This window comes from Haliotis rubra, unplaced genomic scaffold (assembly GCF_003918875.1).
Source record: "Haliotis rubra isolate DU_JTF1 unplaced genomic scaffold, ASM391887v1 Scf342, whole genome shotgun sequence".
Taxonomy (NCBI): Eukaryota; Metazoa; Mollusca; class Gastropoda; order Lepetellida; family Haliotidae; genus Haliotis; species Haliotis rubra.
The window spans coordinates 395,806-539,984 of record NW_025767016.1 but is presented as its reverse complement, the minus strand read 5'-3'; the positions used below and the strand labels follow the sequence as shown (position 1 = coordinate 539,984).

Sequence of the window (144,179 nt, the reverse complement as noted above, 5' to 3'; positions counted from 1 at the left end):
CGTACTTCTGGCACAGTGTTTGTAGACAGTACGTACTTCTGGCACAGTGTTTGTAGACAGTACGTACTTCTGGCACAGTGTTTGTAGACAGTACGTACTTCTGGTATTTTGGGAGAGTGTTCATCTAGAGTCATTTTGACAACCAATACCTGAATGTCGGGTAGTACCTGCACTAATAAGACACATTAGTAGAATTCGGGGGATATTACACTGGTAAAGAAAATCATTAGATGTCGAGTATAACGTATGTTATATTTGGGATTACACTTTCTTTGTAAAGTACAGATTCTAGTACTTTTGGGGGTTGAGTCCCATCCGGGATTCGAACCCACACCCTCAATCCCAAATATAACATACGTTACATTTGGCCACTTTCTAAAATGGCATTGTGTATTTCAGATGTCGAGTAGTTTACTAATATGACATCACAGGGTGTCGGGTATTACTATAGAAACGGGTAAGTTATCGGATGTCGGGTAGATACATAATAAGGCACGTGAGAAGTGGATATAGCTCAAGATGTACATTTCTCACCGGTGAAGAGATCACTCATTTAAGAAATATCCACCGTTATTAAACAGTGTTCAATACATCTCGTGTGAATTACATCAGGCGGTCACCCGAACGGCGGCACTTGGTACTATGCAAGGTTATGTCTCCTCCTGGGCGAGTCATCTACTTCCGAGTAACACTTCTGGTTTCCACCAAACACCTGAGATGAATAGACACACTACCCATGCAGAAATGTTAATATTTTTAATTGACAAATGCTACTTTCACAGCTGCCTTCTAAATGACCCTCGAACAAAATCCCTAGCAGAGAGAGTGAGTGAGTGAGTGAGTTTAGTTTTACGCCACACCCAGCAATATTCAAGCTATTTGGCGGTGGTCTGTAAATAATCGTGTCTGGACCAGACAATCCAGTGGTCAACAGATCCACGCGATTGGGATACGATGGCATGTGTCAACCAAGTCAGCGAACCTGACCACCCGATCCCGTTAGTCGCCTCTTACGACAGGTATGGATTGCTGAAGATGAATTCTAACCCGGATCTTCACGGGTTCCAAAGTGGAGAGAGCATACGGACTATCACCTGGCAATGGAGCAGTGAAAACATCGTGGTATTATCAAGGTTCGTATGTGGAAAGATAATTACATCCTGCATCTGGCATCGACATACCACTTTCAGCTTCGCGTTGTAAATGGGAGTGACGACCCTTGGCGAGCGAGCGAATATGGTTTTACGCCGTAAAATATCACGGCAAGGGACACCAGAATTGGGCTTCACACATTGTACCCATTGGACTCGAACCCGGGTCTTCAGCGTGGCGTGCGAACGCTTTAAACATTAGGCTTCCCCACCGCCCCTGACGCCCGTTGGACCAAGCGACCAGTCGTTAAACATCTCGTCCTCAGGTCAACCGAAGCAGTCTAGTGTCGGGAATCTTTCATGCTGGGAAACTGAAACAAATGGATGGGGGAAATGGGTAGCATAACGGCAAGTACAACCAATTCACAGAAATACACACCTACTGATGTCTTACAAATCACAATGGCAACATGACATGATGACTGGATGAGTGAATCGTATCGAGGACGGCCTGCGGATCACTTACACTGAAGCGAGTTTAAAGTTAGATTCTTGTTGAATGCGAGCGTGTCAAATGTTGGCTCGTTCGTAAATAATCTCATCTATCTCGATATATGTGTGTATGTACGTGCGCGTGCGCATCAGGCTTGTATCTTAGTCCGGACGGATGCCAGTGTAATGGTGTCGTAAACCTGACAGTCACAGTTTCCTGTTTGCAGGCAGGTTAACAACAAGTAACATCCCTTGCGTGTTTGGTGTGAACCAACCAGGGATCGAACTCCACATTTTCCGTTCTCCGGGAAGAAGCTCTATACACTAGATCACACAGACAGTTAATTATACATGGTACTCCGAAATAGACGGTTGTCGGGCCCGTTTAGAAATATTTAGCGACTGTTTTAGCGTGAAAATAGATCTCTGGTTGGCCGTGTACAGTTAGAGAGAATAAGATGCAGCTAATCTGTTCTGTGGTTACAGGACACTTGTAATCTCCGGGTGTCGTGATCTGCCACAAAAATGCATCGCTGTTCAGCGGACACAAGAAGAAAGATGACTCTATTTCAAGAGCGACGTGTCTGTGGCTGTGTGCACTTACGAGAGAAGGATAGGTGGGCGACGGGTTTCTTACGAAGATATGCTTCTGTATGTCTTATAGTCAGGTTTTAAACGCGAGACGTATCTGTGATTGTCGGTTTATTGCCGAAGATATACGTCTGTATGTCTACTAGTCCGACCCTACAAGGGACGTATCTGTGATTGTCGGTTTATTGCCGAAGTTATACGTCTGTATGTCTACTAGTCCGACCCTACAAGAGACGTATCTGTGATTGTCGGTTTATTACCGAAGTTATACGTCTGTATGTCTACTAGTCCGACCCTACAAGGGACGTATCTGTGATTGTCGGTTTATTGCCGAAGATGTACGTCTGTATGTCTACTAGTCCGACCCTACAAGAGACGTATCTGTGATTGTCGGTTTATTGCCGAAGATATACGTCTGTATGTCTACTAGACAGACCCTACAAGGGAATGTATCTGTGATTGTGGGGTTTTTCACAAAGGATATACTTCTGTATGTCTAATAGTCAGGTACTACATGAAATTGTCTGGTTATTAAAGATATACTTCTTTATGTCTGAAAATCAGGCTCTACACGAGCGACGTGTTTGTGATTGTTGAGTGCAAAAACATATAGCACTTCAAGAGAACATCAAGATTCAGGAATAGCGTAGTTGTCAGGTTCGTTTTGCAAAATCTGGATATTATCAGTAGGTTCTGTGTAGAGGTTATGATTACACAGTGCCATTTAGAAAGCGGTCAAATGTAACATATGTTATGTTTGGGATTACACTTTCTTAGTAAAGTACAAATTCTCAAGATTATCTCAACTCCTTTACTTCAGTATAGGCTTAGGACAGGCGTAGTGCTAGCATCGGGTTGTACAACCGGACCCAGACTTCTAAGTATGGCTTGTATTCCGGACACGGTACTGACAAACCTGGAAGTATAATCGGGATAGATCGAGATTCGAACCAACAATCCCGGGTTTCTTGCGCCCAAGTGTCGCCTCCCTGCACGGCGAACTGTGATGATCCCTTCCTGGAAGAACAAGGACGAATCCCATGACACCATGGTGCTGTTGTACAATACCACCTGGAAGAACAAGGACGAGCCCCATGACACCATGGTGCTGTTGTACAATACCACCTGGAAGAACAAGGACGAATCCCATGACACCAGGGTGCTGTTGTACAATACCACCTAGAAGAACAAGGACGAATCCCATGACACCAAGGTGCTGTTGTACAATACCACCTAGAAGAACAAGGACGAATCCCATGACACCATGGTGCTGTTGTACAATACCACCTAGAAGAACAAGGACGAATCCCATGACACCATGGTGCTGTTGTACAATACCACCTGGAAGAACAAGGACGAATCCCATGACACCAAGGTGCTGTTGTACAATACCACCTAGAAAAACAAGGACGAACCCCTTCACACCAGAGTGCTGTTGCACAATACCACCTAGAAGAACAAGGACGAACCCCATGACACCATGGTGCTGTTGTACAATACCACCTAGAAGAACAAGGACGAATCCCATGACACCAGAGTGCTGTTGTACAATACCACCTGGAAGAACAAGGACGAATCCCATGACACTAGGGTTCTGTTGTACAATACCACCTAGAAGAACAAGGACGAATCCCATGACACCAGGCCCCGATTTCTCGAAACAAACTTAAGTCTGAGTTTTGACTAAGTCAGAGTTTTTACTCAAATTTGAGAAAACAAAGGAAAATGCATTTCCCAGAATACACTGAACAATCAATAATAAACTACCAAACTTAGTAGACAATTTGAGTTGCTGTTGATACAATACCACCTGAACAAGGACGAACAAGGATTTTTTTATTTACGAACAAATGCAGTCTTGTTGTACAATACCACCTGTTTCAAATTGTCAAACTCAGTTTGAAATTTGAGGGTGTACAAGGACGAACAAGTTTGTTTCGAGAAATCGGGACCAGGGTGCTGTTGTACAATACCACCTAGAAGAACAAGGACGAATCCCATGACACCAGGGTTCTGTTGAACAAAACAACCCTAGCGCTAAGGCTAACCTTAAGTCTATGTTAAGGCATGGGAGTTACGATCACCATAGTGCCAAGATCGCTTTAACAACGACACCTAGGTGTTGTGCATTTCTGGTAGAGGATGCATACTGAAACCCGTGCACTGTTGACGCTCATGTGTCAGTTGCATCAGATAGTGACAACTTTACGTACATGGCATGACAGTATCAAGTTTCTAAACAGTGCTTCCATATCAAAACTGTCGCCAGAAGGAGATAACCGGTACTAATTTAGTCAAATGGAATGTTTATGGTGTAGGCGGACATTTCACACCGAGCTAGACGAGACAATGCGCGTTATCTATGTCCACAACGTACATATAATACCCAGGGTTTCTCCTTGCCAATACTCTCGTTCCCAGTCGACAAGCAATGCACGTGGGACAAGGGAGGGGAAGTATCGACTGTCCACTGTTCAGATGACCGTAGTCTGTGCCCCCTCCTCGACAACACACAACATCTGGGGAATGCCCTATCAATTATCTCCCATGAAGAATAACATTAGAGCGAGTAATGTACGTCTCACCACCTTCCCACTGATATATTGCACTATAATATCTTCTAACCGTGATTCACAATAGCTTTATCGCTTGCACCTGTAGAAGCCTCCGCTAGGTGGCGTTGTGAGACCGGCAAGGGGGTCTGTAGCTAAGCTAAGTCAGAACGTCCGCCACGCCCATTCGCACCTCCGTCACACGTGGTGCCGTAAATGAGCTCGGGATACCGCTTTATCAGCACGACATCTCCGATAGCGACAACCACTTGAGCAAATAATTGTCTTATGATGTCTGCTGATACGTTAATTTGCTACTTGTGGGGTTAAAATATACAACTCACTTGAAAAACTCGCGGAATGTCAATTTCTCTTCCACTTAGCCATGTATTATTGCGATGATATCGGGCAGTGCGTGTCCATTTCTGCCACGTTATTGCATTATAAATTTCATCTGTGAAAGAAAAAGAACAATTCCGGAGCATTGGTCAAGCGCTCATCTCGCAGTACTGAGTAGCGGGTCTGGGAGTGTTTGGTTTCACACCTTGTAAATTTCAAGCTCATTTAGCTTGAAGCCACGGGTGATTTACTGATTGTGTTTGCTTGAACACCTGCACCTGGAAGGGGCAATAAAGGGTGTAATTCAAACACTCAACAACTGCAATCTCATCTGTTTTGCTTTGTCATTTTCTCCCCACTAGTGCCCCATTAGTCGTCACATAGCGATAGCCTACAACTAATTGTAGCTTTATAACTCCGGAAAAAAGGTTATCACAATACAAGCACAAACTTTCTCTCAGTGCAAACATCTCAACGAGCACAGAACCAACACCATAAAACGTCTTGCTCTGTGGAGAGTTCATAAACTGTTATTAAGCCAATTTTCTTTGTGTATGACTTACAATAATTACGTCTGTGCTGGGAGAGGCAATATGCCACTGCAATGTTGTCATCAGTTCTATCATGCTAAATATGACCAGGGGGCAATATGTTAAAGGCGGACAAACCTATGTACTAATGGCAGCGAATGGATTCGCGATGAAAATCTCAAACCAACTCTCAAAACGCGTTACACAGAAAGTCGGACGTCGAAATGAATATTATATTATTTTATGCCAAGTTGCATTAAAACTTGACAAAATATCTGTGCATGTCGAGTTTACTCTACATAACCAGGAAGTGTGGATGTCGAGATCTATTATTGGACGTTCCTGTATTTAAAAATGACGTCAAAGTTGTTTCAGAAATCCATAGTCGAGAAAGTTGCACAATACAACCAAAACGTTTGTACTTTTAATCATGTTTAAAGCAATATATGCGTTTAGATTTTGCGAATGCTATTTATTGTGTGATAAGATGATATTCAATAGTCGATACCACCGACAGCTGATACTGTCAGGCATCAAATATTTGTCAACGTCGGCAAGTCCAAAAACATTTTTATATACCTCAAATGAAAACAAACACCATTAACAGCACATATATCACGAAGGATGTTCATTTTAAGAAAAAAGTAGTCATTTTGAAATTATAATTTTAACATCTAAAGGAGCACAAATAAATAAACACAGTTATCATTTACATCGCCTGTGGCTTTTTCAGTATTGGAAATATCAACCGAATGTTCGTTACCAGCAGTTGTCCTTAACTGAACGAGTTTCCATACCAGTAGAACATAGTTTGAATTCTATACAGCTGTGATACAGATACCTCAACCACAGAAACTGTTCATGAAAAACTAGGGACAATTGCACAACCTGGCTGTTTCTAATACGATTTGTAGCTGTATCAGTGAGTAAATTGTAACACGTGCATGGTGAATTTCGGTTGAGTTGAGTTAATATGATATACTCTGAGGCAAAGATTATTGTGATTGACTTGAAGTTAGATATGTGAATTAACTGATATTTTTAGGATGAGACTTATTTACTATTACAAGACAATCATTCCACAACAGGATTGCAAATGGTACATTTTAAACTTTCTGGCGGTCAAATGAAATCCAATGAAAGTCAATAACGTGTATGTCCACCATGAGCATTGATGCATGCTTGACACCTGTGTCTCATTTAGTCAATCAAACGTCGCAAGAAGTCTTGTGGAATGGCATTCCATATCTGTGGAAGCACCTGGTGGAGTTCCTTAAGCGTGACTGGGTGATTTGGCCAATGTCTCAATCTCCTCTCCATTTCGTCCCAGACGTGTTCGATTGGGGATAGGGGATCGAGTTCGGCCATCAGCGCGGTGCAAGAGGAATCGGGACTCGTCAGTGAAGAGAACATGTCTTCACTCACGTGCTCTCCACCTCAGATGTTGTCTGCACCAAAGCAGTCGTAGACGTTGGTGACGTAATGTCAAAATTTGACGTCTGACAGGACGTCTAGCACGTATCCTGTGCGCAGCCAGGCGCCGGCGAATGGTCCTTGGCGATATCCTGTTGACACCAGGAACTGTTCGGGCTGTCAGTGTGTCTGGTTCGAATCTTTGGCGCCGATGGATGGTTCGAATCCAACGACCGTTGAATGGCGAGGCGTGGCGTGGTTACAGGTGGACGGCCCTTCGGGGATCGTCTGCAACGACGGTGTTTTGTTGATAACGGCTCCATAAGCGCATATAGTGTTCCTGTGCACCTTAAACTGCTGTGCAATGTCGCGTTGTGGTATTCCGGTTTCAAGCCTTCCAGTGGCTCGCAATCTTTCATTTTCAGTTAGCCGTGGCATAGAGAAATAGAAGCAGATTCTTCCAAATTTGTGTTTTTCGGACCCGTCGACGTCTAAACAATGATTTGGGTAAAAATGAGGTTTAGAGCCACACGTTTTAAAGGGCACGTTTATATGCCTTTTTTCCACGAACCTCTCAAAAGCACGAAAACCCATGCAAAACAAAAACTACCGACAGGGCCCTGCTTGGGTTATGGATTAAGTGTGTTATAAAGACTATTAAAACGCGTTATAAAATTTTCTCATTTATATAAACAAATGTGTTGATCACACTACCTTTTTGCCTTTGAGCAGATTTATAACGTCATCACACAATTCCGCAGTGCTTTTGCTGGAATATTGCTAAAAGCGGTGTTAAACCATACTCACTCACTCACTCATTACATTATTGTTTTCGAAGGATGACTTCTGTATATTCAATTACTGCTTATGTGCTTCAACTGTCATTTATGGTCATTTCCAGGCGGCGAATATCGAACCAATCGTCAGTGAAAATGGAAAGTGAATCAAGTGTTTGAATTATTCCAATGTTACGACATCGACTGCAGCGGTATGGCTAGAACCTTGTTAAGTGACGTCAGGGCACAGTTTAACGGTATCAGCGGAATTTTAGGGAAATACCTAGACACACACGATGTTATGAATCTGACATACAGCTACACTGACATTTGAAAATGACGTTTTCTTTAGGATGAACGTCTTATTAGTTTTATGAAAATAACGCTTTCATCTACGCGAAAGGGTTCAACGTTAATATGAATGATACTTTCGTGTAGATTGTCTCCACTGTGGTTTCCGTATGTCTCCTCTAAGTAATGTTTGAATGTGAGGTGATCGTTAGCGAGTGGGTATTGTGAAGAAGCACAAGAGAAGTTGGACCCAACCTGTGAACATCTGTAGCCATGACAAATGTTTTTTATCTTGACAATTGAAGGCATGTCACTTTTGTACTGGATTCCAAAGCTACAACGATACAAAGATTTACGATAATACCATGCAGATTCTCAAAAACCTTGAAACATTTGCCAGAAGATTGCTATCTTAGAAAAGTGACACGTTTATACATGTCAAAATATACCGTTTACAATGTGTACCCTACTGACCAAAACGACAAACGTGAATCTACATTCCTTGATCCATGAGTCATTTGTGACTAAACGTGGAGACCACAGATATACCAGCAGCAGCATTTCGATCTTCAAAGATTCAGGAACATTTGTTAAAAATAAAAGCATTGCACATCTGAAGTTTACAGCATTAAACAACACAGAAAATGTCAGACTTTCACCTCCTCTATAACATTTGTGTGGACATTAGGGAAAGGATACGTAGGCAAAAAGCAGGCATCCCTGTTCCCTTCTCTGATCTGTTTCTTCATTCACACGAGTCACTGTAATTTCTAGAGCTATAAGTGAAGATTCAGGGCGACAAAATATACCCACAGCAAGGTTGTAGGACACGAGCAATGGCGTCAAGTTGTCAACCTTTACGTCGAGCAATATTCGAGCAGCTGCAGCTGTTTGTTTACATTTCACAACTTTCGACGCTCAATCACGCAAGCTCTGTCTGTGAAAATTCTCAAGAGTGTCATATGACTCCTGCCCAACAGTTGTTTGACCAGGGTTATAACAGTCATGGTCTGAGTGAAGGCTTTACAAATCTGACGTACCACTGACAACAACGATGGGTGGTGAAATTTCCTATTTTGACTTGTAACATACGTGTTTTAACGGATTATCAATTGCAAAGCGTTTGCATATATTTGTGACGAGCGCCACCGCTGGGGCAGGATACGCTCTCCATTTCGTGAACACCTGGTACCATGGAGCCTGCTTTTAGCAGTGAGTGAGTGGATTGTGTTTAACCAACTTTCAACTATTTTCAAAAAATAGTGCGTGGCTGCTTAACTTGGAAGACAAAACTGAAGTAATAAAGGCTACAGACGTTTGTCACTTTCGTGAAACCCGCAAGCACGGATGTGATACTGAAACCCACAAGCACGGATGTGATACTGAAACCCACAAGCACGGATGTGATACTGAAACCCACAAGCACGGATGTGATACTGAAACCCACAAGCACGGATGGATGCACTGATGCTGAAACCCACAAGCACGGATGTGATGCTGAAACCCACAAGCACGGATGTGATGCTGAAACCCACAAGCACGGATGTGATGCTGAAACCCACAAGCACGGATGTGATACTGAAACCCACAAGCACGGATGTGATGCTGAAACCCACAAGCACGGATGTGATACTGTGAAACCCACAAGCACGATGATGCTGAAACCCACAAGCACGGGATGTGATGCTGAAACCCACAAGCACGGATGTGATGCTGAAACCCACAAGCACGGATGTGATGCTGAAACCCACAAGCACGGATGTGATGCTGAAACCCACAAGCACGGATGTGATGCTGAAACCCACAAGCACGGATGTGATGCTGAAACCCACAAGCACGGATGTGATACTGAAACCCACAAGCACGGATGTGATGCTGAAACCCACAAGCACGGATGTGATGCTGAAACCCACAAGCACGGATGTGATGCTGAAACCCACAAGCACGGATGTGATACTGAAACCCACAAGCACGGATGTGATGCTGAAACCCACAAGCACGGATGTGATGCTGAAACCCACAAGCACGGATGTGAAACCCACAAGCACGGATGTGATGCTGGAAACCCACAAGCACGGATGTGATGCTGAAACCCACAAGCACGGATGTGATGCTGAAACCCACAAGCACGGATGTGATGCTGGAAACCCACAAGCACGGATGTGATACTGAAACCCACAAGCACGGATGTGACTGAAACCCCAAGCACGGAGCACGAAACCCACAAGCACGGATGTGATGCTGAAACCCACAAGCACGGATGTGATACTGAAACCCACAAGCACGGATGTGATACTGAAACCCACAAGCACGGATGTACTGAAACCCACAAGCACGGATGTGATGCTGAAACCCACAAGCACGGATGTGATGCTGAAACCCACAAGCACGGATGTGATGCTGAAACCCACAAGCACGGATGTGATGCTGAAACCCACAAGCACGGATGTGATACTGAAACCCACAAGCACGGATGTGATGCTGAAACCCACAAGCACGGATGTGATACTGAAACCCACAAGCACGGATGTGATGCTGAAACCCACAAGCACGGATGTGATGCTGGAAACCCACAAGCACGGATGTGATGCTGAAACCCACAAGCACGGATGTGATGCTGAAACCCACAAGCACGGATGTGATGCTGAAACCCACAAGCACGGATGTGATGCTGAAACCCACAAGCACGGATGTGATGCTGATGCTGAAACCCACAAGCACGGATGTGATGCTGAAACCCACAAGCACGGATGTGATGCTGAAACCCACAAGCACGGATGTGATACTGAAACCCACAAGCACGGATGTGATGCTGAAACCCACAAGCACGGATGTGATGCTGAAACCCACAAGCACGGATGGATGTGAAATGCACGGATGGAAATTACACAAGCACGGATGTGATGCTGAAACCCACAAGCACGGATGTGATGCTGAAACCCACAAGCACGGATGTGATACTGAAACCCACAAGCACGGATGTGATACTGAAACCCACAAGCACGGATGTGATACTGAAACCCACAAGCACGGATGTGATGCTGAAAACCACTAGCAACATGAACTACTAGCGAACTAGAACTCGAACCCATGATCACAGGCTTTTGTCGCATCCAAGGGAGACAACTCTGCACAGAGAAATAAAGCATCATAGACTACTGGGCTCAGACGCAGATATTTCTTATGATAATGAAAAATGTTTTGTCACTAGTATTAAATTACCGTCACACAAGCAATAAAACACTGTCACATCAATACATTGTCCACGCACGAGTTTTCCTAAAACAACCTATTCAAATGAGTTTTTATGACATAGACAAAGTGTAGATGTTGACAAGAGTTTTATAATATACATTGAGCCATTTGTGTTACAAATTATGTACAAATTCAGCTTCAGTCAAACCTACTTGTTGTGGAGTCGGTTCGGCTGCGTGAATAGAGTCAGAGCTTTGGTGATGTTTTTACGACACAGCTCACACGCTGAAATATGGGTTAAACCGTTACACAAGGAGTTATTCTGAGGGGAACAAATACCCTCGCCGTATATAAAACACACCCATCCCGTAACTATCTCATGTGTTTAACACGTAGTTATAGCTGTCATGAAAATATATCATGTATAACAAATAGTTTACCCATCTTTGGGTTGTGGCGGTATAAAAAGGACATTTCATGGGGAAAAATTCCAATAAACTGTTTGTTATTAACATTAAAATGTGTCATGCCAGTTACTGCGTCATTATAAGACCATCAGACGCACATAATGAACGTTTGTTTCCTCTCAGACGGGTATGAAATACTCCAAGCGGCTACATGGAGGCATCATGGCGCACACACCATCTCCACATAAACATCGACATCTAATAGGCGTTTGTTAGTAAAGCAATATAAACCCAGCGTGTTAACACAGAATCAGGTTCCTTTGACCAATTTTTGATTTATGATTATGAGATAGCTCGATTACACCTTTTATCGTAAGGGTGTAAATAGGACGGTGAATACGACCACGTCCCAACCAACTGCATCGTCAGGGAAATGTCAACATCCTCGCGCTGTAAACTGCCGGACATTTCATTAAACCGCAACCGGACATCTCTTCAAACTTGTCAAATCTCCGCTATCTGAATTTATAACCCCATGTTTACATTATGGATATGGGAACTATTTCTTATGAATTATTAACCAGCAGGTATGGTGCTCAGCCCAGGTGATGGTGCTTGAGAAGGAGTACCCGATCCTTCAAAGGTGATAAGGCAGGCGATTACAGATAGTCCACGCCCGCTACTTGAGGCGACCTAACTACCTGTAATAGATTTGTGATGGGACATCACACGTTGTCTACCTGCCCTTACCTGTGTGTAGGTAGAACAATGAGAACTAACACGTGTTTGGAGATACACTTGTTGACAGCTATTGATGTGAAAATGTTGAATTCATTTCGTAATTTTACAACGCCAATTTGTCCATTCACTTTATTGATATATTTTATTGATTTAATGGTGGAATATATTATGAATGGTATTATGCAGGCTGTTAATGAATATATCACAGCAAAGGAAAAATGTTCAAAGTTGGAAAAATATACCTGAAGATTAAGCAGAATATCTTCCCACTTAATGTAAAATATGTTTAGCGCATAATATGTTTGCTTACAATATTTTGTTTCGAAACATACACTTCATATTATATAAGTGAAATATGAAAGAATTTATTTATATAGCCTTAACCAGTGATCCTTGTACAGCATCAGTGTTAAAAAGAATGCTGTATTGAACTAAGACATTGTTTTAAAAGGATGACCAAATGTGACGATTTACAGGGAAAATATTAGTAATGTTTTTAATAACAGGATTTGATTTGTGTGTACATACACAGCAGAAAGTCTTGAATGTTTCATGTCACGGAAATTTGAACGGGAACATGACGCTCTTTTTGAGAGAACATGAACACCGACATTATTACCTTTTGCCTGGAAGTGTAGCAAGGTTAAGATGTAATGCAGGAAACTCTCACATAAACTGGTGACCTTTAGCTTCTTCTTCTGGAATATTCAATATTTTAATAACCCGAAAAAGAAAATGTGCCAATTTTGTTAATGGAACGAATATTGCCGATCAACATTGTAACAAAGAACAATGGGGGAGCGGTGGGTGATAATACCACACAGAATGTACTCTATGAACAACTGGAAAATAATATCTGAGGTTGCACACACTTATTTCCTCCATTTCAGTGTGTAATCTTAATGAAGGGTCATTGTTCGCTTTTTCATATTGTCCTGACTGTGTCAACAAACGTGACTCTCTGCCCTCCAGTTCGCCTTGATTGCAAATTTATTGAGATGCGACTACAAAATATGACTTGCTTCCTGTCCCTAAAAGTCAACTGAAATAAACAAATGTAAAGAAATGAAAATGATTGACAGGTGTCATGTTAACCCTTGGCTCATCACACGTTGTGAACAGAGGAACTCTATCATACTGTTGTCGTCACTCAGAAAGGCTGCTCCCTACGCTTAGCATCGGCATGTAATCTATAGCAAGCTTGATCAATGCTATAAAATAGTTAAAAACATATTTCAAATTTTTCAATTCGATATTTCACATAAATATTTTAACTGATATAAGTTGATGGATTATTTTAATATATTTTAATTTACTTAACTGCCATGAAAAGAACGATAAGTGCAAAACAAAAAGATAGCAGAGATTCAAATATTCTCAGTGTTGGGTGGTTCGATTTTCCGTTAATATTTAAAACTCTGTCACATGAAATTTTCACTATCAACATTACATATAAATGAGGGCAATATCCCCTCTACAATTTTTTTTGTTTCATGAGTTACATAGCTCCTCATATTTAACGCGAAGTTAAGCTAACAGCGTTATAATGCGTAGCTGGTTCTACGCCCAAAGCTTGTATACATGTAAATATTTCACTCACTCACAATTATTAGAGACAATTTCTTCAACATGTCAAATTATGTTCTCGAACTGCATTACAAGTCTTTATTGAATCATTGCTGTATATTAGTTCACGAGATTGGCGTAATATGTCTGTTTCACTGTTATATTACCGCGTGTACGATAGGCACTGTGTGAGAGGACATTGGGAGGTAAATCGATAGCGGATGACGACTGAGGGACAGGCTTCCAGTTGGCCAGGCAGGGATTATGGGTGATCATATCATCTCACGATAGTATTTATTATCATGTAAAATAGAATTTTCACAAAAGCAACAGACCCCTTCCATGCCTGTGTTTATGACGTACTATTAAATAGTGATGATACCAAATAACTTTTTGTCTCGAATTATTTTCATTCAGTTTGAACTCATTATTGCCTATCTCTAAATGCATTTTGATAATTTAGATTTACACTTTTGTTGCTTTTAAATAGTATTTTTGGATGATACTGCTTTTACACAATATATATTTAGTAATTTTGCAATATCAGAATCTTTCATTTCCACAGTAGTAGCAAAACTGCCATAGTATTGCAATCAGATTCTATTTATAATTTAACTGTTTCAATGCTTTTGAAATGTACGATTCATATCGGCTTCGCGATCAACAAATACTTTATGTGATGCCAATGTTATGTATAGATGGAAAAACTTTTTAAACATAAAATGATAACTTTCTCATGTAAGAAATGCACATATTATCTGTTCAATTCAAACTAATTGCATCCAGTTGTATTTGATGATACATGCATACCTGGCACCGACCGGTTGTTAACCATGGAGTCCTGTATCCGACCTTGTACCACATATGTAGCACCACAGAGTCATGTATCCGACCTTGTACCACATATGTAGCACCATAGAGTCATGTATCCGACCTTGTACCACATATGTAGCACCATAGAGTCCTGTATCCGACCTTGTACCACATATGTAGCACCATAGAGTCCTGTATCCGACCTTGTACCACATATGTAGCACCATGGAGTCCTGTATCCGACCTTGTACCACATATGTAGCACCATAGAGTCCTGTATCCGACCTTGTACCACATATGTAGCACCATAGAGTCATGTAGCACCATGGGGTCCTGTATCCGACCTTGTACCACATATGTAGCACCATGGAGTCCTGTATTAGACCTTGTACCACATATGTAGCATCACAGAGTCCTGTATCCGACCTTGTATCACATATGTAGCACCATGGAGTCCTGTATCCGACCTTGTACCACATATGTAGCACCATGGAGTCCTGTATGCGACCTTGTACCACATATGTAGCACCATGGAGTCCTGTATCCGACCTTGTACCACATATGTAGCACCATGGAGTCCTGTATCCGACCTTGTACCACATATGTAGCACCATGGAGTCCTGTATCCGACCTTGAGTCCTGTATCCGACCTTGTACCACATATGTAGCACCATGGAGTCCTGTATCCGACCTTGTACCACATATGTAGCACCATGGAGTCCTGTATCCGACCTTGTATCACATATAGCAGCACCATGGAGTCCATGGAGTCCTGTATCCGACCTTGTACCACATATGTAGCACCATAGAGTCCTGTATCCGACCTTGTACCACATATGTAGCACCATGGAGTCCTGTATCCGACCTTGTACCACATATGTAGCACCATGGAGTCCTGTATCCGACCTTGTACCACATATGTAGCACCATGGAGTCCTGTATCCGACCTTGTACCACATATGTAGCACCATAGAGTCCTGTATCCGACCTTGTACCACATATGTAGCACCATAGGGAGTCCTGTATCCGACCTTGTACCACATATGTAGCACCATGGAGTCCTGTATCCGACCTTGTACCCACATATGTAGCACCATAGAGTCCTGTATCCGACCTTGTACCACATATGTAGCACCATAGAGTCCTGTATTAGACCTTGTACCACATATGTAGCACCATAGAGTCCTGTATCCGACCTTGTACCACATATGTAGCACCATGGAGTCCTGTATTAGACCTTGTACCACATATGTAGCACCATAGAGTCCTGTATCCGACCTTGTACCACATATGTAGCACCATGGAGTCCTGTATTAGACCTTGTACCACATATGTAGCACCATGGAGTCCTGTATCCGACCTTGTACCACATATGTAGCACCATAGAGTCATGTATCCGACCTTGTACCACATATGTAGCACCATGGAGTCATGTATCCGACCTTGTACCACATATGTAGCACCACAGAGAGTCGACTGTATCCGACCATATAGCACCATGGAGTCATGTCCGACCTTGTACCACATATGTAGCACCATGGAGAGTCCTGTATCCGACCTTGTTCCACATATGTAGCACCATGGAGTCCTGTATCCGACCTTGTTCCACATATGTAGCACCATGGAGTCCTGTATTAGACCTTGTACCACATATGTAGCACCATGGAGTCCTGTATCCGACCTTGTACCATATATGTAGCACCATAGAGTCCTGTATTAGACCTTGTACCACATATGTAGCACCATAGAGTCCTGTATCCGACCTTGTACCACATATGTAGCACCATGGAGTCCTGTATCCGACCTTGTATCACATATGTAGCACACCAAGAAATACAACTGGTTGAGTGTTTGAGTGTATAAGTGAATGCGTTTCCCATGACGAGACATTACCAGCCGAAACAAAGGAAGCCATGAAGTGGTACCATACCCTATTTCATCATAAGATACGAGCATCAGTTCAAACCTGTGGCTTTCTCTTCAGCTTTACATGAGGTACATGAGGAATTGCAGTCCGTTTGGGTTCAAATGAGAACGATGAATGATGAAATAACTCGAAATAGGAATAGGTGCACAAAACAAAAATAAGACACATGGTCCTGAAAGCTCTGTATTCAACAGGATCTGAAATCTGATGTTTTATGATCAATCATGGCAAAAGTTGTTTAAAAAACCAACATGTAATATTGTTTTATTTTCATTCTTCACACAGAGGGGTGACAAACGGCTGGTGGAACAGCACCAACTGTTTCCTGACTAGTAAAGGTCATCTCACCTGGCTGTGCTGAGTTGCCCCTGAAGTGCGTGACGGTGCTGTTCAACCAGCCGTTTGTCACCCCTTGATGTGAAGCGTGAAAATAGAACAATATTATATGATAGAACTTTTTCCGTAATCATAAACCGTCAGATTTCAGATCCTGTTGGGTACAGAGGTTTCAGGACCATGTGTCTTATTTATGCTTTGTGGACGTATCCCTATTTCGAGTTATTTAATCATTCATCGTTCTCATTTGAACCCAAACGGACTGCAATTCCTCATGTACCACATGTAAAGCTGAAGAGAAAGCCACAGGTTTGAACTGATGCTCGTATCTTATGATGAAATAGGGTATGGTACCACTTCATGGCTTCCTTTGTTTCGGCTGGTAATGTCTCGTCATGGGAAACTCTACAACAAAATGACAGTATAACATGTTCTGCACAAACGCATCAATTTGTTGTGTCACACATTATACCATTATACCTCAGACCGTGCACTATAACACTGTCACCTACCGTGCAGTATAACACTGTCACCTGCCGTACACTAAAACACTGTTACCTGCCGTGCACTATAACACTGTCACCTGCCGTACACTATAACACTGTAACCTGCTATACACTATATAACACTGTAACCTGCTGTGTATACACTGCTACCGCTACCTGCCTGTACACTATAACTCTGTGTACATACAGTATAACACTGTAACCCAACATATACACTATAACTCTGCTATACACCTGCCATACTGCTTTACCTGCTGTACACTATAACACTGTTACCTGCTATACACTATAACAGTTACCTGCCATACACTATAACACTGCCACATGCTATACACTGTAACACTGTCACCTGCTATACACCATAACACTGTTGCCTGCTATACACTATAACATTGTAACCTGCCATGCAGTGTGTGATGTTGTCACTGGTAGAATGCTATAACTCCTAAAGAGGAAACAGAATTGGATATACCCATCCTGTCCCAGTCAGCTGAGAAGCATGTAGCTGCTCCCACTAACAAAGCCTACATTACATGTACACATTACTGTAGGAATTGTTTGATCAAGGACCTTGGAAGAAGTAACATATCAATTTGTATGACACTGACAAAGAAATCTGAATCGCTGCTATTACCTTTTGTTTTGACTCTGAAACCAAAAGAACTGGGTTCCAAAGAGATATATGTTGCTGGTCCCAGCAAATGTACCACCCTGATTCAACGATTAATCATAAAACTTAATACTATCAAGAAAAGACGCGGCTATCCAACATAAGGAACTAAACGAAACACTTCACCTTGTTCCATGAGGCTTTTGTCAACGTGGTGAGCACAGATGTAGTAACATTTCTATCTTCAGAGTTTCAGAACAATATGTCAAGAATGAATGCAAATGTGACATGGATTTTATGAAGAAGACAGGATATGAATTGCAAGACTTCCAAATTGATAACATCTGCCTGACATGTGGGAATAAAACATTCAGACAAGAAGTAGGCATCCTGTTGTACACTAGTTTTGCTCCCCTCCTTCTGTTTCTATATACCTATGAACAGGAATTTCTGCTCGGGTTGGTAATTTGGCCAAGAGGTTGAACTTAAGCCTCAGGTATATCGGTGATCTGATGCTGTTTAAAAAACCCCACCTCATGTGTTTCATAATTAAATCTATGCATATAATATTCAGTGTGACAAAACTAGAAAACAGACAAAGTCTCGACAAGGCTGTGTGACAAAACTGATGATTTTAACTGGCAACAATTGGGCATGCTCTTTGTACCAAGATTTCAATTGGCGTCATACGACTCAGAGGTTGTTGGAACAAGCATACATCATGAAAGGTCTCAGTCAAAATTTCAAAAAGGCTTCGACAGAAAACAGATGCCTTTAGTGCACATACTTGACTGATGTTAGTACTATTACTATCTGAATATGTACAAGTATTACCAATATAATATTGTGTACTATATCCACTTTCTGTGCATGTATATGGCAGACATTTAATTGCTTCTACAGAAACAGGACCCCTTTCGAGCACTTACTTGACACACTCTAGTATTGCTATCTGAATATGTGCAACTAAATATTACCAAGATATTCATGTGTACCATATTCACCCTCTGTATATGTTTGTCAGACCTTTGACTGTTTTTTGCTTTCACAGAAAGTGGATGTTTTAGTGCACGTACTTGACACACCTCGGTATTAGTGCTATCTGAATGTGTGCAACTATTACCTAGATATCCATGTGTACCATATTCACCCTGAATATGTGCAACTTTTACTAAGATATTCATGTGTACCATACTCACCCTCTGTACATATAAATGCGAGACCTTTAACAGTGTTCTGTTTCGACAATATAGGGGATGCTTCAGTGCACATTCTTGACACACAGTAGCACTATTCCTACTTGAATATGCATAACCATTACAACTACATTCATGTGTATTATATTCATATTCAATATTTATACCTGTATATGCCATATGTATGTATATATAAAACTTTTTATTCATCCAATGGCATATACAGGTATAAATATTGAATATGAATATAATACACATGAATGTAGTTGTAATGGTTATGCATATTCAAGTAGGAATAGTGCTACTGTGTGTCAATATATATATATATATATATATATATATATATATATATATATATATATATATATATATATAGAAAGATTTCAAAACGTTTGATTCATCAGTGACAAAAGTTCCCGTTTTGATTTGTGCTAGTCCTTAACACGACCATTTCAGCTGCTCTGACTGTTCTTATATTCCGAGACTTGTGTTCTGTGATTTGTACTGTTGTGGCTGTTCAGTTGTATTTGTTGTATTGACGCAGCTGTTATGTTGTACGCTTTTTATAGATACGCGTGTGGTTGTTATGCTGCATATTTTGTATTTTGGATGGTGTGTTGTAATCTTGTTACCATTGCGCTGTTATAATCTCTGAAATGTAAGCAGAAAATGACGCCAAATATTTTTAATAAAAAAACGAAAGCAGAATATGAAGCCAAATATTTTTTTCATACCAAATGTAAGCAGAATGTGAAGCCAAATATTTTTCATACCAAATGTAAGCAGACTCTGACGCCACAAGACATAACGTGAAGTTAAGTTCGAGAACACCCCAAGTCACACTGCACACACTGGCCAGATGGGAAAGTGGTCAGGGAGAAACACAGAGTTGGTGTAAGCCATCCACCAGATCGATGCCTTGTTCAAACTGAACGTACAGCTTGTTAATTTGGCATGAGTATTGTTCTTTTCATAGTTTTGCTTTTAAGTTTGCAATGTGTGAAACATGTACTTTCTCAGATATCGTGATTAAGAACTTGTATTTATAGATTCATTTAAGGAAAGTTTGAACACGTCGACTACAATATGACAAATATAACAAAATTAATCCTAGTAGCAGATTTAAGTGGCTCAACTGTAAACCTTGCTGCAATTCATTCGGCAGAAGTTCTGCTTTCTACATTGTACTGGTTATTGCACTGATTGTGCAGTTTTGTGATCCACACAAAATTACAAATCCGTTCGTAATCCTTCCATTTGAATTCTTTCCATAGTATCCCTGTTTTTTTTTGTAAATGTGTTAGTTTCAGATTTCATATACAAATAGGCTAATTCTGAATCGTTAACGACCCTTTGCAGAGTACACACAAGGATATAGATTAAGACACTTCTGTTTAAAAAATTGTTTTGTAAATATGGCCCTCGTGTGAAGGTTATATTACTTAGTATTATTTGAGGAGCTGGATTTTCAACCTGAATAAAGAATTGATCCACAGAATTGTTGGAAATAATAATAACGCTGCAGACTGTTATTGAAACAGAATTGTTCCAATGACGTTTTCTAGATTAAATATCCAAGCTCATAGTAGCATTTAAAAAAAACTGGTTTTAGCTGTAGTAAAAAATACTTCAAAATACTATACCATAAATCAACTGGTCGGTCCCTTCTGCTGCAAAGACAGGAACCCGCGTTCACGATGTTTTTTCCGGCAGAACAAAGGAATATAATAAACAATGAGAAGTATTCGTGTTATTGTTTAGATGATTCGTAATTAATATTTTTTATGAACTCCTCACTTTTAGGTTGTCTGGTCGTCAGTTATGTTCATTATACTAGTTCAAACATATAATGATCTCCTTAAAAACGTTGCAGAATACTCGATTCTTCCATTTTACCACAACTGATCGAGCGTTCTTTAGCTACCTTTTAGTAGTAACATAAATAATAACTGTGTATCCATGACTTATATTACCACCCAATGCTTTGGTCATTGAACAGACTTTGTGAGAAGTAGTTTGAAGCAGACAAAAGTGAAGATGCAAATGATATGGTGATGAGTTCCATGATTAACACAACACGTAATGTTTGCCATACTCCGATCAAATACAAACTACTTAACAGCGAGGTACTAAATCAGTGCAGACAAGTGAAATAAATTTCCTTGAGTGGGATATCCCAATCTGACACCTGTGCTACACTTGTCTCCAAGACCGTGTGTATGGTGCTGGGTTTGTCCAGTGTTAAGAAGGTCTTACAATGGGCTGCGTTCATAATAAATACAATGCTAATAATGGACATTTCTTTAGCGCCTATATCCACGCACTTGTGGATGCTGAAAAAAATAGGACATTAAATCCTTTATTGTTTATAAAAAATAAAATAATATATTATTGTTTATATAAAATGCGAAATAAAGTAAAAGTGAAAAGATTTTAGGTTCATTTTTGCTGTGTTGTCTCTTGAGATGTTTGTGTGTGTGTGATGACGTCATCCCAATGTCCTCCCCGCGTGCCTGGGTAACAGAGGTGCGACAATAGTCCAGTCTGGTAACACAGCGCTACAAACTGGCAATTGTCACAGGGGGTAAACCACAGATGTTCAAACACACGGACACACCAGATAGTATCCCTCTGACTGTCCCCGGTGTTGTTGACAAACCCCCACTCTACGTGGTCTGAACCAGTCACAGAACCTCTGCAGGAACCCGGGCGCGTGCATGCCGTTTTCACTAGAAGATGCAAAATACAAATCGGTCTATTTCCTCTCGCCCGTGTTTACCACTATTAGCTTGTAATTACAATAGCCCCCGTGATAATGTGTTTTCCTGGCTCACCTAAAACCAATTCAGATCTCTTATCTGTTGTTGAAGGTCTTGTGAGACTAATTTTGTGAGTTGCTTGCTGATCGTGCCGTACCAGCTCTGTCCATATCCACCCGCCGGGGTCTCCTCCTTAGCCGGGCATCATCACAGATCACTTCTAATTAACACAGGCTTCTTGTAAAGAAATCACCACAAAAGTAAACCTGCTTCCTCGTCCAATTAATAGAATTAAGGATATTACCGTTATTAACGACTGTACAAAAGCGGAAATAAATCAACGGCCAAAGAAAAAGAAGTCGATAAGCGTAATGTACATGACAGAGGATTGATTGACAGGGGCTAACCAAGGCTACGACTTTCCTGACGGATTGGATCAAAATTTCTTTTGGGTTCTTTTTCTCCTCTTTCTGAGTCAATAAACAGGGTAACGCCGGCCCCCTAACCCACAGCCTATCGCACGCCGGGACGGCCTTATTTAGATATGTCGGCTATTGACATTGCGCAGCCAATCCGTGCCCGATATTCTAATTATACACAGTCAAATAATCTGCTCACGGGTATTGTTATAATCTTTCGAGGACGATCAAAATTCCTACTAGGACTCAATCTGTTATAGAGAAAATCATCGGTTGTGAATCTAAGTTGAATAAGGTTTGCGACTTGGCAAAAAGGACATTTTAAACCTGGCGCTACCAAGCATGGAAGGACGGAAGTCGTTTAGCATTGATGCACTGTTATCAAAGACAACGTCGGGTAAGACATCAAGCCCGGTGCCTCCATCACCCCCTTGCAGCTCACCCCGACCCTCATCCTCAGGGTCAAGTCATATGGGTACCCACACGCCCGAGTCTAGCGTGTCACCCCCCGGGCCGGGGATGTCCCCCAACACAAGCTTCGTCCCCAGACCGGGACTTTTGAACATCCAACACCCGGCCATGCTACAGCCCACCAGCCTCGGACTACCCGGCATGTTCTCTACCCACCCGCTGTACTCGTACCCCGGACAGACCCCCGGGCACCCCCAGATACCCATGCTGCCAGGGAGCGCCTTCCACACCCCTGCGGAACAGGCGTTCAAGTTAGCACAACTACAGGGCATCAACTACGCCGAGTGGCTGGCTCGGTCTGGCATGTACATGCCCAGAGTTGTCGACTACCCAGGAAGTTGTAAGTGTTGCTGTTTTATTTTAATATTTTCTACCCGGAATATTTGAAAAAATATTATACTACTGAACAGAACTCACTTTATGCTTAATAGTATTTTTGGGGTTAATTTGAAAAAAAACAGTTTACCAAATGATGGTCTCTTTACAAGTACCCTCTCCGATGAAAATGACATGTCAATGACATTGATAAATATTATGTATGGTTTCTTGATACGGTCAATTAACATAACAGTTTGCCACTAAGAACATCATCTGCTGTAGTCTGTTACCTCCAACAGTTATGTTTTACTTTCAACATGTTTTACTTTCTATTTGTAATGCACATACGAATTAGATACTAGTGTGTGTTTTAGAACATACATACACGAGTGTTGATATTGTACACAAAAACATACGATGACATGTATGTGTGTCAGTTGACGTCTGTTTACATGGTGATTAGGGTTGGGTCCTGAAACAGCATAAAAAAACTCCTTGTTATAATAAAAGGTATTGTCGACAGGTTGAACAGTTAAAAGTAAATTTCTCTACAATACACGAGTAACCATCAGCGTTAGAAAACATTAATTTCCTTCCAACTTTAATGTAAAAATAAAAATCTGATTTATCATCAAGACGTAATGTCATTGTCAACAAATTAAAGTTCTTGTGCGATGCAGTGGGAATTAAATCAGCATTTGGAAAATAAATTAGGAATCCGCTATGAAATACTGTAGGTAAAATCTAATTCTAGTCCAACATTCATATTGACGTTTTGTTTTTCGAGATATAATTTAATACACACATTCTCGTGATTGTGGGAATCGTGCAATCGATTCTACTTTTAACAGATATTTCTAATGATTATGAACTGTTTTTGTCGCTTGTATTTCCTGAAAGTTAGCGTCAGGATAAATCTGAAATGTCAAAACAAGGTAACGCTGGAAAACAGCAGCTGCAACGACAGCAATTCCATGAGTGTTTTTATTTGTGCAGAAGCTCCGCTGTATTAAGGGAATAGAAACGGATTCAAAACAATCCTTGAATCCCCAGTCTATAATCTTACTCAAAGCCATGATGCACTGATGCATTTTTCTTGTAACAGTTAATTCATTTGAAGGTAATACCGAGTTATACGTTGTGGAGACTTTAAGACAGTGTGCCTACGGAAATATTGTAACTTCCATTTGGCTATTACACGAATAATAAAATAAAAGTGTCTGCAGTTGCCATTATCAAATACATGTAAAGGTTTTACACATGCTCTTATGAAATGAATTACTCTACAGATGCTATTATCAAACATTTTTTCCTACAGATGCTGTTCACTTTATAGCTGTCGCTATTATTAAATCATTAGATTTATCAATAATAAAGTTTTATTGTGATGGCAAAAAACGTGAACACATTTCCTCTCCCCTGTGATTTTAAGAAGTAACAAATACCAAGTATAAAATATTCTTTAAAAAATTAAATCGTTTTGATCAAACAAATTAACGATAATTTCGCTAAACAAACACAATATTTAACGGCTTCAAATTTTATCGCTTAATTTTCCTCCAAAGTGCAATGAATGAAATTGTTATTGTATGATAAATGAGCAATATGAACTATTATTCGTTATCTTACATAATTCAGATGGATTTGGTTGAATATAGGGTCATTAAACCCACCTGTTCCACACCCCGCCCAGGCTTTCATATCTAACACATGGGATGGGATAGTTTAAACAGCTCAGTAAACACAACACACAGAGTAAATACACCTTCATATATCACACAGTTGTAGAGAGAGAACTCAATTCCATAAAATATTGATGATACTCTTAAAATGTGTAGAAATTATAGTGTGGTCGTAAAGCTATTTAACATTGTGTCATTGTGTGCTGGTACTTGAGAGAGGTGTGTTCGGTGCATTTATTACCTGGATCACGCTCTTTCTTACACTGGACTTATTCTTCCTCCTTCCAGTAACCAACAAGTTGGACATGTTTTAGTTTGTTAATTCCACATGTTATTATTACAGTATAGCATGACACTGTAGTTTGTAACAGCACTCATTCCCACAGCTGTAATAACCATATGTTATATTGGAAGAAACAGTTCCTCATGAACAATGAAACTAGGTAATCAGTTATACTAATTTTTGTATAACCTCTGTCGGTCCGACAGGCCTACATGTTAACTGTCTGTTAATATACATGTACTTGGGGTTATCATCAGTATAGTGGGTTAACAGTTCATCTTAGTTGTGAGGATAACACAAACAGTTATCATAGTAACGTTTACTTCAAGATTATCAGTTTTAATTCTGTAACACGACAATATAATTAAATACTTCTTCTACCTGCTGTTCCAGCGCTCGGAGGTGATAATCGGTTGAGCTCCAAATCAAGTTTTGAGACATATTATTAGATTGGTTAATTAGATCGTGTGGACAGCATAATGACACAGAACGGACAGTCATTATTATACGTTGCATACACAATATTCAATCTATCTTTCAACTTCTTTCGTATCAATGAATTTATTTATTCTCAGTTTGTTTAATTTGATTGTGATGTAAATATGATGATTAGAGTGTCTGTGTATTCATAACAATGTTACCACACAATGGTAGTGTTAAATAAACTATTGTATCAGTCGTAAAATACTAATGTGTTTTACATGAAAGGTTAGGCGTATCACGTACGGTAAATACATGCATACGCTATGCCACCAAATATACTCATGCCAATAATGGTTGTCACCCCCTTCAATTTTTTTAATTGGAGAGGGGTGTGGGGTGGGTGTGTGAGGTGTATGTGGGGTTGGGGTGGGGAGGGGGTGAAAACCATTATTGGCATGAGTATATAATACACTCTATGCCTTTTTCCTCCAGGGACACGCTATTGGCTGAACATAGATGCTATATGCAATTCCAATTTCATAAATTCCAAATGAACTTTACGTTGTTTTACACTATTACCTTTCTTCTTCGGCAGTATATTACCGAATGCAAACATGTGTTGTTTTGTCTTGGTAGGTGCTAATTAGAAGAGACACAGTACACATTTGTAAATCAAGGCTTAATCCGTTTTCAATTTGCAAATGTATGAACCGATATCTCATCACAGTTCAAATCTATCTTACAATGACGTCAGTGACTGATGGTGAGAAGATGCAGGGATTGTCTGTACTCCCCGCTCCCCACCCCCACCCCCACACACAGGCAGACAGAGACACATAGTATATATCATATTACAATATTACAAGGGATATTTGGTTTCTAGTTCATGATACAGGACACATAATATGATCAGTGAAGTATATATATATACTCACATTTTCCAAATTATTCCAAACTTACTGAAACAAACAGCTCACGATAAAATAAGCATATCATTGAATATCTAAATAATTGTTATGAACCCACACACGGAACACGGTTGTTTTTCTGTGTATTCATTATCCAATTATAGAAAGAGCTTTTTGTTTATATATTTGATTAGTTCAAAATGACAATCAGATTGTGCAACAAGTGCAATACGTATTGACGTCCTCTTCCCATATTCAATCAAACATCACAAAAGTGGATGATTTTCTATTGAAGAATGACGTTGTGGAAAAACAAAGCCAAACAGTGTAAAGTACAGGTGTAAAGAGTATACGTGCACTGTGCTGGAAGTTGTAAATAGTATATCACTCATACACCAAAATATTATCGTGTTCAGTGTTTTCATATAGATTTGACAATATTAACAAATTACAATTTGGAAACAACAACATGCTTACTACTCAATTACTGGAGTGACGTTTTAACCCTGAAACACAATAGACCACTAATGTGGCTTCCTGAAACAGACACATGTTCATTTTCTGGTGCCTTGAATGCTTTTCATTACTGGTGTGTCAGGGAAGGATCCCAACTTATATCGATCTTCGATTTGTGCAAAGCAGTTCATTGTTATCTTGGTTTCCCTGTTTATCAAGAAAGGGCGAACCTTTAAGTCTCTGCATAGTGAAAGTTGGAAGGGCCAAGGTATTACACTTACTTAAAACAATGATAATTAAAAAAATGCAAACAGCTCTACAATTGCTCATACATGTTTGATGGTACTATAACGTAACCTAGATTACTGTTATATGTGGTCTTAGAAAATACTGCATTCAATATGTTGTTAAACTTGCTAAAAAATACAAATAAGTAAAAGTACAGCTGTATGCAGTGGCTAATACTTCTTTGATAAAACTGTAAATTATAATTACTCAAAGCCATGTGCCCTGTTACTAGGTATATCTGAAGGACAGTAGGAGCATAGGGCTTCAATCAAACCTTTAATTTTACTTTAATTGTCACTTTAAATCAAGTATACGAAACTCCAGCACCAATCCAATAGATGGCTCTATCTGACTAAAAAGGAAACCAATATGCCGGTGGCGATGTGAGGAGATGTGATGTTAACATTAATTTTGCTGAGTTATGTAATTTTCATGCAATTAATTCCCATATAATTCGTTTTAGTGTTTGACCATTTAACTAAATATTGAACAATTCAACCATTACTGTTGTATTAAGATATATGTGTCTGAATGATATTTCCTTTCTATATTCTCGTTAAATTCAATAATTAATGCCATGTAACTTTCAGGAAGATCTTGGTATGGCAGATACAGCGAATACTTTGTTTGATCTGATTTTCCAACTGTACCAAATGTTGTTGACAATTACCTCTCCGTATGAAGACACATTTACATACATTTGTTTATTAATTCACACTATAATTTAGTTGTTTCGTAAAATATGGCATCTGTCGTGGATTGAACATATTGATCGCTGAACTAGTAAAATCAATAAGTTGTAAATGTGTGTCAACATAATAGAACTGTTGCATTGTACACTGATATCGTAAAACGGACACATATTCACACATGAACTAAACAGTTGTTTGGAACATACGAAACGAGAAAATGATAAGGAAACGGAAATCATACTTGTACTATCGTCTGGACATTAAATAATAAATGTCGGGTTTAGGACACTTCACACAAATGTGTGTATGTTTATGTATACATTGTGTTTACACACACACAAATAGGAACATAAATATATACATGTACATATATATTATAATTATATATACATTATATATGTATACATCCTCGCTCTCGTTCTCTCCCTCTCGCTCTCTCTATATATATATATATATAGATATATATATATCTATATATATCTATATCTATATCTATTATATAATATGTTAACACACATTATCACAAATACATACACATACACGCCCACTCAAATACAAGACCATACAAATGCTACCTGCGTGCGTATATGTACACACTATATATAAATGGGTGTATGTGTATATATACTGTATACAGTAAATACATCAATATGCGCAGGCAGCATATGTATATAGTCTTGTCTATATAGAGTGTATTTGCTGCTATATGTGCGTGCATGCATGTACAATGCATGTGTACATTGTTATGTGTGAATGTTTCAATCAATCAGCAGTGGTACGACAGCGGTCTGTGTAGAACTGACTGTCACGGAAGGGGTGAGGGCTGAGGGGTACATCAGCGTTTATTCCAACGATGTCTGAGTCAAACTAGGTGTAGATTCGCGACGTCACTATGCCCCCATACCCAAATTATCTCAATAATTTGATGCCAGCTAAATACACTGGACTCTTCTTAAGCAACACCGTAATCCCTATTCAAAAGTTTAAGGAACTCATTTTAATTCCTCCCTAAATGGGGAATGCTTGACAACACTCGTTATCGACTTGTGATAAATTGTTGACCTATGTTCGCAAATCAATTCTGATTCATAGAATTTTAATCAAGAAATAATTTGTCGCGCCGTGTTATCGTTGGGTTGTCGACGTCGTGTCGAATTAACGTCGACAGTAACCTGTTTTCCGCATGTCACACGCTGCTCACCGAGACTGGTCTGCTTACCACGTTTCACCTGAACCAGTATTTGTAGGTACAAACTATCTACGTGATAATGAAAATTGTATATCAAATTATTTTTTAAGTACCCATCTATCATCGAAACATTTGTGCAAATCTTATTTAAAAGTAGCTAGACTTTAGTATTAATTTACAACACCTGAACGGGGTAAAATATTCAAGTGATAAATAACACAGTTTATTACGAAAATGATTATAAATTATATTCATAGTTTAGATTTACATCTTTAAAAATAATCAGATTTTATTTTCATGAACATTTCCAAAATATTATTTATTTGTATAAGATAATTCAATATGAATAATGTGAAGACTAGTTAAAATGTTAAGAATATTGAGAATAGTTAAAATGTTTGGAAAAATTCAGAATATTCAGAATATTACATTAAGAGCAGACATGAATGTTCTATGTGGTAATCCTATCTGGTTCATTATTATCTACGAATGCCTATCAGAAAGCTGGAGGCATTAATGTAAACACTTCTTCCCCAACAAGTATTTGACTAGCCAGTGGTAGTTGTATGATGGTTGTGTAACTAACAGGGGCGAACATTACCAGACGGGTTAGTTAACAACTGAAGGAGGTACTTCACACCTGTCCCCGACGTTATCAACCTCCGCCACCACCAGGTATGGGCCAGGTATGTCATAAAGCAATTATCCCAACACTAAGCTCCTCTGAGCCTGTCTTTAGATAATGGTGTAAGCGTCTCAGCGACAAATTCTTATTATGTCAGAAAAGATCTGTCCTATCGCGATATGCTTGGGGGGCAAATCTCCTTGAAATTGTCCTATCTGTTTTAGATAAAGTTTTAATTCCTGGTTAAAAACATCAATACGGTGATATAGATGCTCACAGCTTCTAGGGATTAGCTGTAACGGAGGAGAGGGAACGGCGTTAGCAGATTCGGCTGACAACTATAATTATGTACACTCAGAGGGAGAGGAAACAGAAGGAATTGTTAAAAGAACAGTGTTAACACGTGTGTTGCCATAGCAACGCTATGATCAATCGAAATGCAGCCAAATTTGTTGGAGCTTCGATTGGGCTTTCCCGGTTTATCTATTGAGTTCGGTGGGCGGTACGTTTGATGTTAAAGATGAACCCCTTGAGATGGCAAGGGCTGGGGTGCTAGGAATGTGATTTACAACAACCGTGTGAAATACGTGACTAAACAGACACAGAGCGGGGAAATTATGAACAAATCTGGCAATAATATGGATGACATATTTGGTGATTTTGACAGCATAGGAAGTTTGAATTGGCCTTTCTGTGATAGCAGTTTATTTACAACCTCCCCTCTGTGGGATTGACCTCGCTGTTGTCATTTCGCCAACCTTATACTATGTAAATAACAACAAATGAGACTTTTAAAATGAAAGCTTGCTACACCGTGTTTACAGAGGTTTATAGTTGCTGGTGCGAGTTTATATTTTATGACACTTTGTAAATATATATCGGTTTCACCTGCTTATGTGTTAAATATGTACCAACAGAAAGTATATAACTTAGATACAATGTGTGTATAGGTAAGTACCTTTAGATTACAAACGCCACACAAATCACGTTTCCCCATCTACAGCTGCTTACGGATTGTATTAAGTGACACATTTATAAATCCGAAAAATGAAAAAGAAAAAGAAAAAGAAGACAATATAAGATACTTTTTTGTCCCCAGTATACTACTTACATTGACTTCAGATTGGCACTTATAAAAATACAACAATAGTTTCTTTTAAATTTGGACAAAACTTTATCAGATTTATTGATACAACTATTATTACCTTCTTCCATAAGCGTGTACTGAATGGCCATTCTCTGTAGTTTTGTACATTCTTTGCAATGAACACTTCCAAAGACTGTATATACATATTAATCAGATACTGTTACACACAGCTTTTTATACATTCACTAATATTCAGTGTCACACGTTGTGCTCCCCGTGAAACCGTTAGGCAGTGGTCGTGTAGTATACCCGATCTACTGAACTGCAACAGAGCTGTGATCGTGTAGTATACCCGATCTACTGAACTGCAACAGAGCTGTGATCGTGTAGTATACCCGATCTACTGAACTGCAACAGAGCTGTGATCGTGTAGTATGCCCGATCTACTGAACTGCAACAGAGCTGTGATCGTGTAGTATCCCGATCTACTGAACTGCAACAGAGCTGTGATCGTGTAGTATCCCGATCTACTGAACTGCAACAGAGCTGTGATCGTGTAGTATACCCGATCTACTGAACTGCAACAGAGCTGTGGTCGTGTAGTATACCCGATCCACTGAACTGCAACAGAGCTGTGATACTAATAATATTAAATGATATAATATAGCGAAAATTACCTTAATTGTTCTTAAATATTAGTCAACAGCGATGTATTTTAACTAGGTAAAACAATTTCGTATTCACGTCCTTGAAAATATTTATTCTGCTATAAGACGTTAATTTAGATACTAAAGCGCAATATTAAAGTTCTAAAGTCTTTTGTCAGTCTTCGGGACTCCAGATCGTAATGGTTTAGTGGTGTATGATTGAACGATGATGGCAAAATGTCCTCCTTGTAAATTAACAGGCATTAGGAAAGTATGATGTTAAACCTGGTCAGTATGAAGAGCTAAATTTAGTCGTAATTAAAACAGGATTGACAAAGCAATAAATGCATAAGGAAAGTGTGTTTATATTTCCTGAAGAACTGTTGTGAAATGTGCACCTGCATACAGTATAATGCCGCACAGTTTACCTGCAATGTATTAAGGCTAAAAAACAATTAAACTAAATCTGACCCCTTAAAAAATTAATAATAAATAAATTATAAATATGAAAGAATACAAGAAAAAGACAACAAAAAACAGACCTAAAGCCAAAACAAAAAACAAAAGAAACCAAAACTAAACAAGTAAAAAGCCCCTCAAAAACAAACTAAACTGAAACACAAACCTTGCTTTAATTACAATACATGGGCATAATAGCAGTAGTGACGATTACAACACTCTAGACGGTAGAAAATAGAAGCAGTTCATGTCCATTGGTAGAACGTGTCAAGAAGGCTACTATGCAGTCTTGGGGTAGTGGTGTAAGAGACGTTCCGGGGCTTAGACAAGTAATTTCTGTACTCTGATTATATCCTGCACAATAACTGGTCACGCATACTTTGATATGTTAACGTTACACATATGCAAATATGATACGGTAAAAACAGACTTTCAAATCTTTCCTGCAAAATATTAGATGATAACCCAACCGACTCATTACAAATAGTCCATCTGATAGTATGATCAGCTGACTTGTTGTAACGTAACGTTTGTAACTTAGTCATGCTCTAAGCAGGATATATGTTATACCTGAGTTTGGCACCACTTAAAGAGGTACCAGGCTCAGTCAAATTCGCAGTCCCAGCTTCTAAGAGCCACTCTTGTGTCTGCGAACTCAGGTTTATGATGCATCAATTTAGTTTCAATTACCTAACCTAACAAGATTACCTCACACGATTTGTTCACACCAAACACAAACAATGCATTTTCTCTCACATATTTGTCTTCGATGTAAACACGAAATTGCAAAAAATGAAATGGATAAGGCGTGAGTGACATACTTACGTAGCACTTTCCAATATTTCTTTACAACATTATGAACACACATCACACATAGATTTAAATTTGTTGTGTGTATATGTGTGTGTGTGTGTGTAGTGTGTGTGTTTGTATGTGTGACCATACTGTGTAATGAAATGTCGGATAATTCCCCTTAAATATTGAGTATCCGCATTGAACAGGTAGATTTATTAAAGTGACTGAGCAGACTGCACACACATATTCTGTGAAGAGGAAAATATCCATTTATTATTTTTTAAAATTATTTTTTTATGAAATTCTTTAATTTCATTCATATTCATACTAACATAGAATGCTAGTGTATAACCGTCACATTGGCTTTAGACATTTGTTTAACACTGCATAACATGACGGTAGATAAACTAGCGAAGGTCCGTTGTATAACGGGGAGACGATGGCGCTATAACGAGTGGATGATGCACCCGGTGTGCGATATGGCAATGTTCACACGTGCATAATCCAATAACCTATGTATCAACCATTATCTCACCGGAATTAATCTGGAGACAAAATGATTAATACTTCTTAATAATGTGGTGAAACAGATAGTTATCTGAGGACAGCAATACAGCCCGACATGAACGAGACTCGGTAGTATGGCCAGCTGTACACTGGGAATTGCGTGTCAGGTGCTGCCCCCTGCTGGTGTAATGCGTTACTGGGCTCATTATACCTGGAGCAGAGCACGCGACCGCAGGTACCACAAATATGTCCAGGCGAGAACACTTTGATGTTCCGTCATCTGTGAGAGGCAAGATGGTCCCTACAAGCTGTGGGTCGAACCCGGCCCCCTCGCATTACAACGTCGCCAGGGTCAGGCAGTATACACCCGGCCGGCCAACTAACCCACCACGTGTTTTGTCTTGACTGAAATTGAAAAAGACCGAATCGGGAATCGAATTTCGATGCCTCTTGACTTCAGACATCCGATTGCCACTGAAAAAATAACAGAGAAAGATCGAACTAAGATAGAGGTTGCAGAGATATCTGAATTAAATGCTTGTGTCGCCCTGAGCATAAGGTTTTAAACAAAATATATCACCGACAACAATTCGAGTGATTAGAACGTAACCATACAAATGACCCGGAAGTGATCTTCTTTGAAAAAAAGCCACTGTCGTAACGTCATTTCAGTTGTGCTTTCATAGTTCCTAAGATTACACACCCTTAGTTCCAATAAAAGTATTTTTATGTCGGATCGGAAATAAATATCCCTGGTTATACGACCTTGTGAGCAATGTGTATGACACACGCCTCCATGTTGAGCTGCGGGTCGGTATTCGGGCAGGGCACGCATGGTTGTGTAGGCTGGGGTACATTAGTCGGACTAAGACAAGACTGCGATTGATGGCGGCTAGCATGGTGCACGCGTAGCTCGTGCTTCAACGGACGTAGGTAAACAGTCGAGGAGAAGCCAAGCTGTGATTTGTTCAAATTGGAGCACCGGAGTCGCGAGAACAAACACAGACATGACATCCAACTAAGTGAGATATTTGCAAATGAAAAATTAGCCATTTTAGTCATTTTTGGTTTGTCATCCAACGTCATGTTCGCGTGCTTAGTCGGAGACGCTAGCTTTGAGAGATTGGAAAAATGGCAGGGGATGGTAGTTTCTGGTATGTCTGATGGAATCGTCAAACAGAAGCTTCGGGAAATAACCTTGTAATTGCAAAGGACCAGGGATTAATGCATCCATATTCAGTTTTTCATGGACACCATTTTTCATGGTGAAATACATTTATATCTCACGGGTTGTGAGTATTAACTGGCGCAGACTGCAAGGCATGATCTCAAGGCATCTGGTTGAAAATAGGTTCCAATTATTATCTCGGTTCCATCCCTGACTGTTATAATCAAAGTGGCAGTTTCTACAGTTGCAGTAGTGAGAGAATGTATTAATGTAAATCATTGTGACGTTAAGAAAACTATACACGCTATGCTCCTAGTGAAGGAGTTCACATTTCATTTTCGTCACACTTTTATCATCAACTACCATCAGGAACCGGCAGATGGTAAATATACCGTGAGAACAAAGGATATGTATGTTGTGTGAATCCTGAGTAATTATTCCAGATTTGCACAATTTATTAAGAAATAAGTCTCTTTTAACCTTGAACATTGAATACATTAATGAACATTACACACTGTGAACAAATATAACTAAATATAGGAAATTGTGTGCAAATGTTAGAGTAGCTACTCTAGATATACCTGTCAAAGTTCCTTCGACGTGTGAAAGCTGTACTGTGACACAGTCCAACACAGGTCATCTTGCTATACAGTTGTTACTGTTCTTTTGTGTTGTTCCTGTTATTGGTAATAATGGAGTAAGCGAAAAAATCTTATAGTGTTTCCAGGTATGTGCAAACGATATATATCAACTAATATTATATTTCCCATGTTATTTATGTACAATTTTGTCGTTTGTTAAAGTAAGCATACATGGATGTGTTTAAACTACGTAAACCGTTGTTAAAGTAGCTGATTGCTACACCCGTCTGTGAGGGCTGGTCGGGGTATGTTTATCGATTGATTGATTGTTAATGGTTGGTCCGTATTGAGGAGATATGCTTTCATATGATCCTGGTGATGTAATGAAACTAATCCAAGCAATGTTTGACGTTCATTTACAGTCAGTTTAAAGATGCTCAGTGTGTTCGTTGTATAACACAGTTTAGTTACCTTTGGTAATGTGGACACATGTTAAATTGCACCACAGTGTTTAATGACATTCTGGTTAATTGATTACTGAAGCTTATTAGACTAATTCATCTTTTCAGAAAAATATTACTTTATCTAAAATTTAATAAAACGTAACATCATACATGCAGCTATGTGATGAGTTAATTAATAATCTGTCAGTTATCACTGGCATTTAAGCTGTTCTCCTTTGACCTCTAGGATCTATACTTTATGTAATTATAATTTGTTCTACTTTGAACGTATTAAAGTTAATGGTCTGCATCTTGACATATATCGTCGCTATATTGTAAACTGTAATCTGTTCAATATATGTTAATTGTTCTCTGTATTAATGTACAATATATAATTGTTCTATTATGTATTGAAATTATTTTAAGATATTCAACTAAGTAATGTGTCAAGTAGATATGTGTTAATTTGATAATAAAGGGATAATTACTGATCATACATATTGATGTGCAATCACGTATTTTATCATTCGTCGTTAATGCAAACTAGATTCAATGCATGGCATAAGATGACTCAAAACATTCTTCATTTGTAATACATGTTTTGAAGCTTTATTTATAATGCTTTCCCAGTACCTTGTACATTTTCCATATACTCCTAAACATTATACGTATTAGGGGCGGTGGGGTAGCCTAGTGGTTAAAGCGTTGGCTCGTCACGCCGAAGACCCGGGTTCGATTCCCCACATGGGCACAATGTGTTAAGCCCATTTCTGGTGTCCCCCGCCGTGATGTTGCTGGAATATTGCTGAAAGCGGCGTAAAACTAAACTCAGTCAGTCAGTTATACGTATTACAATGAATGATAACCAGTGAATATTTGCTCAATGCTTAAATGTTAATTCCTTAACACATACATGTTTCTGAGAGTAAATGCATATGGTATCGCATTCTGCAATATTAAGTTCATTTTTAGATACAAACTGGTTTTTTACAAAACTTTAAAAAAAAGGTTTTTACTACTGCATATATTACATAAAAGGACGAAAATGAAAAAATCCCATTGTATTGAACACTAACATTCCAAATACAAGATTACCTCGTCAGAATACGATCATGTTGATGTTATTAATACATATTTTCTACATACCAAAGACTCCAATAACAAAAGATGAACAAGTTTATTTTCGACCTGACCAAAGATTTCATCATAATTCAAAACAGTCCACCTTAACTAGACGGTCGTGCCATTGACACGAAGTGTAAGCAGCAATAAAGTAGTATATTTTATTTAGAAAGACGAAATATTTTTCTGAATGAATCTGACTTATCGCCTGTTTTAATGATTGTAGCAGTCTGACAGTCTCCCTCTCAACACCATCAAGGCCCGCCACCTCCACAAGCAATCTTTGAATATTCTTAAATCGAGTCATCATTATCACCATAACGCCTTCTTCGTTGCCAGCCATATTGTCCATGAAGGATCCCTACAACTGTACCTTGTTCTGCACAGTGAATATTTTGAAAACAGTTTAATTCCTAATCTCTTCCTCTTTGACCCGAGAGCATTCATTTGCGAATATTTATATGCCTCGTGTGGTTAGGCTGCTATAGACTGGCATACGTCCCCTTTGGATGGGGGAGCTGTCGGTGCTGGGATTGGTCCCTGGGAGTAGTGAGAGTCGGGAGACGGCCGTCGCTGGGGCCGGGGACAGTGGAGTAATTGACCAGGGAAGCTGATTAGCCTTGTATGCCACACTGGCAGCTGCGAAGGCCTCATCTCATTCCAGTATGTCAACAGTTTTAATCATCATCCCGAGATTAAAGCTGCATTTTTCGATGAAAAAGATCGCAATTTGCTAATTTAATTTTCAATTTCGCTGCTATTAGGCAAAGCGGAGTGTGATTCCCCGCTACATTTACTGTCGATTTGTATTCACCCGTTCTGAGCCCGAGTGCCCGGCTAGATTAATACGATTACCATGTGAATAGATAGAGAGCGTGGTGCCGGCTACTCTATCAAATAAATGGCCGAGTGAATGGCTCATGGTTCTGGTTTGAAAGCGTACAAGAGAACATTTGTCTGGTGCTCTTTCCTCAGCCTTGATGAGTGGAATTAAAGAATTGGCAGGGCCCCTCGTGGCCAAATTTCACTGATCTTGCAAATTAAAACCCTTCCATGATTACCTGCTGGGCATTCACATATCATCCTCCAAGCCAAATTTGGCCCATTACAGCAATATGGCTTGGCGCGAGGTCCGCATCCAATTGCGACTCGCTTCTACTCCTATTGAAGATGTTCTATCAGCGCTCAATATACATTTCCACCTAATCCAATAGACATAGCTTTTGCCATCGACTGGCGTTTTCAATTTCTTCCTCTATTCAGTTTAGAGGGGAGGGCACAGGGAAGTGATCGCCAGAAACTCTAATAACAACATCTTTTAGCAGCAATCGATTTCCTTGTCCCATAATCGTTGGCCGTCAAACTCCCAACTTCCCCAAGCTGAAGCTGTAAATCGGTGATTTCTTATTAGTGTTCGGCGTTTAAAAGGCAACTTATTTAAAGGTTCGTCAATTGGGGTCCTGTCGACCGATAATTGAAGATTTGGCCAAACAAACACTTGTTTCTGGAATTGACCGCTATAGCAATTTCCCTGATTAGGGTGGTGCGCCTCGCTAGACCCCTCGCCCCGAGCTGCCGGGTTGGTATTGTCAGCAGAACATAATTGATTAAGGCGAGCCCTCTATCGCCACTTAAACACATAAGTAAATGAAGCTGGCAGCATGAATCAAACGAATATAGCTCTATTAAAGGCCATGGCGCAGGACACGGGATTGCAGCATTTCATTTAAATTGAAGTATTCGATAAATACAGGCGAATTAATATGGTATTTGACGGTTTGAGAGCCGCGCGAACTACGAACCGCCGTGTGGAAAATAAATACTGCCATTCATCAACAAAGCGGGTAATGGAGCGAAAAATTGCTCCAACTTGCGGAAAACAAGTCAAGGGAAAGTTAAACTAATAGACTATTTTCCTTGATGATTTGTATTCTTCTAAATGGCCGCGGCAATCTCATAATAAGATGTCTCCGCGTCGGAAATGATATCAAGTCATTAGACAGTATAAAGATATAACGTGATTAAATTACTCGCCAAGTTAGGCTGCTCTCTTGGGACTCTCTAGCAAGCTTCTCGGGAGCTAATTTTCCACTCCATTGAGAGATTTCTTTATATTGATGTTAAGGCGAAGGGTTTTTACAATGATTAAATGGAGCCGCGGACTTGGCGTTCACAATTCGCTGTGTGGCACGCTGCAGAGCAATGAATTAATCATAGCGATCTTCCAAGTGATATAAATCAGTGATAAGTGGCGGCAAATAATTGAGTAATAGTCACCGCGATTTGCTGATAAACCTAATTTGCCTCTGAGAAGAGGGAGGGGGTTAGAACAGCCGACGTCTAGGGATGCCGAGATTTGATTGGATATTTGCTTTGATCTCGCGGGATCTCTACCCCGTTAGGTGTCAGTAATGTCCAGTTAGAATTCTTCCCTTACTCCTCCCCCTGCCAATTACTCCCTGGCGCCCTTGTTCAGACTGGATTACTTTTATGAGAAAAGTTTTGTTTACTTTCACCAATAAATTGGCTAGGATTAAACATAATACGACCATATGTCTTGGAAGTAAAGTGTAGGTTTGAGTTACAGTCACGTGAGTCACAGTTTAAACTTGTCTATACACACATTTCGCTCTACTTCTGACATACACCACAAGTTATGTTTGTGTGTATGGGCCCGGCCGCTACCACCTTCATTTAGTACCTTCTATTCAGACACAACACTTGTGAATCGTAATCTATTGGCTTCATTGTCTTTGAGGTTTCTTTGTCTGAGTCCAGTAAAGTATTCAAGATAGGCAATAACGACTGCAATGCTTCTGGTGTTTGTGTCAGCGGTGATGTATGGTGAACCCTGGGCCGTGGTAAACACATATAGCACCTAGGTGTGTTATGTACACTCGTATGGAAGCTAGTTAGATATGCTACAACACCGACTTAATATTACCGTCGTCAAGAAGTGGTTCATCAACGTGATCGACAACGTCGTCCTGATATGAGCTGTAGTACACTACATTGTAGGATAGCCCTGTGTATATTTTCTGTACACTTATGTCCCTGGATTACACCATTTCCGGTATTATGTCACGACCATCGACAGATGATAACTGATAATCTATGCATAAGAACATATACACATAAGTTTGACTTTACTATACTATACATTCCTGCAAAGTTTTCGATCAATGTGTGTGTTCCAGCCGTAGATGTTTGGTAGAACGACTTTGGATGGTTTTAGAGTTCAAGGAGTATTTGAAATAATGTAGATAAGACTGCCAAACTATCAAGGTCCTCATTTGAAAAAGATCTGTCCAGTGTAATGTGAAACAATCCATTTCAACTCGTAATTTGACTACAGACTTCAAGTATTAATACAAATGTGGAACTACAGACCCTTCGTGAAATCGATTAACCAAGGGCCTACGGGTAGGTGCCTATTCCAAACAATCGTTATGGTAAACTGAACCTCGCTATATTGCAAGAAAAACACAACATTTGCGAAGACGTGAAAATACAGAACATTTCTGACTTATGTAAATATTTCCTTCCGACATTCAGTGAATAAATACCATCACCCCAACCACTACAACAACTTGCTCACCACCTCAATGACAAAAATGTCCACTAAGTCTCAAATCCCCTATCTCCATCCCTTCACTATGTTCCACCTACATACCCTCTAGTACCCTCCCTCTAAGCTCTCTCATGTCCTATTAGGTTTCCCTGAACACAGGGTTGCATTGTCCTCGCGAGCATGGTGCACGCGCGGCGCCAGTGGCATGTGATCCCCTCTGTCTACTGTCAACACCAGACACACGACATCGTAGTCCCCCTTCGGTTTCCCCTCGGTTCCTCCTCAGTTCCTCTCTTCACCAACACATCGCACCTATTGTTTTACGCACAACACTTAACACCTCTTTTAACTTCTAACGGCTCTTGTTTAATGTCACTGGTCAATGACATGTTGGAACTTTAAGATGGACTTGACAGAAATTATTGTCCTCTGTGTACGACTCATCTCCCTAGCCTGGCCATTTCTTGGCTTGAAGATCGTTTCCGCAGACTAAAAATCCAAAATAATACTTAAATACTTATTAAGAATTATATTTTGTTGTAAAAATGTCTCGTTGTAAAGGACAAACAGATTTCTTCCTTTCAGCTTATTGATTTACACTATGAGTTAGGGGAATTGAGACTGTATCAATAATACACTGTTTTAGAACATGATCTAAAAATATATTTATATATACTTTTAGGAACTTCGTAAAAAAACGATTGTTTCAGCAAATATTAATCGGTATAGAATACTACTTCTTCTGATACGCTTGTATGTATAAGTATTTAACTGTAATATAAAATATATCCTAATGATAAACTAACAATATCTATTTTGCTATTTTAAATGGAGAAGTCATTATACGTACATTCATATACATTTGTATATTATGTTATGTCAGGATATGAGAATGAATGTGTTTGGAATTTTTGGAAAAAGCATTCCTGGAACAGACCGTGTTAATATCAATCTAGGCTGTAATATAGATGACTATATTTGTTATATCTCATTACTTATGTTGAATATGGGGTTAATCACTCGTGACTATCACCATGACAAATATCAAACCAATACCACATTCAAACATACCACCACAAGAGAAAAGATAGGTTTTCCTGATGTGTTCATGAACAGATGTAAAGCCAGCCCTTTAATACCGAATGTTATATCCTCCCAGTCGTTGTTGTATACGTCGTTGAGAGATTAATCAACTCAATCAACTGTTAGTACTTGTTGAACATGTTGTATTCGCGTTGATAAATCCAGTCAATTGGCCATCGAGTCCCCCAGTCTTCTGCTGTGGAATGCCTACCCGCATGAAGTATTCCCATTCACTCCAGATTAACAGGCATCCTGTATTTGACAGCTCCAGTATAATGAGGCTTGATCCGCGAGTAATCAGCTACCTCGGGTATCAACATTGAGCACAGCAGTTTATTTCTATATCATACACGGCGTGGCAGTTTACGTGAAAGTAGATTACAAACAGGCTTTAGGAGCATGGGTGTGTGATGCCAATATGAAGCTGGAATTATATTAATTAAAACCCAAATTTTATAGTCAAGTAGCAATACTATTTTCAGTGAGAAACATGAACATTATTGTGTTTAAAAACCTACCAGCATTAAATCGGGCAACATAATCGACAATTAACTATTGGTTACAGGGTTGCTGATTATTTCAACAGTTTGCTGTGCGTGGAGTCTCTGTCATCATGTTATATGTCTTCTGGTTTTGTATTGCACCTTGGACTATTGTTAGGTTCTTGGGGGGTAACGAGTACTCAGAAACAGGTGGCCTTAATTTATCTGCAGATTTTCTGCAGGTTTTACGTCCTTTTACAACTCCATTCTAATATTATCAGATAAGTTGATTCAGCTATGTTTTTGTTTGTTTTTGTTTTGTTTGTTTGTTTTGTTTGTTTGTTTTGTTTTTTTGGGGAGCACATTTCTAACTACGTGCAAATATTAGTTGGACTAAGGCTAGTGCATGGAATACAGTTCCTTATTGCGTATCCTGAACACCTAACACCTAACGTTGGGTTTGTCCACCTGCAAATGACTGTCAATTAAATGGTAAATAGACGAAGAAGAAGAATTTTTTTATTTAGGTGTCACACAACGTACATGTAAATATAGATTGTTCACACTTTGGTACCAATTCCCAAACGTGGGTATGTAATAAACTGAAGCTGGAAAGGATAATGAATAATATTTGCAACGAACATCCGATTTGTACACATCACCATAATTAGTGTGTTATATATACCGCCATGTGTATGTAAATATTGGAATGGTGTGTTACCATGTTGTGAAATGCCTCTGTATCAGTCTCAACACTGACCTCAATGGCGATTTAGTGTATATGTCCAGGATGTGACGGGATATCCCGAAGGCAGCCTTGTTAACAGCTGTAAGTTATAGGGTAGCATTTAGTTCCGCATGTGTAATCATATACCACGAACTGCACAGATCGATGCTCTTGATGTCAATCACTAGAGATTATTATTTACAGACCGTTGCCAAGACGCCAGAATAATGTTAAGTGTGGCGTTAAGCAAATTATGCAAGCCATAGAAACAGAGCCAACAGAAAAAACAACAACCATTCTATAAGCATGACACGTTAATGTCTTCAATCATTTATTGCCCTGGGAGACTGTCAACAACCCTGGAATCCAGGTATATGGCTGGAGTATGGCTGTTATCATTGGTATGGGTAACTGATCATGATGTGGAAGGTGTTTTCAATGTTTGACCGTCATTCTGGAGAGTGTGTGCTTTATATTTGACGGGCTTGCCCGGACGGTGTCTTCTCTGTTTGACCAACATACTACTGACAGTGCGTCTTATGTTTGACCGATGTGTCGATTACGGTGTGTTCTATGTTTGACCGACATGTTGTGGGCGGTGTGTTCTATGTTTGACCGATGGGTTGATGATGGTGTGTTTAAAGTTGCAGACGTCGTTAAAGTTGCAGACGTCGTGTTCTATGTTTGACCAACATGTTGTGGATGGTGTGTTCTATGTTTGACCAACATTTTATTGACAGTGCGTCCAATGTTTGACCGATGGGTTAATGATGGTGTGTTTGTTCTATGTTTGACCAACATGTTGTGGGCGGTGTGTTTCTATGTTTGACCAACATGTTGTAGGCGGTATGTTCTATGTTTGACCAACATGCTGTTGGCGGTGTGTTCTATGTTTCACCAACATGTTGTGGACGGTGTGTTCTATGTTTGAACGACAGTGTGTTATGATGCAGGTGGTGGCCAGGGAGGCCTGGGGAAGACACGGAGGCCGAGGACGGCGTTCACGTCGCAGCAGTTGCTGGAGTTGGAAAGACAGTTCAAGCTCAACAAGTACCTGTCCAGACCTAAGAGATTCGAGGTGGCGACCTCCCTCATGCTTACAGAGACACAGGTGTGTATGCTTCGTATATATATATATACACACACACACAGAACTCTCTTCATGTAACACTAAACATAAAACAAAACAAATCACTTAAAATATGAGATAAAAGCACCAGGACATAATTAAAACGATTGTGTCAACATCATATAATGATATGAAAATTTCACCTGCATAGTCGGTTCTTATTTACGCCTAATCATTGTACGGGTAGGTGGCAGTGCTTGTCACTGAAGCTGAGTCAGCCTATCATAAACACTGTTTTGAAAGTGTTCAAATATATACACCGAAGTGGTGGGAAGATATTCATGGTCAGACAGAGAGGTATAGTTTATTATAGTGTCACAAGTCAAGTATACATTGTAAAAACATATTTAAAAGTCATAAGATATACTTCACAACCAGCCAAGTTTTGGCCTATGAGATACTTTACATACTAAAACTGTACACAGTAGACATAAATGTGTGTAAAAATAGCAATGGCACAGAGTTAAAATATCTAATAGATAATTGCAAGAATCATAAAAATAATTGCCTTCTTGGAACATCTATATATGTTATAGCATAATGACTTATGAAAACAGATTGAAAAATATAGCACACCCAAAACATTTTAAAGAGAGGAAAATAGTCCAAGCTATGAACAACAAATCAAATACAGTAATTAAATAAGAATATTAATATGTGGTACATACAATAATAAAACCAATTAACCAGGAACCATCTTTTAATATTACAAACCATTCCAAAACATTATTATTCAAATCGTTGGTCGGTCATGTAATAGGCCTTGAATCGATAGAGAACCGAACGGTCTTCATTGGTATCCGATTTGCACTTAATGACTGAGAGAAAAACGCACAATCAAAACACCGAAATACCTCGTAGGAATCTTAACATATTAACCGATTAAAATGCATAAAATGGGATTCAATAACACATCTCTTTATTAAAAATTCTTCGGTCTCCATCTACTATCTTCCCCTTGTACACAGACTGAGTGTCGGCTCAGAGACAACGGGCAGTCTGCGAACACACTGTAGTTAAATCACATTAAACACAATATTATTGGTTTTGTTGTCAATTTAAGTACGAAAGACTTTCTTATAATCATCTGATTTGCTTTTAATGCGTTTCTAAATCCTTCATCTCGCATATTATCGCGTGATTCTCGCGACGGAAGCACGTGGATTTAAGTCTGTGTTCGGCCTAACCGATAGCCAAGGGTTAAACTACGAAGGTTGAATATAGCATGGGAATAATACTGAGGACTTGATAACCTTTGTCTTGTTCTTGATAATAATTGTGAATACATATCTCGCCACAAGGCCGGTCGCCCTACCCTACAGACGGCACCTGTATCGCACAGAAGTGGGTGGGGAGAGGGGGAGAGGGGTATAAGGGCTTGTTACGTTACGTTGTTTGTAGTCACGAACAAGTCTATAGCCCTGTAGGTAGTGTTGGAGCAGGTTCAGACCAAGTGCCAGGTTCAGATCCACGCATTTGATTCACGATGCATTAAATTGCTCACTCATCAAAATCAACGTAATTGTACCATTCTCAAAGTTTGTGTATGTGTATGCAATATTTTAAACTCATAGTTTTACGTGTCACAAATTTTACTCACTGTTTGATTTTCATCGGGTTAAGACATATTAAATGTTAATTCTGTACAATATTAATGTACTATGCTGAAAGTATCAACTTAAAAAAAGATTTTCGGGAGGCAGATGAGTGTCTTCTTTAGATTCCGGTGCTAAAAGCAATCAAGCACCTCGCTTGTAAATGTCATTTAATGGAATTTCAAGCGCACCTCACTGCCAACAAGTCAACATCCCTCAAAAGACTTTGACTAAGTTGGCAAACTTCTCATTGACTGGCGAGTCCCGATCAAACTGTATGTGTGTAGAAGCGTTTAGCTATGTGTATATGGCCTTTTAACTTTATACTGCCAGAAGCAACTGGGCCAATTAGATCAACTTTAGTCGCCCACTGTCAAATTTGGCGGGAACAATGGGCCTCGGTGTTTGGCTGGAGAGGTCGAGCGCGGAGTCACGGAGGATAATAGAGATATAAGCGCGTGTAAATGATGCCCCGCTCCGTGGGTCGGGCGCCAGGGGGGGATACAGGGACAGGCACGTCTCGCAACAAGGGGAATTTACCCTGCAAACATGGCCGGTACGAAGGCACACGAAATCGGAAACAATATCAACCATTGTTCTGAAGAGTATCCAAATCACGTGTTATCCTGTACTACTGCGGTTGTTTCCCTTAGATGACCACGAAGGGTTTAGTTCCTGAAAATCAGCTGGAAATGAGTTGGTTAACTGAAATGCCTGCTGTTTTTGCACTGTTTGAAGACGTATTGTCTCTGTCGATCGGAGCCGTATCATGTTTTAACGCGTATGTCGCAAATGACATGTTTTGAAAATGATAATCTCCAGGAAATATCTCATTGCATGATAAAATGATGAAACGAAGGATGATATTTGTTGGATTATGTTCAACATAATCTGGACACTTTAACAAACAAACCAATCTTTCTTCCTTTGTTCCTGATCCGAGACAATGGATAGTCTGATTCAGGTTGAAGAGCGCGTGCGCACGAGAGAGGGTTAATATTTCCCTATCAACATAGCCACTGAACACTGTTGTCTATTTTGACGTTTTTTGCAAGTTTTCAAATTTGTTCGCCACAGGCACGAGTGTAAGAGGCCTGGCCAACAAGGGATAGCAAACACTGGGGGCCATTACCTTGATAATAGAGCGGCTGAAAGTCTTAGGAAAACAACAAATAGAGATGCAAGTTTGCCAAAAACGACACCTCCCTACGCGTGGCACGAGCAGAACAATGGTGGCGTTGTGCTTCGGTCATCGTCTCGTATTTTTCTACATTATGAACAATATCCCTCAGAAATCAAGTCACAAACAATATTGTGGACAAACTAACACAGAGAGAGCTCCATTGGAATGACAGGTTGAAGTGTTCACATTGTTAGTTGGAGCTAGCGAAGCAGTTAGTCTGTGTGTGGCATGACGCGCTGCTGCAAGTATGTTTACACGGTGGGGAATCAGGGGGACGCACCGAGAAATTATTCACAAACCCATTGGTGAAACATTTTGATCCTGCTTACGAAATTATTTCGAGATCAAAAGAGTTCTCATGCAAATTGCAGGCGTTTCTATACAAACTCGGAAAAAAAGAAGAGAACGACAGGATGATTGCTAAATGACGTGGCAGATCATAGGTGATTATGATAAGATTCAGGGATGAAATTTTGATCAATTTTGACGATTTGGGAAAGTTTGATGAGTTAACCAAACAGACAGAGACGCTCTCGCGACACCAACCTGCGTGCCGGGATACGGATGCTATTGGGATGGTTAATTAAGTACAACATAACACTAGTGAGGAAATATTTACAATGCGCAAATTAATTTACTAATTGGTTATAGGCGTCTTCGCTCAATCAGATTTTTGCTCAATGGGCAATTAATTAGTGCTGCAGATCTGAGGAGGAATGGAAGTTCGCTGTAATACCCATCTCGCCGTGCCCTCACCGACGATCAAATTTCAATTAATGAAAACCCAGCCCTTATTGGAGTCGTTGCTCCATTGCTTGAATTAGGGGCAGTCAATTTCACCCGGTAAACAAATTATATCCTGTTCACAGAATCGTTTCCTTTTGGCACTTTGACGGATCCAAAACCTGAAAGAGCTCCATCATTTGGGGATGATTAGATGGTGCTCTTTCTCCGCCATAGAGCAGCCAAACTGGTAAATCTTCCTCTGAACAGACAAGGAGCGATGCTTATTGATAAAGATGACTATTTCAGTTGTTTGAACGCGAATAATCATTCATCTTATGAAGATCTCATAGAATGGAAATCGTGTACGTCATTACGGGGTTAATGGTGGGCGAGACAATAATGAATAGCTATTGTCTAAGACCAATAGTATCTGTCATATATCGCCTATCGAGCGACGCGGCCATATACGTTGTCAACATATACTAATTTCACTTTTAAGCAAACTAGTACTGATTTTTATATGACTTTGAACAGAACGTATATATATATATATGTATATCAATCCCACATGCATGTATATCATTTCCACATTATACACGTGTACGAGTATATCATTTCTACATACAGACATGTATATCATTTCTACATACAGACATGTATATCATTTCCACATATACACGTGTACGAGTATATCATTTCTACATACAGACATATGTCATTTCCACATTATACACGTGTACGAGTATATCATTTCTACATACAGACATGTATATCATTTCTACATACAGACATGTATATCATTTCCACATACATACATGTATATCATTTCCACATACATACATGTATATCATTTCCACATACATACATGTATTTCATTTCCACATTATACACGTGTACGAGTATAGATCATTTCTACGTACAGACATGTATATCATTTCCACATTATACCCGTGTACCAGTATACCATTTCTACATACAGACATATATACCATTTCTACATTCAGACATGTATATCATTTCCACATACATACATCTCTAAAGGAGTCGCAGAATACCCGTTTCTTTCATATTGTCAACTCAATCTGTCATTTCTTTTATCGTTTTGTTATGCCATGACAAATTAACTATAGTGCAATAAAGGAATTATGTCTTCGTAAACCTCTTGGGAGTAGTATAAAGAAATATGTGTTGATAACAGGCAATACCTGATGCCATGTCTGCTAAGTTATCCTCTCTGTATAACCATCTCTTTTTATGACCATCTGAATATTCTGGCTTCACAAATCGCTCATATGCAACATCGCATGTCTGGAAAACAAGAAATGATAATAAGAAAAATGTTTATTTAAGTGTCACAAATACATGTATGACAAAACAATATTCATACAATATGTACAGTGGGGGGTCATTTGCCCATTAGACAGAGCATGCATATAAATATGAATTAAATAACACGATTTATAAATTGATTGAAATATAGACTCAGGTGGTTAACAATTAATTCTTCAAAGATAAGGTTCGGTTACAATGAAAGCTTTTGCTTTCTTCTCTGAAACATTTTTTGAGCCCGTTCTGTCAGTGGTAGCGCGCCCATATTGTATGCTCCAGTTAGAGATAGAGGAGCGGCAAACCTTGTAATCTGCTACTGATTAATCGCTCTGATCCCCTATATGATGCATTTAAATGGATTACTTCAAGGCTTAGGCAATTGATAAAATCCTCAAGGTGTTAAATACCATACCCAGCCGTCACATGTTAATCAAAATCTCTTGTATACATGGTTTAACAACAAGGGCGAGGTAGATTATTAGAGGTTGTGGAGAAACGGTAGCTAACACCGGTGATGTCTTCCCAGTCGCAGGTTGTAATCTCAGTGCTAACTCCGGCACATATGGCCACCGATGTCGTGCCTCTCGTCTATAGCATGTGGCATGCCTTATCTCGGCTACAAGGGCTAAGGAGAGAAATTACACTCTTAATTGGATTAATTAAAACCCGCAACAGTTAAGATTGCTAGTTTATCGTGTAGGATTAGCGCCTTAGTTTGCTTTTTGACAAGCGGTACCCCGACAACGCACGGCGGGTAAGCAGAGGTAACACCCACAATAATAGATTCTTACCAGGCCTGGGATATCTCCCTGGTTCAAGCACGGAGAGAAAGCCGATCTGTCTGATAGACACCCGCTCCTTGCCGCACACCTGTGCAGCGGCACCCAGCCTGATACCCACAACTGGCTACAGCTGATGGCTGCTATCATCGGGTTGTTAGAATTAGCGAATGTCACAAATTGTGGACAATTAACGATAAATGGGCCTATTCGCCGATACAAGGCATTACGTGTAAGCCCTAACTAAATAACTGGGCAGACTTTCAACAAAAGCTCGGGCCCAATAAAGGATATATGCTTGTCCATGTGTTGAATAGAAGCTTATATTATGAACCCTCATACCTGTAGGTCGCCGAGTTTCCACACTCAACCCGATTTCGCTCACCCGGGGAATAAATCGCACGTTGATAATGTCTCCGTTAACACTCGCCACAGTAGGTCGAGGGGAAGGTGGCGGGTTATCACTCAATCTCACACCTTTAGGGAGGCGTTGTCACACCTTAATAGAGGTGTGAAATTTCAGTAGAACAAACCAGTGCTTATTTCGCAAATGAAGGCAACATTTAGATAAATTACTCGACATTTTTGCCTTGATTGTTTACTGACGTTTAGAATCAGATTTATTGGTTAGGGTTAGTGGTTGAAACGTACTAGGGGTGTAGGTTTAATGGCCTCAACTATGTGAGCGTGGTATGGCGAGACTCGCATGTCGCAACCCTGGCATCTCGTTTATAGAAATACACAATATTAATGTGCGCCTATAATCCCCGACACAAGTTAGCTTCAGACTCGGACACATGTTGGCTACAGACACAGACACATGTTGGCTACAGACACAGACACATGTTGGCTACAGAGTTAGACACACGTTGGCTACAGATTCACACACATGTCGACTACAGTCTCGGACACATGTTGGCTACAAACACAGACACATGTTAGCTACAGATTCAGACACACGTTGGCTACAGACACAAACAAATGTTGGCTACAGACACGGACAAATATTGGCTACAGACACAGACAAATATTGGCTACAGTGTCAGACACATTTTGGCTACAGACTCTGACACACATTGGCTACAGACACAAACAAATGTTGGCTACAGACACGGACAAATATTGGCTACAGACACAGACAAATATTGGCTACAGTGTCAGACACATACTGGCTACAGACTCGGACACATGTCGGCTACAGTGTCGGACACATGTTGGCTACAGACCCGGACACTTATTGGCTACAGACCCGGACACATTTTGCTACAGATTCAGACACACGTTGGCTACAGACTCTGGAACATGTTGGCTACAGACACAGACACATGTTGGCTACAGATTCAGACGCACGTTGGCTACAGACTCGGACACATATTGGCTACAGACCCGGAAACACTTTGGCTACAGACCCGGACACATATTGGCTACAGACTCGGACACATATTGGCTACAGACCTGGACACATGTTGGCTACAGACACAGACACATGTTGGCTACACATTCAGACACACGTTGGCTACATACTCGGACACATTTTGGCTACAGACTCGGACACATGTTTGCTACAGACACAGACACATGTTGGCTACAGACTCCGAAACAGATTGGCTACACACTCAGACCCGTGTTGGCTACAGACTCGGGACAAAAAAGGGACCGATGGAATATTTGCACTTGGTTTTGAAAACGTATAATTGTGTCCAGTGAAAAAGAATGAATGTTTTATTAACCCCAACACCCCAACGCCCCAGTCCTCATTACCACCGACGACAAAGTAAGCTTTTAAGAAGAACACAAAACACACATTTTATTAAAAAAATAACTTCTGATAGATAACAAAACGTGTGATGCAAGAAATACATAAATGTCAATATAATTAAGTGATTTTAAATGTACTTCATTTATATTCTTTGAACGAGTGAAATCACAATGAATGAGCTGTCTGTCCTTTAGATACGTATTCCTGACATCTATAGGCATGGAAGGAGAACAGGAAAATGAGATATATCGTTCTTTGTTGATACTGAGGTTTTGATCAAGTAACTTTAATATGTATTAAAATATATGTATTTACAACTCGTTTCATGACGTACAAGCTAAAATGTTACGCTCAACGTTCATGGAGGTGAATGGATAACGTAAGACAAAACCCCAGAGATACGTTGGGTGTAAAAAGTGCAATCTAGGAGCATGGATATTATATAATCTGGCTGATTCAAGATGATGAAGATTCTAAAGCCATTCCTGTCGCTATAAAGGGACGCCAATCTTGAAAATGAATTACGGCTTTAAAGAATTCTCCGCACATCTATTTTTGTAATGGTAAATTCTGAAAATAATTTAGATATATAATACAGTGTTTTGTGTTGCAGGTAAAGATCTGGTTCCAGAACCGGCGCATGAAGTGGAAACGGAGCAAGAAGGCCGCCATGGAGGCCAAGAGCGGGAAGGAGGAGGACAAGGCGAGGTTAGATGGGGCAGATACACGTACAGATGCACACAAGCAGTCGGACGCCGGGGACGACATGAACGGTGATAACATTGACGTTACGGAAGTGGATATGGATGATTCCGCTGAGACGGAAATAGACGACAACGAGGACAGTGATAACGAAATGTGTGTGTCCCAGAATTCCACAAACTCTGACCTTGTTTCCGGTGTGTCAATACCAACGTCAAATGGCCGCTGTTCTGTAGTTCAGCCTGCACATGCCTGATGTAGATGGATGCAATGCGAATTCGTTTTCTTTGAAGATCATGACTGATGCCATGATAAAGAGAGACGCTGCAATATCTCCCTGGAATCTTCATGGACTACACGCATTGTCTTCACACGAGGACCCATATTGTTCCATGACAAAGTGAATCTCACAGAAACGCTATGACACAAGGTTGCAGTGTGTAACTCAGGTCTGACAGACACAAGTACACGTGTAGATGATTACACAGGCCGTGCTGACGTTACCATCGCTCAGACAGCAACACATACAGCGGGAGGTGTGTGAACTGGACCACGTGAACTAAAGAATCAAGAATAAGTACAAGTAACAGTATACTGTGGATCAGGACATGGTACGGTATCACAAGGAACCGTGTCGTCTGTGGAACAGGTCAAGAGGGCGTCAGCAAACGCAGTGGTGGCATGTGTGGATCCGGTCAAGATGACGTCAGCAAACGCAGTGGTGGACTGTGTGGATCCGGTCAAGATGACGTCAACAAACGCAGTGGTGGCTTATGTGGATCCGGTCAAGATGACGTCAGCAAAACGCAGTGGTGGCCTGTGTGGATCCGGTCAAGATGACGTCAGCAAACGCAGTGGTGGCCTGTGTGGATCCGGTCAAGATGACGTCAGCAAACGCAGTGGTGGCCTATGTGGATCCGGTCAAGATGACGTTAGCACAAGGAGCCGTGTCGTCTGTGGATCAGGTCAAAATGACGTTAGCAAACGCAATGGTGACCTGTGTGGATCAAGGCAAGATGACGTTAGTACCAGCGATTATGTCGAATGTGCATATGAAATGTAGGATCTAACAGAGTAAGCAAACCCTTAAGTATTGACCTTGATTGTAGAAGGTTCATGATGACGCCAGTTGGAAAGCAATCCTTCGAGTGAGAGATGGTGAATACATCTTGAACGACTACTAATTATCAGTGCCAACGTGATGACGTCACCAAAATCAGTATTTCCTCCAGCCTGGCAGGCAATGTGTATTGTTTTTTATTGTAGCTTCTAAAACATTTTGTCATTTTCAACCACTTCACAAAGTCTTAAGATTGCAAGGTGTGGGTGATATATTCTCAGGGTTTAAGACACCTGTTGCATTTGAGCATCGACTAAGAGGTGAAACGTTCCGAACTATTGCCGTTTTTATGGGAAGTTCTTTTAAAATAAAGGGATAGAGGATTTACAAACAATTGTAGCATTAATGCCCCATGTATATATGATCTGAATGAATGAAGAGGGTGAGCTACGAACCCTCTCTCTGCTCGCTGTTGTTATCATGTGTATATTTTCCGATGCATGGCAGTCGGATATTATGTGTTAAATAAATTAATATGTAGAACTACGCTGTTGTTTGTGACTGAGTCTGTGGTCTGGCGAAAGCTATGCCACATCTTTTTGTTACAGCTGAATATTGTGGACACGTTGTCGTTCGTCACGCTGTAACCGAGGCACGTGCTCGAGAACCACATAGGTTACCAAAACATGGGTTACAATCCTGTTAAATCGGCATCAGGGGTTACGCTCCTGTTACATCGGTAGTACAGGTTACGCTCTTGTTACATCAATAGTACAGGTTACACTCATGTTACATCGGTAGTACAGGTTACACGCTTGCTACATCGGTAGTACAGGTGACACTCTTGTTACATCAGTAGTACAGGTTACACTCTTGTTACATCGGTAGTACAGGTTACACTCCTGTTACATCGGTAGTACAGGTTACACTCTTGTTACATCGGTAGTACAGGTTACGCTCTTGTTACATCAGTAGTACAGGTTACACTCCTGTTACATCAGTAGTACAGGTTACACTCATGTTACAACGGTAGTACAGGTTACACTCTTGTTACATCGGTAGTACAGGTTACACTCTTGTTACATCGGTAGTACAGGTTACACTCATGTTACATCGGTAGTACAGGTTACACTCATGTTACATCGGTAGTACAGGTTACACTCTTGTTACATCGGTAGTACAGGTTACACTCTTGTTACATCGGTAGTACAGGTTACACTCATGTTACATCGGTAGTACAGGTTACACTCTTGTTACATCGGTAGTACAGGTTACAGTACAGGTTACTCTTGTTACATCGGTAGTACAGGTTACACTCTTGTTACATCGGTAGTACAGGTTACATCTCTTGTTACATCGGTAGTACAGGTTACACTCTTGTTACATCGGTTACATCTTGTTACATCGGTAGTACAGGTTACACTCTTGTTACATCGGTAGTACAGGTTACACTCTTGTTACATCGGTAGTACAGGTTACACTCTTGTTACATCGGTAGTACAGGTTACACTCTTGTTACATCGGTAGTACAGGTTACACTCTTGTTACATCAGTAGTACAGGTTACACTCTTGTTACATCGGTAGTACAGGTTACACTCTTGTTACATCGGTAGTACAGGTTACACTCTTGTTACATCAGTAGTACAGGTTACACTCTTGTTACATCGGTAGTACAGGTTACACTCTTGTTACATCGGTAGTACAGGTTACACTCTTGTTACATCGGTAGTACAGGTTACTCTTGTTACATCGGTAGTACAGGTTACACTCTTGTTACATCAGTAGTACAGGTTACACTCTTGTTACATCAGTAGTACAGGTTACACTCTTGTTACATCAGTAGTACAGGTTACACTCTTGTTACATCAGTAGTACAGGTTACACTCTTGTTACATCAGTAGTACAGGTTACACTCTTGTTACATCGGTAGTACAGGTTACGCTCTTGTTACATCGGTAGTACAGGTTACGCTCTTGTTACATCGGTAGTACAGGTTATCGGGTACAGGTTACGCTCTTGTTACATCGGTAGTACAGGTTACGCTCTTGTTACATGTTACATCTCTTAGTACAGGTTACAGGTTACTCTTGTTACATCGGTAGTACAGGTTACACTCTTGTTACATCGGTAGTACAGGTTACACTCTTGTTACATCGGAGTACAGGTTACACTCTTGTTACATCAGTAGTACAGGTTACACTCTTGTTACATCAGTAGTACTCTTGTTACATCAGTAGTACAGGTTACGCTCTTGTTACATCAGTAGTACAGGTTACACTCTTGTTACATCGGTAGTACGGGTTATCTCCTGTTACATCGGTAGTGCATGTTACACTCCTGTTACATCGGTAGTACATGTTACACTCCTGTTACATCGTTAGTACGGGTTACACTCTTGTTACATCAGTAGTACGGGTTACACTCTTGTTACATCGGTAGTACGGGTTACACTCCTGTTACATCGGTAGTACGAGTTACACTCTTGTTACATCAGTAGTACGGGTTACACTCTTGTTACATCGGTAGTACAGTTACACTCTTGTTACACTAGTACTTGTTACATCGGTAGTACAGGTTACACTCCTGTTACATCGGTAGTACAGGTTACACTCTTGTTACATCAGTAGTACAGGTTACACTCTTGTTACATCGGTAAAACAGGTTACGCTCCTGTTACATCAGTAGTACAGGTTACACTCCTGTTACATCGGTAGTACGGGTTACACTCCTGTTACATCGGTAGTACAGGTTACGCTCTTGTTACATCAGTATCGCGGATTGCACTCCTGTTACATCAGCATAACGGGTTACACTCCTGTTACATAGGCTTCACGGATTACGCTCCTGTTACATCAGCATAACGGCTTACACTCCTGTTACATCGCATCACGGGTTACACTGATCTTACACAAGTTACATTTATTCTCTTGATACAGATACAGCAATTATATTCACACAACTGACGTATGGTCAGCTATCGTTTAACTGTAATATACTATTCAGGTTTAAGAGTCGTTAAATTAAATTTCACTTCAGAATATTCATCAAAGTGCACCTGAGTCTGAAAAGATCACATGACTGATGTGCCAGTATAACTAAACTTAAAGGGCAGCTACAGCTCGACTTCAGGCCCCGATTTCTCGAAACAAACTTAGGTTTTTACTCAAATTTCAAACTGAGTTGGACAATTTGAAACAGATGAATTTTTAACTGAACTGCATTTTTTAAATAAAAAAGCCCAAACAACTTAAGTAATCTATCCACCAAACTCAAATTGTCTACTATGTTTGAGTTTAATATCGATTTTAGTTCATTCTGGGAAATGCATTTTCATTTTCGAACTTAAGTCGAAACTCAGACATAAGTTTGTTTCGAGAAATCGGGGCCAGGTAACATTGTACCAACATTTACTGTTTCAACCTATCGCATTCTGAAGTCAAGAAGATTATATCGTACTGCAATACAGATATATAGTCAAAGGATAATTCACTCTATCGTGACAATAAGTGCGAACTTAAAAAACCCCAATATCCCTTCTCTAAAGCTTCATGATCGTCACTTCCATGCCATACTCGTTCCAGTCCTGAAAACACCCCCCTTCTCGTCACGCGAACGCTCTTAAAAATGTATTTTCCGTCGTAAGATGTAGACCCAGTATATTTACCATTACTTAATCCTGTTCCTCATCCTCGTATCCAGTGTCATGGTCAGTAAAACATTAGTCTCTCCTATACCCTTCTCATGGAAAATATTACATGCGACATTTCATAAAATGACATTTATTACACCGACTGCATTTGAACTTTGAACTAAATCAAAGCAGGAACTATTCATTTTAGGGCCTAATAATTCAACCGAATCCAATGTAATCGAGATCAATAATTTCATAGTTTCCTAATATAACAGATTCGGTGTTTATTTAAGTAGTGTCGATATTTCCCTGATATTACACACCACTTGCACATAACATTAGATAACATTTGGCGACAATTTCCATCTATGCGGAATACCCTAAAGCAGGTTTTATTCTTTTTCAATAAAATCAAACTTCTTCAGACACATAACATCGTCATTTTACGCCACTTCTCCTTATTTTTGTATGCTTCTAATTCCATAAGAGTTTTTAGACGTCCATGGCTATTTGATTGTGGAATTTCTCCGATCTTGCACTGACCTCTAAAGTAGAAGACGGCACTTTTAAAGATATTTTCTTCGACACTTGCAGCTTCTCTGATCGTATCGACAGAATATTAGCCTACAAATTGCGATCACTTTACCTATTCGTCGATAGTTATTCGCCACACGAGACCCGAAATCGACGGAGATCAGAGTGAAGTAGCACCGCCAATACTTAGCCCATCACCATTAAGTTAAAGTAACGAGAAAAGTCTCTGAGATTAACGAGAATGTCACTACGGCGGCTTGAGAGGTGAGGACCTCTGGGATTCGAACCCACCGCCATTAAAGCTGCTGTGGAATATATAGCCTGTGCCTGTCCGGTCCCGGTGGAGTCAAGTCGCCCGCGTGGAGGTCGAGACATTTTTTCAGTCTAATTCTAATGAAAAAACTATTTGTTGGCATACATACGTATCTCACAATGTTCAGCAGCGCCGCAGTCAGTTTTACCTCCACTTTCATGTCGGGTTTATAGCATACCGCGCAGGGGGCAGACAGAAAGATATTAGATGAAGGAAATATCCACTGGGGCATTCACAAGGTTTTCTTTATTTTTCTTCATTAATGAGTGAGTGAGTATGATTTTACGGCGCTTTTAGCAATATTCGAGTAATGCCACGGGGGTTGGGGGACGTGACGAGCGGACGCTTTAACTGCTAGGTTACTCCACCGCACCTCTTCTTTAATAAACTACATGAGTATATCTACGTATGTACAATGGTATCATCATCAGCATCAGCAGCGGCAGCAGCAGCAGCATCAGCATCAGCAGCAGCAGTATCATTATCACCATCAACGTATTGAAGAAAACCTGACACCTTCTATGAAATACAATCTGATCAAATTGGAGTTCTGTTTTCCACTTGGCTGGTCTAGTGACTAATCTCGCATGTTTAGCCATTGTCTATACCTCTGTTACATTTGTTTAAGGTGTACAAGAAATTTAATTAAAAGAGTTTTGAGGTTTTATTCTATTTCCGTGCGTATCCGTTCCCTTTGCTTTAAAAACCATAATAAGACTCGGTATGTTTGTACTCGCTATGCATGTTTTCACCAGCAAATATCCACGGTACACGATATTAGGCTCCAACAGAGAAGAGTGTGTAGGAATTCATTCCCGGTGCTACGGTCACTTTCCTCCGAACACTCGGTACCATCGGTATCATTAAAGTGATTCATAAACACAGTGTCATCATTAAGCCGGAATCGTGCAATGGAGACGCAGAGAGTATGGATTATGGTTATGGGTTGAATAAAGAAAGGCTTTTCTCGATTTTATTCACGACGCAAGAGAGATCCATGATTACAGACATTTTCTGCTGAATCTACATATTATACTGGGATTTGATTAGATCTTAAGTAAATGCTCATTTAAATGCAGGTTTGCCACTAACACGTATCAACAGAACAACGGGAACACACCGAGTACCGTTATCTAACTAACAAAGACATAAGTTGTGTTCTATCTTGACACCACATACATCCTGTTCGTCTCGTTTGGTTATAAATCTAGACTTAAACGTTTTTTACTTTTGTTATTGTCTTTCCAAAAGCTCAGAACTAGGATGTTCCCGGCCCATCAGTATACAAGTCTGATTCGCGGGATTTATTCTGATAATATATGGTTATATCCCCGCGCGCACGTCTTTACTAAATGACACATGCAATAGTTATTCACGTCATATTGTGGTATCATGCAAATACAGGCTTGGTTTTACTCCTGGTGTAAATGATCTGAGTACATGTGAGCTTCCTGGAATAGACGGCGATCAGCATCCACAGTCGTTCAAATAAAAATGTGATATATTGTAAATGGATTCTTTTAAAACAGCTTTTGTTGACAACATATTGCCGATCTACACATTACCGCGGAGAGTATTACTTAGCTTATAGGTTTGTTAAGTCTCTGTACTATCCGGATATTAAGGTATTTAAGCGGAAGAGGTTGATGTATACTAACACAGGTACATTTAGCTCACAATTCTACTCATACGCATCGTAAACTTACTGTGATGTGGAGACAGTTGGAAGGATGTAAAGATATATGTAGAGGGGCGTGAATATTTATACCAATATCAATGTGCAGCCACTTGTGCAGATTCATCCCGGCGCCGATTAGTGCGGACGGAATCGAACTAATTAGTCCTCTGTTGCCTACGTGATCGCTGTAAATTGCCAAAACAAGTTTATAGAATTGCTTACAAATCATTTCAAGGATGGCACCAGCCTACATCTTAAGTGCTTTAATTCTGGGAAAGTTCGTGTAAAATCATAACCAAAATATTGCCCAGCTAAGCATTAGAAATAAATAGGAATCCGATACAATCATTGCCTTATCCCTCATAGACAAATGGGCTCCGCGCTGACAAGGGGCCATTAGAATTCTTTGGACGGGACTATAAAGCTAACAGTAGCCGCTGGACCCCAAGTCAAGCATGAAAAGATTGGAAAACACACACGTAAAGACGACGGGCGAGTCGGGGGAATGGGCTAGCGTGGTGGTGATTGATCGGGAGGAGAACGCCGGGAAATCACACAAGATGAAAGTGAAATGATCCACAATGGGCAATTTCTCGTGATCAAAATACAGAGAGCGATAATGTCGGGACGGCATCCTGTGTCATCAAGGGAGTACCACTCTGCTAACACTCCGGTAACACTCTGCTAAACGCCGGTCTTCAAAACACTGTGTTACATATAGCCATTAGGAAACACTGACAAACGCTCCGACAGCTAATCTGAAGTGGTCCTCCCGTCGGGAAGAGGTCGCCATCACCGTAGACTACCGCAGCGCTTGATTACAGCACAGTAAATCATAAGACACGTTTGACAAATGAACACCGGATTTGATGCTTTAATCAGTTTCCATCAAACAATGTTATTTTTAGGTATGCCATCAGTTCTCATGAGTCAAAGCTATTTTCTTTGAGCTAAAAGTGTAATAACATAATTATTTCACAGCTTAGATAATGTCGATAAAACATGTCTGATTTCCTAACACCGTGATGGTGCAGCTTGCTGGTAGTGGAGGCAGGAGAAAGACGCTGATCTATCGCAGACTTCCAGGAAGCGAGTGGTGCCTGCATAACAGTTCTCTGCCGGTATACACGTTACATATACATATGGTGAAAACCTCCTTCCCTTAATCATATGAGTGTAAGAAAGTAAGCTACAATAAATTTTGTAGAGGCCTTTGTTCTTTCCAAATTTCTAAGAATTAACAAAGTTGTATATTTTTATACAGAAAAACAACATTTTCCTGCCTTGTAGATAAAACCGACAAAGAACATTTGCATAGTCATATGAGTTCTCTACCAAAGGCATGGTGCACTGTGAGGATTCTGATATCAGGTAACCCTGCTCAGGAATCACTGTCATAGACAAATACTGATGACAACAGATGTTTCGCATCATTGGCACCCGTCACAAACATAAGCAAAAATGTTCACCGGAACCGACGGGAATATCTGGTATAAAACAATATAGGACATTGCTCCGGACATCAGTTTGGTCAGTTTTGAAACACGTCTTACACAAAACTTCCTTAACACTTTACAAGTGCCTTGAATGTTGTATTACTGTTCCCTCGCACAAGGGAGTTTAATGTGATTCATACATATTCGAGATTGTGGTGCATATCACACAGACAGATACCTTGACAACTGAACCTTACGCCAATGACTTCGAATAAACGTCTTCGATCTGAAACCGATTCACCCGATGCTTGTTATCGATCAATCATTTTCTAGTAATCATCATCATCATCATCATCTTGAAAAAGACCTAATTTGAGGTATCATGTGTCCTCATCACCGACTTCACACATGTACTTATAGTCATCCATACAGACTGTTGAAATAACACCCATCCACCCACACACACGCACGCGCGCACACACACACACGCACGCACACACACACACACACACACGCGCGCGCGCACATACACATAATATAAGCAAATTGAAAAAGGTGTGATGTACACACCTATGTTCCATTTACACGCTGAATACTGGTATGATATAATACTATAGCAATACACCATGACATGTATAAACGGTCAGATAATATACACTAAACTGGATAATACATTGTTATTAAAGTGTAACACAGAAAACAATTATGGTCTATATACGAATGTTACATTCAGATAGTGGATAATGGTATGATGTATATGGAGGGTATCTGTCTTTTCTTTTCAATAGAAAAGTATATGTCATCGCTTGTAACCTGAGAGTGCAAATATTGAGGGTGTTTTATGAGCTGTGTAACCACGCCTGAAAATGTTATTTTGTTCTAATAAACTGAACTGTGAACACTCATGTATCTCTGAGGACTAAAGTAGTCTTTTAATTATATTATTGTTGCGAACCTGTTGTATTTCATTGCAAAGATATAATAATTACAGATATATAACAACAAAATTCCCTGTATAGTCTTTCCTATTATTTATTTCCAGTCCGGTTAATATCTTACTTATGAACTATTATTATTAATAGTATTGCTATCTTTTTCCTAGAACTTGCCATTTCTTTAATGGGGGAATTATTTAGAAATTTAAACTTGATTCTTAAAATTATTTCAAGTTGGGACTTGGAATCCGGGAATCGGGAATCTTTGCTGCAGTAATGTAGACAATGTTCCCGAGCTGATTTGTAACATGTAACAACAGCGACGTGTTATGTGTGTAGCAACAAAGCAGTGTTATGTATGTAATAGCTGTGTAATGTTAATATGTAACAACAGTGCAGTGTTTTGTATGTAACAACAGTGTCGTGTTATATGTAACAATAATGTCGTGTTAATATGTAACAACATTGTCGTCTTAATATGTAACCACAGTGTCGTCTTAACATGTAACAACAGTGTCGTGTTCATATGTAACAACAGTGTCGTGTTAATATGTAACAACAATCTCAGGACTCAGGACTCAGGATTTTATTCTCATAAATCATACAAAATGATATCGAGAACATACATATATTTTGATAAATACAAAGTTCCATTTTGGCTTATATGCATATCAATATAATATAAATGTATAACTAAAACAGGGATAATACAATTTTCGTTAAACGTGACAGTTTCTGTACCAAAGGATGATAGTCAGATTTCATAAGGGAAACACATTTATCAATATGGGGGTTATAACAAAAATAGCTAGGGAGTATACTTTTTCTTACAATGCAGTGTTATGTATGTAACAAAACTGCAGTGTTATGTTTGGTAAACAGCAGCCATAAATGATGTGTGTAAATAGAAACGACAAAACCCTCTCCACATTAAGAAGTCTCTGCTATAAGCTAATTCTGACTCCATTATGAGCAGGTGTTTGTTTGGAGCCACATTCAGCAGTATTGCCACTGTACGACGCGGTCCGCAAACAAACAATCCAGTCTGGAGCAGACAATCCAGTGACAGAGATACGATAACATAGCGTGTATTTATGAATCGCGATAAGGTTGGCATATCATTCACCACCGATGGCACCCGTCTTAACCATATGCAAAGGTTAGTTACTAGTCCCTGTTCACGTGAACAACATGGGGAAGGATTGCTACAAGTCAAAATAGGGAATTGCGTCGGATATATACTATCTCAAAAAAGAAACGCATCACGAAATTGGAATTTTGATCCATCCGTTTATTGGTACAGGGAGAATTTTACAAACACGTTTCATTTGTTTATGATTCCTGTGATGTTTTTGTCTGAAAACATCACATCCAAACGCATCCAGCATGAGATACCTGTATGTAACCGCATGATTTTGAGTTGGTGCATGCAATGTCACAGAACACATAATGCACTTGGGACTCACATCGTGTCACTGATGGGTATAAAAGATCGATCACTGTTTTTAGTTTAGTCACTTTATTTGAGAGCGTCTAAAGAATTAAAAATGCCACGACTCAGCCAATCGAAATATTGCCATAGGGCTTCTGGAAGCAGGACAAACTCAGCATGCAGTTGCCCGTCGTATGAACGTACACCAGAGCACGATTTCTCGTCTCTAGGAGAGATATCACCAGCAGAACTCCAGACCTAGAAGTGGACGACCCCGAGTGACCACTAGAGGCCAAGATCGGTACATCCGGGTACATCGTACAGCTACAACCACCAGTATCGCTAGAGACAAACCTGGATTACGACGATTATCCGCACAGACTGTCAGGAACAGGCTTCGAGAGGCGGGTTTGAGAGCACGAAGACCGTACTTTGGTCCTGTCCTACGTTAGCTTCATCAACAACATCGTGTTCAGTGGTGCACCAACGTTCAGGTCTGGACTATGGCTTATTCAGCGATGAATCGAGATGGAAGAACGAGAGTGTACAGACGCCGGCATGAACATTTTGCCGACGCCTGCGTTCCCTAGGCTGACCGATTCGGGAGGGGAAGCGTGATGATGTGGGGACCATATCCTACACTGGAAGAACTGATTTGGTGATGATCCAAGGCAACCTGACTGCGCAACGCTACTGTGATGACATCATTCGTCCACACCGGCTTCCTATTCTCAACCGTCAGAGGGAGTTGTTCCAGCAGGATAATGACAGACCACACACAGCACGTGCCACGAGAGATTTCTCATGAATCAGAACATCAATGTGCTGACATGGCTCTCCAGATCGCCAGGCTTAAACCCGATTGAGTATCCTTGGGATACTCTGGACATGCGTGTACGACAGCGTCACCCACAGCCGCAGACCCTTCAACAACTCGCCCATGCACTACAGGCAGAGTGGACTGCAATTCAGCAACATCAGATCCAGAGACTGATTCGTTCGATGCCGAGACGATGTCGTGCAGTACTGAACGCCAATGGTGGTCACACTAGGTACCTACTTCAGCGCCACCAAGCGTCTTTGTGTGATCCTCTATCTGACTTTTTCCGAGACTCTACCAAACATCGATATTGGGACATTATCTATGCGAAGTTTCATTGCATTTCGTTGATTATTAAACCGATTCAATGTATCATAATAAAGAAAACAAATTAGTTCAAATTATTATATGCGTTTCTTTTTTTAAAGAGTATATTTTGTCATTGTTGCATCACATTTAGAAATGTCGCCCACATGTCCACCACAAAACTTTTTGATAGTTCTACTGAGGCATTAAATTTTGTAACTTCGATCGAACAACTTCTGGGCAAGAATCGTATAAGGCTCTAGGAAATTTTTGTAGAAGGAGAGTGCTCGATTGTACCTCAAAAGTGGGGAGATGTAAACACTAAAGTCTGGAGTTGTTGGAATATGGTTCGACATGAAAGAAATGTTGACCTTGGAATGTTGAAATCATCCCCTTTCTCGTACAGGCTTGTGGAGAGTTCTTTTCTCACTCTGAATCTTTAGTCATAGCTCTAAATATGAGCTCGCTTGTTTAATTAATTTCAGTTTCAGGTGGGCGATTCAGTAGAAGGAAATTGGCTATAAAATGGGTCTTGAACGATATTAGATTATCGAAAAACCCGAAGTTTAAGTAGAATTTCTTGCCCAAATGAGCTTTTAGCATATTTTACAAACCGGAGCAAAAATTCTGATTCATATGCATAACGAGATGGCTTGGCAGGGAGGGGGGCACAATTGTGCCCTTAGGGTATGCCTACGTCTTGCCGAAATGTTTTAACCACAATTTTTACAAATATGTTTTCAAGGAGGCGTGTTATGTGTTTATTAGCAATGGAGTGTTATGTATTCAACAGCAATAAAATGATTAAAACGCGTTTAACAAAAGTGCAGTGTTATGTATGTTCCAAAAACAGTGTCAATTTATGCATGTTTCAGCAATGCAGTTTTATGCATTTTATAATAGCGCAGTGTTATGTATGTAGTGCAGTGTTACATGCTAAATAATGGTTTGATGAATATTTGTATTTCAAAGTTATATGTTGAATAATGGCTTGAAGTCGTCATAAAGCTACATTTACAAACTCAGTAATGGTTTGATGCATATATGTATGCCACAGTTAGATGTTGAATAATGGCTTGAAGTCTTCATACAAGCTACATTTACATGCTAAATAATTGTTTAATGTTTACATGTATTTCACAGTTACCCATTGAATAATGGCTTGAAGTCTTCATACAAGCTACATTTACATGCTAAATAATTGTTTGATGTTTACATGTATTTCACAGTTACACATTGAATAATGGCTTGAAGTCTTCATACAAGCTACATTTACATGCTAAATAATTGTTTGATGTTTACATGTATTTGATTGTAACAAATTGAATAATGGCTTGCCGCCTTCATACAAGCTATATTTAAATGCTAAATGATTGTTTGATATATATTTGTATTTCTAAGTTACAAGTTGAATAATGGCTTGAAGTCGTCATAAAGCTACATTTACAAACAGAATAATAGTTTGATGTATATATGTATGTCACAGTTAGATGTTGAATAATGGCTTGAAGTCTTCATACATGCTACATTTACAAACGGAATAATGATTTGATGTCACTGTGTATTTCACAGTTACATATTCAATAATGGCTTGAAGTCTTCATAAAGCTACATTTGCATACTATATAATGGTTTGATGTCTATATGCATTTCACATTTACATATTTAAATGATAGCTTCATAAAAACTACATTTACAAACTGAATAATGACTTGGTGTATTCGTTTGATGATATAATTTTATTGTTTTAAAATACAGAATAATATCTTAATATAGACGCATTACATGCACATAGCACCTACTGAGAGATACGTGAAGTTACATTAACTGTACATATCGTTAAAGACACATTGCTATGCACCTATTGTACATACGTACTGGTTAAAAGGTCAATAAGCGTACATTACATCTGCCGGTTAAAGTATGCACGGAACAAGCATAAACACTGGTATGTCATTACGCTGAACAACGTCAGCAATCAGATTACATTCACAAATGCAAAACAAAAACAGTAATTTGTACCAAATGTGTACAGTTCCAACTGTAATTAATGATATCATATTATCTATAGATGATTATATAGACATATTTTTCAAAATCAAAACAGATTATTTGATCACCATTAAAAATGAGTTTAGCTCAAACAATGACAGAAGACTGTGCGACTCGAAGAAGCTAATGAAAGAGAGTTAAGTATAGGGCAACGTTAAAGAAACATAACTATTTAACTCTCGTTAAAGAAAGTTAAGTATAGGCCGCTGGTTAAAGAAAGTTACCTATAGGACGCTAGTTGACGATTACATTTCAACTTGTAAGGGCCAGACCTCTGACAGGCCACCGGTTTAATGATTAGAACGCGCTATTTATTTTCTGTTTCCTCTTGCCACCGCGGAAGGAAATTCTCACATAAAGAATCGGAGAGCATAATATGAATGTCTTTAAGAAGCTCTCCTCTCCGTCATCGGCTAATACAAAACTGTCAAAGAGGCAACGGCCAATAAAGAGGATTCAAGCAGCGAGAATTTTTTAAGCTCAGGGGACCTAAACAGCGCAGCAGTGAAATGGAAACCAATTTAATGAATTGACATGATTTTCCAACTCATTTAATGCAATCTTTCAAACTAAATGCGCAAATTGTCTAAACTCCAGTCGCCATTCGTGACATCGCCATTGAAATGTGCACAACACGACAGCTCACGTGACCAAGACGCCACCTAGAGGAGCAAATTAGAGTTAATGCATGTGGTGACAGCGAGTGGATTAATTTATCAAACGCGTGAATACAAGAGGCATGCTCTACATTGAACGAGACTGTAATGAAACGCTTGATAATCAAATTGTTTCAATTTGGCTCTTAGGAAAACAAATACACGGTCAATTGCATGTGTGGTGGGTCGCACTGATAAAACGGACACAAAACAAGGAATGGTTCTCCTAAAGTATTTCCATTCTGCTGGAATTACTGCCACAATGTGAGTTAAGTACGGAGCAGTAAATCTGACTCTCACTCCATTAGGACGCGCAACCCTCAACTCGGGGAAGCTCAAGCCGCCAGGCGATGAACATCGCCAGATATGTGTCCCGTTATTCATACAGGCAAATAATTTTCAAAGTCTTTTTCAAATGGAGTTCATAGTTGACTTCCGAGCACAGAGTTACTAACAGTGCATGGAATCGCGACATGGTCCTTGTCCCGTGAGGTTATCTTATTATCCAGATACTCGAAGTCAGAATATGACAGTTTTACTGACATGGGTATATGTTGAAGACAATAATGGCAATAAAAGTAATATTCAGATTGGATCAGATATGAAGATTCGGGCATGTCGTCCTGACTGGGTTGAAGTGTGTTCGTGCTCGACCCAACAAAATAAACTCACGCCATCACGCCATGTTGAATACAGAACATTAACCAGTAATCACCCTACAATGCCTTAATAAGGTGTTGCTAACACTGGAACTGGAGTTGTTTCGGTCAGTTGTTCTCACGTACCTCCCAACCACCCTCTTTCTACCCCTCTCCCTATCTCTGCCAGTCCTTGCCAGGCTCTCTTTCTCACTTTAGTCACAAACAGTTACTGTAAGGATGTATCTATTGATATACCGACAAGCAATCTAACACACATTCTCCGGTGTATAAACATTTCAAGGAATGGATGGAGCTAATGTTTAATCTATATTGAATCACCCATGTCATCACATTTGCTAATGCATAATTCCATAAGTGCATTGTACTTCCGCTACAAATGTCGCTGCTTTCTATGGCATAACATTTATATGGAACCGGCGGTGCCAATGAACCAAATATGAACGTCTGTGACCTCGGCAATAATCGGAGTTCAATTCAAGTGTTAACATTATTGGAAATTTCTCAAATAAACGAGATCCATTTTCAAATTGGAAGTACATATCCGATTTAATAAGTGACAGAAATGGGAGCCCTTCGTCTCTCTGTACTACCAGCATAAGTACGTGGAACCATCCACGTCCAGGGCAGCTGTTTCCAGTTTAAACACTGGCTTCCGACTTGGCCTTTGGAGAAAAAGTAATCTCTGTTAACGGTTGAACATTTCGGTCTCTGTCATGCAGTAAAAAGAATATATTACTCATAAAATGAATGTAAATAGAGAAGACATTCATCCCCGAGATCTCAATTAGCTAAGTAGGGACCTATTTCGTCCAACATATCCCGGCAAACAAACAAATTGCCCTTCTCTGTCGAGAAGCAGGAGAGAAAGTAACAAACGATGACTTAACGGGTCCTCCATCTTTGATTGATAGCAGTTTCCTCGTGCCGCTGTGATCCCTGGCTACTATAAATCTTGCAATGGCTCCGGCTTGTGGAATGGGACACGCGGCCAGACGACGTTTAATTTAGTTGAATTGAAGCCCGAATTTTTCAGGACCATTACAGCGTCATTACGCACCATCAGCACCTTGAAATGTCTACGCAGCGACCTCGATACAACGCGATGTCCACGCTGTTGGCCAGACACGGAGCCTTGTGTGGGCGTCTGGAAGCACTTCCTGTAACCACAGCGCTTCTGAACATACGTATGTGCACAGTGATATAGTATATTTTGTACTTTATCAATGACTGTCACTACAATGACGTGGCTTTGGAATATTATGACGTCACTACAATGACGTGACTTAATATTATGACGTCATGGTCCGGATGACATCATCACATCCAATTGTTGAAATAAAATTGTCAAAAAATGAAATGGAAATTTCTCTTGACCTGTTGTATATCTATGATAATTATGCATAAGCAGTGTTTAGTGAAATTTCAAGTTCAAGTTCAAGTTCAATTTATTTCGGTAATAGGGGCCATAAGCCCAGAGTACAAACAATACATAGCATTTTGTTTTGGTGGCTCTTGCATAAGAGCGTGAATGGCATAATTATACAAGCAGATACATTGTACAATTAAACAATAATAATTATAGGTTGACAATATGATAATGCAAAAGTTGATAGGGTTAACTCCCTTGCAGTTTTGTACAAAATTCTGAGAAAGAGCATATCAAGTCATAGCAAATTGTATATGTATATAGCGATGAATGAGCACAATAATTTGTAAAGGTTACATGTCAAACAATTAAACCATAGTTGTAGGTAGACAAGATACTATGCGGAATATGATTGAGTTGTCTCGCTTGCATAAGGTATTGAGGAACTTCTGTCTCACAGCTGAGGCCTTGAATATGTATTCTGCTAATAGTGACTGATTCTCGCACTTCATGATGTGGATAAATTTGTTTTCGTTGGAGAGATAATGGGGAATATTCAACAGTTAGGATCGAAGATCATGATATTGAGAGCAAGTAATAAGAAAATGAATTTCATCCTCAAGTACACAACTTTTGGACATAGATAAACAGTATTTACACAATCTTTCATCTCTAATAATTCCTAACCATCTCCGTGTTTCAATAGCAAGATCATGATTTGTACATCTAAATCTGGTTAGAGCTATTCTATATCTGTCTATTTGCACCACATTAAAATATGACTCCTTTTCAAGTGAAGATATATACTGGCAATAAAGAGATAACTTGTTGCTTTCCTTAATGTTTACTGACCACTTTTGTCTCCAACAGTCAATAACTCTCTGCTTGAAAATGGTTAAAACAGTGACTTGTCTCCAACTCCTTGGTTTCCCCACACTATACCAAACCCATAAGAAAAGAGCAAATTTCTAATAGAAGAGGCCCATGATTTTCTCCCTGCACTGTCCAGACCACAAAGCATTGAATAACATGCTTTTGGATATCTATTACTGGGCATAGCTTGTAGTTTAAACCAAAAGTTCAACAATCTGCACATCTGACTGATAAAAAATGATGAAATAGTCATATCATTAGGCAAAACGGCCGTCATATAGCTGGAATATTGATGAGTTAAACAACAAACACCACAATTAAGCAAGACGGCCTGTAACACCTAGATGTGGTTACATTTGGCCCAACTGCAAGGTCTGATGACGTTTTGGGGGAGGTCTGGCAAACGCTTCTTGCAAACCCGTTGTCATACTGCAACACTAAACAGGCGGACACGGAATAGACAGTACCCTCTTGTACCCTCCTGTACCTCCTGTACCCTCCTGTACCCTCCTGTACCCCCCTGTACCCTCCTGTACCCTCCTGTACCCGCCTTCAGACCAAGTCTCCTTCCGTCAATATCCGATTGCCTGTATCACACATGTGCATATATACAGTATGGTAAGCATATTTGGATTAAATGAAAACCTATTCATGTTTTATTTGGATTGGTTCAGAAGAACCTACGACATTAAATTTGAGGTCAGTTCGACCTGGTGCCCATTGAAGCCATGGTCAAAAGGTAGTCATGTGTATGTTATTAGAAGAACTATTGCCTATTTGAACAGGAGTGTCATCTCGACTCGGCAGACGAGTGTGGTCTTGGTGACTCGAGATGCCTTGACTGTAATTTCCTAACTTTATTGTTAAGGATATACCTTGAGCACTGCAACAAATGCTGGCATGTATATGAACATAAACGACTATGCGAGAACAGTTTAAATTGAATATCCTGTTGTAGAGAAAAATAACCAACACGGCACACCACTTCCAGCATCCATGTCTTCCTATAACGAGGCCCACAGACTGATCTCTAGCTGGGGCTAAATACTCAATCCATTTCGCTCCTCTCGCTTTAATCACTGATGGCTAGTACCTTAACACTCGAGTCAACACACTGTGCTCTACTATTGCGCGTTCATACAATGGTAATTGCACAATTATCGCTGATGTTCCAAGCGCATGCCTGGCGGATCCCTACCCCACTCTCACAGATTAATTAATAATGAGGCCGACAAGAGATTAGCTGCAACTCGCATCGGAAGGCTAGGGGATTAGTCGGGCTAACGACGAACATCCCATAATAATGATGCGAAAGTTGAAACGTGACAAAAACCGAGCCCGGCATGCTCACACCCTGCACGAGCTAGCCTGCGCCATGCCTGGAGATTGCTCTCTCGCCATCTCGTACTATTGTGGATTTAAACTAGACATGGAAATCTGTCATCGTATTTGGCAATATCATTATCAGACGGTTTATTTTAGGAGGATATTTGTGTCTATTATCCAGAAGCGGTCGTGCGTGCACTTATGAAAGAAGATTGTTCCAAAGGGGTTTAGCCGATTGGCAGTTTTCGTGGTGATTAAGTCGTTGATGTCGTCGTACCCAGTTTGTTGTTACCGCCCGTCTTCATCATCCCCTGTACAAGTTGCGAGCACTCGCTGGCATATTGACCACTTCTATTTTCCATTCATTATCCCCACAGAACAAAGGATATGTAAATCTCAATTTAGACAAAGAAAGACGACATTACAAAACCTTACATATTTAGTAATCACCTTGTGATATTTTTACCTTAAAACCTTGGTAATAATCTCATGAATATTGAAAGTATTAACAATTATTCAATAGGTATATATATATACTAGTTGTGATATATTCTCTTTGGTGACATCACTGAATTTAGGCATCTAAATGCCCTGCTGACAATTCTGGCGGCATCAGTTACCATGACCCCCTATGCCACCAATGCTGGTCAACTGTACAACCAAGACACTGTTTATAATTGTTTATAAACCTGAAAAAAGTTGAAAGAATGAATCTGAGTGACCTTGTATTTTGTAAATATCAGACCTTTAAACTTTTTCGATTGGTTTTGGTATATTTGATATCAGAAGTCACTCGTGTAAGATTCTCTTTTCTATACCATTCAGAAAAGAGGGGGGGGGGGATATTGGATTTACAAGATTGATAAAATGCAAGTGATGAAGCCAAGGAGGAAACAGATGAATTAAAGGAAAATGTAACAATTTATTCCATTCCTTTGGAAATGCTTCATCTGTAAGGATATATATTACTTTTTTGTCATATGCCTTGGCATTGTCTAGTGGTATTCTCGCAAAATGGAATAGTGGTATCCCCTACTTTTTCTGAATGGTATAGTACACTCCCGACACAAGCAACTACATGGGCATATTGAGTCGGTGCCTTGGGTATGTACTCACCTAGGAAGTGGCATTAATTCCGCAAGGGATTCTGGGTTAGAGGAACCAGCAGCCGGCCTATGCATCAAGCAACCTATCCATGCAATCAAAAGCCTATTCATGACCTCAGCAACAGGTTCAATGGCCTCGGCAACCTATCCGTGCCCATATATCAGTCTAAATATAGTAACAGAATTGCCCGCTACTGAATCCTAACAGAATAACAGAAACAATGTAATGCAGTTACACCATCTTACAATAACTTACACTGCACGGGATGTAACGGCAACCTACTTATGCCTGCAGCAGCCCCTTCCCATCCTGTAACCTGTCTCCAACAATCTATAGCTACGATGATAACCAGCAATCTAAAAAGAAATTTGAATTCTACAAGCAACCTGTGCATGTCCATAACAACCTATGCATGTAACCGACAACCTATGCATGTAACCGACAACCTATGCATGTAACGGAAACCTGTGCATGTCCATAGCAAACTATGCATGTAACCGACAACATATGCATGTAACCGACAACCTATGCATGTAACCAGCAACCTATGCATGTAACCGACAACCTATGCATGTAACTGAAACCTGTGCATGTCCATAGGAAACTATGCATGTAACTGAAACCTGTGCATGTAACCGACAACCTATAGATGTAACTGAAACCTGTGCATGTACATGACAACCTATGCATGTAACCAGCAACCTATGCATGTAACCGACAACCTATAGATGTAACTGAAACCTGTGCATGTCCATAGCAAACTATGCATGTAACCAGCAACGAATGCATGTAAGTGGCAACCTATTCATGTAACCGGCAACCTGTGGATGTCTATTGCAGCCTATGCATGTAACCAGCAATATATGCATGTAACCGACAACCTATGCATGTAACCAGCAATCTATGCATGTAACCAGCAATCTATGCATGTAACCAGCAATCTATGCATGTAAGCGGCAACCTGTGCATGTGACCGGCAACATCAAGGATCGGTGGTCAGACCCGATGACTTGGTTCAATGCAGATCCCCGCAGACCCACTAACTCATTCTGTCCAGTCTCTTGACAACAGAACTCCCCATGACGAAGGTTGCAGAATATAAGGCTGTGTTCCATTTGCTCAGCGGCATGGATGACCATGGGTTGCCTACACTCAAACATCCACTGCAACAGTGTGGTTACTGTTGCTGTCACAAATATACAAGGGATAGCCTAGTGGTTACAGTGTTCGCTCGTCACACATAAAGTCTTGAGTTCCTGCCCACATCTTTTACATCTTGCTAAAAATTGCATAACGCCATACTCACTCAGTGAGTGACTTATATTACCAAGACAGTGAAAGTTTGCGTACGCCGCTTTCAACTGTCCCACCCCAACCCAAACTATCCCATTCAAAATATACGAGGACTTGAACAGGTACATGTAATTTGATACATATCAAATACCGGGAGATAATACCTGGCATATCCAAGGTATTCCACCTATGGGTACGAATACGTCACCTACCCGGAAGGGGGAGGTAAAACGGCCAACAACGACGTAAGTCAGCAGGGCGATTTATTGTGAAATCGAGCGACACAACCTAATCTCCAACCTTGCGCTAGTGCAATTTCATTGATGTACTTAAGGAATGTTGATTCAATCATCAGTATTGAACAGAACATCTATATTCCAACATATCGTATATCTATTATTTATACGTGCTAAGCGGGATCCTTCAAGTTTCAGTTCAGTCGGATATTTGCAAGATATATACTATAATGCTAAAAGGACTAGCTTTTTTCAAGATAATTCCCATTGTCTGGTATACTTTGTGGAAATATTTCTGTCTGAAACTTGGAGCCGTGGTGCTACCGGATCTAATGTCAGAGTGATGCCGTCTGAGATGGAAGGTTAACCATTATCAGGCTGGCCAGAGAAAGGGGGTCCCGCCTCAGCCCCCTCCTCGCAAACCCATCTCCTTTAATGCAGCAATTCCTAACCATGTAGTTTTGATAGTCGATAATTGGATATGTCTACACAAAGTCGGCCATAGAAAATAGCCATATCCCTATTTCCTTGTGCGGGCCAAAGTGTACCACTTCATCATTGCCGACAGAACACGATAGGGCGAAGACTTGATGTGCATTTTCCTGATTAATTTTCTTCACATGAATGGTGTAAATTTTACAAAATGGCCCTAAATTGATATGGCGTCGACTAACCGGCCAAAAACGGCGCGCTTTTAGCTCGGTTGGATCCCCGTATTGACTCGGGACGGTGTCAGCTCAATCGTGGCTTTGGACGGGCTGTTATGTTTTGCTGATGGCCAAATTAGTAATAAGTGAGTAGTTCTGCCGAGCCGAGTCTGCCCATCACTCATGCCGAGCTCCATACATCACGTCACCCAGCTAGCTGCGAACATACCCTGCTCAGAGCTCCGCTAGGAGAGCGACGCATCCCAACATGGCTCACAGCGCCCTCTACTTCCTTTATGACGTCATTAAGAAAGATTGCAACGGCTTGGTAGCTTTCTAAAGACATAAAAAGATAATATAATTGAATTGGAAGGGTCGATGTGCAAAAATATTGCTTGACAAATATAAAACTTTGACATGTTTAATGCAGATACAACTCGCATGCTTGAGCACAAGTCTGCACTCTCTCTATTGTTAGCACTGCCTCAATGTTTAGTATTAAAGTTATAGCTGGGTGTTTTAAGGTGAGGTAGTTTAATGGTGTAAATTGGTCCTAGAGCTCCCGCTCTGCCTTTACGTATTCAGGCACATTTGGTAAAGTGAAATTCTCTTTATATTCTTAATAAAATTATGGATACTTTCCGGTTTCCGTTTATTGGCCACATAAAGCTGGAGGCCGTTTTGCTAGATTGAATGTAGTTATAACCACAGTGGAACTTCAGGTAGCCTTGTGGAAGGTTACTGTAACTCACGGACCCTGCGCTGTACGATATATCAACTCTGTATAAAATAATGCCCTCCCCCTACCATTCCACCCCTTCCAAAGAACATCAACCAAATGTCAAAACAAACACAAATGCCAAAACATACGAAAGAAACCCCCAACACTCAACAATCAAACATCAATTTTGCATCGTCGGCATCAAGAAGCACCAAATGTCGTTGAAAATGTGTGTTTTTCTGCAAAACATGCACACGTGCATGTATATAATTGTATATGGAAATCTTCATGTCTTTTTCGTATTTACTGTCTCTACTTAAATATCGTCAAGGAATCGGTCGGCAACAACCTGAAAATACAGAGTGAGTGAGTATGGATTTACGCCGCTTTTATCAATATTCCTGCAATATCACGGCGGGGGACACCAGAAATGGGCTTCACACAATGTTCCCATGTAGGGAATCAAACCCGGGTTTTCAGTGTGACGAGCGAACGCTTTAACCTCTAGGCTACCCAACCGCCCCCTAAAAATACAGCTTTTTGGAAGCAATATGTACATGGTATGATTTACTTTCCAATTGTTTGACAAGAGATGACCATTTCCAAATGTTTGCTAACCAGTAATGAAGTTCTGGATCATCCGCAATGAAAAATATCGCCGTTCTGGCTTGAAGCTCAGTCCATATCTTAGTAAGCTCGTCCACGTTAAACGTTGAAGTTGTAGTTGTCCCAGATTAAAGCATACTCAACAGTCGTCAATCGTGTTGTTATAGCAATCCATGACTCGCGGGCTGTCAAATAACACGAAAATCTCATTTTAATATTTAATCTATTGGATCAAAATTCTAATTTGCTTCATAGAAATTTCATATTCCTGCCTGTAGCTCATGTTTCCCGACACGAAAATAAATATCTACATGTTATGTGGTATATTTAATTATTTTCGGCATTTTTATTTAAAATAAATGTATCATAGATTTGTGTGACCAAATGAATTAACACTTTCTGGGTTAGAACAGACTTGATGATATTTTCGACAGATGGTACCAGCGTGAACACTGAGAGTGTATAAAATGTTCCATCAATGTGACAGCAATGAGACTTTATTCTCCCAACATCATCCCTTTGTCATAGATCCTGTCAACTGTCACACTGACGCACCATATTAGGAGCGATCTCCTATTTTCACACAGAAAACTGTAGCGAGAACCCCAAAGAAGCTTTTTCTTCAGATTGAGAAATGGGCACGATTGATTGTCTGTTTCATTTTTCTGTTACCAAACGAATATTACGCCAATTTAGCTTTAGATCAGGCATGTATTGTGATAAAATATACTATTACATCAGGTACAAAATTAGACGTTGTTTCATAAAGAATCACAAATTAATCTTCTGTGATGGAATGACAAGGTGTTATGCAATCTTCCCCTGTAATCCCCTATCATGTTCATGTAAACAAGATAAGAAGCAAACAGTTGTGGTTTTCTAAGGCGTCAGTTACAAATCCCTTAGTTAAGATGAAGAAGAGTTTAAATCAGGGTGTTCATGTTAATCCTTCATCACTAACCCCACTTTAAAACACATCAGCACGGCGACGTGGGAGGCTTAAACATCAAAACAGCATCAGCTACAGCCCTCACACCGATATCTACATCACAGACGCCGACAAAGGTATTACCTGACTGATCAGTACATGTGTCACCACAGGTATACTGCCCTTCGATATATGATGCACTGATAGCACAGACCAGCCACTGACCATCAGCACAGGCGTGAAGCAGGTATACTAACCTTCGATATATGATGCACTGATAGCACAGACCAGCCACTGACCATCAGCACAGGCGTGAAGCAGGTATACTAACCTTCGATATATGATGCACTGATAGCACAGACCAGCCACTGACCATCAGCACAGGCGTGAAGCAGGTATACTAACCTTTGACATGTGGAACACTGACACAGCTAGTACTGTTAAGCAACACGTGTTACAGGGTGAGAAAGGTTAAGAAAAGTTTTGGACATGTGTCGTATTCGGAGACCTCGAGTACTAAAGTTAAATATATAGATGCACTTGCAAATATATACTGGGCGACTGAGCACTTCGCGTGTTCAAAGTGCATGACAAAATTACCAAGTGTGTAGCATAGATCCGACTCCACGGGAAGCGGTGCTGACCCCTACATAATGGAAAGCTTTTGATCTCATTTGCTGGGCACCCATCACTGTTGCCAAATTCAGGGCACACCAACACTGCTTTATATTTTCGGGTACCCAATCACTGCTTCATAATTCTTGGTACCCCACCACTTCATAATTCCGGGTGCCCTGGCAATGCTTCATAATTCAGAGTACCCTACTGCTGCTTCATAATTCCGAGTACCCCATCGCTGCTTCATGTTTTCGGTACCCCATCACTTCTTCATAATTCTGATTACCCCATCACTGCTTCATAATTCTGAACACCCCATCACTGCTTTATAATTTCGGGTACCCCATCACTGCTTCATACTTCCGGGTACCCCACCACTTCTTCATAATTCCAGTTACTCTATCACTGCTTCATAATTCCGAGCACCCCATCATTGCTTTATAATTTCGGGTACCCCATCACTGCTTCATAATTCCGGGTACCCCACCACTTCTTCATAATTCCAGTTACCCTATCACTGCTTCATAATTCTGAACACCCCATCACTGCTTTATAATTTCGGGTACCCCATCACTGCTTCATAATTCCGGGTACCCCATCACTTCTTCATAATTCCAGTTACCCTATCACTGCTTCAAAATTCTGAGCACCCAATCAGTGCTTCATAATTTCGAGCACCCAATCAGTGCTTCATAATTCCGAGCACCCCATCATTGCTTTATAATTTCGGGTACCCCATTACTGCTTCCCACTTCCAGGTACTCCATCACTTCTTTATAATTCCAGTTACCCTATCACTGCTTCATAATTCCGAGTACCCTAAAGCTGCTTCATATTTTCGGGTACCACATCACTGATTTATAATTCCGAGCACCCCATCATTGCTTTATAATTTCGGGTACCCCATTACTGCTTCCCACTTCCGGGTACTCCATCACTTCTTTATAATTCCAGTTACCCTATCACTGCTTCATAATTCCGAGTACCCTAAAGCTGCTTCATATTTTCGGGTACCACATCACTGATTCATAATTCCGAGCACCCCATCATTGCTTTATAATTTCGGGTACCCCATCACTGCTTCATACTTGCGGGTACCCCACCACTTCTTCATTATTCCAGTTACCCTATCACTGCTTCATACTTCCGGGTACCCCATCACTTCTTCATAATTCCGAGCACCCCATCACTGCTTCATAATTCCGAGTACCCTAAAGCTGCTTCATATTTTCGGGTACCACATCACTGATTCATAATTCCAAGCACCCCATCACTGCTTCATAATTCCGAGCACCCCATCATTGCTTTATAATTTCGGGTACCCCATCACTGCTTCATACTTCCGGGTACCCCACCACTTCTTCATAATTCCAGTTACCCCATCACTGCTTTATAATTCCGAGCACCCAATCACTGCTTTATAATTCCGGGTACCACATCACTCTTTCATAATTACGAGCACCACATCACTGCTTCATAATTCCGAGTACCACATCACTGCTTCATACTTCCGGGTACCCCATCACTGCTTCATAATTACGAGCACCCCATCACTGCTTCATAATTCCGGGTACCCCATCACTGCTTCATAATTCCGGGTACTACATCACTGCTTCATACTTCCGAATACCCCATCACTACTTCATAATTCCGAGCACCCCATCACTGCTTCATAATTCCGGGTACACTATCACTGCTTCATAACTCCGGGTACCCAATCACTGCTTCATAATTCCGAGCACCCCATCACTACTTCATAATTCCGAGCACCCCATCACTGCTTCATAATTGCCGGGTACCCTATCACTTTTGAGTCAGGAACGGACGTGCGATGAAAAACCTAGAACATATTTCATTCATGTCCCAGTTGGTCAGGATAATAGTGATATGAAAGCGACAGATAACGCAGACATTTAACACGTTGTGGTGGAATCCACGAACACAGGCGCGCTGCGCACCAACGGCGGATCATAATTGTGGTCATAGGCTCTGGGATTTGAGCCTATGGCCAGAATCCAAGGAACAAATAAATAAGATAGTCTTGATCTGGCTACAAATACCACTCCTTACAAGAACATGGTATCAAAAGATTGTCTTGAAGCAATTGAATTGAACATAGCAAAAGGTTAAATAGGTACAGTCAGAAGTAGATGAGAAAATGTATGAGAGACTTAAAAGGCGCTATAAATGTCGCTGTGGGTTGTCTTCAACTCTCGTTCGTACTTCAACATGCTTCGAAACATGGGTGCATGGCTTTTACCACATAAGGACATGATTGTTCTCAAATCCACCTCGAACATAAACACTCCAAGGTTTCAAAACGATCAGGATTGTGTCTTGAACGTGATATCATGGCTCAGTGCGCATTGAGCGTGCTCATGTCACGTGCTCTACACCACTTCCGGTTAGTTGAAGCGCCACTTGATTGAGACACGAGGCTTTACCGCTGTTCAGAAATAATAATTGATTTGTAAATTGTGTTGTAAAAGAAGTGTCAGTAAACAATTTGCTGGAATTACTGGCGCGATCATGTTGTATAGCTCGAAGAGCAGAGCGAAAGTTGTGGCCATCTTTGTTTTCATCACGTTCATCGACTGCTTGTCCTGTCGTCTGCACACACAAGATCAAGATGGCGGACGATTAATGGTCGAAATTGTAAACTTATGGTTGGAGGATCTTGGTTTCGGCACGTCTGGCGACTACTGGCTGCCGGGATAATGCAAACAGTGCTTTAGTAAATGTCGTTTCAATGAAAGATAGATCGTTACTTGAAATATTGTGGACAGGTTTATGACCCCCCTTCCATGCCGTTAGTCGCTAATAACGGTGGTGAAATACCCCCAGCCGACGAGTACTGGCTTAACATATACATAAACAAACAGTTACCCCAACATTTCTAATTTATGTATATCGTACCTAATAACAGTTTTACAAGCTATCAAAGCCCAGTGTATTTGGATAATACACTGCATCTGTAGGGACTCAGTGGGGGGACATTTTGTAAATAGATCTTCGTAAAACCCTCATACCACTCTCATCTTAGCCAGTAAGTAAATAAGTGGGTAGGCAATCCGTTACATTCTTCTATATTTCCAAATACAGGAACTGCGCAAGAAGAAAGAAAAGAAAAAAGCCAAATAAAAACAATTTTTTGTCGTAAGTAGAACATAGAAATGAGTATAACTGATATTTTGTTGTAGTACAAGGTAATGTCTTTCTACATCAATAAATGCATCCATCATTTTACACACATGTATTTTGTCATATAGACCAGTCGTCAAAATCGATGTGTGGAGTTGCGTCCCACACATGAAACCTATGAATGTGGGTTCGAATCCCTGTGCGCCTCGAATGTGTGTTTTGTTTGTAAACGTTTTCATCAAAGTGGTAAGCGTATTAAGCATGCATCAATTCCGTCTTACCTCCCATGGGCCACAAAGGCTTCAAACCAATTCACTCACTCATTCATTCAAAACTTTCTTATACAAGATTTCCGTTCCAGACCTAAACGTTGATTTATGGTTTTAACATCACTATTTCCAAACATTTGGAATGCTGACCGACGTTGAAAAACAAACTCAACGTTTCGTCTGTTTCTGTGGACAAATACGTAATCGTGTCAGTGAATTGTTGTTCGTTTCATATATCTTATGCTTGATATAAACTCAAATCGCAATCAGGCACAGATTAAAATATATGTTTCCACTTTGAGGTGAGGAAAACAGGGTAGCTGGGTAACGAATGTCGTTTAATCTGTGTAAGCAACTCCCTTTCGTCGTTGTAGTGTACGGCGCTGTATTTTGTACATGTTTAAAACCACGTTGTCACAGGACAATTTGTTCACGTCGTTTTCGGGTTAAGTGGTATAAGCTAGGGCAAAGGAATGTGTTTGAGCTGTGTACTAATGAGCCTTACTTGAGGAGAACCTAAAATAATATAAATGTAAAGAGCACATTCTGCACAGGCTGGATAAGCTGCAGTCTGTCAAAGTTGAAGCGAGTGTCGGGTGTTGATTAACTGTGACGTACTTTAAGCGAGCGTCGGGTGTTGATCAACTGTGACGTAGTTGAAACGAGTGTTACGTGTAGATTAACTGTAACGTAGTTGAAGCAAGTGTTACGTACTTATTAACTGTGACGTAGTTGAAGCGAGTGTTACATGTTGATTAACTGTGACGTAGTTGAAGCGAGTGTTACATGTTGATTAACTGTAACGTGGTTGAAGCGAGTGTTACATGTTGATTAACTGTGACGTAGTTGAAGCGGGTGTTACATGTTGATTAACTGTGACGTAGTTGAAGCGAGTGTTACGTGTTGATTAACTGTGACGTAGTTGAAGCGAGTGTTACGTGTTGATTAACTGTGACTTGGTTGAAGCGAGTGTTACGTGTTGATTAACTGTGACGTAGTTGAAGAGAGTGTTACGTGTTTTATTAACTGTGACGTGGTTGAAGCGAGTGTTACGTGTTGATTAACTGTGACATAGTTGAAGAGAGTGTTACGTGTTTTATTAACTGTGACGTGGTTGAAGCGAGTGTTACGTGTTGATTGAATGTATCGTAGTTGATACAGCTCTTTGAAAGTTTTCACAGACAATCAGGTGCAAAATGTGGAATTCAGACTCAGTTCTGAAGTTGAACAAGTACGCCAATGCCCTGTTTAATGACATGCTTTGGAAGATTGGAAATATCATATGTTGTACAGCGGACATCAGGAGAGAATACCGCTTGCGGACTCATCAAAGTGTAAAACTGTTTCATATTGTTCCCTTTGCGTTCATTTCTAAAACGACTCGCGTAACCCCTCCACCCAGGAAACCGACGGCCAAATGGGCGAGAGAAAGGTCAAGCGATCACATTTAGGAATCATATCACAAGGGACGGAGCCAAAGAACACCAATCTTCCATCATATTTTAAATCAAAGAGGTTTCCACTCGCACCAAGCTTCTCGTCTTGAGTTTAGCACAATCAGGGGTTATTAATTGGTGCCTTCCACAAAGTATCATCATGTTTAATTACCGTCTCCTCACGTGTTGGTCCCAATGAGCCGTGCTGTTTTAATTCATCTTGCCGGTTTTCTTTGTGAGGAGACTTTAGCGCGGGGCACTATTTGTCGGCACGCCGAGGGACACGGCCCGTTAGACACTAGATCGGTGAGGCGGCCGAGAGAGGGGACCAGACCACAACGCGCACGGATACAAAAGATTCAAAGTAATGAATTTCTGATGAGCAGAACATTCTTTCAAGCCATCTGGCCCAACATAACTTGGATAATGTATGTCGAAGTTGTGTAATAAACACACAAAAGTGAGTTGATTGTGAGATATGACAGTTTTTGATGTCACGAAAATATGGACTGCAATGTTAAAGTTTCTTGGGGGACAAAATGTCCCAGCACTGAAGTTTCAGTTGTTTCAAGCCAAACGCATTACAAATGTCATCATGAATAGACTTTGCGTCACTAGCCAGTCTTACATATCCAAAACGTAATGTCAGTTAGTTCTACAATAATAAATGAATGAAAGAACGAATAAACAAATTAGATAACACACAGCGTGTGTGGGTTAGCACTTGCTAATTAACTAAACACCCACGTCTTGGGGTGTAGACACAAGGGAGATAACTGTCGTTTGGAGGAATGTCTTACTAACGTTAAGTCGTGAGTCCTACTTGTGAAAAATATTCACCAGAAAATTGGTAATTGAATTAAACTTTATGGAGTAATAAAGAGACTCCCTTCTATTGTGCCGCATGCGACCTGCAAGTCAGTCAATTGAAGCGGGTGAAGGGGGAATAATCCTTGTGTAGGGAGAGCCGTAACGTTGCAGTGTATGGGTCTAACGTCGGTCCAGACGCACATCCAAGCGTAATTGTACCAGCTTGAGGGGTCATCTGACATAATACTAGGGTGAACCCTGTGTTCTCAATACTAATCTCCATGTGAGGAAAGGTTAGCTTCAATTTATTCCAAAGCATGATTAAAATTTTATGTTACAGTTATTACGTGCAATCAGATAACAGTTTGTACACATTGTATTTAGACGTCGTTTGAGAATTGAATGCATGTGGATGAAATGATAGATCGTCTTTGCCTACACACACGATACTTATAATGCCTTTGTTAAACACTAGAATATAAAGATTTCTCTGTTCACAGCGGGTATTGCTGTTTTTTCTCAGTCCTAACAAATTAATGGAGTTACAGCAGAGCATACCCGGATATATGTCGCTATAATCTAGAGCTGTGTAACTGATATAATATAATGATATAATGCAGAAGATGAAGTGATGAGAATTCATTTTGCAATGAAGAAGCAATAGATGGTGACGTTGAAGTCAAACACAGTTGACACATTGTGTAGTATTGTAAATGTGGATAGCAATTTAAAACCAAACACAGTTGACACATGGTGTAGTATTGTAAATGTGGATGGTTATTTAAAATCAAACACAATTGACACATTGTGTAGTATTGTAAATGTGGATGGTAATTTAAAGCCAAACACAGTTGACACATGGTGTAGTATTGTAAATGTAGATGGTAATTTAAAACCAAAGACAGTTGACACATGGTGTAGTATTGTAAATGTGGATGGTAATTTAAAGCCAAAGACAGTTGACACATGGTGTAGTATTGTAAATGTGGATGGTAATTTAAAACCAAAGACAGTTGACACATTGTGTAGTATTGTAAATGTAGATGGTAATTTAAAACCAAAGACAGTTGACACATTGTGTAGTATTGTAAATGTGGATGGTAATTTAAAACCAAAGACAGTTGACACATTGTGTAGTATTGTAAATGTGGATGGTAATTTAAAACCAAAGACAGTTGACACATTGTGTAGTATTGTAAATGTGGATGGTAATTTAAAACCAAACACAGTTGATACATTCTGTAGAAACGTGAAAGTAGATGGTGCCAAACATTGTTGACGCACTGAGTAGTGGCATGGGTTCCTAAATACATATTTCCAAATTTATAGATGATAATGCCAGTGCAACAAAGACATGCATGCTTCTACGTTCTGTGACCGTGATCACAGGTCTGGGAATACAATATAACAGTACACAACATCTTGAGCTTGCTTTGACAATATGAGGTCCTATGATATTGTAAAGAACTGAGGCGTTTGAAAAACAGACATACAGATTTATTTCAGTAATAGGTCTCCGTCAGCAAATTTCCTTGGGCAAGATCATTTGCCTAATTTCTGTGAATTAATGTATTTCTGACAAGATATAAGTATATGGGAACAGACCTGATAATATAAAGGTTATTGTTCTGAATTAAAGATACCAAAATGTAAGTGGTGTATGGTTTCGTAACAATATTATTGGTTGTATGTCCCGTGTTGACGACTATAGCTATGGAAATATGGTTGTATGAATACATGCCTACTCTCAGAGAGTTAATTATAGTCATGTAATTGTCATCACCTTGTATCAGTGGTGAACGAGGAAGACCGCACATGAGTTTACAGCCACCTGATGGTGGACAATGTCAACTTTAATTATTTCACTTTTCTACTTCTAGGAAAATATGTATTGTGTTTACATGTGGATCTCTTTCAATAGGGCTATATAAAATTCCTTACATGTGACCCTCCTATTAATGGGGACATGTGAAAACTGCTTAAACATGAACCTCCTATTAATGGGGACAAGAGAAAACTGCTTACGTTTGAATCTCCTATGTATGGGGACATGAGAAAACAGCTTAAACGTGAACCTCCTATGTATGGGGACAAGAGAAAACAGCTTACATGTGAACCTCCTATGTATGGGGATATGTGAAAACTGCTTCAACATGAACCTCCTATGTATGGGGACAAGAGAAAACTGCTTACACGGGAACTTCCTATGTATGGGGACATGAGAAAACAGCTTACATGTGAACCTCCTATGTATGGGGATATGTGAAAACTGCTTAAACATGAACCTCCTATTAATGGGGACATGAGAAAACTGCTTACGTTTGAATCTCCTATGTATGGGGACATGAGAAAACTGCTTACACGGGAACCTCCTATGTATGGGGACATGAGAAAACTGCTTAAACGTGAACCTCCTATGTTTGGGGACATGAGAAAACTGCTTAAACGTGAACCTCCTATGTATGGGGACATGAGAAAACTGCTTACACGGGAACCTCCTATTAATAGGGAGCATGTGTAAACTCTTGACACGTGAATACCCCACCAATTCGGACAGAAATGTGACACATTTGCATTTTAAGTTCCAGCAAATGACAATGTGTACACCCTGCATAGGTTTAAAGTCATTTCTCAAAGTAGGTTATTAAATAGGACATTTGTAGCAGGTCACTCCTGCATGGTTTGCTCGCGAATAGAGTTGGTAAGTGCTTACACGCCTTTCCCTATTACGTTTATTGTTATGAGCCAAGTGCAGTGAATGTTATAACCTGTTAAGGAACTTTATAAGCCGTGCCTACAAGGACTGGCCTATGTATTGCCAGAGGTATCAGCTACATCAGAGCAACATGCTACAGCCGAGGAAAGGAAAGTTGATGTGCGCAATTTACGAATAAGTTACAACTGCGAAATTAATTAATAAAAAAGCACAAAGCACACAGAAATTCTTCTATAATCAAGGAAAAGGTGGAAGAAACTAATCATTTGACGATTATCAGGCGGATAAATATGGCATTATTCTGTACTTTGTAAGCACGACCGGTCCTCGAATCTAATATCTAGCGTTATGGCGCCAGTCGCTTTCAGTTTACTTTGCAATCGGTAACGAATGGCGCCTAATTGCACATAAATATCTAATAAAGTGGGTTTATTAACCATGATGAAATTTAATCTCTTTATGAACGATAATCCATGTCGTCAGTAGCAGAAGTCCGCTATCCCTCAGTCGGTAACACTGTCTGAAAATAGAAAAGAAATTCTGTGTAATCCGAGCAACAAGTCGGAGTAAATCTGTTATCAAACGCACTGGGACTTATCGCTCATTTCCCAACAATTAAAGTCCTTTTCAAGACCAATTTGTTAAGCTGTGGGTAATTACAATCCACCCGTTGGCAACGCTTTGCAATTATTTCTCCGTTTGCCTATCAGTGAGATAAGATCTTATTAAAGTCGTGCTCTTAAACCATGATTAATATCCACTATGCAATGTCAGTGTTTTTCCTTCTGTTCAGCCAGCTCGACACGTCTTGATAAGCCGTCCACATCCTCAGGTGTGCGAGTTGATCAAACGTTCCCACTCTTACCTGTTGTCTTGAAGCCAAGACCACGCTTAAGTCTTCACTGCTGCAGTCGCATACCACCGCCTTATGGAGTATGTCACCGGCCTTGAATCAGAGAAAAACAAAACCGTTAAATGTGTTAAAAACGTTTGGGAATAGCAAACCGCCTTACATGACCCACCTCACGTTACGAATAGAGAAAACAAATGCCAAATCATTAATTGATGTAACGCGTATGATAATACATACTAGTATAATCTGTTTTCTGTCTGTCAGAAGTGCACTAGGAATAAAAGTCAATATTCACATCAATTTATGCCTTGTGAAGATGGACTCATATCTTGACTGATGTCATGTCATCCAACATCATTCTGTGCCCAAATGCTTGAACAATATTAATCGCTACTTTGAATACGCCGCTCTGTTAAGCAGATTCCTCGCGCCTCGTACAATCTGATGACGCCAGCCATCTCGATACATTGTCGCTAAGTGAGTGCTGACTTATTAATGGAGGGTGTTTGCAGTTAGTGCCCTACAGGCTCCGTTATTTGAAAAAATGCTGTCTCCGGACACTTGTGCGAAATGGTAGTTTATTAAGAGAGCAAAACAGTGGTCAAGTGCAGCAAACTGCTCTTTTGTGGAATATGAACCCTGCTTGACATCTAGCTCTGGCCTTCTGTCAGACTGTCAGTGTTTTCAAGCATCTGACAAAATAAATTATCTAAATTCCTAATAGGTGTCGCTAGGCGAACAACACGTGCTCTTTGTAAATGAGAATTTGTGACAAACACTTAAAGACGTTATAGCGCCATAATAGGGATGTCCCTAGCTTTTTATTGCCAGTATAACCAATTTCTTCAGCTGATACGCTGAAAACACGGAGACCGAGCGGAGTTTGTCAGTGTCAATTAAACCAAGAATAGCTAATAAAGGGAACAGCTATCTTTATAAATGTTTTAGTAAAGGCAATATCATCCGGCCTTCGGTGCATTTATCAAATTTGTTTAAAAGCCCATATGCGCTTAGCGGTTAATATTTGTAGGAAACACTGCTTAATGCTGTTACACTGCGAACACGATCTGCTTGTGTTACTCGGCAGGCCGGGATTGACCATCAGGTCGTGTTATCGGAAACTAACATTGTCTGATGACGTACTCTGGCCAGCTAATGTCATATTTTGTTTCTTAGGAAGGAAAATGGAGAAAGATGAAAATTCTCGAGTCGTCATTGATATGCATTTAAGATAATTGTGCTAGGAAGATAAGGTTTACCCTATCTGGTGTTGAGTGACAGATTAGGGTTTAACCCGCTGTCGACGGTAATGTAGGTTATGTACGAGGGCCTGCGTATACACGTCATCAACATGCTGGTCGTAGATGTTTAAGGCTGTGGTGAAACGCCCTTGCCTACAAATCCGTATCCAAGTTAAGCGTCTGCAGTTAGCTTATAAACTCTCTCACACACGATTAAGTGAGTATGGTTGTACTATTCCAGCAACATCACAGCGGGGGAGACCAGGAATAAGCTTCACACATTGTACCCATGTGGGGAATCGAACCCGGACCTTTATCGTGACGAGCGAACGCTTTATTCACTAGGCTACCTTACCGCCCCGTATCACACGTTCCGTATCCATCTTACAAAATCCAAATCTAGATATATCTCAAAAACCTTCTAGCTTAAAACTACGTTTGTACCTTACAAACCGTGTCTCTGCCTGGATAGTCCATATCAAGCTTACATAATATGCACCCGGCTTACATTCTCCGTATGTAGAATGCAAACTGTATCGAGCTGACAAATTGTAGCAGTGCGTGGAATCATCCAATAGTTGACATCCTTTCCTTGTCAGCTTGGGTTAGCCATGTCATGCGTACAAATGCCCGAAACAACATTCTGCATCCATCTGCATCTGGTCTACAAACTCCGTACCAAGCTTAGAAACTGTGTATCTAGCTGAGAAATTCTGCAGGTGTCTTAAAAACTCTGCATCTGGCATGCAAACTCTGTGAAAAACACATAAACACTGTATCTGGCTTATATATTCTGCTATCTCGGAAATCTGCAGCTGGAAGTACAATATCTGTGTCTCGTTTACAAACCTCTGCATCTGGAAGTACGTCTGTGTCTCGCTTACAAACCCCACATCTGGAGGTACAATATCTGGGTCTCGCTTACAAACCCCTTCATCTGGAAGTACAATATCTGTGTCTCGCTTACAACCCCTGTAACTTGAGGTACAATATCTGTGTCTCGCTTACAAACCTCTGCATCATGAGGTACAAAATGTGTGGCTCGCTTACAACCCCTGCATCTGGAAGTATGTCTGTGTCTCGCTTGCAAACCCCACATCTGGAGGTACAATATCTGTGTCTCGTTTACAAACCCCTGCATCTGGAAGTATGTCTGTGTCTCGCTTGCAAACCCCACATCTGGAGGTACAATATCTGTGTCTCGCTTACAAACCCCTGCATCTGGAAGTGCAAAATCTGTGCCTCGATTACAAACCCCTGTAACTGGCTTACAAACCACTGTATCTAGTGTACACTATCTGTGTCTCGCATACAAACCCCTGCATCTGGAAGTACAAAATATGTGCCTCGCATACAAACCTTGTATATGGAAGTACAATATCTGTGTCTCGCTTACAAACCTATGCATCTGGAAGTACAATACAATTGTCTCGCTTATTAAGTCCTACATCTGGAAGTACAATATCTGTGTCTCGCCTACAAACCCCTGTATCTGGAAGTACAATATCTGTGTCTCGCTTACAAACCTATGCATCTGGAAGTACAATACAATTGTCTCGCTTATTAACCCCTGCATCTGGAAGTACAATATCTGTGTCTCGCTTACAAACCCCTGTATCTGGAAGTACAATATCTGTGTCTCACTTACAAACCTCTGCATCTGGAAGTACAATATCTGTGTCTCGCTTACAAACCCCTGCATCTGGAAGTACAATGTCTGTGTCTCGCTTACAAACCCCTGTATCTGGAAGTACAATATCTGTGTCTCGCTTACAAACCTCTGCATCTGGAAGTACAATATCTGTGTCTCACTTACAAACCTCTGCATCTGGAAGTACAATATCTGTGTCTCGCTTACAACCCCTGCATCTGGAAGTACAATGTCTGTGTCTCGCTTACAAACCCCTGTATCTGGAAGTACAATATCTGTGTCTCGCTTACAAACCTCTGCATCTGGAAGTACAATATCTGTGTCTCGCTTACAAACCTCTGCATCTGGAAGTACAATGTCTGTGTCTCGCTTACAAACCCCTGTATCTGGAAGTACAATATCTGTGTCTCGCTTACAAACCTCTGCATCTGGAAGTACAATATCTGTGTCTCGCTTACAAACCTCTGCATCTGGAAGTACAATGTCTGTGTCTCGCTTACAAACCCCTGCATCTGGAAGTACAATGTCTGTGTCTCGCATAGAAACCCTGCATCTGGAAGTACAATATCTGTGTCTCGCTTACAAACCTCTGCATCTGGAAGTACAATATCTGTGTCTCGCTTACAAACCCCTGCATCTGGAAGTACAATGTCTGTGTCTCGCTTACAACCCCTGCATCTGGAAGTACAATATCTGTGTCTCGCTTACAAACCCCTTCATCTGGAAGTACAATGTCTGTGTCTCGCTTACAAACCCCTTCATCTGGATGTACAATGTCTGTGTCTCGCTTACAAACCCTGCATCTGGAAGTACAATATCTGTGTCTCACTTACAAACCTCTGTATCTGAAAGTACAATATCTGTGTCTCGCTTACAAACCTCTGCATCTGGAAGTACAATGTCTGTGTCTCGCTTACAAACCCCTGTATCTGGAAGTACAATATCTGTGTCTCGCTTACAAACCTCTGCATCTGGAAGTACAATATCCGTGTCTCGCTTACAAACCTCTGCATCTGGAAGTACAATGTCTGTGTCTCGCTTACAAACCCCTGTATCTGGAAGTACAATATCTGGGTCTCACTTACAAACCTCTGCATCTGGAAGTACAATATCCGTGTCTCGCTTACAAACCTCTGCATCTGGAAGTACAATGTCTGTGTCTCGCTTACAAACCCCTGTATCTGGAAGTACAATATCTGTGTCTTGCTTACAAACCTCTGCATCGGGAAGTACAATATCTGTGTCTCGCTTACAAACCTCTGCATCTGGAAGTACAATATCTGTGTCTCGCTTACAAACCCCTGTATCTGGAAGTACAATGTCTGTGTCTCGCTTACAAACCCCTGTATCTGGAAGTACATTATCTGTGCCTCGCTTACAAACCCCTGCATCTGGAAGTACAATGCAATTGTCTCGCTTATAAACCCCTGCATCTGAAAGTACAATATCTGTGTCTCGCATACAAACCTCTGCATCTGGAAGTACAAAATCTGTGTCTCGCTTACAAACCCCTATACCTGGCTTACAAACCCCTGTATCTGGAAGCACAATATCCGTGGCTCGCTTACAATCCCCTTCATCTGGAAGTACAAAATATGTGTCTCGCTTACAAACCCCTATACCTGGCTTATAAACCCCAGGGCCTGTATTCTGTACCAAGCTTACAACTTCTCTATCTACCTGGCACATTCTGCATCCATCTAAAAACCTCGCAATAAGGTCCAGGTATTCTCTGTCTGGCCTAAATATTCTTCATCTGTCTTCAAACACATACTTCATCTGGTATACAGACTCTGTACCTAGCTTATAAACTATCTGTCCATCCGACGTATTCTGCATCAATCTTAAAGACTCCGCATCTTTCACACAAACATAGTCTATCTATCTGTCTGTCTGTCCTGTCTACTATATCCATCAGATCGGACGACCCGCTAATGTACACGTCTGAACGGACTACCCGCTACTTTATCCGTGTTGTCAGCATACCCGCCACTGTAACCATATTGTCAGCCTACCCGCTATTATACCAGTATTGTCAGAGTATCCGCTATTGTACTCGTAATGTCAGCCTAAGCGTTACGGTACCTGTATTGTCAGCCTCCCCGCTATTGTACTCGTATTGACAGCCTACCCGCCACTATACCTGTATTGTCAGCCAACCCGCTATTGTACTCGTATTGTCAGCATTCCCGCCACTGTACCCATATTGTCAGCCTACCCGCTATTGTACCAGTATTGTCAGCCTACCTGCTATTGTACCTGTCTTGTCAGCCTACCCGCTATTGTACCTGTATTGCCAGAGTATCAGCTATTGTACTCGTAATGTCAGCCTAAGCGTTACAGTACCAGTATTTCAGCCTACCTGCTATTGCACTCGTAATGTCAGCCTACCCGTTACTGTACTCGTATTGTCAGCCTACCTGCCACTGTACTTGTATTGTCAGCCTACCCGCTATTGTACTCGTATTGGCAGTCTACCAACCACTGTACTTGTATTGTCAGCCTATCCGTTATTGTACTCGTATTGTCAGCCTACCCGCCACTATACCTGTATTGTCAGCCAACACGCTACTGTACTCGTATTGTCAGCCTACCCGTTACTGTACCAGTACTGTCAGCCTACCTGTTATTGTACTCGTACTGTCAGCCTACCCGTTACTGTACCAGTATTGTCAGCCTACCTGCTATTGTACTCTTATTGTCAGCTTACCTGCCACTGTACTCGTAATGTCAGCCTATCCGCTATTGTACTCTTATTGTCAGCCTACCTGCTATTGTACTCGTATTGTCAGCCTACCCGCCACTATACTTGTATTGTCAGCCTTTCCGCTATTGTACTCGTATTGTCAGCCTACCCGCCACTATACCTGTATTGTCAGCCAACACGCTATTGTACTCGTATTGTCAGCCTACCCGTTACTGTACCAGTACTGTCAGCCTACCTGTTATTGTACTCGTAATGTCAGCCTACCTGTTACTGTACCAGTATTGTCAGCCTACCTGCTATTGTACTCTTATTGTCAGCTTACCTGCCACTGTACTCGTAATGTCAGCCTACCCGTTACTATACCAGTATTGTCAGCCTACCTGCTATTGTACACGTAATGTCAGCCTACCCGTTACTATACCAGTATTGTCAGCCTATCTGCTATTGTACGCGTATTGTCAGCTTACCTGCCACTGTACTTGTATTGTCAGCCTACCCGCTATTGTACTCGTATTGCCAGCCTACCCGCCACTATACCTGTATTGTCAGCCTATCCGCTATTGTACTCTTATTGTCAGCCTACCTGCTATTGTACTCGTATTGTCAGCCTACCCGCCACTATACCTGTATTGTCAGCCTACCTGCCACTGTACTCGTATTGTCAGCCTACCTGCCACTGTACCTGTATTGTGAGCCTATCCGCTACTATACTTGTATTGTTATTCTTGGTAAGCGATGTTTTCGTTGAAACGGCCCTTCGACAGCAAGGCAACACAGCAACATCCCGTGAAAAAGCAAGATTACTACGAGAGTGCCTGAAGCAACGGAAGTGTGTTGGTGAACGGTGGTAATGAGTGATAGGAAGGAATTGCAGTGTGTTGGTACACTGAAGTAATGTGTGATAGGAAGGTATTGCAGTGTATTGGTACACTGTAGTAATGTGTGATATGAAGATATTGCAGTGTGTGGTTGAACTGTAGTAACATGTGATAGGTAGGTATTACAGTGTGTGGGTGAACTGTGGTAATGTGTTATAGGAAGGTATTGCAGTGTGTGGGTGAACTTTAGTAATGTGTGATAGGGGGGTATTGCAGTGTGTGGGTGAACTGTGCTAATGTGTGATAGGAAGGTCTTGCAGTGTGTGTGGGTGAACTGTAGTAATGTGTGAGAGGAGGGTATTGCAATGTGTGGGGTGAACTGTAGCAATGTGTGATACGAAGGTATTACAGTGTGTGGGTGAACTGTGGTAATGTGTGATAGGAAGGTATTGCAGTGTGTTGGTGAACTGTGGTAATGTGTGATAGGAAGGTACTGCAGTGTGAGGTTGAACTGTAATAATGTGTGATAGGAAGGTATTACAGTGTGTGGATGAACTGTAGTAATGCTTGGTAGGAAGGTATTACAGTGTGTGGGTGAACTGTAGTAATGTTTTTGAAAGCTGTTGCAGTGTGTGTGGGTGAATTGTAGTAATGTGTGTGAAGAAAGCTGTTGCAGTGTGTGGGTGAACTGTAGTAATGTGTGATAGGAAGATATTGCAGTGTGTGGGTGAACTGTAGGAATATGTGAAAGGAAGGTTTTACAGTGTGTGGGTGAACTGTAGAAATGTGTGATAGGAAGATATTGCAGTGTGTGGGTGAACTGTAGTAATGTGTGATAGGAAGATATTCCAGTGCGGGTGAACTTTAGTAATGTGTGATAGGAAGGTATGATCTGTATCGAGCTGACAAATCTGTAGCAGTGCGTGGAATCATCCAATAGTTGGATACATCCTTTCCTTGTCAGCTCGGGTTAGCCATGTCATGCGTACAAATGCCCGGAAACAACATTCTGCATCCATCTGCATCTGGTCTACAAACTCCGTACCAAGCTTAGAAACTGTGTATCTAGCTGAGAAATTCTGCAGGTGTCTTAAAAACTCTGCATCTGGCATGCAAACTCTGTGAAAACACATAAACACTGCATCTGGTTTTATATATTCTTAGTTATCTCGGAATCTGCGGTTGGAAGTGCAACATCTGTGTCTCTGCTTGGCAAACCTCAGAATCTGGAAGTACGTCTGTGTCTCGCTTACAAACCCACATCTGGAGGTACAATATCTGGGTCTCTGCTTACAAACCCTCTTTCCATCTAGTAAGTATTAATATCTAAAGTTCTGCTTATAAAGCCTGTAACTTGAGGTACAATATCTGTGTCTCAAGCTTACAAACCTCTGCATCATGAGGTACAAAATGTGTGGCTCGCTTACATGTCCCCCTGCATCTGGAAGTATGTCTGTGTCTCTGCTTGCAAACCCCACATCTGGAGGTACAATATCTGTGTGTCTCGTTTACAAACCCTGCATCTGGAAGTGCATGTCTGTGTCTCGCTTGCAAACCCCACATCTGGAGGTACAATATCTGTGTCTCTGCTGCTAAACCCCTGCATCTGGAAGTGCAAAATCTGTGCCTCTGATTGGCAAACCCCTGTAACTGAAAGCTTACAAACCACTGTATCTAGTGTACACTATCTGTGTCTCGCATACAAACCCTCTGCATCTGGAAGTACAAAATATGTGCCTCGCATACAAACCTTGTATCTGGAAGTACAATATCTGTGTCTCGCTTACAAACCTATGCATCTGGAAGTACAATACAATTGTCTCTGCTTATTAAGTCCTACATCTAGAAGTACAATATCTGTGTCTCTGCTTACAAACCCCCTGTATCTAGGAAGTACAATGTCTGTGTCTCGCTTTACAAACCTATGCATCTGGAAGTACAATACTGTGTCTCTGCTTATTAAACCTCTGCATCTGGAAGTACAATATCTGTGTCTCTGCTTACAAACTCCTGCATCTGGAAGTACAATGTCTGTGTTCTGCTTACAAACCTCTGCATCTGGAAGTACACATCTGTGTCTCTGCTTACAAATCCCTGCATCTGAAGTATACAATGTCTGTCTCTCAAGCTTACAAACCCTGTATCTGAAGTACAATATCTGTGTCTCGCTTACAAACCTCTGCATCTGGAAGTACAATATCTGTGTCTCTGCTTACAAACCCTAGCATCTGGAAGTACAATATCTGTGTCTCTGCTTACAAACCATCTGCATCTCGTAAGAAGTACAATGTCTGTGTCTCTGCTTACAAACCCTGTATCTGCATCAGTACAATATCTGTGTCTCAAGCTTACAAACCTCTGCATCTGGAAGTACAATATCAAATGTGGTGTGTCTCGCTTACAAACCTCTGCATCTGGAAGTACAATGTCTGTGTCTCGCTTACAAACCCCTGTATCTGGAAGTACAATATCTGTGCTTACAAACCTCTGCATCTGGAAGTACAAATCTGTGTCTCAGGCTTACGGGACCTCTGTATCTGATAATATCAATATCTGTGTCTCGCTTACAAACCCTGCATCTAGAAGTACAATGTCTGTGTCTCGCTTAGAAACCCCCTGCATCTGGAAGTGCCAACATCTGTGTCTCGCCTTACAAACCTCTGCATCTGGAAGTACAATATCTGTGTCTCTGCTTACAACCCCTGCATCTGGAAGTACAATGTCTGTGTCTCGCTTACAAACCCTGCATCTGAAGTACAACATCTGTGTCTCTGCTTACAAACCCCTTCATCTGGAAGTACAATGTCTGTGTCTCTCTACATAAACCCCTTCATCTGGAAGTACAATGTCTGTGTCTCGCTTACAAACCCTGCATCTGGAAGTACAATATCTGTGTCTCACCTTACAAACCTCTGTATCTGAAAGTACAATATCTGTGTCTCGCTTACAAACCCCTGCATCTGGAAGTACAATGTCTGTGTCTCTGCTTACAAACCCCTGCATCTGGAAGTACAATATCTGTGTCTCAGCTTACAAACCTCTGCATCTGGAAGTACAATATCCGTCTCTCAAGCTTACAAACCTCTGCATCTGGAAGTACAATGTCTGTGTCTCTGCTTACAAACCCCTGTATCTGGAAGTACAATATCTGGGTCTCACTTATAAACCTCTGCATCTGGAAGTACAATATCCGTGTCTCTGCTTACAAACCTCTGCATCTGGAAGTACAATGTCTGTGTCTCGCTTACAAACCCTGTATCTGGAAGTACAATATCTGTGTCTTGCTTACAAACCTCTGCATCGGGAAGTACAATATCTGTGTCTCTGCTTGCTTATGAACCTCTGCATCTGGAAGTACAATATCTGTGTCTCGCTTACAAACCCCTGTATCTGGAAGTACAATGTCTGTGTCTCGCTTTACAAACCCCTGTATCTGGAAGTACATTATCTGTGCCTCGCTTACAAAACCCCTGCATCTGGAAGTACAATGCAATTGTCTTCGCTTATAAACCCTGCATCTGAAAGAAAATATCTGTGTCTCGCATACAAACCTCTGCATCTGGAAGTACAAAAATCTGTGTCTCGTTTACAAACCCTATACCTGGCTTACAAACCCCTGTATCTGGAAGCACAATATCCGTGGCTCTCGCTTACAATCCCTTCATCTGGAAGTACAAAATATGTGTCTATAGCTTACATGACCCCTATACCTGACTTATAAACCCCAGGGCCTGTATTCTGTACCAAGCTTACAACTTCTCTATCTACCTGGCACATTCTGCATCCATCTAAAACCTCGCAATAAGGTCCAGGTATTCTCTGTCTGGCCTAAATATTCTTCATCTGTCTTCAAACACATACTTCATCTGGTATACAGACTCTGTACCTAGCTTATAAACTATCTGTCCATCCGACGTATTCTGCATCAATCTTAAAGACTCCTGCATCTTTCACACAAACATAGTCTATCTATCTGTCTGTCTGTCCTGTCTACTATATCCATCAGATCGGACGACCACTTCAATGTACACGTCTGAACGGACTACCCGCTACTTTATCCGTGTTGTCAGCATACCCGCCACTGTAACCATATATTGTCAGCCTACCCGCTATTATACCAGTATTGTCAGAGTATCCGCCATTGTACTCGTAATGTCAGCCTAAGCGTTACGGTACCTGTATTGTCAGCCTCCCCCGCTATTGTACTCGTATTGACAGCCTACCCGCCACTATACCTGTATTGTCAGCCAACCCGCTATTGTACTCGTATTGTCAGCATTCCCGCCACACTGTACCCATATTGTCAGCCTACCCGCTATTGTACCAGTATTGTCAGCCTACCTGCTATTGTAGAAATCTGTCTTGTCAGCCTACCCTACATTGAAAACCTGTATTGCCAGAGTATCAGCTATTGTACTCGTAATGTCAGCCTAAGCGTTACAGTACCAGTATTTCAGCCTCCACCTATATTGCACTCGTAATGTCAGCCTCACCTGGGTTACTGTACTCGTATTGTCAGCCTACTCTGCCACTGTAATTTTGTATTGTCAGCCTACCCGCTATTGTACTTCTGTATTGGCAGTCTACCAACCACTGTAATTTGTATTGTCAGCCTATCCGTTATTGTACTCGTATATTGTCAGCCCACCCGCCACTATACCTGTATTGTCAGCCAACACTGCTACTGTACTTGTATTGTCAGCCTTACCCGTTACTGTACCAGTACTGTCAGCCTACCTGTTATTGTACTCGTACTGTCAGCCTACCCGTTACTGTACCAGTATTGTCAGCCTACCTGCTATTGTACTCTTATTGTCAGCTTACCTGCCACTGTACTCGTAATGTCAGCCTATCCGCTATTGTGCTCTTATTGTCAGCCTACCTGCTATTGTACTCGTATTGTCAACCTACCCGCCACTATACTTAAGCGTATTGTCAGCCTTTCCGCTATTGTACTCGTATTGTCAGCCTACCCGCCACTATACCTGTATTGTCAGCCAACACGCTATTGTAACTCGTATTGTCAGCCTACCCGTTACTGTACCAGTACTGTCAGCCTACCTGTTATTGTACTCGTAATGTCAGCCTACCTGTTACTGTACCAGTATTGTCAGCCTACCTGCTATTGTACTCTTATTGTCAGCTTACCTGCCACTGTACTCGTAATGTCAGCCTACCCGTTACTATACCAGTATTGTCAGCCTATCTGCTATTGTACACGTAATGTCAGCCTACCCGTTACTATACCAGTATTGTCAGCCTATCCTGCTATTGTATTGCGCGTATTGTCAGCTTGCTCTGCCACTGTACTTGTATTTGTCAGCCTACCCGCTATTGTACTCGTATTGCCAGCCTACCCGCCACTATACCTGTATTGTCAGCCTATCCGCCTATTGTACTCTTATTGTCAGCCTACCTGCTATTGTACTCGTATTGTCAGCCTACCCGCCACTATACCTGTATTGTCAGCCTACCTGCCACTGTACTCGTATTGTCAGCCTACCTGCCACTGTACCTGTATTGTGAGCCTATCCGCTACTATACTTGTATTGTTATTCTTGGTAAGCGATGTTTTCGTTGAAACGGCCCTTCGACAGCAAGGCAACACAGCAACATCCCGTGAAAAAGCAAGATTACTACGAGAGTGCCTGAAGCAACGGAAGTGTGTTGGTGAACGGTGGTAATGAGTGATAGGAAGGAATTGCAGTGTGTTGGTACACTGAAGTAATGTGTGATAGGAAGGTATTGCAGTGTATTGGTACACTGTAGTAATGTGTGATATGAAGATATTGCAGTGTGTGGTTGAACTGTAGTAACATGTGATAGGTAGGTATTACAGTGTGTGGGTGAACTGTGGTAATGTGTTATAGGAAGGTATTGCAGTGTGTGGGTGAACTTTAGTAATGTGTGATAGGGGGGTATTGCAGTGTGTGGGTGAACTGTGCTAATGTGTGATAGGAAGGTCTTGCAGTGTGTGGGTGAACTGTAGTAATGTGTGAGAGGAGGGTATTGCAATGTGTGGGGTGAACTGTAGCAATGTGTGATACGAAGGTATTACAGTGTGTGGGTGAACTGTGGTAATGTGTGATAGGAAGGTATTGCAGTGTGTTGGTGAACTGTGGTAATGTGTGATAGGAAGGTACTGCAGTGTGAGGTTGAACTGTAATAATGTGTGATAGGAAGGTATTACAGTGTGTGGATGAACTGTAGTAATGCTTGGTAGGAAGGTATTACAGTGTGTGGGTGAACTGTAGTAATGTTTGAAAGAAAGCTGTTGCAGTGTGTGGGTGAATTGTAGTAATGTGTGAAAGAAAGCTGTTGCAGTGTGTGGGTGAACTGTAGTAATGTGTGATAGGAAGATATTGCAGTGTGTGGGTGAACTGTAGGAATATGTGAAAGGAAGGTTTTACAGTGTGTGGGTGAACTGTAGAAATGTGTGATAGGAAGATATTGCAGTGTGTGGGTGAACTGTAGTAATGTGTGATAGGAAGATATTCCAGTGCGGGTGAACTTTAGTAATGTGTGATAGGAAGGTATGATAGTTCACCCACGCACTGCAATGCCTACCTATAACACATTACAACAGTTCACCCACACACTGTAAAACCTTCCTTTCACACATTGCTACAGTTCACCCACACACTGCAATACCTACCTATCACACATTACTACAGTTCACCCAAACAATATCATACCTTGCTATCACACATTACTAAAGTTCACCAACACTGGAATATCTTCCTATCACACATTACCACAGTTCACCCACACACTGTAAAACCTTCCTTTCACACATTACTAAAGTTCACCAACACACTGTAAAACCTTCCTTTCACACATTAATACAGTTCACCCACACACCGCAATACCTACCTATCACACATTACCACAGTCCACCCACACACTGCAACAGCTTCCTTTCAAACATTACTACAATTCACCCACACACTGCAACACCTTCCTATCACACATTACTACAGTTCATCCACACACTGTAATACCTTCCTTTCACACATTACTACTTCACCCACACACTGTAATACCTTCCTATCACACATTACTACAGTTCACCCACATACTGTAATACCTTCCTATCACACATTACTACAGTTCACCCACACACTGTAATACCTTCCTATCACACATTACTACAGTTCACCACACACTGTAATATCTTCCTATCACACATTACTACAGTTCACCGAAACACTGCAATACCTTCCTATCACACATTACTACAGTTCACCTACACACTGCAACACCTTCCTATTACACATTACCACAGTTCACCCACACATTGCAATATCTTCCTATCACACATTACTACAGTCCACCAACATACTGCAATCGCTTCCTATCACAGAGTAAAACAGTTCACCAACACACTGCAATACCTTCCTACCACACATTACTACAGTGTACCAACACACTGCAATACCTTCCTATCACACATTACTACAGATCACCAACACACCGTAAAACCTTTCTCTCACATGATGCTACAGTTCACTCACACACTGCAATATCTTCCTATCACACATTACTACAGTTCACCAATAAACTGTGTGGGTGTGGGTGAACTGCGGTAATGTGTGATAGGTAGGTATTGCAGTGTGTGGGTGAACTGTAGTAATGTGTGATAGAAAGATATTCCAGTGTGTGGGTGAACTGTAGTAATGTGTTATAGGAAGATATTCCAGGGTTGGTAAACTGTAATAATGTGTGATAGGAAGGTATGATAGTGTTCGGGTGAACTGTGGTAAGATGTAATAGGAAGGTGTTTTGTTCGGGTAAGCGTGTGGTGAAGATGTAGGCAATGTGTGATAGGTAGGTATTGCAGTGTGTGGGTGAACTGTAGTAATTTGTGAAAGTAAGGTTTTACAGTGTGTGGGTGAACTGTAGTAATGTGTGATAGGAAGGTATTATAGTGTGTTGTTGAACTGTTTTAATGTGTAATGGGAAGGTGTTGCAGTGTGTGGCTGAATTGCAGTAATGTGTGATAGGAAGATGTTCGAGTGTGTGGTGAACTGTGGTAATGTGTAATAGGAAGGTGTTGCAGTGTGTGGGTGAACTGTAGTAATGTGTGATAGGAAGACATTGGAGGGTGTGGGTGAACTGTGGTAATATGTGATAGGAAGATGTTGCAGTGTGTGGGTGAACTGTAGTAATGTGTGATAGGAAGGTATTACATTGTGTGTGTGAACTGTAGTAATTTGTTATAGGTAGGCATTGCAGTGTGTTGGTGAACTGTTTTAATGTGTAATAGGAAGGTATTGCAGTGTGTGGGTGAACTGTAGTAATGTGTGATAGGAAGATATTACAGTGTGTTGGTGAACTGTGGTAATGTGTGATATAAGAGTATTGCAGTGTTTGGGTGAAGTGTGGTAATGTGTGATATGAAGATATTACAGTGTGTGGGTGAACTTTAGTAATGTGTGGTAGGAAGATATTACAGTGTGTGGGTAAACTGTTTTAATGTGTGATAGGAAGGTATTATAGTGAGTGGATGAACTGTATTAATGTGTAATGGGAAGGTATTGCAGTGTGTGGGTGAACTGCAGTAATGTGTGATAGGAAGACATTGGAGTGTGTGGTTGAACTGTGGTAATGTGTTATAGGTAGGCATTGCAGTGTGTGGGGGAACTGTGGTAATGTGTGATATGAAGATATTGCAGTGTGTTGATGAACTGTAGTAATGTGTGATAGGAAGATATTACAGTGTGTTGGTGAACTGTGGTAATGTGTGATATTAGAGTATTGCAGTGTTTGGGTGAAGTGTGGTAATGTGTGATATGAAGATATTACAGTGTGTGGGTGAACTTTAGTAATGTGAGATAGGCAGATATTACGGTGTGTTGGTGAACTTTAGTAATGTGTGATGGGAAGGTATTGCAGTGTGTGGGTGAACCGTGGTAATGTGTGATGGGAAGGTATTGTAGTGTGAGTGAACTGTGGTAATGTGTGATGGGAAGATATTGCAGTGTGTTGATGAACTGTAGAAATGTGTGATGGGTAGGTATGGCAGTGTGTGGGTGAACTGTGGTAATGTGTGATGGGAAGGTATTGCAGTGTGTGGGTGAACTGTAGTAATGTGTTATAGGAAGATATTCCAGGGTTGGTTAACTGTAATAATGTGTGATCGGAAGGTATGATAGTGTTCGGGTGAACTGTGGTAAGATGTAATAGGAAGCTGTTGCAGTGTGTGGGTGAACTGTGGTAATGTGTGATAGGAAGATATTACAGTGTGTTGGTGAACTGTGGTAATGTGTGATAGGAAGGTATTACAGTGTGTTGGTGAACTGTGGTAATGTGTGATATTAGAGTATTGCAGTGTTTGGGTGAAGTGTGGTAATGTGTGATAGGAAGATATTACAGTGTGTTGGTGAACTGTGGTAATGTGTGATAGGAAGGTATTGCAGTGTGTGGGTGAACTGTAGTAATGTGTGATAGGAAGATATTACAGTGTGTTGGTGAACTGTAGTAATGTGTGATAGGAAGGTATTACAGTGTGTTGGTGAACTGTGGTAATGTGTAAATAGCCGGACGGACCAGAACGAACCAGGCCGAAAGCCAGGAACACAACATGACAGTGGTGGTGGAATGGATCGATCGAAAGTGGGCGAGCGCTTCAGACCCATGATCAAACACAGCATGGATCGAACGACAGTGGACAGACCCACAGACACACAACCACAGACAACGACACACAGCATGGACAAGGAACACACACACACACACAAAATAACACGCATGGACACGGACACACACAAACGGAGGAACACATGGACATGGACACACGGACCGGCCATGGAATGGACACAGGAAGGACAGTGGAAGGACAGCCCACACAGGACCCGACACAGAACGGACACAGCACACGAGACCGACACAGCACACAGACCCGACACAATGAACGCACAGGAGACACGGAACGTGGACATGGAACGCATGGACACACACAGTGAACGGACCAACAGTGGACAAAGGACAGAAGGACACAAAGGAAGGAATGGAGAATGGAGGAAAGGAATGGAATGGAGGGAAGGAAGAATGGAAAGGAAGGAAGAAGGAAGGAATGGAAAGGAAGGAAGGAAGGAAGGAAGGAATGGAAGGAATGGAAGGAATGAATGGATGGAATGGAATGGATGGAAGGAAGGAATGAAGGGAAGGAATGGAATGGAATGGAATGGAATGGAATGGAATGGAATGGAATGGATGGAATGGAAGGAATGGAAGGATGGAATGGAAGGATGGAAGGAAGGAATGGAATGGAATGGAATGGAATGGAATGGATGGAATGAATGGAATGGAAGGAATGGAATGGAATGGAATGGAATGGAATGAATGGAAGAATGGGATGGGTGAACTGTAGTAATGTGTGTGTGATGAACTGTAAGTGTGTGTGGATAGGAATTGCAGTGTGTGGATGAACTGTAGTAATGTGTGATAGGTAGGAATTGCAGTGTGTGGGTGAACTGTAGTAATGTGTGATAGGTAGGAATTACAGTGTGTGGATGGACTGTGGTAATGTGTGATGGGAAGTTATTGCAGTGTGTGGGTGAACTGTAGTAATGTGTGATAGGAAGATTTTGCAATGTGTGGGTGAACTGTGTTAACACGTGTAATAGGAAGGTGTTGCAGTGTGTAGGCGAAGTTTTTTTATGTGTGATAGGAAGGTATTACAGTGTGTGGGTGAACTGTTTTAATGTGTGATAGGACGGTATTATAGTGTTTGGTTGAACTGTTTTAATGTGTAATGGGAAGATGTTGCAGTGTGTGATGGAACTGTAGTAATGTGTGATAGGAAGATATTACAGTGTGTGGGTGAACTGTGGTAATGTGTGATATTAAAGTATTGCAGTGTTTGGGTGAAGTGTGGTAATGTGTGATATGAAGATATTGCAGTGTGTGGATGAACTGTAGTAATGTGTGATAGGAAGATATTACAGTGTGTTGGTGAGCTGTGGTAATGTGTGATATTTGAGTATTGCAGTGTTTGGGTGAAGTGTGGTAATGTGTGATATGAAGATATTGCAGTGTGTGGATGAACTGTAATAATGTGTGATAGGAAGATATTGCAGTGTGTGGGTGAACTGTAGTAATGTGTGATAGGAAAGTATTGCAGTGTGTGGGTGAACTGTAGTAATGTGTGATAGGTAGGAATTGCAGTGTGTGGATGAACTGTAGTAATGTGTGATAGGTAGGAATTGCAGTGTGTGGATGAACTGTAGTAATGTGTGATAGGTAGGAATTACAGTGTGTGGATGGACTGTGGTAATGTGTGATGGGGAAGTTATTGCAGTGTGTGGGTGAACTGTGGTAATGTGTGGTAGGAAGATTTTGCAATGTGTGGGTGAACTGTGTTAACGTGTAATAGGAAGGTGTTGCAGTGTGTAGGCGAAGTTTTTTTATGTGTGATAGGAAGGTATTACAGTGTGTGGGTGAACTGTTTTAATGTGTGATAGGACGGTATTATAGTGTTTGGTTGAACTGTTTTAATGTGTAATGGGAAGATGTTGCAGTGTGTGATGGAACTGTAGTAATGTGTGATAGGAAGATATTACAGTGTGTTGGTGAACTGTGGTAATGTGTGATATTAGAGTATTGCAGTGTTTGGGTGAAGTGTGGTAATGTGTGATATGAAGATATTGCAGTGTGTGGGTGAACTGTAGTAATGTGAGATAGGAAGATATTACAGTGTGTGTGGTGAACTTTAGTAATGTGTGATGGGAAGGTATTACAGTGTGTGGGTGAACTTTAGTAATGTGTGATGGGAAGATATTCCAGTGTGGGTGAACTTTAGTAATGTGTGATGGGAAGGTATTGCAGTGTGTGGGTGAACTGTAGTAATGTGTGATAGGAAGGTATTGCAGTGTGTGGGTGAACTTTAGTAATGTGTGATGGGAAGGTATTGCAGTGTGTGGGTGAACTGTAGTAATGTGCGATAGGAAGGTATTGCAGTGTGTGGGTGAACTGTAATAATGTGTGATAGGTAGGTATTGCAGTGTGTGGGTGAACTGTAGTAATGTGTGATACGGAAAGTATTGCAGTGTGTGAGTGAACTGTAGTAATGTGTGATAGGTAGGAATTGCAGTGTGTGGATGAACTGTAGTAATGTGTGATAGGTAGGAATTGCAGTGTGTGGATGAACTGTAGTAATGTGTGATAGGAAGATATTACAGTGTGTTGGTGAACTGTGGTAATGTGTGATATTAGAGTATTGCAGTGTTTGAGTGAAGTGTGGTAATGTGTGATATGAAGATATTGCAGTGTGTGGGTGAACTGTAGTAATGTGTGATAGGAAGATATTACAGTGTGTGGGTGAACTTTAGTAATGTGTGATGGGAAGGTATTACAGTGTGTGGGTGAACTTTAGTAATGTGTGATGGGAAGATATTACAGTGTGGGTGAACTTTAGTAATGTGTGATGGGAAGGTATTGTAGTGTGAGTGAACTGTAGTAATGTGTGATAGGAAGATATTACAGTGTGTGGGTGAACTTTAGTAATGTGTGATGGGAAGGTATTGCAGTGTGTGGGTGAACTGTGGTAATGTGTGATGGGAAGGTATTGCAGTGTGGGTGAACTGTGGTAATGTGCGATAGGAATGTATTGCAATGTATTGGTGAACTGTAGCAATGAGTGATAGGAAGGTATTACAGTGTGTGGGTGAACTGTAATAATGTGTGAGAGGAAGGTATTGCAGTGTGTGGATGAACTGTAGTAATGTGTGATATAAATGTATTGCACTGTGTGGGTGAGCTGTAGTAACGTGTGAGATGAAGGTATTGCAGTGTGTGGATGAACTGTGGTAACGTGTGAGAGGAAGGTATTGCAGTGTGTGGGTGAGCTGTAGTAACGTGTGAGATGAAGGTATTGCACTGTGTGGGTGAGCTGTAGTAACGTGTGAGATGAAGGTATTGCAGTGTGTGGATGAACTGTGGTAACGTGTGAGAGGAAGGTATTGCACTGTGTGGGTGAGCTGTAGTAACGTGTGAGAGGAAGGTATTGCAGTGTGTGGGTGAACTGTGGTAATGTGTTGTAGGCAGTTTAGTATGTGGGATAACTGTACTAATGTTTGATGGTTATTCCATGGTGACGAAGTTTGATGTGGGTATCACAGTTGTGGTTTGCACCTCAAGTTTACAGTATTTCGGCAGCTGGTGATCACACAGAAACGGAAAAGGGTTGTGAAGAGACTTTTTGATAGTTAATGCTGATGTCGCTTTATTGATTTACCGAAAAATACGTTTATGAGACTGGCGGTAGCTTGTTTAATATAAATATTGGCGCGAACAGTGAAGAAATAGGTCTTTGAAATGCAAGAATACATGGCCAGTAGTGAACATTTTAATGAGCCTTCCCTCGCGTATTAATAAAAATATAATCCCTGCACTGTACCTTCAGCCTCACAAGGACGGCCCCTGTGTTGATAATATTCACCATTGCAGATGCAGCATACCTATATATGTGTTTTAACGAAAACAATATGTTGCGTTTTTCAAGTCCTGAAGAAAAGAGAGTTCACTTCCCGATAAACAGTATCTTATATCCTCTTTGAGAGATAAGACAATCTATAAGTTCAAAATAAGTAAATACTATTCACACTTTGCTAAGGATTAAATCTTGGATTCAACAGAAAACTATGATGTGGGGTCAAACTTGATTCAGATATCTAAACTTATTGTAAGCATGGATCCTCGGTTTCAGTTTGTCATTTCATCTTGTGGAACCTATACCTGCTATTGACAGTGACTCGTTCCATGATTTGCAAAATGGCTGCCTGGTGCCATGAAAACTATTTTCATGGTTACTGATGTATCAGGTGCATAAGGTTAGATTAAAGTGGCTGTTTGCCTAGAGGGGTTACCATATTATAATTAATCCAGTTTTAAAAGGATACAATTTCTTTGAATCTACGTTTGAGTAAAGTTGTGAATTTTTGTGATCCTTAGCAAAGTGTGAGTAGTATATGTAAGAGAGAAATCAAGCAAACATCATGTATTCGTCGCTCAACAACCATGGCCCAGGTCGTGGGGATTTTACGAGCACATCGATCAGTTTTAACATCGTTTCACGCACATGTTACATCGCGCATGAAGTTGTGAGTGTGTGTATGTGTGGGTGTGATCAAGTTGGGAGTGAATGCGTGCGTGTTGAAATTGTGTGCGTGTGTGTGTGTGTGTCTGTGTGTGCGTGCGTGCGTGCGTGCGTGCGTGCATGCGTGCGCGCTGTTGCCATCAGACACTGTCAGAGAGGTCACAGTAATATGCTACATGCGGTATGGGAGACATATGATGGCGACTTACAGCGTGTTAATGCATCACACTCCCAACGTTATCGTGGGTGATAATTATGTGCAATTACAAACAACAACAAACACTGGTGACTGCATGCCACAGTATCGGTGCTATTCTGGAATACATTGTCAGCTCACTTCACCTCACATCTGCTGTTTTGTGCATCACAAAGTTTCACAATGGTTCAGCTGTCACATGACATGAGACCAGTTGGTTTACAGGTGGTTGGTTATTGTGTTTTGCCAGGCTATTCCCTACTTCCTGCTTCTAATGGGACTGGAGGGGGTGGTGCTGGCAGCCCAAGGGAAGGAACTCCCCCGAGCTAACGATGCATTCAGCTCTATAAGTGCAGGATTGCTGTCGTTACTTCATGGGTGAGTTTTATTACCATGGTTACATTCAGAAATGTTTCTGTTTGTCATTGTTAGAACTGATTCTTGACAACCATGAGTTATTTGAAGAATTTACTCTGTTATGTAACTGTAAAGTTGGTTAGTTTGCTACATCAGTAGTCACAACTATAAACATAGTTTAACATTCTTAGCATTATAAATACATCAACTAAAGAATAGATAGTAACTGCTAGGATTTGTACCTGTGCATAATGGGTATCAATGTACTTGTGACGGCCTCACACAGAAAGCACTCATGTCCTTACAACACACACAGAGTAAAGATCTGGGCTAGTAAGAGCTGGTCATAAGAGACGACTAACGAAATCGGGTGCAAGACTTGCTGACTCGTCATTGTATCCTAATTGCATAGATCAATGCTCATGCTGTTGATCACTGGATTGTCTGGTCCAGATTCCATTATTTCCAGACACCACACAGCTGGAATATTGCTGAGCATGACACTCAACAACAAACAAACAAACGACATAAGCACATGGATGCATTTTCTGGAGGTCTGTAATTTGTGAAGGAAGGCATGGCTCCCGTTTGTATGTTGGCTCAGTAAACCAAGAAATGCTACTCTTGCATATTATCAACCTTATAGGGGTGGAAATAACTTTATAATTGCTAGTGTACTCCGGTACAGTGGCACATGTAAAATCACTTGCCCTGATAATTTTTCCACTATACCGGACGTTTTCTTGTTGATTTTTTAAATAAACAACATAATTAACATTGGAATATCAACTGGACACCGGTACAGTGTGATATACAAATTTGCTTGCCCGACAGAAAAAAACACTGGACTCGGGTGTCGGGCAATGGGTTATTTCCACCCCTGCCTTATTATGGGTACAGTTTACAGCTGGTGTTCAAGTAACTGTAACTGTTTCCAAATGAAAAATAACATTGTAATATGAGTGGAGTGTTTTGTGCTGTAGGCTGTTGTTTCGGGCGGTGGAACTGGCGTGCTTCATCTGGGTGTATGAACGCTTCTCTTTCATCACTCTGCCTTGGGACTCTCCATTGACATGGTTTCTTGGCTTCCTTGGAGTTGATTTCTCATACTATTGGGTACATCGCTGTGGGCATGGTGAGTAGATGTCTTGGATCTTCAGCTATGGAGTGTAGATTCATCTATTACTGGGTACCTTGCTGTTGGCATGGTGAGTAGACATTATCCACCACTCGTACGTTGCTGTTGGCATGGTGAGTTGACATTAGCCATCACTGGTGCATTGCTGTTGGCATGGTGAGTTGACATTAGCCATCACTGGTGCATTGCTGTTGGCATAGTGAGTTGACATTAGTCATTACTGTTGCATTGCTGTTGTCATGGTGAGTAGACAGTAGTCATTACTGGTGCATTGCTGTGGGCATGGTGAGTTGACATTAGTCATCACTGGTGCATTGCTGTTGGCATGGTGAGTAGACATTATCCACCACTGGTGCATTGCTGTTGGCATGGTGAGTTGACATTAGCCATCACTGGTGCATTGCTGTTGTCATGGTGAGTTGACATTAGCCATTACTGGTGCATCACTGTAGGCAGGTTGTGCATACTGCTACTGGGTATGTCTCACGTGATGTTCAAGGAATCATTTCCTAAAGACTGTCTATTGTAAAAGCCATTCATCACTGAGCTTAACTGTGGTCTTGTTATTGATGCCTACATTACAAACAGCAATTCTCCCGGTTTGGACAGGTTCAATAAATTGCAATTTCCCTTCACATGCTGCCTTTCCCAAGTTGATGATACACGGTGTTGATGGAACCAGATGTGTTAACTCCAGTGGACAGAACCTGGAATGGTTTCTGTCGAAGCGTTGTTCGGATTGACACCAGTTTTAGAATAAAATGAAATTTGGGCAATTGAAATTTAATTGTTGTTGAGTAAAAGTGTATGTTTGCCTAGTTTAACAGTAATGGTTGTTTGATGAGTGGGTGTGTTGCTATGATGGCTGGTTATCTGACTGACAGATTGTATGTATACTTCTTGTGTTCTAGAGGTCAACCTGCTGTGGGCAGGACACCAAGCCCACCACAGCTCAGAGGATTATAATTTGACCACAGCTCTCCGACAGTCGGCTATATTGAAATATTTCCAATGGGTGAGTTGACAGAGCTTGTACATTGGTTATTCAAGGTATGTAAGTGCAGCTGTGTTTGATCTTTGTGATGGTCAGATTACAGCAGGTGCAGCCAGGGTAGCCACATTGTCCTACACACAGAACAACAGGTTTATTGAAGCATCACAATAAATACTCAGCATCATTTTTAAGAGTTCCTGCAGATAATAATAGATTAAGGTATTAAAAATTTTTGCATTTTCAACTTTTAAGAGAGCTGCTCAGTTGCTTTATCTGTCATCTTCAGTCTTGCACTTCATTGTTTTTAAACATTGCCCAGTTCCCAGCTACATAAAAGCCTACTGTCAGGGTAACACAGACATAAACAGCATGTGTTTCAGCTGTTCATCACCAGGGTTTTACACAGACTTTGAAAAATGAGAGTCATGGTGACTCAGTATTTATTTTTGGGAGTCATTTTCAATATTTGGGAGTCATGAAAATTTTAGTGGTGCTATGTGTAAATCAAAAAGCAAGATTTTTGCAAAGAGTTTGTTGTTTAGTGTTGTATTGTCATTTATATGATTAGTTCACAAATAGTACCCTTGACCCTTAAAATCAGTATCAAAATGGTATCTTTCGTACATAAGCTGAATACACATATCACAGGTCATGATTTTATTGACTCTGATTTGAAGTTGGTTTTAGTGCTTGATTTATTTGTATCATCATTAGAAACGTAAGGAGATTTGCTTCTCTCGCTTTCATTAATGAAAAATGATTCAAGCGACGCTGTTTCCGAGCAGGACTGGCCATGCTTAAATGACCAAAACATAGTACTCAAATGCTATTGGCTGGTATCTTTACCGCATTGCCGCATAGTTCTATTTTTAACCACTCGGTGTTCCGTACTTTCTGTTATTAACACAAGCGTTTTCAACGCAGTTTGCAATAAACTATTTTTGTTTACTTATCAAATCGATTTCATTGAACTGAATTCTGAGGGTCACTCATAAAACTTGCGTCAAGCTTGACTCGTATGATAATATTTTAAGAGTCTTTCAGAAAATTGTTGCGTCAAATACACAGGAATCACGCGTAATGTAAAACCCTGCTTCACATTGTCCACATCCCCAGACACATTGCATATATTCCTGTTTGACAGCCTACATACACCAGAGACCCTTCAGTTATAATGCCGAGTATAGTTTATCAAAGACTGCAGTTTTACTGTCGAGAGTATTTCTTTCAATGCATTCCTTGAATATGGTTATTCAGCAGAATGTTTGATCTAAATCACTATTCAAAGTCATACTGAATACATTGCATTGTGCTTTGTTTAGTGTGTGAACCGTGAAGATGGCGGGTGAGAATTGATCTTCGTTAGCCCATGCTTGTCATAAGAGGCAACTAACAGGATCGAGTGGTCAGGCTCGCTGACTTGGTTGACACATCATTGTTTCCCAGTTGTTTAGAACAATGCTCATGCTGTTGATCACTGGATTGTCTGGTCCAGACTCAATTATTTACACACCACTGCCATACAACTGGAATATTGCTGAGTGCGGGGTAAAACTAAACTCACATACTCCTTGTTTGTTTGCTTTTTTTGTTTTCTCCGTGCACGACTCATGACTCATTCAATGTGCAACCTGACTATTTATCAGCCATGTTCTGTCCCCAGGTCTTCTACATGCCATTGGTATCATCCTTTAATCAGCCATGTTCTGTCCCAAGGTCTTCTACATGCCACTGGTATCATCCTTTTATCAGCCATGTTCTGTCCCCAGGTCTTCTACATGCCAATGGCGCTGTGTGTTCCACCCTCCATCTTCTGCGTCCACAACCAGTTCTGCATCCTCTACCAGTTCTGGATACACACTGAGGTAAGTCCTGCAAAATCTGTTGTTATTCCACTACTGTGGCAGGTGTCAGTACTTCAGGAAGCAAAAATCAATCTGTTCCATATCGACTGAGGCTGTTTTTCAGACGCTGACCCCTCAGCCAGGTATGTGTTGTTGTCATGAACTGGATGCGTGATAGTATCATGACATGTGTAAGAATTTCTAAGGTGCATTGCTGAAGGATTAAAGGTGCTGATTATACTAACGTCATTATGGGCTGACATTGTGACTGTCCAAATTACCTTCGCTGCGACATTGCATATTCTTTGCTAACAACATGCTTTCAATACTGCCATATATTTATTTTGGTCAATGAAATAGTTTCTTGAAACAATATTTGAATATTGTCATCTTGAAATGTTACTGATTATTTCAACCATCTCTCACACAATGCAAACATCCACCTGCTTTAACTGTAATTCAGATCAAACTATTCTTTAATACATTGCACATGGGAGTAGAGCAAACTTTGTTTGTTGAATGACTGATCTACCATCCTTTTCTTACGTCAGCTTGAGGCAGACAAATATCACAGTGTAGATGCTGTGACTAGTAATAAATTGTAAAAATGCTTCACCAGACAATAACGAAGCTTGGCCCCTTAGAGTACATTATCAACACCCCAAGCCACCACCGTGTCCACCATGGCCGCAACCCCTACTGCATCGACAAGAACTACGGCGGCACGCTCATCATATGGGACATACTGTTTGGTGAGGATGCACTTGTTGGTGATAACATGCTGTTCACAAAAGGGCGATCCTCTCAGATGTGTGTAACACTGGTGATGACTGGTCTGTGACTGTATTGTGTAACACTGGTGATGACTGGTCTGTGACTGTATTGTGTAACACTGGTGATGACTGGTCTGTGACTGTATTGTGTAACACTGGTGATGACTGGTCTGTGACTGTATTGTGTAACACTGGTGATGACTGGTCTGTGACTGTATTGTGTAACAATGTGGTGATGACTGGTCTGTGACTGTATTGTGTAACAATGTGGTGATGACTGGTCTGTGACTGTATTGTGTAACAATGTGGTGATGGTTGGTCTGTGACTGTATTGTGTAACACTATGGTGATGGTTGGTCGGTGACTGTATTGTGTAACACTGTGGTGATGACTGGTCTGTGACTGTATTGTGTAACACTATGGTGATGACTGGTCTGTGAGTGTATTGTGAACACAATGTATTCCCCACATGGGCACAATGTGTTAAGCCCATTTCTGGTGTAACAATGTGGTGATGACTGATCTGTGACTGGAATATTGCTAAAAGCGGCGTAAAACTAAACTCAGTCAGTCAGTCAGTGAACACAATGTGGTGATGACTGGTCTGTGACAGTATTGTGTAACACTATGATGATGACTGGTCTGTGAGTGTATTGTGTAACAATGTGGTGATGACTGGTCTGTGACTGTATTGTGTAACACTGTGGTGATGGTTGGTCGGTGACTGTATAGTGTAACACTATGGTGATGGTTGGTCGGTGACTGTATTGTGCAACACTGTGGTGATGACTGGTCTGTGACTGTATTGTGTAACACAATGGTGATGACTGGTCTGTGAGTGTATTGTGTAACACTATGGTGATGACTGGTCTGTGAGTGTATTGTGTAACACTATGGTGATGACTGGTCTGTGACTGTATTGTGTAACACTGGTGGTGATGAGTGTATTGGTCTGTGAGTGATACTGGTCTGTGAGTGTATTGTGTAACACTATGGTGATGACTGGTCCGTGACTGTAATATGTAACAAGGTGGTGATGACTGGTCTGTGAGTATATTGTATAACACTATGGTGATGACTGGTCTGTGAGTGTATTGTGTAACACTATGGTGATTACTGGTCTGTGACAGTATTGTGTAACACTGTGGTGATGACTGGTCCGTGACTGTATTATGTAACAAGGTGGTGATGACTGGTCTGTGAGTGTATTGTGTTACACTGTGGTGATGACTGGTCTGTGACTGTATTGTGTTACACTGTGGTGATGACTGGTCTGTGACTGTATTATGTAACAATGTGGTGATGACTGGTCTGTGACTGTATTGTGTAACACTATGGTGATGACTGGTCCGTGAGTGTATTGTGTAACAATGTGGTGATGACTGGTCTGTGACTCTATTGTGTAACAATGTGGTGATGGTTGGTCTGTGACTGTATTGTGTAACAATGTGGTGATGACTGGTCTGTGACTGTATTGTGTTACACTGTGGTGATGACTGGTCTGTGAGTGTATTATGTAACAATGTGGTGATGACTGGTCTGTGAGTGTATTGTGTAACACTATGGTGATGACTGGTCTGTGACTGTATTGTGTAACACTATGGTGATGACTGGTCTGTGACTGTATTGTGTTACACAGTGGTGATGTGATGACTGGTCTGTGACTGTATGACTGGTCTGTGTTACACTGTGGTGATGACTGGTCTGTGACTGTATTGTGTAACAATGTGGTGATGACTGGTCTGTGACTGTATTGTGTAACAATGTGGTGATGACTGGTCTGTGAGTGTATTGTGTAACACTATGGTGATGACTGGTCTGTGACTGTATTTTTCAACACTGTGGCAATAGTTTGTGACTGTATTGTTGTGTGTTCCAGGTACCTTCCAGCAGGAAGAGGCACCGGTTGTGTATGGCCTTGTCCATCCCCTGGGAACCTGGGAGCCTGTCATGGTACAGTTGTGTCATCTGAAGCACATAATTAAATCAGTAAAGAACATAGAAGGGCTTGGCAACAAGCTGTCCGTCATCTTAAAAGGCCCTGGATGGGAGCCTGGCAAGCCTCGCCTCGGATGTAAGGAAGACTTGCCAGAGGTAATGTCAGCCATGTCTTTACTGGATGCGATATGATTAGTCCTGTCTTCATACAATGACACATAAAGTACAGTTGTTTGTTTCATTAGAGCTGATATTAATTGTCAACTGTCTTACAAATCAGAAACATTTCCATTCTGGTGAGAAATACAGTTATGTGATGAGTGTCTGTGATAAATTTTCTTCAAGGCGACATCCCCATCATGTGCAAAGATAATTGTCGTTGAAGTGTTCACACCTCAATGTTCATGACCATTACACAGACAAACCAAGTAAACATATAGTCAAACACAAGAAGAATTTATTATGCATAGCTGTAATGTTAAAGATAATGTCTCTTTAAAGTGGAACAAATTTTATGGATGAGCAACTTCTTTATTGCAATAGATGCATCCATAAAAATTGTTCCTCTTCAGAAAACTTTTATCCTCTTCATCATACCAGCTTCTGAGTCCCACTTAAAGGGGCACTGATCCAGAGCAATTTCCGTGGACTGGTTGTTGCTTTTGTTATTGTTTTTCTCCCGTGAGTACCCAGATGATATCCCAGAATTCTTGACTAGTTCGTAACCTCTGCTGCGCCACCCAAATGCACAATTGATAGACTGATCAACAAAGATGAAATCTTTTTTACTCGATAATATATCCATCTTCATTATTATGATAACAAATGAAAACATTTTGAAGTTTAACCATCTGCCAGTGTTAGAACATGTTAGGACTGAAAAATAAAGTCAAAGTACGTCTTTATATTTTGTCTTATAATACTACATTTTTAAACTTATCCTATCTCACGGTATGCACCTCTCTCTTCGTCTTTGACCCATATGTAAAAAGGTGCTGTAGGCTAAGTTGAGTCAAAACTTCTTGGCCTCTGTACCACCTGACCTCTGGCCCCACTCCAATAGCATGACCCGCCAATCATCTCTATAAGCATGCAGTGCGCTCAGATGATCATGTGACGTCCCCTAGTTGTCATTCTCTTTAATGTCGCCCACTGCTGTGGACGTGTGTTATGTTCTGTCTGCCACTCGTCTCTACTTTTTATCATGAGGAAGTAATTGATCTTTGAGACAATTACAGAAGTATTTTTCCTGCCGCTGATCCTCACCCACTGTAGGTTGATTGTATCAGATGGTGTGACAGGCTTCACCGTTGCTCTTATTGTGCCAATTTGGATGATGAAGCATGCTCAGTTATCGTGGAATGGGAACAATAAGATCAACGGTGAAGCCTGTCACACCATCCGATACAATCAACCTACAGTGGGTGAGGATCAGCGGCAGGAAAAATAATACAACTTCTGTAATTGTCTCAAAGATCAATTACTAAATAGCTGCCGTTTATCACCATCACCAGACGAAGATTTCTCGATGCAGCATCGGATTCCTACCTCAGCGAGAATTACGTTGGTTTTTCCGAGTCCAGTATCAGGACAGGATGACTCCCCCAACTCGGGTAGTGAACTTCATACTTCGCCGTCACAGTCCCGATTGACAGTTCTTGTGACTTTTCTCAAACACCTGATACGGCATTGTCAGCGCCAACTGGCAATGTGTCTCGTATTTTCTGGATCGGCATTTAACTTACCTACAATGATTTATTATAGTGCGAGCTTGTCTACGGCGATCCCTCAAACCCCAGTGACAATATCAAGTTCAACAATCCCTGTTAGTTCGGCGTTTTTCTGTCTAGTGCACCGCTTCCATTCGGTGTTACGCTCTAGTGTGCCGATTATGTATGGGTCGAGTGTACTCCAGTGCGTCACTCTCACACAATTCGACGCTCCACAGCGGATCTACAGCAGTACGCTTGTGTTTGGTTCGTCATTTGGGCCAGAGCGTCGTTTCAGTTGGGTCCGGCACTTTGTACCAATGCGTCGCTCTCACAAGGTAAGAAGAGACCAGTGCATCATTTCACTTCAGTTAACCGCTCCCGGTCCAACACATTAGCCCAGTGCACCGCTTTCGATTGGATCAACGCCTCAGCCCAGTGTGCCTTTTCGATTAGATCAACGCTTCAGACCAGTGTGTCATTTTCAATGGAACAACGATTCAACCCAGTGAACTGTTTTTGATTGGAACACCTTTTCAGTCCTGTACACCATTACTGTATGGTACGACGTTTTAGGCGAATGCACCGGTTCCGATTGTCTCAGCGCTTTAGATCGTGAATGTGGCCGAACCGGATCACCCTGCCGAACCAGATCACTTGACCGAACCGGATCACTGTACTGAACCAGATCACCTTTTCGATCCAGATCATCGAACCAACCTAGATCTCAGAACCGATCCTGATTGCCGAACCATACCAGATCGCCGCACCATACCAGATCGCCACTCCAACAGTATTGGCCAATCCGACAGTGTTCGCTGAACTGTCAGCTTTCGCGGAATCATCTGATTACCTCTATACTGTCATCATGACAGGTTTGCTAGTTTGCACACTATGGTACCTACAGTGACTTTTTCTGCTGCAGTTAACCCTCAACACTTCTTCCAACTTTGGCGTTGCTACCTCATTTCTACAGTTTTTACTGGTGTTCAGGTTGGCTTTTGGGGTTACACTTCCTGCTTCTACGGTGTCTATGAACATACAGAGCGTTCACTCCAATGAGCGCTTTCATCCAGTGCGACGCTTTGTCCCAATGCGCCACTTTCATTCACTTCCTGGTAATCTACTAGTGCGCCGATAGTATCCGGAGTGCCGCTTTACTCCAGTGCGCCGCTTTACTCCAGTGCGCCGCTCTCTTATGTATCAACGCTTCCATCCAGTGTGCCGCTCTCTTATGTATCAACGCTTCCATCCAGTGTGCCGCTCTCTTATGTATCAACGCTTCCATCCAGTGCCGTGCTTCCAGTTAGTGCATCGTTTCGGCTGGTTGTACAGAGGTAGTAGTTATGTCAGTAGCGCAGGCCTCTACATTACGGCGGTGATTGACGATCCCAGAGTTTTAAGATTCCTCCATCATCTACCCTCTGATCTTCACCTTTGATGAATGATTCGATTCAAGGAATGTACCCTTCGACGTAGATATCAGCTCTACAACCACCCAGTTTGACATATTTGTCCACAAACTTGACGATGATTTGAAAGGAAGGGTGCTGAGGTTGACGAAACAGACCACGATTACACCCAGTGATACACCACACAGCTGCTACGAGTAGTCTGTAGTAACAAGACTCAGTGAAGTGTCTTGGAATATTCCTGAATATCAAGCTGGTCTAGTAATGCACAGTTTCTGCATGTGGTACCAGCAGTGATGTTTGGTCAAGTAGCTAGCATCAATTTACCCGGATTTTATGGTTAATCGACGACCGTGTTGTCCGGTTTTTGTCACTATTGCATTGTGGGTTGCATTTGCAATGGAGGACTACTGTGTGTTTACCGGAGACTTTTGATGATTACAGTGACTATGAAGTGCCCTGACAGACTTGTCTTGGTCCCACGAAGCGGATAACTATCCCAGCCTTTAATTGCCAGTGATGATGAATGGTGCTATTCCTGGTAAGAGTTTCATCGGACAGCCGAGAGAAACAGTTTAACGAGGGTGTCAGACAAAATTGCCTGAGAATGCTTTCACTTTGGCTAGGGTTACTTGGTTCTTAGCTTAAGCCCTCAGTTCAGAGGTCACTGCAGCTATGTCCGGACTGTCCGCAGGCATCGATTTCACTACCTTCGTCTCCCTTCCTGGGGTCACTGGTCTTTTTACCTCCCCCAATCCATCAACTTTACGAATGTTCCGGTAGATTGACGATCACATGCCTCGCATCTACTATCTTTTTTCACTCCATCTGGTGGACCAACACTTCATTTGGCGAACCATACGTTACTGCGATCACTGATTATACGACCTGCATCACTATGTGTACAATTTGAACGTTCCTGTAGATTGACTGACAATCTCCATGCCACGAACCTACTACATTCAGCACTTCTTCAGTACTGTCATGCTGGCTTGTCTAATCGAATGTATCCTATCTCAGGAGAGATTCCTTCTTCAGTGGCAATAGTTACTAGGCCTTCTGACATCAGCTCAAGCCCCAACGTACAGAAGCCATCTCCTACTTCGGCGATACAGCGATTTCCACGCCCGTATCTCGAGGCTGTCAACTGAACCCGAAGGAATTGCTTCACCTTCCAGAACCACTTCGTCCAGTCCTTCAGTGGTGGCTCGATGAACTGAATGTCTGTGCTGGAGTTTCTATGGTACCCCTAGTGCTTTCGCAACCCAAGATTCTTCGTCAGTGGCAAGAACTTCTGGGTCTGTTGACGCCAGTTCAAGCTGTGACTCTCAGGGGATAGCTTCAACTACGGCCTCTCCAATATTTTCTGTGTCCACACATCAGGATCGGCGACCCTCACGCCTTGATCTCTCTTTCTCCAGTGCTCCATCCCCATCTTCAGTCGTGGTTGGACGTGTAGAATGTTTGCGGCGGAGTCTCTTTAAGGCCGTTTGCTCCAGTACATCACCTGTATGTAGTCGCCTCTCTACACAGGTTGGGAGCTCACCTTCTCAATCAGCAGGTGGCAGGGCTGTGGTCTCCCGCAGACCGCGCATGTCACATGAACGTTTTGGAGCTCAGGGCAGTGATTCTTGCAATCACTCATTGGCAACACCTGTTACAATCAACCAAGCTTTTGATTTGATTGGACTATGCTGCAGTCGTGTGGCACATGAATCAAATGGGATCCACGGGTTCTCCTCAGCTTCTTCAGTGGACACAACAGTTTTTCCAGTTAGTGGACTCTCTCAACATCACGGTCCAGGCCAATCACATCCCAGGCGTGAAGTATGTCATTGCAGATTCTCCATCCCGTCCGGTTGGACCATACCCGATGGAGTGGAAACTGCATCCGCAGGTGTTCCAGACTTTGTGCCTTCCAGAAGTTTGTTCGTAGACTTGCAAGACTTGGCCGACCCATTCCAGTACCACTTCCCGATCGTGCAAATCTTCTGGTTCATCTTCACTCCGATCAGCTGCATTGGTGTCCGCTCATACTCCATCTTCACGCCTGGTGCATTTACATGAATTGCTAACTGCAAAAGGATATTCCAAGTGTTTCGCTACGGTGATTACCACAGTGCACCAAACTTCCACCAGGTCTCTCTGTGATGACTATGGAAGAATTTTGAAGAGTACTGCAAGGCGAAGGGTATTGTATCTCCCACTACAGCATCGCCACAGATGGTCGCGGAGTACCTCCAGCATCCTAGAACTTCCAAGGAATTGAACCTTGTCTACGTACCTGGCCTCGCTTAACACAGTTATTGCACCGGCTATGGGTGGAAAGGTGTCAACTGTCCCTGAGCTCCAGTCTCTCCACAGATCTTTCAAGTTGCTGATCAATCCCGGAAGTTCCGGCCACCAGCCTGGGACCTGTCCATGGTTCTTAACCATCTCAGGAACACAAACCTCTGGCGGAGAAGGATTTCGAGCATGTCACATTTAAGACTTTCTTCCACCTGGCTCTTGCGACTGCTGCTGCATCTCCGAGCTTCACGCACTAGATGTCACCCAGTTGCGCTTCTACAGGACCAGACATGCCAAAGTCCTCCCTGGTTTGAGGTGGGATCTCGTCGCTGAAACCAGTTCCCTGGACAGCCGGACAGACTATTCGCCATTCCGCCGCTGTCCACTATTCTGGGCCCTGACGACATCGAGGATCTCTCCATATGTCCTGTCCGGACTTTACAGGTCTATTTAGCTGCCTCCAAGGACCATCGTAGGTTACGCAAGAGACTGTTTATTCCTCTGTCGCCTGCCTCATCTACACAGCTCTCTCGTACCACACTGGCATTCTGGATGTTATCTACCATCCTTCATGCCTACGCCAACGCTGACCTTCCTCCTCCTACTACGGCCAACACGTATGAGACAAGAGCCTTGGCCTCTACGATGGTGCTACACAGAACTGTTCCCTTCACAGCATCATGGAGGGTTGTTTTTGGAGATTAGACTCGATCTTCGCCTCACCCTACCACCAGGATCTGTCTGTCACTGACGTGGAAGGTCTTCACCAACTGGGTCCATTGGTTCTAGGGCAGCAGTTGTCGTCGGCTTGCAAACGCAGATAAGATGCAGTTCCTACCTTCGTGTCGGTCTTGCATTTCCTATATCAATGAAGGATATCGATCCTATCTTTCTTATTGGTATGGATTATATTTGGGCATACACCACCTCACCTAGGGAAAGAGGGCGTGTTTGCACTGCCATACTCATGACTCGATAGACTGAGAGGCCAGTCTTGTGATACATGCAGAGGTGGTCGACACTCCACATACTGACCTCTACTCTCTGAGCAATTACGTCAGTGAAGTGTTGATTTCGGATTACCTACGTGGTTTTCGAAGCGTTCCGGTCCTAAGTCCTTTCTCACCTTTGGAAAGTTAGGGGGATTGGCACTGAACGTTAAACGAATTGAGCAACCGGGCTATTCCATCTTTCGCTGCCTTCCAGCGTGTGTCTGTGGGGGGTAGTTTCAAAGCAGGGACTGTCCAGATTAAGGTCTTCGACGTAAATTCACTGGGGTCACTTGATAAATCGCGGGGAGGCGAGGTTTACTTGCCAAACTTGTAAAAAGTTGCGGCTGAAAACCACATTAATTCGGGACCGCGCAGTCCTTAGAGTTTTTGTGCTGTGTAAGCTAAGGGGTTATCAGAAGCAACCCATTGGAGTTAGCATATTGGGAGTTGGTGCTTTCTCCTGGCCTCCTTGTGTTATGCGACCTCACGGTTGTAGAATTGACACAGGGTAATCTGCGGCCCACCAGCCAACCGTGGGATAATGCATACCGTGAGATAGGGTAAATTTAAAAATTTGGAAATTTTAACTATAAATTTTATATTTATATACTTATCCTATCTCATGCGATGGATACCCACCCGACCTGCCCCACATCACAGATTACTGGAAGCTCCAAGATGAGAATGACAGCTAGGGGACGTCACATGATCATCTGAGCGCACTGCACGCTTATAGAGATGATTGACAGGTCATGCTATCGGAGTGGGGCCAGAGGTCAGGTGGTACAGAGGCCAAGAAGTTTTGATTCAACTTAGCCTACAGCACGTTTCCACATATGGGTCGAAGACGAAGAGAGAGGTGCATACCGTGAGATGGATAAGTTTATAAATATACAATTGATAGTTAAAATTTCCAATTAGTTTATTATCATATTTGTATGCATTTTGAAACTTAATAAAAGGCACACGATCTGCTTATATTTATAGTGAATTTATAACATGACTGTAGAAGGAGAAGAAGAAGGAAAAAAAAGTGGAAATATATTATAGATTGCCAACGTGAATCATATTCATACACACGCCCTATGTGCAACCTGGCGTATGTTGTCTGTCTCATACTTCACGGCGGAAAAATGATTCTGTTGAATGCTACAACAAATGAATAGAAACAAAATGCAAAAATATTAAAATTAAAACAGACTAAAGTTATAACAACAATATCAGACTATTACCTTGTTCGAGGAATGTATCCATCAATATCCACATAAAGGAATGAGATGCCATTCATCTGCAGCTGACAAAGAATCCCATGTGCCTTTTAACAGTCTAATATGGGAAAATGTGATATATCGTTATGACTATAGTGGTAGTTTCTCAACTGATCACGGACTGTTTCAGGTGTTTCACATTGGTGTATAGTCTCATTGGTCACCCATGATAGCACACCTGGCAACTAATTGCATGATGTCCGCCATTCTTAAAAAAAAAGTAATTTAGTTAGCTAATAATGAACAATCAATCAACGTATTGGCGGTTAATCCTTTGAAGGAAGGATGTTGTTTTTACACAGGTACTTTACCACAGGGTGTATTCAGTATAGATTAGTAAATCTACACACATAAACACTACCTTTGACAAATCCTCTGTGCAAGATAAAAGCAGTTAATCAATCAGCATGTTATCGGTTAATCCTTTGATCAATGTTTGTTTTTGTAACTCAGCTGATAATTGCTCTTGCTGCACTTCCATTCGCATATTACATAACATGTAATACATTTGCCACATCAGACCTTAAATGTTGAGTATTTACTCCAGACACGAGAAATGCCAAATGGGACCCTTTGTCGGGTACCGGTAATCTGAGTGGTGTTACCACTAATTATACCTGTTATAAATTCTGTAACTGACCATCAAGTGAATGATGACAAATAACGTGTAGGTTTATACCATCAAACATGGGTTTCAGAAAGGGAGTAGTAATCGCTATATTACATGCAATTTCAATGAAAAAAACTTATTGACCGACACTGTTTTGAGGATACGAACGGAACTTCTTTGCTGCATAAGAAATACATATAAGCATTTGCTGTGTACTTAAGTTAAAAACTTTATGTATATACCTATGTACCTAAGTAAGTTTTCAAATTTTACTAGCAATGGCAAAGTGGGGTTGTTTAGTTTACGGATTCAAATAAATCAAATGTGTGTTTTTAATATCATAGGTAATAAACATATTTTTACGAGACATGATTAAATATCACGGTAAAAAGTACAGAAATAGGATCAAATTGGATCAGTCACTATTCCATCCAAGCATTACAAAATCTGAAAAGCCTACAGTGCTGGGATACTTTATTGCTATCAGTCAAGAACTACCGGGGATATTTTCAAATAACGGCATCTTACAGACTAGCATCTGATGGGCATCCACTCTTCCTAATGTCCCATTGTTTAGGTTGAAGAAATTCTTTCACGGTTGACAGTAGCCCAGTCCCCGTGTCCGTCACGGTCGAGGGAGCAGGTAATGACCAGCATGCTACTTGGTTTCGTTATTAGACTGTTGACGAGAAACATTAATCGCTCTAGATCAGTGCCCCTTTAAAGAAGGAATAATGATTCTTTGTTCTGGGAAGCACATTTACAATTGCAAGACACACTATGTACTTTGCCCATATACTTTGCCCATATAATTGGACAAGGTCAGCATGATATTTTCTGTGTGTTGTGTATAGGTGGAGTCCCCAGTGAGGAAGTATGACCACAGTGTGCCCGTCAGCATCAGTGTCTATATATGGACCCACTTCACTGCCATCATTGCCGGCTACCTCCTCCTCTCTGTACACAGACAGGTACGTCACATCTCATCCTTGTGGGCCACCTCCTCCTCTCTGTACACAGACAGGTACGTCACATCTCATCTTTGTGGGCTACCTCCTCCTCTCTGTACACAGACAGGTACGTCACATCCTTGTGGGCTACCTCCTCCTCTCTGTACACAGACAGGTACGTCACATCTCATCCTTGTGGGCCACCTCCTCCTCTCTGTACACAGACAGGTACGTCACATCTCATCCTTGTGGGCCACCTCCTCCTCTCTGTACACAGACAGGTACGTCACATCTCATCCTTGTGGGCCACCTCCTCCTCTCTGTTCACAGACAGGTACGTCACATCTCATCCTTGTGGGCCACCTCCTCCTCTCTGTACACAGACAGGTACGTCACATCTCATCCTTGTGGGCCACCTCCTCCTCTCTGTACACAGACAGGTACATCACATCTCATCCTTGTGGACTACCTCCTCCTCTCTGTACACAGACAGGTACGTCACATCTCATCATCTTTGTTGGCTACCTCCTCCTCTCTTGTACACAGACAGGTGGCTACCTTGTGGGCTACCTCCTCCTCTCTGTACACAGACAGGTGCGTCACATCTCATCCTTGTGGGCCACCCTCCTCCTCTCTGTACACAGACAGGTACGTCCACATCTCATCCTTGTGGGCCACCTCCTCCTCTCTGTTCACAGACAGGTACGTCACATCTCATCCTTGTGGGCTACCTCCTCCTCTCTGTACACAGACAGGTACGTCACATCTCATCCTTGTGGGCCACCTCCTCCTCTCTGTACACAGACAGGTACGTCACATCTCATCCTTGTGGGCCACCTCCTCCTCTCTGTACACAGACAGGTACATCACATCTCATCCTTGTGGACTACCTCCTCCTCTCTGTACACACAGACAGGTGCGTCACATCTCATCCTTGTGGGCCACTTCCTCCTCTCTGTACACACAGACAGGTGCGTCACATCTCATCCTTGTGGACTACCTCCTCCTCTCTGTACACAGACAGGTACGTCACATCTCATCCTTGTGGGCTACCTCCTCCTCTCTGTACACAGACAGGTACGTCACATCTCATCCTTGTGGGCTACCTCCTCCTCTCTGTTCACAGACAGGTACGTCACATCTCATCCTTGTGGGCTACCTCCTCCTCTCTGTTCACAGACAGGTACGTCACATCTCATCCTTGTGGGCTACTACTCCTCTCTGTACACAGACAGGTACGTCACATCCTTGTGGGCTACCTCCTCTCTGTACACAGACAGGTACGTCACATCTCATCCTTGTGGGCCACCTCCTCCTCTCTGTACACAGACAGGTACGTCACATCACATCCTTGTGGGCTACCTCCTCCTCTCTGTGCACAGACAGGTACGTCACATCTCATCCTTGTGGACTACTACTCCTCTCTGTACACAGACAGGTACGTCACATCTCATCCTTGTGGGCTACCTCCTCTCTGTACACAGACAGGTACGTCAAATCTCATCCTTGTGGGCCACCTCCTCCTCTCTGTACACAGACAGGTACGTCACATCCTTGGGGGATAGACAAGTGCAGTATACACCCCTGCCTTCCTGTGTGCAGTGATGGTGTTTGTGTTGACAAGTGCAGTATACACCCCTACCTGCCTGTATGCAGTGATGGTGTTTGTGCTGTTGGGTAGGGGGTGGGTCTGTTGACAAGTATAGTATACACCCCTGCCTGCCTATATGCAGTGATGGTGTTTGTGTTGACAAGTGCAGTATAGACCCCTACCTGCCTGTATGCAGTGATGGTGTTTGTGTTGACAAGTACAGAATTCACCCCTACCTGCCTGTATGCAGTGATGGTGTTTGTGTTGACAAGTGCAGTATACACCCCTACCTGCATGTATGCAGTGATGGTGATGTGGTGTTTGTGTTGACAAGTACAGTATACACCCCTACCTGCCTGTATGCAGTGATGGTGTTTGTGTTGACAAGTACAGTATACACCCGCCTGTATACCTGCCTGTATACATGCAGTGATGGTGTTTGTGTTGACAAGTACAGTATACACCCCTACCTGCCTGTATGCAGTGATGGTGTTTGTGTTGACAAGTACAGTATACACCCCTACCTGCCTGTATGCAGTGATGGTGTTTGTGTTGACAAGTACAGTATACACCCCTACCTGCCTGTATGCAGTGATGGTGTTTGTGTTGACAAGTACAGTATACACCCCTACCTGCCTGTATGCAGTGATGGTGTTTGTGTTGACAAGTATAGCATACACCCCTACCTTCCTGTATGCAGTGATGGTGTTTGTGTTGACAAGTACAGTATACACCCCTACCTGCCTGTATGCAGTGATGGTGTTTGTGTTGACAAGTACAGCATACACCCCTACCTGCCTGTATGCAGTGATGGTGTTTGTGTTGACAAGTACAGTATACACCCCTACCTGCCTGTATGCAGTGATGGTGTTTGTGTTGACAAGTGCAGTGATGGTGTTTGTGTTGACAAGTACAGTATACACCCCTACCTGTATGCGCCTGTACCTTCCATGCCACAAGTATACACCCCGCCTGTATGCAGTGATGGTGTTTGTGTTGACAAGTAAGTATACACACCATGCTTGACAAGTGCTGACAAGTGCAGTATACACCCCTACCTGCCTGTATGCAGTGATGGTGTTTGTGTTGACAAGTACAGTATACACCCCTACCTGCCTGTATGCAGTGATGGTGTTTGTGTTGACAAGTACAGTATACACCCCTACCTTCCTGTATGCAGTGATGGTGTTTGTGTTGACAAGTGCAGTGATGGTGTTTGTGTTGACAAGTACAGTATACACCCCTACCTGCCTGTATGCAGTGATGGTGTTTGTGTTGACAAGTACAGTATACACCCCTACCTGCCTGTATGCAGTGATGGTGTTTGTGTTGACAAGTACAGTATACACCCCTACCTGCCTGTATGCAGTGATGGTGTTTGTGTTGACAAGTACAGTATACACCCCTACCCTTCCTGTATGCAGTGATGGTGTTTGTGTTGACAAGTACAGTATACACCCCTACCTGCCTGTATGCAGTGATGGTGTTTGTGTTGACAAGTACAGCATACACCCCTACCTTCCTGTATGCAGTGATGGTGTTTGTGTTGACAAGTACAGTATACACCCCTACCTGTATACACCCCCTGTATGCAGTGATGGTGTTTGTGTTGACAAGTACAGTATACACCCCTACCTGCCTGTATGCAGTGATGGTGTTTGTGTTGTACAGTATACCTGCAATGTGCGGTGATGTGTTTGTGTTGTATATGCAGTGATGGTGTTTGTGTTGACAAGTACAGTATACACCCCTACCTTCCTGTATGCAGTGATGGTGTTTGTGTTGACAAGTACAGCAGCCTGATGCGGTGATGGTGTTTGTGTTGACAAGTACAGTATACACCCTACCTGCCTGTATGCAGTGATGGTGTTTGTGTTGACAAGTATACACCCTACCTGCAGTGATGGTGTTTGTGTTGACAAGTGCAGTATACACCCCTATGCAGTGATGGTGTTTGCCTGTATGCAGTGATGGTGTTTGTGTTGACAAGTACAGTATACACCCCTACCTGCCTGTATGCAGTGATGGTGTTTGTGTTGACAAGTACAGTATACACCCCTACCTTCCTGTATGCAGTGATGGTGTTTGTGTTGACAAGTACAGTATACACCCCTAGTGCAGTGATGGTGTTTGTGTTGACAAGTGCAGTATACACCCCTACCTTCCTGTATGCAGTGATGGTGTTTGTGTTGACAAGTGCAGTGATGGTGTTTGTGTTGACAAGTGCAGTATACACCCCTACCTTCCTGTATGCAGTGATGGTGTTTGTGTTGACAGTAGTGCAGTGATGGTGTTTGTGTTGACAAGTACAGTATACACCCCTACCTTCCTGTATGCAGTGATGGTGTTTGTGTTGACAAGTACAGCATATACACCCCTACCTGCCTGTATGCAGTGATGGTGTTTGTGTTGACAAGTACAGTATACACCCCTACCTGCCTGTATGCAGTGATGGTGTTTGTGTTGACAAGTACAGTATACACCCCTACCTGCCTGTATGCAGTGATGGTGTTTGTGTTGACAAGTACAGTATACACCCCTACCTGCCTGTATGCAGTGATGGTGTTTGTGTTGACAAGTGCAGTATATACCCCTCCCTTCCTGTATGCAGTGATGGTGTTTGTGTTGACAAGTGCAGTATAGACCCCTACTTGCCTGTATGCAGTGATGGTGTTTGTGTTGACAAGTACAGTGATGGTGTTTGTGTTGACAAGTGCAGTATACACCCCTACCTGCCTGTATGCAGTGATGGTGTTTGTGTTGTGCCCCTGCTTCCTGTATGCAGTGATGGTGTTTGTGTTGACAAGTGCAGTATACACCCCTACCTGTCCTGTATGCAGTGATGGTGTTTGTGTTGACAAGTGCAGTGATGGTGTTTGTGTTGACAAGTGCAGTATACACCCCTACCTTCCTGTATGCAGTGATGGTGTTTGTGTTGACAAGTGTACAGTATACACCCCTACCTGCCTGTATGCAGTGATGGTGTTTGTGTTGACAAGTGCAGTATACACCCCTACCTTCCTGTATGCAGTGATGGTGTTTGTGTTGACAAGTGCAGTGATGGTGTTTGTGTTGTGTTGACAAGTATACACCCCTACCTTCCTGTATGCAGTGATGGTGTTTGTGTTGACAAGTGCAGTGATGGTGTTTGTGTTGACAAGTGCAGTATACACCCCTACCTTCCTGTATGCAGTGATGGTGTTTGTGTTGACAAGTACAGTATACACCCCTCCCTCCTGTATGCAGTGATGGTGTTTGTGTTGACAAGTGCAGTGATGGTGTTTGTGTTGACAAGTGCAGTGTACACCCCTACCTGCATGTATGCAGTGATGGTGTTTGTGTTGACAAGTACAGTATACACCCCTACCTGCCTGTATGCAGTGATGGTGTTTGTGTTGACAAGTACAGTATACACCCCTACCTGCCTATATACAGTGATGGCGTTTGTGTTGATAAGTATACCCCTACCTTCCTGTATGCAGTGATGGTGTTTGTGTTCCAGGACTACACAACGGAGATGGTGGTGACTAATGTGCTCTACATATGTTTCTCCCTGTCCACCTTCGGTCTGATGTATGACAACTGGTGAGTAGCTGGATATCACTTTGACACTCAAATAAGGGGAGGTTTATCCCACATCAGGGGAGGTAACTAAGCAAGGACTGCTGTGACAACTGGTGTGTGTTGGTGTTTCATTTTCTTCATGACTCTGTGTCCGTTAATGTTCTGTTTTTGTCCGATGCCTCCTTGAATTGCATTGAAACTATTTTCCCCATCGTCCTCTCCTGCAAGTTGCACTTGACCAGGTCAGCCTTAACAAGTGTTGAATTCATTGCTCTCCTCCCCTCCACATATAACACATGTACTAATAGGGACCTCAGTATACAAACACACCTACTAAAAGGGAACTTGGTGTTATAACACACATACTAAAAGAGAGCTCAGTGTTACAACACAACACATTAAAAGGTAACTAAGTGTAAAAACACACCTACTAAAAGGGAGCTCAGTGTTACAACACAACACATTAAAAGGGAATTCAGTGTAAAAACACACCTACTAAAAGGGAACTTGGTGTTATTACACACATACTAAAAGAGAGCTCAGTGTTACAACACAACACATTAAAAGGGAACTAAGTGTAAAAACACACCTACTAAAAGGGAGCTCAGTGTTACAACACAACACATTAAAAGGGAATTCGGTGTAAAAACACACATACTAAAAGGGAGTTCAGTGTTATAACACACCTACTAAAAGAGAACTCAGTGTTATAATACACCTCACATTGAAAGGGAATGCATAGCAAAAACACCTACTAAAAGGGAGCTCAGTGCAATAACACACCACACATTGAAAGGGAATTCAGTGTAATAACACACCTACTAAAAGAGAGCTCAGTGTTATAACACATCACCTATCAAAAGGGAGCACAGTGTTATAACATCTATTAAAAAGGAACTCAGTTTTATTACACGCCTTGCATTAAGAAGGAACTCAGTGTTATAACACAGCTTCTAAAATGAACCCTACAAGGATTCCCAAATGTTGCCTTGTCATCAAGGATGTGGAATAATGATTACTGTGAAGGATTCCCAAGTAATGTTTGTTGTGAATGTCCCCATGCTGCTAGTCCTTATCAATGTCATCATACAGTTCTATAATGACCTGCTATTATGACTCCCTATAACTGTTGTTTGTTTGTTTTTTTATGCTGCACTCAGCAATGTTCCAGCTATGTGTTAAGTCTGTAAATAATTGATGGTGGACCCAGACAGTGGCCAACTTCAATGTGATCACGAACATCAACCAAGTCCGTGAGACACCCTCTCCCTCACCTTCCAACAGTGACTCCCTGAACATTCCATGCTATTGAAGGCTCTGTGTTGCTCTGTTCCAGGAGGTTCTCGCCAGTCATGGAGCTGGTCAGATGTGTAGCATTCATCATGGCATATGAAGTTATGGACATGCCACGGTATCTGGAGTTGTCTCCCTTGTCTGTCATGTATGTCTTGTACTTTGGGTCATCGCTACTGTGGGCCGGCCTCCTCTTACAACAATGGCGCTTCACAGTCAAGGGACATGTGCAGTGAATAATGAAACTCATTGCCCTTACACAATTCTGACATTCTTTGTGAATGAAGTAAGGACAGTTCAAAGAGTTTCATAACAATACAAACTGCTCCCTCAAATTACTTAGATTTGTTACAGTTTCAAGAAGTGCCATCAGAAATTTCCTGCTATTGCATTTTATCCCATATCATCCTTTGTCAAATACCTGTCATACATGTCCATGAAGTATTAATAATAATGTCCCTCTTAACAACTGATAACTGCACTATACACAGTTTTGTCCATGTCAATGCTCAGATATTTTATGTCCCCTTGTACTTGGCTGATTGTCATCTATGAATGATGTCAGACAGTTTATACCTGCATGTATGTACTTGACTCACCAGTTAAAAGTGATGTTTTGTTCACATGCTATAGCTGATGGACCTGTGTGAATGATTTACCAATCTAGTGCATGTGTATACACGAAGGTCCTTGTCATTGTTTGTTGTTTAATGCCGCACGTGGCAATATTCCAGCTATATGGCGGCGGTCTGTAAATATTTGAGTCTGGACCTGACAATCCAGTGATCAACATCATAAGCATCTATCTACACAATTGGGATGCAATGACATGTGTCAACCATGTCAGTGAGTCAGACCAACCGATCCGTTAATTGCCTCTTACGACAAATATGGGTTGCTGAAGACCAATTCCTGGACCTTCATGATTCTGCTGGTCATGCACATTCCAATGTCTATTGATAAAGAACAACAGTCTTTCATTTTGTTTATGTTTTGTATGTTTGACTTGGAACTGTTAATAAACAGATATTACATGTATGCTACTTGTTTGTATGTTATTGAGGGATGTTCAGAGACTGGAGGAGTTTACAGGAGTTTATTTACATGCAACTCAACTCACTGAAGTCAGTTAGTTTTTTTCATGTTTGATTAGGTTACACATGAGCATCTGATATTCAAAGGAGAAGTTGATGGCTGAGGCCAAGTCCTTGTGGAAAAAATTAAATCGTTCCATAGACTGCCTAAAATGTAATTATGCTTGAAGCTGTTGAAAATGACAAATTGGCTTCTACAAAAGTTTTTATTACAGTAGGACAGTCATGTTAGGCAATGGCAATGATCGTCACCCTGAATAACGAAAATACAGTCAGACCTCGTTAATACAAACACTTTGGTTTTTTAATAAAAAAAACGTTCGGATAGTGAAACGTTCGTACTGCTGAAACCACAGTATATGCACCGAAGTCTATTAGGAAATAACAGACACAAGATAACACTGATAATAATTTATTACAAAAGACAAACAAAAACTTAACAGTCTGTAAACTACACTTCTCTCTCACTCACATAATTAAGTTTAAGAAAACCAGCTTTGTGAGGAAAAACATCAAACTCCTATAACCTCTTCAAAATAGAACCTCTCGAAACCAACCCGTCTAACTGGACATTACCCAAAGTCTATAACCTAATTCCTATTCCGATTCCTACTCCTAATTCTCCCCCAACCCGACCTAACACTAGTTTAACAGGAACCTAACTTCCCCATCTCAACAATCCATAGAGAAACTTCTTCTGAAAAGCCACCCCAAACCAACCCCGTTTAACTGGACATTACCCAAAGTCTTAAGCTTAATACCTATTCCGTTTCCTACTGCTACTTTTCACCCAACCCGACCTAACACGAACTTAGCATCCCCCTACATAAAACCTAACATTCCACTCTGCAAACGGGGAGGGAATGATCCTGAAACAGGACCTCGGGACAGAGATATTACCTGATGCTCGGATGACCGAAAGCTAGACACTGAATCCAGAGAGCCAGGTCACTTATATAGCGCTCCAGAACGACCTCTGACATGGGTCAAAGTTCACCTACTGATGACGGACGTCTCCGCCAATCAGAGCCTACCCAACATATTTAGCACCAACCACGTGGCCTACCCAATGTATCTAGCGCTACGATGAACGGTAAGCCCGGTCAAGAAGTTGTCCCGTAGTAGAGCAAGTGAAACAATGTGCTACAAGACTATTCGGTAGACAGTTATTCTACATGTGGTACGTATAGTTTGAATATCCTGTTATGAAGCCCCTGCCCCCATGCTTACGCTATAATTTAACCCAGTTTTTCTACATTCCTCCCCCCTTAAATAGTTATTTCCCCGAAATTACTTTATCCCCTAAAAAAACAAAACAAGGAAAAATGGCAAATTATTAACAAATACAAATCATTTGATGACACAACAAAATATCAATAACAAGAAATGCGAAAAATGCGAAAAGAGAGTCGCGGTCTGGGAAGTTACATCCCAGGATATAACAAGTCCCAATATCCAGGGGGCAGAGATCTGAGGGTCTCCTGGTCCTCCTCCTCCTGCTCCGCACGACTCGGACGTCGGGGCATGGCTCTTCGACGTCGGAGAGCCTCTTCCCTGGCGGCGACACGGTCTTCTGAAAGGGTGCGGGATGTCTCCGGAGCTGAGCGACTTGGCAGAACGGTGTCTCTTGGACAAATGTACCTCCTGTTCTAGGAATTCAGCTAACTCTCTCTCATCTGCATGGATTTCCATGTCTTAATGTAGTTCGCTAAATATTTCGCTGACTAAAAGAACGAAATTGAATAACATATGGAAAAAAAATGAATAAAATAGAACTAAACTTCTTGATCTAGCTTAGGGTTTCATTTTCATTCATTCAGGGCGAATATCTACAACGGGGTCTAACTACCCTCCCAGTCCTTGTCCTGGTAACAGGAACTGGAGATTCTCTTTCTTTTTCCCCCATACTGAAATACTGTCATTTAACTCCTCCTGTAAGGAAATGTCACTGGTAGAAGTACCTGCAGTCTGGACGGTTCTTCCCTACCCGACTGTAAAGTAGAATTGACAACAGCTATTCTTTCAACATGATCTGGCTCCCAACCATCCACTGCCTCAAACTCAATACCATATGCTACAGCTTGGTCTAAAGTCCTAGGGTAAGAGAAAGCAATATGTTTCTTCATGTTGAAGTTTGTCAACCCGGTCAAAAATTGGTCGATCAAATGAACCTCCATGGACACGTATGGAATATCTGGATATGCCAGATGTGCTAACCTCCTTAGCTGACACCCATAATCAGTGACCGATTCATCCCTGCCTTGTTTACGATTTCTAAACTCACTCCTGTAAGCTAAACACCGTTCTCTAGGATTAAACCTTTGTGTCAGAACGTTCTTAACGGCAGAATAACTATTGAGCTGACCCATAGTTAAGCTACTGAGTAACCTTTGAGCATCACCTCTGAGACACATTGTCAATTGTTGAGCTCTCTCGCTATCAGACCACCTATTCCAATTGGCAACCTGTTCAAAGTGTACCACATAATCCTGCCAGTCACAAGATTTCCCATCAAAACAATCAGGTCTAACTTCCCTTCGTGAGAGTCGAGATGACCCACTAGCAAGCAAAGATCCAGCTGGATCGCTATGATATGTCTCATTTCCAGCCGATCCTGAACCTAAAGGCTGTGGTATAAGTGGCCTTGGGTCCAAACCCAGACTAGCTGACGGGATACCCATCATGTCTTGGTTAAGGTTTCCCAAATGCCGACTTGTTAAGTTGAAACGAACGGACCTACTATCTATCCTTCCACTATCAAACGCTGCACTATCCTCCATCCGACCAAGATTCAAACCCGGAAATGGCGGTTGGACTGAACCAGTCGCTGTCGCACTCTGTGAGTTAGCTACTCCAATATCTACTCCAACCCCCCAACCTTCATCCTCTCTATTTACTGGAAGAACATTAGGTGTGGACGTAACAAACTGCATTGGACGTGTAGCTACAGACACAGGAGGAATAACATGCGTCTGATTCAAATTACCAGGCTGCTCACTGGATGAGAAACCAGCGTTGGATAGTGAAAACAAGCCGAACATATCCATGTTGAAAATAACCACGAACTACTCTAATAACCTCCCAAATTAATCTTATACAAAAAAACTACTCAAAATCATTTAAGTTACATTGTTTACTAATTACTATCCTGCTATATAAATGTGCAAATTATTTTATTTCCCTAACTTTATTAAATCCCGATCCGGGTCACGGCACCAAATCTGTAATAGGCGTGGTTCTCAGTAGACAATCACGGCCAGTGACAGCTGAGTTAAGTTACATAGTGTGTAGGAACATGATGTTTAATCAACCTTGTTTGGACTTTGCATTGTGTACTTTTATTTTTATAGGTGTGCGTTCGGGTTGATCTGTTCCCTACTCAAAACTCAGTGACCAGTTCGTAAATCGGGCATTAAGCCTATTGGGAAATAACAGACACAAGATAACACTGATAATAATTTATTACAAAAGACAAACAAAAACTTAACAGTCTGTAAACTACACTTCTCTCTCACTCACATAAAACCAGCTTCGTGAGGATATTACCTGATGCTCGGTTGACCGAAAGCTAGACACTGAATCCAGAGAGCCAGGTCACTTATATAGCGCTCCAGAACGACCTCTGACATGGGTCAAAGTTCACCTACTGATGACGGACGTCTCCGCCAATCAGAGCCTACCCAACATATTTAGCACCAACCACGTGGCCTACCCAATGTATCTAGCGCTACGATGAACGGTAAGCCCGGTCAAGAAGTTGTCCCGTAGTAGAGCAAGTGAAACAATGTGCTACAAGACAGTTATTCTACATGTGGTACGTATAGTTTGAATATCCTGTTATGAAGCCCCTTGCCCCAATGCTTACGCTATAATTAAACCCAGTTTTTCTACACACGAAAGAAGCAAAAACTATGGCGATTTTTTTCCATTTGTGACATTTCAGAACATGCCCGTGCCTTTTTCTTTTATATTTTCATTTTTACGTCATCAGAAAATTATTATAAAAAGATTTCTTAAATAATATGTATGGTCGCCTATTTCCCGATATCTGTGGCTTTCCGCTCGGTAACATGACATAACAACAGAAAATACCTCCGTTTTCGAAGCGTCGTATGAATATGTATGTACATGTATTCAGTCGGTTGTTAATCAAGTGCATCATGAAGGAAGACAATCAACTGACGATTGTATCAATTATTCTCACATTTACCACACTGACCATTCTCTTCCCACAGAGGTTACTTGTCATATCTTCCTATATCTTCCTATATCTTCCTATATCTTATATCTTCCTATATCTTCCTAGATATGACAAGTAACCTCGGTGGGAAGAGAATGCACACTGACCAGCTTCTCTATATTTATTGGGGCGATGGGGTAGCCTCATGGTATCAGCCTAATGGTTAAAGTGTCCGCGCGTCACACCCGGAAGACCCGGTTTCGATTCCCCACATGGGTACAATGTGTGAAGCCCATGTCTGGTTTTGGTGATATTGATAGAATATTGCTAAAACCCACGTAACGCCATACTCACTCACTCTGTCTCTATTCATAATGATGTAACCCCAAAGTGTATCCTTCATTTCAACCAAATGATTTATTTTTCCTTATCCTGATTCATGCTTATTTGCTTTCTCATCCTCTCTTCTGAACGGTCAAGTGGAAACTTGAATCCCTTCAATTCCCTTGAAGCGAACAATCACTCACCCTGAGTTACCTCCCTTATTCCCGCCAAAACCGGCAGGCTCCAGCATGATTTCTGATTTGTAAACAAACCCGTGGTACGGGGGAATACTTCATCCGCAGCCTTACAGTATACAACTACGGCCTGTTATCATCATGGGAATCTAATAGATGTTTAGCCTTGACAGCAGGATAAACGATGTTTATTTGGGAGTTGTCACTGATAAAAGTCGGTAAGAGTACCTGTCCCCTGCGACCGCCTCCATGGTGTAGTGGTTAGCGCATCTGCCCGGAGAGCGGAAGGTCGCGGGTTCGATCCCCGACCGCGTCATACCAAAATACGTTAAACTATGGTACTTGTTGGTCCCTGCCTGGCGCTCGGCAGTAATGGGTACAACAAGGACTGGTCGGAACGGAGTCAGTATGATGTGTCTGAGTGGGGTATCCATGCTTCACTGTGGCATGGTATCTCAGTGGGCTAGCACTATAAAACCAGCTTCAGTCTGGGCTAGTACAAGCAGCCGCACCTACACATACACACGCATGCACGTCGTCATATGAGCGAAATATTCTCCAGCGCGACGTTAAACCCAATTTCACCTCACCTCACCTGTCCCCTGTGATGCTACACTGGAGCCAGTCTTGCTATAAATAGACAACGCTTCGATGTATGCTGATCAACACAGATCGCCTGCGTATAAAAGGGGAAGAATGATGTATCATCACTGCAATCAGAGGTTAGCAGTTCCAATGGAACGTCCTACCGTTTGGAATATCGTCGGCTCTATGATTATTCATACGAATAACCAAGTCTATCGGCACTTATCTGCAGCATCGAGTTCTACGCAGTGCCGGTTATCTGGACGACGGCATACAGGTTCTTCAAAGTGCCAATCAACTCAGACAGCAGCTGAACTTGCTCACACAACTAGGATGGCTAGTGAACCTGATGAAGTTGGAGATAGAATCAAACAAGATCTTCAATTGCTGGGAATAAGAATGTGGTCCCAGAAGATCATTGCGTAAAGATACAAACCATGATTCCACAAGCAGTCATCTCTCCGTTAACACTACGAACATGGCAATGTCTACTTGGTCTACCAACCTCGGCGCAGGACTTGACTCGCACAGGAAGATTACAACTAAGGCCGCTGCAACGGTTCCTGACAAAACATCTGGACAGCGTCGACCCTATCTTGCTGCCAGACAATCTTAAGAGGTACCTACTTTGTGGACCCACAGGTCGAACGTCTGCGGAGGGACCTATTTACAAGAGCCGGCCTTCGACACACATCTCTACGTAGACGCATCGATACAAGATTTGGATCCACATCTCAACAATCAAGTTGCATCAAGGAAGTGGTCCAAACAGAGCAGCATTTTCACATCAATCTGCTGGAGATGATAGCTGTGATCAACGCCTTTAAAACTATGGTCGAGCTCGCTGATCAACAGAATGCTGATGGTCCACACGGACAACTCTACAGTGGCATTCTCCATAAATCGGCAAGGATCTACATGATCACCAAGCCTACTACAGCTCACATTCCAGTTGTTTGACATCATGGAGGAGGCAAACATCTGGATAAAGGCGTGTCACATACCTGGAGCCAAGAACGTGCTTGCAGACGCTCTCTCCCGACCACTGCACCCGTAGCCTACGGAATGGATACTCCATCCAGAAACATTTCGGCTCATCATAAGGGAAATAGGATCCCCATGCATTGACCTGTTTGCCACGAGGTTCAACAAACAACTACAGACGTTTGTCTCACCAGTTCCAGATCCTCAAGCCTGGGCAACAGATGCACTGAACATATCATGGGAAGGACTAAACGCTTATGCGTTTCCACCACTGATATTACTACCGAAAGTACTGCTGAAGATCAAACAGACACAGACGCTACAACTGACCTTGGTCGCGCCATACTGGCCAGCAAGGGTATGGTTCCTAGACCTAATAGAAGATCTCGGGAAGTCCAACAATCAAGTTACCAGATTGGCCGAACCTACTCATACATCCCCACACCAAGCAAGTCCACAGGAACCCAACACTGTTCCAGCTACACGTGTGGACCGTATCAAAACATGTTTGAAGTAAAGTAACGCTAGCGTTACGCTGATCTACTCGTAACCTGTATGATGACAAGTGGCTGACGTTTGAGACTTATGCAAGGCGGAAAGACTTCATTGCGATGAAAGCTACTCATCCTCAAGTGGCGGAATATTGTGTCATCTTAGACAGACCAGACATCTGAACGGTTCGACATTATCTACATACCTCGCTGCCATCAGTACAGTGATTACCATGAAAACAGGCATCAATTTGACGAGAATTAGTTGCTCTGCTGAGACCTTTTAAACTAGAGGACCAGCAAAAAGAAGTTCAGAGCTCCGGCCTGGGATCTGAATGTAATTCTACGTCATCTTACCAGTGATGTCTACGAACCTCTAGACCAGACTACACTCGAGCTGCTGACACAGAAGACTATGTTCCTGCTTGCGCTAGCCACGGCAGCTCGAATATCAGAGATACATGCTCTGGACTTTGGTCGAACCACATTCGACACGGGGCAACATGCTGCAGTTCATCTAGGACTTAGATGGGACTTCATTGCCAAGAACCAACTACCTGGTCAGCCAGATAGACAGTTCTACGTACCAGCGCTGTCTACAATCCTCGGACCAGAGGATATAGAGGGCCTATCATTGTGTCCGGTCAGAGCCCTGAAGATATATCGTCAAAGACTAAGACAAGGAGACGAAAATTCAAGCGCCTGTTCATCCCATTATCCACAGAGACATCAGCAGAAGTCTCAAGAACGACGATATCGTTCTGGATGAGAGCCGTCATATTTAGAGCCTATAAAGCAGCAGGGCTAGAACCTCCAAGAGCTTCCAACCCACACGAAGTCAGAGCATTGGCGTCAACACTAGCTCTGCATGGAAATTGCTGTATATCAGCAATTATGGAGGGCTGCTTTTGGAAGTCGGACACAGTGTTTGCCAACCACTACCTCCGAGACATAGCCACTGAAGACGTCTCAGGCATTCACCAATTTGGGCCTCTCGTTGTAGCACAGCTACTAACGGCTCCACAAAGGCGCTGAGTTGGAAAATCTCACCCTTTATCACGTTGACTTGTTGATAACTTTTATTAAGGAAAAGTATTAGTTTGAAAGTCCAGGGGCCTGACCCACCACCAATCCGTCGGATTCTATAAGCAAAGTATCATGGGTCAGGATAAGAAAAAAATATGTACATTTTCAAGTAAAATTGATTTTTTTATACTTATCCTGACTCATGAGGTCAAGCCCTCCCGAACTCCCCGCTGGCAACACTTCGGATTGCACAGCAGATCCAAGTACTTGGGCAGAATAAATCAGGAGAGAGTGACAAATAAGGCTGGTCACATGACTGTTTACGCGGGAAAATGGAGGTAACTCGTGGGTGAGCATATTTTTTACGTCCGCTTCGGGAACTTCAAGGGATTCAAGTGTTCCACTACCATTTGCAAGGAAAAGGGAGATAAGCAAAAGATCATGAGTCAGGAGGAAAAGTATAAAAATATCAATTTTACTTGAAAAATAATTTTTTCCTACCCTGTGCAGATAAACACATCCCAAATGTGTTACTCATAATTTTGGAAATGCTCTTAAGGCATTCCTTTGAGCACCAAATTAACATAATGTATGGTTAAAACGGACCTAATGAGTGTACATGTTGTATGTTTTAACTATGCTGCTACATTCCAGTGTTTGTTGTGTTAAATACAGAACAGAACAGAACACAACTGTATTTCAGTAACAGGACTCCAGCCCACAATACATATGCATAAATTGATAGATATGTTGAGCACATGTAATGTATTTCATTGAGATTTGTGTTTCTTATCACCATGGTATAAAAATAGACATACATCCTTGATGATATTAACCTTTTACTCCACACCAAGCAAGTCCACAGGAACCCAACACTGTTCCAGCTACACGTGTGGACCGTATCAAAACATGTTTGAAGAAAAGTAACGCTAGCGTTACGCTGATCTACTCGTAACCTGTATGATGACAAGTGGCTGACGTTTGAGACTTATGCAAGGCGGAAAGACTTCATTGCGATGAAAGCTACTCATCCTCAAGTGGCGGAATATTGTGTCATCTTAGACAGACCAGACATCTGAACGGTTCGACATTATCTACATACCTCGCTGCCATCAGTACAGTGATTACCATGAAAACAGGCATCAATTTGACGAGAATTACTTGCTCTGCTGAGACCTTTTAAACTAGAGGACCAGCAAAAAGAAGTTCAGAGCTCCGGCCTGGGATCTGAATGTAATTCTACGTCATCTTACCAGTGATGTCTACGAACCTCTAGACCAGACTACACTCGAGCTGCTGACACAGAAGACTATGTTCCTGCTTGCGCTAGCCACGGCAGCTCGAATATCAGAGATACATGCTCTGGACTTTGGTCGAACCACATTCGACACGGGGCAACATGCTGCAGTTCATCTAGGACTTAGATGGGACTTCATTGCCAAGAACCAACTACCTGGTCAGCCAGATAGACAGTTCTACGTACCAGCGCTGTATACAATCCTCGGACCAGAGGATATAGAGGACCTATCATTGTGTCCGGTCAGAGCCCTGAAGATATATCGTCAAAGACTAAGACAAGGAGACGAAAATTCAAGCGCCTGTTCATCCCATTATCCACAGAGACATCAGCAGAAGTCTCAAGAACGACGATATCGTTCTGGATGAGAGCCGTCATATTTAGAGCCTATAAAGCAGCAGGGCTAGAACCTCCAAGAGCTTCCAACCCACACGAAGTCAGAGCATTGGCGTCAACACTAGCTCTGCATGGAAATTGCTGTATATCAGCAATTATGGAGGGCTGCTTTTGGAAGTCGGACACAGTGTTTGCCAACCACTACCTCCGAGACATAGCCACTGAAGACGTCTCAGGCATTCACCAATTTGGGCCTCTCGTTGTAGCACAGCTACTAACGGCTCCACAAAGGCGCTGAGTTGGAAAATCTCACCCTTTATCACGTTGACTTGTTGATAACTTTTATTAAGGAAAAGTATTAGTTTGAAAGTCCAGGGGCCTGACCCACCACCAATCCGTCGGATTCTATAAGCAAAGTATCATGGGTCAGGATAAGAAAAAATATGTAATTTTTCAAGTAAAATTGATTTTTTTATACTTATCCTGACTCATGAGGTCAAGCCCTCCCGAACTCCCCGCTGGCAACACTTCGGATTGCACAGCAGATCCAAGTACTTGGGCAGAATAAATCAGGAGAGAGTGACAAATAAGGCTGGTCACATGACTGTTTACGCGGGAAAATGGAGGTAACTCGTGGGTGAGCATATTTTTACGTCCGCTTCGGGAACTTCAAGGGATTCAAGTGTTCCACTACCATTCGCAAGGAAAAGGGAGATAAGCAAAAGATCATGAGTCAGGAGGAAAAGTATAAAAATATCAATTTTACTTGAAAAATATTTTTTTCCTACCCTGTGCAGATAAACACATCCCAAATGTGTTACTGCTCTTAAGGCATTCCTTTGAGCACCAAATTAACATAATGCATGGTTAAAACGGACCTAATGAGTGTACACGTTGTATGTTTTAACTATGCTGCTACATTCCAGTGTTTGTTGTGTTAAATACAGAACAGAACAGAACACAATTGTATTTCAGTAACAGGACTCCAGCCCAACATACATATGCATAAATTGATAGATATGTTGAGCACATGTAATGTATTTCATTAAGATTTGTGTTTCTTATCACCATAGTATACAAATAGACATACATCCTTGATGATATTAACTTTTTTACTCTGTAAATTAGATATAAAATTAATAGTTGATGGACATGTACTAAAATATGTCGATATGTACTTATTTTTAATATGGGAGTATGCATCACAGATATACAATACATGCCATTCATCTTCAACCACAAAGATACCATTTGACTTACAAAACAGGCTGTGCCTTTCATTATATGCAACATTAATGCATCTTCCAGTTTCACTGCTAATTTAACATTACAACACCGAAATCGGGCATATATACTTGTTAAATATTGAAGTATATCATTATTTACCAAGTAGCTCTCTACATTCAATACATCCATATGATACCGTACATCACACCAATATCACCAAAGAGAACCGATACCTCTAGGTTGTGGGTATTCGGTAGGCTAGCCTAATGGCTAAAGCGTCCGCTCGTCGCGCTGAAGACCCGGGTTTGATTCCCCATATGGGTACAGTGTGTGAAGCCCATTTCGGGTGTTCCCCGCCGTGATATTGCTAAAAGCGGCGTAAAACTTCAATCACTCTCAAGATTGCGGTTTGATTCAACATAATTTTAGCCGTAAGTAAAGATGCGACCGTAACTGTTTCATTTATTTGATTACTTGCTCTAATGTAACGCCCAAGTGGCTGTGGGTCACGGCACGCCTTTTTACCAGCAATGCTGCTAACTCCTTTGAGTGTCATTATAGAAGTTGGGAAGTTTTACAAAATGGTTAATAACACAACGCCAAGTTACCTTAGTAACCTTGTTCCGCCTAGAGTATCAGATATCGTTGGTTATAATATGTGCGGTGATTCAAATCTTCAGACTATAAACTGTAAATCTGAAAATTATGCGAAGTCCTTTCTTTCCAGATACTGTTATATTATGGAATTCATTACCAGCTGGACATAGAGAATCACCGTGCCTATCGAGATTAAAAAATGTACTTTTAAATGATTCTAATATCTACAGTCATTTTGACTTAAATTTCGGTAGCAGATTTTGTCACATCATGCATTCTCGTCTCCGACTTGAATGTAGTGACCTTAATGCGCACAAATATGAAAGATTTATATCTCCAACATCATCATGCTCTTGTGGCCATTACTATGAAGACTCTGCTCATTATTTCTTCTCATGTACTCTTTACAACGATATACGTCAAATTATGTATTTTTATACTAAAGGATTTGACCGAAAATCAATTTTTATGGAAACCAAAGCTGTTCCTCGATAGTAAACAAAGAACTTTTAATTTCAGTGCACTCGTTTATAAATCTAACAGGCAGATTTGATCGAAAATAATTTCTTCATATGACATATACTGTTTAAAAATGATTGGCGTTATTTCTCGTTTTTGCAACATTTATATATCATTCACATTGTACATTCATCATGACATGTTTACTCTTCCTTCCATTGTATCCCGGAGCGGTATTCATATAAGCTTATGCTTGTTTACCAATCTGGTTACTTTCTTTGGAAATAAATATGTTTAAATCAAGTTGGGAAGCACAATATAGACAAACTTTATGGATAACAACTTCCACTTAATTTCGTGAGTGCGACGTTTCGATACAGATTCTTGTACCGATACAGAGTCACTCTTGCTTAACAACGGTGCAATAATCTGTATCGAAATGTCGCACGCATGAAATAAAGAAGTTGTGATCAAAGTTTGTCTATATTGTACAACTATGTGGCGCTGTAAGTCGATTAGAAATATAAACAATCTTAAACAGAAAAAGACTGTCACTATTTTCAGGAGTTTTTCTTATTGCGACCTCATGGAAGTTTCATGACATTTAAAGGAAGATAGTAAAAAACAAATATATGTTGTTTTGACCTACGGGTCGAGATTCTGCCAAAATGTTCCCTCCCGCCTCAACTTTGTGTGTAGTGATCTCCTTTGTGCCAATGTTATGTCCACCAGTCCTATATGTACTTGAGGTTATTATGCTGAAGACGAAATAACACACATAATCTACTTAAATGCAGGGGGATACCACATGTTTCTGTTCTCTACGGTCACTCAAAGTAAATATTGAAATTTTGAATTCCGTTCAGTTTCATAGTTCAAGCCTCCCAGATTTGTTAATGCAGCTTCCGAAACACCACAACCCTTTATCGTGCTATATGACACTTCGTTCTGTACTGTTAATTCAATTAATATGCGTTAATACAATCAGGTGCACTCTGTAATATTGTAAACTGTGTGTTATGGGAGATGCATTAAAATGTGTGGTTAAAACACTATAATCCATGTTAACAGGAAAACGGGTTGTGGGTCGTCACTGTGATGTTTACGAGGTCTCAAATGAAGGAATTATCAGAAATTCAATTAAATTATCATGAATTTGAAAGACATATCTAAAAAGGATCCTTCCTGTTCGTGCGGCGTTTATCGTGAAGATCCACAACACTATCTACTTGCCTGTCCAAACTACGCTATGTTAAGAAATGATGCGTTATATTACAAAAAATGGGTACACCTTAAAGACAATTGCATATGAAAATAGTGAAATATCTGATCTCGATAACCTAGCTATCTTAAAATCTGTTTACCTCTTCATCACTGCTTCTTGTAGATTTGGTACCAAATATGGTTGAAGAATTGTTAGCTTTAAGAAATATATCGGTTGTAATAATGAAGTTGCTGTTGAAATATTAACTATCATCTGACTGTACATTAACCTTGTGGTTTCATGTGATTATCTTGTATGATAATTTTGGTATATTTACCTTTGTAAATGGTATTGAAGCGGCATTAATATAAGCTTGTAGTTTGTCTGCCAATCCTGTCGTTTCACGAATATATACGTTTAAACCAAATCAAGAAAATATACAGGTAGCATTATCGGACTCACAAGACCTGACGGAGAGTGACTATAATCACATGTTTATACCTGTGTAGATTGAAGTGTGTAATTGA

The 144,179-nt window shown here is 41.3% G+C and overlaps 2 protein-coding genes and 1 long non-coding RNA gene across 3 annotated transcripts; 2 read left to right on the top strand and 1 right to left on the bottom strand.

Annotated features, from left to right (window-relative positions):
- The first annotated feature begins 22,892 nt into the window (after positions 1-22,892).
- On the top strand, positions 22,893-53,366 carry LOC124284683 (motor neuron and pancreas homeobox protein 1-like). The gene is made up of 3 exons (XM_046720784.1): positions 22,893-23,361; positions 43,511-43,668; positions 51,671-53,366. The coding sequence occupies exons 1-3, from the start codon at positions 22,893-22,895 to the stop codon at positions 52,013-52,015; spliced, it is 972 nt and encodes a 323-aa protein (XP_046576740.1). The 3' UTR covers positions 52,016-53,366.
- LOC124284682 (alkylglycerol monooxygenase-like) lies at positions 52,460-130,692 on the top strand. Its single transcript, XM_046720783.1, has 10 exons — positions 52,460-52,770; positions 107,158-107,310; positions 108,273-108,424; positions 109,339-109,442; positions 111,191-111,286; positions 111,885-112,017; positions 113,918-114,132; positions 123,111-123,227; positions 128,300-128,382; positions 129,698-130,692. Exons 1-10 carry the CDS (start codon positions 52,460-52,462, stop codon positions 129,888-129,890), a joined length of 1,557 nt encoding a protein of 518 aa, XP_046576739.1. The 3' UTR covers positions 129,891-130,692.
- LOC124284698 lies at positions 128,425-129,208 on the bottom strand. Its single transcript, XR_006900619.1, has 2 exons — positions 129,113-129,208; positions 128,425-128,950 (listed from the first exon to the last, which is right to left on the bottom strand). It is a non-coding gene; the product is annotated as an uncharacterized LOC124284698 (long non-coding RNA).
- Positions 130,693-144,179: the final 13,487 nt, after the last annotated feature.

Coding starts and splice junctions, on each gene's coding strand:
- LOC124284683 (XM_046720784.1), top strand. CDS start 22,893: ATGGAAGGACGGAAGTCGTTTAGCATTGATGCACTGTTATCAAAGACA. Junction 23,362..43,510: donor TGTCGACTACCCAGGAAGTT/GTAAGTGTTGCT, acceptor GTTATGATGCAG/GTGGTGGCCAGGGAGGCCTG. Junction 43,669..51,670: donor TCATGCTTACAGAGACACAG/GTGTGTATGCTT, acceptor TTTGTGTTGCAG/GTAAAGATCTGGTTCCAGAA.
- LOC124284682 (XM_046720783.1), top strand. CDS start 52,460: ATGACGTCAGCAAACGCAGTGGTGGACTGTGTGGATCCGGTCAAGATG. Junction 52,771..107,157: donor GGTGACCTGTGTGGATCAAG/GCAAGATGACGT, acceptor GTTGGTTTACAG/GTGGTTGGTTATTGTGTTTT. Junction 128,383..129,697: donor GGTCTGATGTATGACAACTG/GTGAGTAGCTGG, acceptor GCTCTGTTCCAG/GAGGTTCTCGCCAGTCATGG.